The 144179-nt window shown below is 28.9% G+C and overlaps 2 protein-coding genes across 4 annotated transcripts; one reads left to right on the forward strand and one right to left on the reverse strand.

The window, feature by feature from the left end:
* Nucleotides 1-3745: 3745 nt before the first annotated feature.
* On the reverse strand, nucleotides 3746-105631 carry LOC123263193 (hemicentin-2). 2 transcript variants are annotated; one of them, XM_044725765.1, is made up of 12 exons: nucleotides 104134-105631; nucleotides 71227-71362; nucleotides 63726-63937; nucleotides 62834-62941; nucleotides 61469-61696; nucleotides 43896-44192; nucleotides 36488-36618; nucleotides 27006-27165; nucleotides 23061-23363; nucleotides 11035-11493; nucleotides 8386-8595; nucleotides 3746-3863 (listed from the first exon to the last, which is right to left on the reverse strand). In XM_044725765.1, the coding sequence occupies exons 1-12, from the start codon at nucleotides 104228-104230 to the stop codon at nucleotides 3820-3822; spliced, it is 2385 nt and encodes a 794-aa protein (XP_044581700.1). In that variant the 5' UTR covers nucleotides 104231-105631; the 3' UTR covers nucleotides 3746-3819. The 2 variants fall into 2 exon arrangements, with proteins under 2 accessions (XP_044581700.1, XP_044581708.1); XM_044725773.1 differs by lacking the exon at nucleotides 104134-105631 and adding an exon at nucleotides 81003-81105.
* Nucleotides 105632-135925: 30294 nt separating this feature from the next.
* LOC123266849 lies at nucleotides 135926-140788 on the forward strand. Of its 2 annotated transcripts, none has more exons than XM_044731302.1 (6): nucleotides 135926-136213; nucleotides 139206-139350; nucleotides 139418-139552; nucleotides 139622-139815; nucleotides 139884-140150; nucleotides 140700-140788. In XM_044731302.1, exons 1-5 carry the CDS (start codon nucleotides 136070-136072, stop codon nucleotides 139902-139904), a joined length of 639 nt encoding a protein of 212 aa, XP_044587237.1. In that variant the 5' UTR covers nucleotides 135926-136069; the 3' UTR covers nucleotides 139905-140150; nucleotides 140700-140788. The 2 variants fall into 2 exon arrangements, with proteins under 2 accessions (XP_044587237.1, XP_044587234.1); XM_044731299.1 differs by having other exon boundaries at nucleotides 139910-140150.
* Nucleotides 140789-144179: the final 3391 nt, after the last annotated feature.

The raw sequence follows: 144179 nt of genomic DNA on the forward strand, positions 1-144179 counted from the left end.
CCATATTTTTATTTTACAAATAATTTTTATTTGTAATATAAGTTCTATTATTATTTTATTTCTATTATAATACTATTATTATTTGTCATATACAATTATTGTTGGCAATATAAATTCATTCTGCCGCATGTATTTATTAAATTATCAATGCTAAATCGTAAGAAAAAATGACTAAGCAGACTGCCAAAAATTTGTTATAATCTCAGAACGATCCTGTAGAGTTGTGAGAGGTAAATAACGATAAGAGCTCAACGATTTAGAGTTGCAGGAGCTAAACGGTATTGTTACTATAGAAATACGTTAACCTACTGGAACTTTTTACAACTAACTAACTACTATGGAGTTCCTATAGCAAAATTTTTTTCTCCGTGTATGTTCATATATGGCCTTATATCATCATATATACCCATTCATAATTTTTCAACCAAATGTAGTGCTGAAAGTTTCTGATAGAAGGCACATAATCGCTAAATCGTCTTTATGCAAGAGAGCTAAGTTCAAAATATAAAAATTGGTTATAGATGGCCATATCAAAAAATTTTTTCACGAATGTAAATTATTTTTCAGAAATCGTTAACTTATGTGGATAATAAAATAAGCTAGAATTATTCATGCATAAAGTTACTAGATAAAAAGTTGAATTTATAAAAAAAATGTATATGGTATTGACACATATTATATGAATCACTTGACATAATTTTTCAAAATGAGTAAAAATGTTTTATACGTTAGTTTTTATTGCATTTTTTGTATTACCAGAATTTATTTCAATTTTATTTGTCATCTTTTTGTCGTACTCGTACAATAGATTATTTTCTTGCCTTGAGCAAAGTGCTTCAGATTTATTGGCGTGCCCCGCTGTATCGAAAAACAAAAGTAACTAATATTTAAAAAATTTATTAATTTTCTAATGGAAGAAAACTTTTAAACTTGAATAAATAATTTCTGAGTAGTAAAATAATTAAAATTAAGTTTGGGGATATTATACGGACGTATTTAGAATAGTTTGGAAATAATTATACGTATTAATATACGGAATGATAGCGAAGGTCGGAGCATTGACAGTTATGATATATTCAGATTTTAAAAGTGCTATGCCTGAATTTTCAGTTCAGCAAGCTCATCTATTGTCAAACTTTGACTTTAATAGTTAATAGTTGGCAAAGAGCCCGTTATCCAATCGAATATAATATAATATAATATTTTTATTTTTACAACTCTCGAGAAAAGGAAATTAATTAGCTTGAATGTTCGAATTTAACGTTACTTTTTTCTTTCGAATCTCTTAAATTGCTATTCAAACTTCGATACGGGAACTTCTGTAATTTCTTCTTGCTACTTGCTTAATAAAAAAAAAAAAATTTTAACTTTGATTTTTATTCAATGTAATAATTTATTAATTTACTTTGTGGTTTACAAATATTAATCGGCTTTATTCTGAACTTTTTCATCTATTTTTTATTAAATCAAACGCTTTAAAAAAAATAGTATTAAAGTAATTTTATTAAAATAACATTTTACTTGAAACATATTTTTTAATTTATTTATTTTTGAAAAAAAGTGCTTAATTGATGAGTCACTTCATGATCATTAAGAAAAATCCTTACATCTACTACAGCTCGTAATAATAAATTGCCGCTTAATATATTATAGTTTAAAAAAGTAAAAAATAGATTTTAAAAATAAAACGAACCAAAAAATAGAAAATAATTTTTAATGATTTTCAAAGCATTTAAAATGAGAATAGTGACAGTAAATTATCGAAAATAAAAATGTTAAAGTATCGAATTCGATAATAAATATATTTTCAATAAATTTTCCTTGAATAGTTTTTTAACGGGCAGTATATAGAAATTTTTTTAGAGATTAATGAATTATTAATAAGGAGAAAATAATAAAGCTTTTAAAAATACGGGAAATCTTAACTCAGAACGACTTTTCCAATAAAGTAATGTAGAACTTTGCTTCGAAACAGCATCACAGTGGAATACACTGCTTCAATTGGTAATTCGCAAATCTCTAAAAGTTGTTCGAAACTTGTCGATTGCCGGTCTCTGCGATTTGCTCCATCTCACAGATTTAATTGATAATGAGGAATGGAATGAAAAAGTATAAAAAATTACACTCGAGATACACACAACTCATAGAAACTTTCAGCGCTTAATGTCTACTCACCCTCATTTTAAATTTTTATGCCCAGTATTTTTTTTTTTTTTCATATAAAAAATTTATTTTTAAATAATAAAAATAATATCAAGTACAAATTTTCTTATAAACTAATTTACTACACTGTAATAATACATTGAATCTTAACTGTTAGTTGATTATAGTACATATAAATATTTTTTTTTATTTTTATCTATTTTTAATTACTCTTATGAGTAGTTTTGTTTTTAAATTTAAATTTTAGCTTAATTGGATTATGGAAAAATAATTGCACATTTTCTACTCAATATTATCAACTAACTTTAAATGAAAAATAATGATTTTTGACGTTGTTGTAAAATTTTTGACGTATCTGTAAAATTTTTTTCTATAATTTTAGTTTAAAAAATCTTTTATATTCAAATTCCATATTAAATGATCCCATTTTATTTTATGGCGTCTACGGATTACTAGAAAAGAAATCAAATCGAAAATTTTTTCCTTTGTACGTTTGTCTGTCACCTTAAAACGTATTAATATGAATAAAAATTGATAGTTTGTTTTTTATTACCTTTGAACTCATCCAAAAAGAATATTCACATTGAATATTGATATTGACATTATCTATTTAATTCTTTACGTTTTTATTCGGACAAACAAATAAATAAATAAAAGCCAAGGCTCGTAGATTATAATCATAATGAATATCGTCATTCTTATTGCCTGTTAGTGTATTTAACGAGCGGAAGAATATCAATAATTTCCATAAGCAGATCTATAAAAATAAACAATTCTTTTGATTTCCGATTGTGACTGTAAGTTTTTTTTACCAAAGCAAATGAATTGTGTTTATAGAAAATTGAACAAACGCATTCGAATGTTTTAAAATCTAAAACACAGGACTTTTATTGTAAAGTATAAATGAAAATTAAAAATAAAAGAAATGATATTTTTAATTATAGAATATTTTCATTCACGAACAAATAATTAATTTATTTTTAAAATAAAAACGGATGAGTTTTGATTTAATTAATATAAAATTAATATAAAATAATGAAATTTAAAATATGAAATAAAATAAAAAAATTGATTAAAAAAAATTAATACTTTCATGAGAGACGTAATAGTATATTACTGCCCTAGGTATGTAATATAATGTACTATTTATCATTACGGTAACCATTTTTCAATTTAAAATGACTTAATAATTGATTTTACAGAAATAACTTCAAAAAATTTTTTCATGAAAAGAAACTTATTTGTGTTTGAGATATAAACAAAAAATAAATAGTACCATTAATTAATAAAACAATACCAATAAATTAAAAACTAACTTTAATTGAATATTCGGTTGAGTTTCAGCTTTCATACTATGTACACTTTTGATAATATTTACTTCGTTGAACAATAAAACCTAATAAAACGTAAAAAGTATAAAAAAATAATAAATATGTACAAAATAGCAGTCAAAAGTTATCTTATTTAAAATAATAAATAATTAAATAAAACTATATTTTCTACCTAGTCGCTACGAATTCCAATTATAAAATTACATTTAAAAGTAACTACTATAAAATATTAAATTACTTTTAACTTAATTAATTCCAACTTTAATTATTAGAAAATAATAATTTACAGTTAAAAACTTTGTACAAAAAATAATAAATAATAAAATTATCTGTGGAGATCAATTTCAACCTGCGGCAGTAGATCGGGATCTGAAACAAAAAATGAAATAAAAAAATAAATAAATACCTCTGCTGATATAATGAAAAATGTAAAAATTTCTACATGATAAATATGTTTTTTGTAACAGTGACGCCTGAACAACCAAGTGACAACTCGAATGACGGGATGCAGTTACGTTGATAAAAAATTACAAGAGGCAGCCGGAAAAAAGAGGGTGAAAAAATAAACGAGAAGGTAAAGAAAATAAAAGTCATGAGCGTTATAAATCGTGCATCTTGCAACCAAGACGCCGAGATAGAAGAGTAGCTTCTCTTCTGGCTCGTCGTATAGTGACTGTACATAGAACAACCCTCTTTGGTTAGATGCTTCCTTAGATCGTTCTTCTCCGTCCCTTAGTTCTGCACTGAGTCTATACTACTAGTAACTCCGCTGGTGCTTCTCGTACTTTACTCCTACACTCTCGTCCTTTACAGACATCGAGCGGTGTTTCGCGTTTCCTTTCTCCTGAGAACTTAATCACCTTTTCCATGTTCTCGTCTTGGCGTGTATTGCCAACTCAAACCTCGAAGCCAAACCCGAGCCCAAGCTCAAGCCCAAAACCAACTAACTAGAGCTTTAACCATTTAGCTATAATCATTGGCCAAAGTAGTATAAAGTAGCAATAGTATGGCGAACTATCGCGACTGACACTCTTACGCGCCACTTACCTCACTTGCTAGAGTTGCAAGTTTTAAATAGTTTCGAGCCAGAAATTACATCAGGGTAGTTTCACTACCAGCTATGCTAACTGCATTAAATATATTTACATCTATATCTATATCTACTGACGTAATATATATACTGTATATACATATACAGATATCATTCTACGGTGTTATTCAACTGTTTTCACCGTGCGGTACTTTACTTGCTGTTGAGAAGAGCCAAAACGCGGTTTCGGTATAAGTTTGTAAATTACTCCCACGATTTTCGCGAACTCGCTACTTTAGAGACGAACATATAACGAGATAATAGTATATTTTTTATTCCGGTTGAGTCACTTAGGAAAATACAGTAATAAAAAAATTTCTTTAGAATAAAACGATACATTTAGTTTGTGGTTATCCACATAATAAACTCGGGAGAATGAAAAAGAAAACCGTTTCACTTAATTTAACAATCATAAAAGTATTGTGGACGTTAATGTTACTTTAAACTTTTGAATTTTATTCGGTTGTTTGCCAGTGAAATTTCTGATAAAATAAGTCCTTAAATAGGTATTTTACTGCAAGGTTTTCGAGTTGGGAAATAAAAGTGAAGTTGAAAAGCTTAATGCATCCGACAAGTCTTTCGTACTTCGACGCAGATGGAAGTAAAAAAAAAAATTTTTTTTTCTTATGAATTTAAGAGACAACTTGTACTTTCATTTACTTTCGTTTGCACTAGTTTGTGAATAGACTTTTAATCATTACTATTTTTTAATAGATTAATCATAGATTATAAATTTTTTAAAGGTTCTATACTTGTATTTATTGTTTTCAAGTTTAATAATTATAGATTAAGGTGTACCCTCCGTTAATAGACGCCGATTGAATTTTTTTAAATTTGGATTATTTTTTATTACATCTCAAAAATAAAAATTTTGATTACAAATTAAGAACTAAACTAAAACGGATATATAGTAAAAATATCGTAACTAATTTAATATTTTGGAATAAAAAACTACATAGTAAAAAATTTGACGTCATTGAGTGAAAATAGTATATTACACTATTAGGGCAGAAAGTTTGAGATTTCGAACAAAAAAATTTTGAAAAAATTGAAAAAAAGATTTTGAAAAAAAATTGATGCCTGCCCCCGACATTTGCGGCACGAGCGAAGCGAGTGCTGCTGGTCGAGGGGGGGGGGCGCATCAAAAAAAAATTAATGTAAAATCAAATAAAAAATAATTAACAAATATTTTTTTTGAAAAATTTTTAGATTAAATAAAACTGAAATTTCTTGAATTCAACAAACATAATAAAGATTATTCTCGGTTAAAAATAAAAAAAAAAAAAAACGAGCATATTATCTGAAAAATAACAATAATTAATAAAAATCAAACTAAATTGTTGTTACTGCGTAGATTTTTCTAAATAATTCATTAATTAAATAAAGTTGATCCGTTTTACACACGTCACTGTCAAACTGAATCTTAGTACAGTACAATCTGGTTATAAGTTACATCGGATGATCTACTCACTCTTACGGCAGTTATATCTTTATCTATATATGAAATATTTGATTTAAGTAGAAGAAAGAAAGAAATATAACCAAGTTGTATTGTACCATCAATTGTAAATGATCAGCGTAAACAAAACATAGTTAGTAACAAATGACTAATGTCAGTCGCGGTAACGAAATCATTTTATGCTCTCGCTGTTATAAAGGGCGAATGTGTAGATTTACCAATGCACGAATCTTTAACTTTCTGTCTCGAAATAAATGCAAAAGCTGCGTACTTTCGACCGAGGTATAAAGAAAAATTTGTATGTTAAATATTTAACACTGTGAAGCATTTTGTTAAATATTTATTTTATTTTATTCAACGCCAAGCGGCAATATACATAAGAAAATAATATAAAATATAGATTATTATTATTATTATGAGTTTTACTTGTATACCGTTTTCTGGTTTTTACAAGGTTATTTTCCGCTCTATATTATCAACACAATTTTTCAACCCTTTTTTATTATCAACATATTCTCCACTCTTTATATAATCAACATATTCTCCACTTTTTATTATCAACATGTTCTCCACTTTTTATGATCAACATATAATTTTTCGCACACATAATTTCATTCCAATGCGGCTGTGGACCGACTTGTGCTTTCTGTACTGCATTTACCCTATTCCTCACCCCTTTCTGTCGGTTGTTGGAATAGTGGCGATGGGGAAACCACAGAGAAAACCCATGCCAGTACAGTTCGACTACCGGAGCGACCCCCGACGGTTGGTGTTGAAACTATTCGAATAACCGTCGGGGCTCGAACCCTCGCCTCACGACATGATGCACGAACGAACTATGAGGATAATGACTTAGTCCGCTCGGCCATCATGCCGCTTTTATAAAATATAGATTATTAAATTTATCAAATAAATTTAATCAAGTAATATTACATTACATGATGGTAAAGGGAGCAGATAAAAATGAAAAATTCTAAAATTCTAAGATATAATTGCCAGTACTAGGTGGGAAAATATCAGAATTAAAAGAAAAACGATCATTGTATTATTTAACATAAAATCTTTTACCCAAACTTATTTTCATGTGAATAAGAGAAATTTTTTACTGTGTATGCAGTTTTTACATTCATTTAGTTAATTATTACCCGGTAATTCTAAGGTGGCGAGATGAATTTTATATAATTCACGCACTAGTACTTAAGTATAGTACGCCTGTTAAGCTAGCGTGGTGAAATAAGCAGAACCGCTCCTATTTAGATAAATATATTCATCTGTTGAAGCATAAAATTATATTTTTTGGCACTAACTTAGTACTAAATTATTTGCAAAATTATAATCTGGCCATTCCATAGATTAACAAAGCCGGTTAATATTTACATTATATTAATTCGTATATTAAGTCTTCAATTCTAAGTGAAACAGACAGAGTATATTCTTACATAATTGCACGCCTCATAGCGCGAAGCGCGTGAGGTTGTGCTTTATACTCGACTCGTCAAGGTCAAGCAATTTTGTGATCGTTAAATGTCTCTATCACAACCATATTACACTTATACAATAATATAAGTAGATGTACACGGAGAAAACACTTAAATTAAACCATCTTTTACTTTCTAAAATCATTTCATGCTATTTTGAAAAAAAAAACGTTTTGAAAAAAATTTTACGTGGACGTCCGGATGTCACCCCATTTTGGATGTACCAATGATTACTCCCGAACAAATTGATATTTCAAGACCGGACCTTTTTTATTAGTTTACGAATGCGATGAACTGGGTCCATATTTCATATCAGTAGCCTAGTTTACGTATTTATTTTTTAAATTGAATTTTTATTAAAATTTATTACGATATAACCGTACAAAGACAAACGAATTTTTTCTTATTTGTCACGTGAAAACTATGGCGCCACTTGATAAAGCTAGATTTTTTTTAGACTGCGTGCGCATATAACAAGAAAAAAGGGCGCTGATATTAAAAAAAAAAAAAAAATACTCTGTAAGAAATTACTTAATTATAATTTTCTTTTTTTTATCAGTTACACAATTTATTTTTTCTTAAAAAATGAATGAGCGTTATGAGGTGTGCACTTTTGGATTTTCCAAACTTTATTTACTAATATAAATAATTAATAAGCTAAAAGTCATTTAATTTAATGAGTTTACTTTAAATCAGGTCATTGATGATAATAATAATTATTAAATAATTGAATGTAGATATTATTCTATTCATTGATTTTAAGATAAAAAAAAAAATTTTCAGTCGATAAAAAAAATTAATAATAGTAATTGAAGTATAAACTAATGAAATTAAATGAAACATATTAATTTGCGGATAGCTTACCATTCTTACTCTCTTCCATGTACAAACTTGTCCTCTGAGACCGTCTACGATCAGAACCGTACTTAACTCTTGGCTCTATTCTCTGCGCTGATACATATGTGGGAGTTGTAAGGTCTTCTATGTATTCAGCTCTAGGCGTGTGAACACGCTTGCGGCAGATTATTACACCGATAATGATACCAATACCGACTAAAATCGCAGCAGCACCACCTTTAACATTTATATTATAATTTTACTTCAACACAGATATATAATTTGATTTATTATTTTTAAAGAAGTAAAATCATCTTTCATTACAATAATTTATTAATTTATAATCCAATAAATCTTTATTTTTCTTAACTTAAAAAAAGTGTATCGTTATCTCAGATGCGAAATTTCCATTTTATCGGACTATTTTTATGTCATAGGCGATTAATATCAAACGAAGTAAATTCTTCATGAAATCTAATTTGTAGAAGTATTTCATAAGTAAATGTACAGCTGTAAGAATACTTTATGCTCGGTATAAAACAAGTAAGAAGATTTTTGTGTCATGGTACGTAATTTATCATAAGAAATTATTCATTACTTTGTAAGGATACTTTCAAGTCAACTGATTTTATTAAAAATTTTATAAAGTATAAAAGGAATTTTTTAACGGTCCTCTATAAACTAGACTGTCAAAAATTCGGAAAGATACCTGTGAAAATAAATTCTGATGTGATAAACTTTTAATTGTCGAAGATTTGATTTTTTTTGTTTTAAGTTTTATTTCTCGTCACTGTCAATATTTTCTAGGCTAGAAATTATGTACATTGTGAAAATTTTAAATCTATATTTTGATTCATGAAGGTTGCTTAAGATTTATAAAATTTACAAATTTTTTGATTTAGGATGGAATTTGAAAATAATTAAAAGTGGCTCTTTAAATTGTATCTAATTATTCATAAAAATTAAATAAAAGTTAGAAAATAACTTAAAAGGATTATTTTTCAATTAAAATAAAATAGTTATAATTTGATTTCTGATTTTTATTTGTGTCTTGTGCTTTGTTTCTTTTCTTCAATCTCTTAACTTTTGGGAAAAATGAAAAGTTCGCGGATTTTTTAATTCAGAATTTACTGAAAAATATTTTAGTAACACTATTTTGACTATTAAAAAATTGTGATGAAGCTTGAGAATCAAAATATCGATTTGAAATTATAAGAGCGTACATAATTTTCAACCGAAAAAATAATACCATGACGAAAAAGAAAATTAATAGCGTAAAAAAATTCAATTTTTGATACACTGAGAAAAAAGTATTTTGCTACTAAGGATATTTTTTTTGATAATTAGAATACTTGGTATTGTGCTACTAAGAATACGTGGTATTTTGATTACCACAATAAGTATACTAATTTTCACAATACCTAGGTATACTGATTATCAGTATTCCAATGTAACAGACTATTAGATGTTTATAACCTCACTTTACTGGCACAAATCAATTGACTTATAAAGCTAACAAAACAAATTAAAATTAAAATTAAAAGTGTAATAATAAATTTTTTTCAAGCTAATATAATAAATATTAGTTGAATTCTATTTTTACCAGTGCATAAATCAAATAAACTAACTGTTAGTGTTAAAACGTTGATGGCAGTGACAGAGCATATATTATAGTTTACTGCGCAGAGTATAGGTCTTGAACTGACTTATATTCTGATAATCACAATACTTGGTATTTTGATTATCAAAATACCAAGTATTGTGATTATCAAAATACTTTTTTCTCAGTGTAATTTTGAAAATATTTAAGAATCTTGAACTACCCTTAAAAATTTTTTTTCAACTGATCTTTGAAGAGGGCTTTTAAAACATAAATCAAAATTAAATATGAACACAGGCCATATCCGGAATTTTTTTTTACGGCAATTAAATTTGATCTAAATAAAAAAAAAAAATAAACATATGTAGTATCTATTTTCAGACAATTTGTTTACTGATCTTCTGAGAAAAAAAAATCCTAAGAGTTATGAGTTATGAGTTGTGAGCTGGTATAGGTGGGCGTTGAAAAAAAGGAGATGATTGAATCCCTCATACGTGGTGATGTCATTATATTACATCCGGGATCGAAGAAAATAAACAAAAAAACAGCTGAGTTTTTCATGGATTAAAAACTTCCAATTCTTAACTTGCGTTTAAGAATTAATTTACCGTCGAAAAAATTAAAAAAAAATAATAAATGACACATTTATAAAAATAATTCTCGATGTAATAAAAATATTTTAAGCACATTTCAGAAGCAAGCACAGTCGTAAGAAATCTCGATAAATTGACCTTGTCAACTACTTGAAGCGAATCAATTCACTCAAACTACTCGTACGTTCGCTTTTTCAGTTCAATCTTCAATAAACTCAGCCGAATGCTGTACTGTTTCTTTATTTTTCGTTTTTAACGTTTTTACAATTTTTATCATCTACGATTGCTTGCAGATCAATTGCTCTTCTTCGCATGGAAAGTTATTTTAATAAAGAGTTCTGCTATTTCAGTCAATCGTAAACTTAAAATTCGATTTAAGATATTGAAATTATTTTATAAATAGAAAATATGTATAAGAAAAAAAAAATATTAAGCTATTACTTTATAATATAGTTCTGAATAATAACAGCAATAAAAACTTACCAATAACACCAGCAGTGATGAGAAAGTTTTCTAAATTACTCCTTGGAATGATATTTTGCTTATTATCGATAACAAATTCACCCGATACTTCCATATTTCTTTCAAGATCAGTCCCGTAAATTCTTACATTGCGAAAAAGTTTTGGTTGACTTCTTCCATGTTTGTTGATAGCATAAACAGCTAGAGTATAGTCATAACCAGGCTCTAAATCGTTAAGTTGAAAAGTCGGTCGTAAATTTTCCGTCCGATAAATAGGCGGAGCCTCGCCCATCTTTCCTTGGTCACTTTGGGGCGTTTGAAGAGTCTGTGAAGTTTGGAGCAATTGCGTCTCTACCATGGAGCCACGTACTTCCAGCAGGAAGTGCTGAGGTAAACCACCGTCCGAGCCGGGGATGCAATTGACTTCAAGTGCGCTACTCTCGTTGTGAAGAGTACAGTCTATTGGAGATTGTGGTACTTCTGTAAGTTAAAATTAATTTTTTTCCTTGCCTTTATGAATAAACACCATCAGGTAAATTAATTAATCATTTTTTTTTTCTTTTAGTATTTTAATTAATCTTTCAATGCTACTACCAACTTTCTTTTAAATAAATATTATATATTTTTATACAATTATAACTTGTTAAATTGTTAATTTATTTAGTGTTTTGGCTTAATTAACCCGAAATTTTAAAATTATCTTTTATGAAACTTTAATAAATTTGGTGTTAGAAACTTGGTCATCTCATGCTTGTAATCACTTATAAATTATTTACAAAAGCATCTTCAAACATTGCCGCAGAATGCAAGAAGGTTTAACAATTAAAGTATCTTGTCTGCGGGGATAAGAGATGACAAAGTGGTAAGGAATACGTTTATTAAAGAAAATTAACGTTTAAAAAAAGTGTGTATATTTATAAAAGCTTTTTACGCTTTTTCTCCATCACACAGCATATATGATAAAAGAGATTATAGTCAGTCGCACATCAGGAGTATACATTACTCAAAGAATAATGCCAGTGTAAAGACTGAATATCATGTGATAAAGTGTGTATAAATATTATTAAATTTATTACTTTGATGTTGGTGAAGCTAGATAATTTTAGCTAGCGGAAATTAATTGTGAATTAAAACCACATTCTATGAGCAAATAGGGCAATTTAGGGTAAAATGAGTGTTCCGTCGTACGATTAGTTTTATTAGAAAATTTTAAATTAATTAAATAATTTCATATTTTTTTTATTTGTATATTCGAAAATGATTATTTAAATCGGTAAATAATATAAATACTATATTTTATTTTAAATTCAAACCCGTATTTTTAAGTATTTCATGTTATCTAAAAAAAAAGATTTATTCATTTGTTTAATTTTATTTATGGCTGTAAATTTCCCAGCCTAGGTATTGCAATAGCAGTCTAAACAATTTTTTTTGCTCCTTTATATTTTAGTTATTTTCTAGATTTAGAATAGAAAATGAATTTTTAATGGTAATTTTTGGAATATTTTCTTAAATAGTTTTTAATCTGCTTATGGTCATAAATTTGATACCTGGGTTATATTACTTTGGGTTTTTACTTTTGGTAAATTTTGTATTTTTAATCTTTTTATTGCTAACTAAGTTTAGACATATTTTTGTAAACGTATCGCCCATCCAGGTAAAAATCTTAGCATCCGTATTCCCTTTCCTGCTTATTTTTCCAAACTGCATAGCTGGCAATTATCCCGCCTCCAAATTATTTCCTGGTCAACTATTCGTTGCCAAATATTCCTACTCCTAATTTATTCTACTTGTAATTGTAACGCCTAGTTTTTACTCTCCTTGTAATAATTTTTGTATTTTCTCTAAGTCAGTTATTCTTACATACTTTGTAGCGCACAGTCGCATTTCTTTACTTTAAATAAATTAAAGTTAAACTCAACCTCATGGTTTTATTGTACTTAGTGCAACATCTATTATTAGTCTTGCATTTATTAATTGTGAACTAAACGTTTTATTCACAATTTATTTGAGTAACTCATTTACTTGGTATAAAATATAAGCTTTAATTTTATACGTAAAATTTTATATACTTGCGGTAAACCAATCGCGAGTCAAAACATTGGTCCCTCGAGCCGGATAGTTTAAAATTACTTAACTTCCAGTGTTCAATTTATTATTTTATTCGAGTCAGTGCGTACTCGGTTTACAAAATTAAGTGAAAAAAAAAAAAAAAAAATACATTTTCGTCGTCGTTCAGTGCCCGTAGACACCATAAGCTACTATCCTGCACAGTCGAAAGACACATCATCTTTCTGATTCAACACCCAGGACCTGCTTGAAGCTTCTTCATCTGTTCCTGTTCAATAACCGAAACCCTTTGGAAAACTGCATCGTCTGTTCCTGTACAACGCCCAGTATCCAGCATAATTCAATACTGTAATTATCATCCAGTTGGTAAAGTACGTCAATTGGCTACCTATAATTCTATCCTACCTTTTTTGCAAATTGTTTCGCTTATATCTCGTGATATTTTTTCTTTTGCATTGATTCTTATTAACTAGTTCTTATTACTATTATAATATGACTGACGAAAAAATAAAGGCCTTAACAACTAAGCGCGCCGGTGCCAAACGATCTTTAGCATCGTATTTAAATTTTTTAAATAAATTTAATCCAGAAACAGACATTCCTGCTCTTGAAAAAAGATTTCGTGCAATAGAGGAAACTCGTGATAAATTCATATCGTATCAAGAAGAGCTAGAAGAATTGCTCGAAGAATCGGACGCCCTTTTGCAACATCGCGAAGAATTTGAAAACTCTTATTTTACTGCCTTTGGCATAGCCACTAAACTTTTAGAGCAATATGTTAAAAAGAACATTACACATCCTATTACAACGGAACAAACAAATAATAGTACTACAGATTTATTAAATTCGACGAGTCAAAGTCTAGTAGATTCTCCGATGTTAAACGCGGAAGTAAATAATTTACAACAGCAAGAGCAACAAAACTCCAACAATAATAATGCACCGTCTCATTTCCGGAAGTGTTCAAAATTTAGATGCTGTCAATCAGCAACTTCTATTATCTCAATTATCTCAAAAATGCATTTGATAACTTTCATTCATCATCTTTGCCGACAATTCAATTGCCAACATTCAGTGGAGCTTATGATACTTGGTTAGGCTTCCACGATTTATTCAATTCTCTCGTTCATAAGGATCTAAAAATTCCTCCTGTAAAAATTATTTTTATTTGAAAAGGATGCTTAAAGCAGTGAAGCAGCCGATATAATTTCAACTATCGAATCCTCAGACGAAAATTACATCAGTAGCTTGGGATCTTTTAAAAGAAAGATATGACGACCGGAAATATATACGTGATTGTCATATTAAAGCTCTAGTAGATATGCCATCCATATCGAAAAGAGTATTCATTTCGCGCATTTTTAGATCGCGTCCAAAACACTTACGCGCTCTTCAAGCGTTAGGGAGAACCCATAGGTTCATGGGACTCCATATTAATCGTAATATTACGGGAAAAACTTAACTCCTCCGCTCGCGAGCGATGGGAAGATTTGCAGTAGCGGTATAGCTCGTCCTACCGTTAATAATTTAATAGACTTTCTAAAAAGACGTGCTCAGGTAGAAGGAGTTCGACTTCAAAATCCGAAACCCGTATTCGAAAGGCCTAATAAAAAATAATAATAATAACAATCGATCTAATACTCGCTCGCAACAAACATTTGCAACCACCACTCACGAGCAATCTTGTGTATTCTGTGGTGGAAATACTCATTTAGTTTATAGTTGTACCACATTTGCAGCTTTAGATCCTCACGCTCGTTATGAGGCTTCTAGAAATGGTGGATGGTGCACTAACTGTCTAAAAAAAGGACATAGAGCATCCAAATGTACCTCTCAGCCATGCAGAAATTGTAAGCTGAAACATCACACTCTTTTACATTTTGAAAAAGCAAATAATTCTTCCAACCAATCGGTAAATCCTCAAGTTTCTTCTCATTTTGTTGCAAAATAGTACTTATCTTTGCAAGCTCAAACAAGCTCACATGTTTTACTTGCTACTGCTCTAGTTGACATGGTGAATCATCAAGGCAAGAGCAAAACTATTCGCGTATTTTTAGATGCAGGTTCTCAGGCACATTTTATAACTGAAAATGTTGCAAATTTTTTGAATTTAATTAAGAAACCAGCTAATATTTATGTAACTGGGATAGATAATACTTCAACTAGCGTTAAGCATTCTGCTCGAGCTACCTTGCAATCTCGATGCAATAATTACAGGGAATCTGCTGATTTTTTAATTGTACCTCAAATTAGTCAGGCAATGCCTTCGATCACGATTAATCAATCAAGCCTCGACATACCTAAAAATATTAAATTAGCCGATCCCGACTTCTTCAAATCTTCGAAGGTAGATGCCTTAATTGGTGTTAAATTGTTTTACAAATTGCTCGTTGTAGGACAAATACCATTGAAAAATCACTCAAATGCAATTCTTCAAAAACTCAGTTAGGTTGGGTCGTTGCTGGTGAAATTGATGCGCATTCTCTCAACCTTCGCTTGTATCTTGTCATATCTCGATCCATTCGGATCCTCCAGATGTAAGCTTAACCCGTTTTTGGGAAATTGGAAGAACTTTCATCGAATACAATTTTGTCTCCTGGAAGAAAAGGCCTGTGAGGAGCATTATGCTCTTAATACAACGAGAAATACTGATGGAAGGTATGAAGTACGTTTACCCTTTAATAATAAAAAGGCTGGCTTAGGTGAATCTTACGCCGTTGCGTTAAAACGTTTTTATGCATTGGAGCGTAAATTCCAGCAGAAACCCGAAATACAGCGTGAGTACATTGCATTTTTAGATGAGTACTTGGCATTAGGTCATATGTCACTTGCAAAGGATCAAAATACTACAGGTAAAGGGTTCTTTCTTCCGCATCATGCTGTGGTCAAGGAAGACAGCATAACGACAAAAACTCGCGTCGTTTTTGATGGTTCAGCTAAAACTTCAACTGGAATCTCCTTAAATGATACTCTTATGGTAGGTCCTAAACTTCAGGACGATTTACTTTGTATTCTTTTACGTTTTCGATCTCAAATCTATGTTCTCACTGCTGATGCTGTAAAAATGTATAGCCAAGTACGTGTCAATTCTGAAGACACTCCATATCAAAAAATTCTTTATCGGCGAAATACCTCTGAACCTATTCAGATATATACACTTGAAACTACCACGTATGGTACATCTTCCGCTTCGTATTTAGCAATCAAAACATTATATAAACTTGCCGATGATGAGGAGGAGAATTTTCCAATTGCATCCCAAATACTACGTAGAGATTTTTATGTCGATGATGTGCTCACAGGTGCACAAACAATCTCTGAAGCAATTATCCTACGTGATCAACTCATATCTTTATTAAAAAAGGGTGGATTCTGTTTAAGAAAATGGGCTGCAAATCATTCATCTCTGCTTATTGAGGATCAAGAGCATCCTGATAGTGCACATATGTCGTTAGATCCTGACTCATCTATAAAAACATTAGGTATTCGATGGAATTCCCGTGAAGATTATTTCTTTTATGTTGTAAATCTTTCGGTATCCAAGTACATTACAAAAAGGACTGTTTTATCTCAAATTGCAAAATTATTTGATCCTCTTGGTCTCCTAGGTCCAATCATCGTGCACGCAAAAATTATCATGCAGCTCCTGTGGAAAGCCGGGGTAGCGTGGGATGAATCTATTCCTGTTGAGATTCATTCGTCTTGGTCCGCTTATTTGGACCAGCTACCATTAATCAAAAATTTACGCTTTCCTCGTGGAATTACCATACCTGATTCTGTTAAAGTACAATTACATGGTTTTTGCGACGCTAGTGAAAAGGCTTATGGCGCCTGTTTGTACTTGCGTTCAGTTAATTGTCAGGGTCAGATATATATACGCCTTATTTCCTCCAAGTCTCGAGTGGCTCCTGTCAAACCATTGACATTACCAAGATTAGAGCTCTGCGCTGCAGTACTACTTGCTCGTCTTTATCATATTGTAAAGCCAACTATTTTGACAAGCATTCATGAATCATATCTTTGGTCTGATTCTACGATTGTTTTGCATTGGATAAATACGCCAGCTCATCGATTAAAAACTTTCGTATCGAATCGCGTGTCAGAAATTCAAACTATCACTGAGTCTTGCCATTGGCGGCACGTTTTATCACAAGATAATCCTGCAGATCTTATATCTCGAGGACAGCTTCCGTCAGATTTTATTGAAAGTTCCATTTGGATTGATGGACCTTTATGGTTGACTCAGGAAAGCTCAGCATGGCCGGAAGGAGTTCTTACCCCTATAGATATTCCTGATTTGAAACCTCTTATTCCTAAAATTGCATGTTTGAAAATTGAGATAAAAGAGTATAACATCATCGAAAGATTTAGTTCTTTTAGTAGGATGCAGCGAGTTATAGCATTCATTCTACGTTTTATACACAATGTTAAAAAACCCAGTAGTGAACGTAAATTTGGTCCACTACTTAGTACAGAATTAGCAATATCTCATGACTTGATTATACGTTTAGTCCAATCCAGTTGCTTTTAAAAAGAAATAGAATCAATTAAAGTTGGGAATCACTTCCTTCATGTAGCAAATTAATTCCATTAAATCCGATCATAAACGAAGACGACATTTTACGTGTTGGAGGTAGACTTGCTTATTCTTCTATTGCTGAAGAACAACGTCACCCAATCTTATTACCTGCTCAGCATCACGTGACTAAATTAATTATCAAAGCCGAACATTTTCGACTTAAACATGCAGGTATGCAAGCAACACTATACTCAGTTCGCCAAAATTATTGGCCGTTAAATGGACGCAGCGTCACACGTAGCTTGATTCGTAAATGCATACCTTGTTTTCGCGCAAAACCGCGTCTTGCTAATCACCCGATGGGAACTCTTCCCACTCAGCGGGTCACATCTTCGCGTCCTTTCTTACGCGTAGGAGTTGATTATTGTGGACCCTTTTATATAAAAGAAAAACGTCATCGTAATCGCGGCCGCGTAAAGGTTTACGTGGCAGTATACATTTGCATGTGCACAAAGGCTGTTCATTTGGAACTTGTCAGTGACCTTACCACTGAAGCATTTTTAGCCAGCCTCAAGCGACTTTTTCAAGACGAGGAAAAGCAATAGAAATTCACTCCGATAATGCTACTAACTTTGTCGGAGCTAAAACGAGCTAAATGAGCTCTATGATTTATTCAATTCGAAAGCGCATCAAAATATAATAACTGAATTTTGTAACGCAGAAAAGATTGATTGGCACTTTATCCCCCCTAGAGCTCCGCACTTTGGTGGAATCTGGGAAGCCGCGGTAAAATCATTTAAGCATCATTTAATTAGAACCGTGGGTGATACCTTACTTACTTTTGAGCAATTAGAAACATATATCATTGAGATAGAAGCTATCCTAAATTCAAGGCCAATTTCTCCTATGTCATCCGATCCTAATGACCTTCTTCCCTTAACTCCATCTCACTTCCTCATAGGTAGTCCGTTGACCTCTTTTCCACAGGTTGATTTCACAGATACCCCAATCAACCGCCTATCTGCTTGGCAACATGCTCAACAGCTCAAGCAGCATTTTTGGATACGCTGGCACAAGGAATATCTTCATCAATTGATTAAATTTAGTGGATCTCCGCGTAAATCAGTTAACATCAAGGTTGGAAACTTGGTACTAATCTTTGAAGAAAATTTGCCTCCTTTGCAATGGGTCCTCGGGCGCATCACCGCTGTTCATCCTGGAAAGGATGGCATTGTCAGAGTGGTCACCCTTAGGACAAAAACGGGCACATACGACCGTTGCGTTAAGAAGCTTTGTCCACTTCCCATCGATGAAGAGGATGACGACTTCACCGAATCTGCTTGAACTAGATGGTTCAAGGGGGGCGGCATGTTCCGTCGTACGATTAGTTTTATTAGAAAATTTTAAATTAATTAAATAATTTCATATTTTTTTTTATTTGTATATTCAAAAATGATTATTTAAATCGGTAAATAATATAAATACTATATTTTATTTTAAATTCAAACCCGTATTTTTAAGTATTTCATGTTATCTAAAAAAAAAGATTTATTCATTTGTTTAATTTTATTTATGGCTGTAAATTTCCCAGCCTAGGTATTGCAATAGCAGTCTAAACAATTTTTTTTGCTCCTTTATATTTTAGTTATTTTCTAGATTTAGAATAGAAAATGAATTTTTAATGGTAATTTTTGGAATATTTTCTTAAATAGTTTTTAATCTGCTTATGGTCATAAATTTGATACCTGGGTTATATTACTTTGGGTTTTTACTTTTGGTAAATTTTGTATTTTTAATCTTTTTATTGCTAACTAAGTTTAGACATATTTTTGTAAACGTATCGCCCATCCAGGTAAAAATCTTAGCATCCGTATTCCCTTTCCTGCTTATTTTTCCAAACTGCATAGCTGGCAATTATCCCGCCTCCAAATTATTTCCTGGTCAACTATTCGTTGCCAAATATTCCTACTCTAATTTTTCTACTTGTAATTGTAACGCCTAGTTTTTACTCTCCTTGTAATAATTTTTGTATTTTCTCTAAGTCAGTTATTCTTACATACTTTGTAGCGCACAGTCGCATTTCTTTACTTTAAATAAATTAAAGTTAAACTCAACCTCATGGTTTTTACTTAGTGCAACATCTATTATTAGTCTTGCATTTATTAATTGTGAACTAAACGTTTTATTCACAATTTATTTGAGTAACTCATTTACTTGGTATAAAATATAAGCTTTAATTTTATACGTAAAATTTTATATACTTGCGGTAAACCAATCGCGAGTCAAAACAATGAGACGGATTCAAAGATAAAATTTTTTGCTTCTTTTAGTGTATGCTTTGAATGAGTTATGCGTTGATTCAACTTTATTAATAATTCCGATAGATGACAGTAATGTAGGGATACAGCAATTGCATTTTTGGTTTGATTAACCCTTCAGTACCAACGTTAAAAGAATTTTACTCACGCTCGGTTTCAACCTCAATTATTTTTTTAAATTCAAATGGAGACTTGAAATTTTTTTTATTTTCCGAAAATTTATATTTTTTTGTAACTGTTTATTAAAAAATTACTTATTTTCGGCTCTTTTCGGTAAGCGCTCCGCCGCCATATTTGTTTATATCGATGTTAATTAAATGTGAGATTTTTTCTCATGGCGAGATTAAAGAAGATATGAGCCGAATAACGTGGATACTGAAGGGTTAAGACATCCCAATGCCTTAGAAATTGTATTATTCTTAGAAAAAAAAGTATAGTTAAAATTGACGCTTTTTTGATTAAAAAAGTTTAAGTAGGTTTAAAATAATGTCAACGAAAATTGCAAAACCTTAAGGGGTTACGAGTAGTTAGGATTTTCAAAAAATCAATTTTTTTTTTGCATTTTCTCTAAGTATAATATCTTAAAAATATTCTCTGAAAATTTGAAGGTAATCTGATAATTACTTTTCGAGTTATTCGACAAATAACAAAGAGTGTATTACTGTACATAAATCTAATGTGAAACTTTAAATGCGCTTTTCTCAAAACTATGTTTTTTGAACTGGTGACAACAGTAACTCGAAAACCGCTTGGTAGATTTTAATGAAATTTATACAGCTTTTAGAATACGTAATAAACTCGGGCCTGATCGAAGGACTTTTTTTTTCAATAATTTCGATTTTTTATGACCAATTAACTGTTGATTTTTTCCCGAAAATCTAGAAAAAAATTTCTTGAGGCCGCCATTTTGTTAATTTTTGAAAAAAAAAAAAAAGCTTTGATCAGGCCCAAGATAATCTATTTATAAAACTAATTTTTCCTATCCGATTGATTTTTTATGAATCTCCAAGGACTTATGATAGTCACCGCAAGGACCTTTTTTTGGAACTGGATCAACACAAACAGCTATAACTTTGGAAATTATAAATTTTTTTTTTCCAAATTTTCGTGACTTCAAGTCAAAACATTGTGTAATAATGCTATATTATTACTTTTGTAAAATAACATGATTTAAAAGCAAAAAAAAAATTACTGCAAATTCTCATTTTTTCGTGTCTCTGACTACCCCTAACCCCTTAAATAATTAAATTTTAAATATTAATAACTACTTTGATAATAAATAAAAATAACTTAATCATAAAATTTTAATTTTTTTTCTAAATAACCAACAAAGATACTTTTACATTTCGATTTTTTTTTCAAAAAATTTATGTGTTATTGTGCAAGCAAAATTTTGTTTCACCAATAACGTTCATAAGTTAAGACGATGAATTCTTGGAATAATAAAATAAGCAGTCGAAACTTTTCCGATTCTAGAAAAACTTAAAATTTAATCTGTTTACCAGATATCGGAAAGACAAATTGCTTTTTTCAGTACCCGTGAAAAAATTTTTATGTATGGCCATTTATGAAAATTGGTCATATCAGACTGTACACAGAAAAAAAAATTTACTTGAACCAAGTAAATAATTTTGAAAAAGTTCATCTTCTTGATTTAAGTAGAAAAATTCATAAACTAAGAAATTTTTCTTGGTTTAAGTAAATTTTACTTGATTCAAGAATTTTTCGTCTTGATTCAAGACAATTATTAAGCCATTCAAAATTATTTTCTTGGTTCACAAATTTTTCATTTGATTTAAGTTGATTTTTTTTTCTGTGTATAGAGTATATATAATATTCAAACCAAAGAAAGTGTTGAATATCTTCGACAGAAGGCGCATGATCGCTGAATCGTCTCTTCACAAGAAAATTCAGTTTTAAGTGTTCATTTGAGGTTTTTTAAGGTAAAATCATTTCTTTTATAAGTTTTTATCCAATTAAGTTCAAGAAAATCAAAACAAAAAAATATCAAAATCTACATATAAAAAACAAAATCTGAATCAGTCGAGGAAAAGAATTATAAAATAACCACATTTAATTAAATTTGTATAATTCATGAAAAAATTTAAGATATGAAAACTATCAATAAACAGATTTAAAAAAAAAAATTCATAAAGAAAAATTTCTTTAACCTTTCTGAGGAACTTATCTGACAATAATTTTTAGTACAATTAACAACTAAAATAATTCTCATGTGACACGAAATGTTAATTAACGTACACATCTCTAGCAAAAATGTCAAATTATTTTTTTATCTTCATCTATAGTCTAATATGATCATATACGAAACTTTTTCACAAGCAATAATAGTATTTTTTAACCCTTTAACGCCTGAGTTAGACTAAGTGAGCCACATGGCACCGGAGTAGGAATCGCAAATGACGTGCGCTTACTGTCTCCACTACCTGAGTTTACGGGACTCTGCTTGGTGAGTACTGTCTAACAGCTATTAAATCAATTCTGTTGGTGCCCCGCTTAAAAACATTTGTCACCTGAAGCGTTGTCAAATCCTATTATTATTTAACGCTATTAGTAGGTACGCTACTGCTCATGAGAGCACACGGACACTCACTAACGCAGGTACGGGCCGTGCGCTAGACAGTCCGCAAAGTGGGGGAAACGCCCGAAGCCTCAGAGGGTTAATTTCGATTATATTTTGATTATGATTAGTTTTCCTCTTCCCTGATTATGATTAGTTTTCCCCGAAATTCTCATTATTCGAAATAATTAATAATTATCTTAATTTAATAAAAAGAAATATTTCAATTTAGAACTTTTTTTTCTACCTCACAAAATTCACCGTATTGGTATAAAGTTATAGAGTTCCATGGTTATAGTTTGTAATTTCAAGTATTACCTGTGTAATACCGAGTAATTGTATCATACGCTGTTCTAACTTTCTTTAAAGCGTTTCCAACTTTTAATGCAGGTGATTAATAAAAAAAAAAATCAGCTAAGAGAAAATAAAAACAAAGTATTCAACTAAAGTAATAAGGTAATTATTTTAGTTGTTATAAAAATACAAAAAGGAAAGTACTTATTGAATAAATAATAAATAAGCTTATTATTTTGAGTTATGAATAGATTATTATGAAACTTACTTGCAGGTACAATGTTGAAAATACAAGGTGTTCTTTGTCTTCCTACACTATTACTAGCCCAGCAGCCAAGAGTGCCGTAATCACTGTCAATTAAAATTGTATATTCCAAAGTACTAGTACGCTCATGATTTCTTGGACGTGAGTTTTGAATAGGCAATACGTCTCCCTTTGTTCCGTTAAAAGTCCAAGAAAATCTCACTCCATCATTTGGAGTTGCTTCAACTTCACAGCGTAATTTAACTGTTTCGTCGAGTAATGCAACAACATTATTATATTCAAATCCGACTTTGCATCTTGGAGCATCTAATAAATAAGAAAACAGTTTCAATATTAGTGTCTTCCTCGGATTTATTAATAATCGCATCCGAAAGTAATTGACAGATTATACTAATTATAAAATTTTCTTTTTATCTTATTGTTAAATAGGATTAGTTAGCGCAAAAAGCAAATATCTTTTTCAAGGATTTTTAACTTCCCGCTAAGGAAATTGAAAATTTTCAAAAATCGGGAAGTTATTGGTTTTACCCCGTTTTTCGAAAATCGAGTTTTCATCGGATCTCGATGTTTTGAGGTCCTAGGAAGCTTTCCTGACTATTTTCACGATGATGTCCGTACGTCCGTATGTGTGTGTGTGTGTGTGTGTGTGTGTGTGTAAGCCTCTCGTAACTTTTGAGCGGCTTAACCGATTTTATCGCGGTTGGTGTCATTCGAAAGGGCTTCGCCAAACTTAGATTTCCTGTAAGTTGTAACCGATTCGTACCAGTAGATTTCGAGAAATTGCAAAAAAAATGAGAAAAAAGTGACAAAAAAAGTTGTTTTTTGTTTTGGATTTCAAGCTCTTAACCTTGAAATCCCGCATCGATCGCCACATAGAGCGTCAGAATCGGTTGATGCGTTCGTGAGATATCGTTGTTGAAAAAAATCGAAAAAAGTGTTTTTTTGTAATAACTCCAAAATTTTTCATCAGATCAATTTTTTTGTTTGGAATCATTTATAGAGCTCAAAAAACCACATCGATCGACGCCTATCGCGTGAAAATCAGTTGATTTATTAAAAAGTTACAGCAGTTTGAAAATTAGAAAAATCGTGTTTCATCGAATTTTGATAAGACTTTAATAATTTTGATAAGCTCGAAGAGCTCAAAAGCATAGCAAAGCTATCTCTTTGAGCTCGGAGAGCTCAAAATAACACATAAATTGTATTTTTGAGCTCGAAAACGTCATAAGTGCAATTTTAAGCGCCTAGGTATGGAATTAGCGGGAAGTTACAGGGATGGCCTTCAGGGTCAACCGTTTTTCTAATTTGTTTTTTTAAGTGAAGTCATTAAAATACACTAATTACAAACATAAAAGATTTTGTTCTCTTTATTTTTCAATTTAGTGCAAAGGATAATATTTTGCAAGCCAGTAATAAATGCTCTATTAAATTTTAATAATTGCTCAATGTCGAGTTTATCCTAAAACAGTTGCATCGGTTGAAATCAATTTATTATCTAATCGATGGAGTCTTTATTTGTATCCTAGCTTTAGTAAGCTACCCAATAAATTTAAGGCACTGTTTCCAAAGTAGAATTTCTGTAAATCTATTTTGTTTGCATTGCGAAATAAATTTCGACTCCTCTAAATATATAGTCTTATTTTTAAAATTACGATCTTAATGAAACAAACTCTCGATAATGTTATTTTTAGTAGTTTAGACAAATTTAAATAATACAGTACACTGAGAAAAAAAAATACTTTTATTAAGAAAATTTTCTTGATACAAGAATTCATGTTCTTGAAAATTTTCAAGAATACACGGAAAAAAGTAAACTGTAATATTCACTCGGATTCCGGTTAATTTTTATAGTTTCAAACAGTAAAGCGGACATCGGGGTGGAAAAAATATAAATATTACAGAACTTAATGTAGAAAGTATAAAAGCCACAATTTATAATTTAACATCCAAAATAAGTGATTAGTAGCTGTCACTATAGTAAATAACGACTCTTTCATCTTAAAAAATTACAGTTTCAAACAGTAAACATTGCCATTTCAATATATAGTCCATACTATAAGGAGAAGGGGAACTCAGATGAAAGAGAAGGGGGTCTCACTCTGGGAGAATTTAACATTTTAAACAGTCAAAATTATACTTTTAAAATATACATTTTACCAGTCCAAGCAAGTCAATAATTACAGTTTGATTTTTAGCGTTGCGTTTAAAATTTACTAACTTTATTTTATACTTTTTACATATCATAAGATCATTTTTTAGGTATGAAATGATAAATATCAAAGTCTGAATTCTTAATTATTATACTTTAACATTTTAGACATTTACATAGCGAATATTACTGTTTGAAATAGTATTTTCTTCCATGTAAAGAGTAAATTGTAATGTTTAAATGGTAAATATTATAAAGTGAATAGTAAAATCACGATTTTACTGTTTGAAATGATAATTTTTAGCAGTTGATCATTACTTATTATAAATCGACTGTTATTTATTACAGTTTACTTTTTTCCGTGTATATATTCTTAGCTCAAAAACTTGTTAAATTGATTGAAATAATTTTTATTTGATTTAAATAAAGCTATTCTGTTGTTTATCTATTATCCAAGGATAAATATTGATGTTCTTCTCTTCAAAAATTAATAATTAATAATAATAGAATAGTTGATCGTTATCAAATTTCTTGAACCAAGAAATTGTTAAGGTAGTTCTTTCCCAACCTATAGTTTATGCTACTGCTGTCTTTTTCATTCGCTAGTGTCGCCTCTCTTACGGGCTATCGCTCACTTACCTCCACGCATGACTTTATTTGTTTACTTCACTAGTTTATCAATGATTTCTTAATAACTATGTGGTAGGGAATTCTAAAATTTTGTAGGGTAATTATACATGTATTAATCTAAGTAATATTAGTTTTTCGTGAAATTCTTAAAATTTCTTCAATACAAAAATAATAAAACTTCGCGGTTTTCTCTCTCTTTTCCCATACCGCCTGAGTAAAAATGTCATTTTCAATTGCAATTATCTTCGGTTAGACGTGGTAAATCGTCTCTAAATTTTAACAGCGTGTGTATTATGTATTTACATACTTCTATACGAAATTTGGGAGATTTCTTGAATTTTTGCTTTTTGGGCCCAACTATCTTAATTAAGTAAAAGTATTTTTTTTTTCTCAGTGTAAAACTTCGATAACGTAAAAATCTCTCTAACTTAAATTTTTGTGTCCCCTTCCCTTCAAAGCCCTAAGACTTTTGACACTTGATCGAATAATTTGAACATTGCTCGTTAACAAAAAACAAACAAGTTCTTTCAATCAAATAAAATTGGAAGTGAGAATTCGCCCGATGAGGGACGGGACACGGGTCTATACATTACACTATGCCCGTGCTCGTACCCGTGCCCCGTACGTATGAGATATCGGCACGGGTATAGTGTATAAATAGACCCGTACCCCGTGCGGGCGTTCATCGGGCGAATTCTTACGCACTCAATAAAATTATCTTTAAGGAAGAAAAATTCTTTATTTCAAGAAATATTTTGCTTAATTCTAGCGAAAGAAATTTCTATTCAAATTCTGTTTATAAAAATGTCACGATCATCCTTGTGAGGTAATTCATTGTTCAATTACAAAATTTTTTCATAAAAAAGCACTTAATAGTAACATTTGAACAAAATCTAGTTTAATCTAATTTTTTAATAAATAAACTTGGTTAAATCAAAATTTGAACTTTCTTTAAAATTTTCTTTGACTTTAATCAAAAAATATTAAAAATAATAAATTGGAAAGTTCAAATACGTGCATGTTGGTACAAATCGAAAATAAATTATATCGATGCGCAAATAATTATCGAGAGTAGAGCGGAACCCGAATTGATACTTTGTACTTGACTAATGCGATTATTTCTCAATAAATTTTTACCTAAAAATATTTTTAAGCAAGTTTGAACTTACACTTCATATAGATGAAAAGTGGTTGACTTCTTGCTTCTCCAACATCATTTTTAGCATAACAAGAATACTCTCCAGAATACTGAAGACTTAAGACTCTTAATGTTAAAGTATTTGCAGCTATTAGGATTCCTCTTGCAATGTCATGTTCTAAGCGAGTATCCTAAAATTAACAAACAAACATTCACTTTCAATTATTTTATCACTATTTCTCTATAGAAAGCATTAATTTTTTCTCACAATATTAACAAACGTTCTTTGAATGCAGTTTTGGTATTGGAATTAATTTTTAAATTAATCGCTTTTATTTATTAACCCAACATGTAATAAATATTTAATTGTAAATTAATTACGTAAATAAGACCTTCTAAATAAATGAGGGTATAAATGTATTTAATAATTATAAAATCGCAAATAATTATTTAACCTGTATTCAGTGTATACCTTGGAATTCAGTCAAGTTCATATTTACATTGCTTAGTCGATAGTGACGATAAAAATATCCGATGAATTTTATTAGAATAATAATTTATATTTACATTAAAATTTGCATATGTTAATTTAATTTACTATCGATGGAATAATCACTCAAGCCAATTATTTACATTCAAATTCAATAGTTGCATAAATTGTCGATATTCTGAATTGTAATAATTTCGAATTATAAATAATGATATGCATGAAAAATAATGCAGTTTCAAATTATTTATTTTAATTATAATTCGAAGTCTGTATATCTTGCATTCTATTTTTTTCATTTCTTTTCATTAACGCTTTATATTAGTTTTCTTGATGATATGACGCTGATTGAGCATACAAAGCTCTTGATTTGGGGCTGATTGATTTGCACAGTCAATCGGAGATGGACAAGCCTCAAGCTCATCTCGTTGATTTGCTATCAGCGTGTTTGAGACCATCAGTATTATATCCTTTGTGACTAAACTACGACAGCTTTGTAATAGGTTTGTCGAGTCTTAAGATTTTCAGAATTTTTGAAAATAAACGTTTTAAATCAGTAACAATTTTATTGAAGTCAAAAGTCGAGTTTTCGTTTTCCAAAAGTCTTTAGAAACTACAAGAAGCAATTTTTTTTCTTAAAAAACATCAAGCTGTCACATCAACAATTGAAAAGCAAGCGTTGGAGATGTAGAACATTTTGAAAAAATAATTTAGAATTTGTCAAGAAAAAAAAAACATAATTTACTGTCATGTAACTCGTTTAAGAATTTTTTTGGGAAACGTTAGAGAGACCAATTGAATCTTATTCCTCAGGGATATTCGATGAACAGGCAAAAGAATTTAACGAGAAGTTAAATTACCGTTTTTCTCGTACGACACGGCTCGTTGAAGGCACATTCCCATTGGTTTTCTCATGCCCCATTACACATTTTTAGCTCCACTACGAATTTTTTCTAACAATACTTTTATATACAAAAGTACACTCGATATTTGATTTACTTGGTTTATTGTCAATTTATCCGAGAAAAAAGAAGGTAAGAGAAAAGGTTATCTCAACGAGGTTGAAAATAAATTAAAAAGCCTTATTATACCAAGTAATTACTTTTTTGTGATATTTACCAAACCAACTGGATAATTACAGCAGGAGTAAAGTATTTGTTCCAAACAGTGTGCAATTAAATGTTTAATTCATGACTTATAAAATATTCTCTATTGTTTTAAGCTGTCGTTTTTCTTCAGTGAATAGTGAAAATTATTAAATGCTTTAAAGATTTTTAACATTTCTACCAATGATATATTTCAACCTACTTTATGTTGAAGAGAAGTTAAAATACTGTAATTGATTTAGTTTTAAAATAAATTCTTTACGCTAGATTTTTTATTTTCATCAAAAACTTATGAGATGTCATTGTAAATTATTGAGTGTCTCATAACACATGTATTTAATGTAATTACAAATTTTATATTCGAGTATAAATTTAAAAAATGATCCTATAAAAATAAAGAAAAATAAAAGGTGGACAGTTTTCAGCAAAGAGAAGTTGAGTGGGCGTAAAATTTAAAAAGTACGTATACGCTCAAGTTTATTTCGATTCTCTTGGCAATAAATATTTATGCGGATTGTGGTGTATTAAAGGAAAAGTAATCTAGCCGTTAAAGAATTGAGAAAAGTTTCTACGCTGAATAAATATAACGAACAACAACAATCACGATTGCACTGGCTTCTTCTCTACTCTGTTGTATATATTAGAATGGATCATTTTAAAGCTCTGTGGTTTTTAGTCTCAATGCAATTGTTTTCTTTTAGAATTTTAGTTATGGTTTTACTGAGAATCTGCCGTCAACATTAGCTGCCGAAAATGACAAATTACGAATAAAAAAACTTTCACATAATTCCGAAAAAATGTTTTTTATCATTAAAAAAATATATTGTTTGGGTACTTTTGAGATCATTTTGAACAATAATATTGCTATGACAAAATCAAATATCAATAATTTAATGAAAAACCTGATGTGATAATTTTATAAAACCAACCAGCTAATCAAAACTGCTTTATAAATTTACCATAAAAAATTGATTATCACTCACAACGATATAAAATCGTGAAAAAGGCTCAAATTTACGTCAAGACGTTCCTGATGAGACCAAATTTAACTATAAAAATCGCTTTTAAAATAAATAAATGCCCGATACAAATTTTTTTTTATTATTTTAATTATTTGAATGATAAATTAACGATCACCAAAAAAAAACATTAAATCGTGAAAAGGTATAAATTCAGGTTGCGATCTATTTGACGGTACCAAATTTTACTGTAGAAACCCATTTTAAATAAACTAATTCTTCCGTAATTATAAATTAAAACATAGTAATAAGCTCAAAAGTTTCACAATGTTCTACAATTACCGTGGCTCAGCGGTAATTTTTAAGAAAATTTTTTTCCGTGTGCAATTACCTCTACACGGAAAAAAAAATTTTGCTATAGGAACTCTATAGTAGTTAGTTAGTTGTAAAAAGTTCCAGTAGGTTAACGTTTTCTTATCGTAACAATACCGTTTGGCTCCTGCAACTCTACATCGTTGAGCTCTGAGAGCTAAACGTTATTTACCTCTCACAACTCTACAGGATCGTTCTGAGACTATAACAAATTTTTGGCAGTCTGATTAATAATTTTTTTTACGATTTAGCATTGATAATTTAATAAATAAATGCGACAGAACGAATTTATATTGCCAACAATAATTGTATATGACAAATAAGAATAGTATTATAATAGAAATAGAATAATAATAGAACTTATATTACAAATAAAAATTATTTGTAAAATAAAAATATGGTCGTCACAAAATTATCTTATTTTCTTGATTATATTAATAAATATTGGACATAAAATCACTACCGTATGTGCACAAGAAAAGATAAATAAACGAAAACAAATTTTATTTTGTGTTAAATGGGGTCTTTTGAATGTATTTCGATAACTTATTACTTATCACAATATATTCAACTAATAAATTTAATTAACAGTTGTCACAGGGTTTTTATTCCCTGTGTGCGTCCCTCCCTGCGCCTAAATTTGGCAACAGATCCACACTCGGTGTGTCTCTGAATTTATTATTATATATTTATTTATTAATTTATTTATTGAATTTATTATTATTAGATTATTTATATTTGAAATTTCTAATATTATTGTTATTAATTTAAGAATTAATTTATCTTTATTTCAGACATTTATAATGAATTATTCATAATTTATTATTATTATTATTATTTGTATGCATTGCCGTAAATCATTGTCATATAGTACCTAATTTTACTATGAGTGATAAATCATAGACTTTACTCGCACGGGTGAGGCCCTACAATATCGATCGCAAACAAAGAGTTTATTGAATTAGGGAAAATGGCTAGAGAGGCCATTGTTGTCGAACACGAGGCCTCGAACGGTTTACGGTGACAAAAATAGAGCAGACACGCGTTGACCCGCTTGGTGTGAGGTACACACGCGGGACCTCCGCTATTGTAAGGAGTGTGGATTTGGTGCCTTGGGTTGAGTTTCCTTTCTGGTGAGTACTCACAAGTTGAGATTGATTAATATCCGCACACCGCTGTCTCCTGGCTTAAATAATTTATTCTTTTATTGTTTAATTAAATTCACTATCGATTTGTCGAGTCGATCCCGTAGCGAGTAAGGGTTATTTTAAGGGAATACTTGTACCTATCCCGAAAGCCTCGTGTGGATCCCTGAAACGGCCAGCAATTACTAATTAAAGTATTACACTTACATTAATTATTATTACGTTTGTAAATAATATTGAAAAGCTAATATCTAAAATTATCGTTTATATTGGTTTAATTGTTTGAAACCTATTATATTTGTTCCATAAAGGATTTATTCTGTTATTTGGAAAGCACACGGAAAGAAAATTATGGGAACTATTCCTATACCAATATGGGAATGGTTCCCATAATGCTATAAGAATCATTCCTATACTATTATAGGAATGGTTTCCATAATTTACGGGAAACATTCCCATAATAGTATAGGAATGGTTCCCACAACATGAAGGTTTAAATCCTACATGGAAAAAAAAAATTGGGGTTGCCGCATGATACATTCCTGTGGAAGATACATGACTTTCATATGACAGCAACATGATTTTCATGTGGCAGGCAGCAATAGTTAAAACAACAATAATGATTAAATAATAATCATAATAATAATTTATATTAAGAGAATAAAAACAATTTTGTCTCCTGGATAGTCACATGATGAAATCGATTTCTTAGTGAAATTTAGTGTCATTGCAAAGGACTTGACATGAATTTGTGCCTTTTCAAGGTTTCATATCATTCTCGTCGATAGTCAATTTATGATGATAGTAAATTTATAATAGATATTTAGGTTGCATTCGAAAATGCTCTATCTCTAAACATATAATTGAGAAATGACCTTGTATCTTGTGAACTATTGACATTTTTAAAGATATAAGTTTATATTGATGTTACATTCATGGAGACCTTTCATCTGAGTACCCACATCAATTTTTCATATATTTAATATATTTATATATATTATATATATGTATATATGAAAAATATATCAAAAATGCAGTGGGTACTCAAATGAAAGCTCTTGATGAGTGTAACATCAACACGAGCTTATATTTTTAAAAATATCAATAATTAATAAATGACCTTGTATCTTGTGAATTATTGACATTTTTAAAGATATAAGCTCATTTCGACATTACAGTAATACGTCACTCATCGAGACCTTTCATTTGAGTACCCACATCAATTTTTCATATATTTTATATATTTATATATATTATATATATGTATATATGAAAAATATATCAAAAATGCATGTGGGTACTCAAATGAAAGCTCTTGATGAGTGTAACATCGGGACGAGCTTATATCTTCAAAAATGTCAATATCTTACCAGACACAAGGTCATTTCTTCATTATGTATCTAGACACAGAGCATTTTCAAATGCAGCCTAAATTCTTATTATAATAAATTGACTATTGGTGAGAATGATATGGAACCTTGAAAAGGCACAACTCCAAGCAAAAATTCATTTTATCACATAAATACACTGGCCACAAAATTTTTCTTATTCTCTTAATAATATAGATTATTATTATTTTTATTATTATTATTTAATTATTATTGTTGTTTTACCTTTTATTGCCTACAACATGAAAATCATGTGGCTGTCCAATTTTTTTTTCCGTGTATATATTATAGGAATTTTTTTGAACTCACTCCGCACGAAGATTTAATCTTTATTTTATTTTAAGAATGATTCCCATAATGGTATAGAAATGATTCCTATAATATTCTAAGAATCCTTCCTATACAATTATGGGAATAGTTCCCATAATGATATAGGAACCATTACTATATTATTATGGGAACATTTCCCATAATATTATGGGAATGGTTCCTATAATTGTATACGAAGCATTCCTATAATTATAGAAACCATTCCTATACCATGATTGGGAACCATTCCCATTATTATGGGAAATTTTCCCATAATTCTGGGAAAATTTCCTATAATTATGTGAACAGTTCCCATAATTCATGGTAACAGTTCCTATAATTGCCTGGGAACTGTTCCCATAAAATTATAGGAATAGTTCCCATATTTTTCTTTCCGTGCAGATTTAGTTTTAAGTAACACTGTTTATAAATAAATAATTTATTTTTGTTAATATTTTCTGATTCATTAATGATTTATTTTATGTAAGTTACTTCCCGGATTACTTCCCTGTCATCCGTCCTTTATTTTAGCAGGATCTTCCGGAATATTACATAGATTTAATTACTTATTGTTTCTTACTCGGTATTTTACCCTAATTTTATTTTAATTGTACTGCAACCTACGCTTTTCATCCGCATTAACTCGAATCGTTGATTGATCGTCCGGCGCGGCCCCTGGAATTGTTATTATTTTTGGTAATTTTTCATAAAAATTACCTGGCGTCCAAATGTGCACTAACCCAGCCTGAGGGGTTTCCGGGTTAATTTATTATATATTTAAAAGGGCGAGCGTGAAATACCCTACCCAGCCGATATCTCCGCCATCGGTTGAATTTAGTTAAATTTTGGGGAATAGTATTGTTACACAGTCACTGCAAATGAACCTTGAAAAACCATAAATACAAAACTGTTCTAACGAAATTCAATTTGACAAAAAAAAAAACCTATTTCCTTAAATAAATAAACTGGAAACTTAATTGTCCTCATATATTTTTAATAATATGGATGAGTAACAAAATAATTCTGTTTGTTATTTTAGAAGGTTATGAAATATGTCAGCGCACTCCACTACTGCGCAACGTAGGGCGCTCCCAACAATACCGTTTGGCTCTGAGAACAATCCCGTAGAGCTCTGAGAGCTCAACAACATTGAGTTATCAGAACTAAATAACATTATGTTACTGTAACTCTATAACGAATAGTAAACTGTGTATAGTTGTGGTAACTCTACAGTTAGGTTACCAGAACGAAATTTTTTTTTCCGTGTACCATTTTTTACTCTAATAAAATACATAGCAAGTCATATAATACTTTTTTAGTGACCAAAAATATTCATACACATGTAAAGCTAACCAGATAAATGGAATTATTTGGCTAAACACGACGATCTTTAAAGAAATTGCTAGTAACACTGATATAGATATAACAAATCATGAGTCAGACAAGGATGAACCGTAATTTAGAGCCACCTACACCCTAGTTGAGGCTCTAGTCGGAGGAAATTGTCAGAATATTCGGGATCCCCACGTAACTGCCGGAAATGGAGGTCTACAATGAGGATTAAGGTGCTTCTTATACGCGAAAAGGAACAGCTTTAACAAGAACAGTCAGCACGTACCGAAAGAGACACTTGACGAGACACTTCGGCTTTGTTCTCTCGACGAATATAAAGTAGCGTTAGGTCAGCCATACTATATTCACTTGTGCGTTTTTGTTTCATTTTCAAGAGATTTTTCTATCCTCTTTTTTTCCTCATCTCTTTCTATCTCACTATGAGTCTTACTCTCTAACGCACTCTTGCTCTGTCTCACATACCCTCACGCTTTTTTCCATTGTATTATTTAAAACAGCTAAGTGGAGACACTCTGTCATCATAAAACGACATTATTTCATTGTATGTCTATTTTTTTTGTTAAAAAAATTATTGTTTTTTTCCGTACAATTATTTTTAAATTATGACCGTGCGTAAAATATTTTTTTTTTTTAAGAAAATCGTATGTATATATTCCTTTTTTTACAAGATCCAATTTTTTTTTTTTGTTAATTTGAGTTTTTCGAATATTTCTTCGGAAATTTCACTATTAAACTTAGTCTTATGAAAAGAGTTTCCAAAAATTTTTTCATATTATTATAGTATATAATATTAAAGTTTAAAAAACTTATTTTTTTAGTCTGAAGAGCTTACTAACTAACTTAAATTTTTAAAATAATGAAATGTAGCTCAAACAAGGTCTTTTAGAAAAGCTACAGTAACAATGTTATCAAGAGTGTTTCAAAATCTCAATAAAGCTAAAAAAAATTAGCATTAAAAAATCTACTTTCATTTTAGTAGCTTTTTTATACTACACGGAGAAAAAAATTTAGCTAAGAAAAGTTACTCCGATAACTTATTCCTTATCACAATATATTAAACTAATAAATTAAATTAACAGTCACCGCAAATGAACCTTGAAAAACCATAAATACAAAACCGTTCTAACGAAATTCAATTTAACAAAAAAAAAAATACCTATTTCCTTAAATAAGTAAACTGGAGACTTAATTGTCCTCATATATTTTTAATAATATGGATGAGTAACAAAATAATTCTGTTTGTCATTTTAGAAGGTTATGAAATATGTCAGCGCACTCCACTACTGTGCAACGTAAAGCCCTCCCAACTATACCGTTTGTCTCTTAGAACAATCCCGTTGAGCTCTGAGAGCTAAACAACATTTAGTTATCAGAACTAAATAAAATTTTGTTATTGTAACTCTATAACAAACTGTAAACTGTGTATAGTTATGGTAACTATACAATTTGGTTGCCAGAACGAATTTTTTTTTCCTTGTTGAAGTTTATGGAGAGTTCAAATAAATTTTCATTTGTTGTTTGTTTATAGCTTATATAACTTCCGAACAAATTAACCATTTACTAATTTGGACGTTTTAAACAAAAATCAAAAGCTCACTATGGTAAGTTAAATTTTGAAACGCTAAAATTTATTAATTATAATCTTTGTAATCTCTGTGAAATTCATTTAAATTTGTTAATTTTTTCGAAGAGTTATTGTCAAAGACAAAATTTAAAGAAGAAGTTTTTTTTTGTGCTTCTCATAAAATAAAGTAATTGATTGAAAGGTATCAGTTGAAAAATTGTATCAGTTTTTCATCTTGAAAAGCCTTTGGGATTACTACACAAATCACATCGATCAGTCAATATGTTTTCAAGGTTTTATGTTATCATCATAATATTTCCTCAATACAATCTCAAAGCCGTTTTTAATTGTGATTGAAACGACGAAAATCCGAAAAATTTTCACTTGCTAATATTATAACCCTTCAGCATTCAAGTCATTACGAGAATTTCGCACACGCTCACTGATAGAAGGATTTATTTGTATTAAACAATATTTATTAATAGTAAACAAATCATTTATTAGAGACCACTTTTTAGTATTAAACAAATATTTCTTAGTATTTAAAATGATTTGTTTGTATTTAATAAATCTGATATTCATTTATTAAATATTAATAAATCTTTTTAAATACTAAGAAATATTTTTAAGGACTAAAAAGTGGTCTTTAATAAATGATTTGTCAAATATTGACAAATATTTTTAACTATAAACAAATCCTACTATCAGTGCTCGCCTTTGATCTTAATTATTTTTTTAATTAAATATTTAAATCTATGAAATTTTTCTTATTCTTGTGAATCATAAAACAATCTTAAGAAATAGTTTAAGATTTTATAAAAAATACTCACATTATGAAACCACAATATTTCAGAAGACGTGGGATTGCTCTGAATGTGGCAAACCAATTTCAAGTCATCACCTTCTCTGAGTGTTTCTAGTCTGTAGCCTGCAGCAAGCTGAATATCAACTATTGGTGGATCTACACAACAAAGATTTCCATTAATTATATTCTTCAATTAAAGTTCTAGATTTGAAATTAAAAAAAAAAAAAAGAAGGAAAATTTTGAAGTTTATTAAAATGCATAGTATGATTCTTAAAATAAAAAAACTAAAAATCATTATTCAGGTCAAATTGCAGGAACAAGAGTAAAACAAAAAGTTGTAAAACAAAATTTGTGATAGAAATAAATTCATAAAAATTGAACGAACAAGTAGAATTAATTCATAGCGGGAAGTTGTTGATAATTGAATTTGCCATCTTCAGACGGTTACTTCTATAGTAGAGATGTATTCTCCGACACGGAGTTTACAAGGGGTCGCGTCAAACGCGCCTGGTGGTCGAATCACTTAAACCTACGATATTAATTAGAGCACTAGTATCATCTCACTAGTTTTTATTTATATTTTCTATGAAAGTATAAGTATGAAAAGAAAAACAAAAACTATGAGAAGGTCAGCTAAAAACGAACATGTGATGTCTAATATGACTAAATTTTGTGTTCTCATTCTTTTTTAATTTTATTATTGTACATAATTAAATTACTTCCTACATATTTTTATGTGACGACTTTCTTTAAGAAATAATAGCAGTTAATTTTATATAATTTACTGATGCGTATTTAATTTAAGTAAAATTAGAATACAATTTAATTAAATTTTTATTTAATCAGTATATGAATAATCCTTTGTAAAATAAACAATTTTAAATATTGAAATACAGTTTCTATTATGAAATTAACCTTATTATATTAATTAAAATTGACTTTAGACTACAAAACAACTACAAACTGTGTATTATTCTCGACCAAACAATATAAATATGAATTTAAAATATAAATGAGTGAGTACTAGTCATTGTTTCTCTTGTAAAATAAATTACAGATATTAAATAAATTCTTCAACAGCCCCTACTATAATATTTGCAAATAAAAATAATTAAATTCGTTGTCTTGACTGTTATGTTGAAATTAAATAAATGTCTATCTGCAAATTAACTCATTTCAATTTAAATAAAAATACTAGTTATTGCGAAACTTTTAGAGAATTTTCGCAAATAAAGTAGAAGCAAGACGAGAATTTATATTTTACGCCAGGATAGATTATTTCTAGAGTTTCACATTTAATAGATTCCACACGAAAAAAAAAGTGGCTTTAAAATCTCAAAAATTGTATCACCTGTGAAGTCAACAGAGGTAAACCTAAATTTACATCACCCGGTGATACAATTTTTGCATCTAATGTATTTTAAATGGGACTAACTTGACGGTAATATACGTACCCTCAAACCTTGTAATAAATTTTTCAAGTCAATATTCTATTAGCATTGAACATACAAAATCATCGGCCATGTTATTTTCACGTTTTTAACTTCCCGCTAAGAAAATTCAAAATTTTCAATAATCGGGAAGTTATTGGTTTTACCCCGTTTTTCGAAAATCGAGTTTTCAACGGATGTTGACGTTTTGAGGACCTAAGAAACCTCCCCGAATGTTTCCGCGGTGACGTCTGTATGTCCGTATGTGTGTGTGTGTGTGTGTGTGTGTGTGTGTGTGTGTGTGTGTGTGTGTTTTTTTTTTTTTTTTTTTTTGTAGGGGGGGGGAATCCTTTTTACGGATTCTAGGCATAGCTGTTTGGCCTGGATATGTGGCGACTCGACGCAGCGTCATACTAAAACTCGACACTAACGCCCCTACCCACTAAACCCTAAACCCCTTTTCCTTCTTTCCTCTAATCCCTCATGGAAACCGCCGTCAGGCATTACTTCGTGAAGGGAGGATCTAGCTACTGCTCTTCCTTCTGGTGGCTAAGGTGTTAACTATCTTCCTTCTATCTTCTGCTATTTGCTCTTTTTCTTTCGGTGGAACGCAAGTCTTTAAGGACTTCTGTTGCAAACGTGTTGGTAGCGTTCCAGGCAGCTTCTGATGACAACATTGCTTCTACTAGTGAATCTGGTTGCATTCTCTGGTTCAGGATCCTCTCCAGTTCTTCACGCTGTGGATCGAAACGAGGACATACAAAGAAGACGTGCTCCGCGTCTTCAGCAGCTCCTGGGCAGGACGGGCACTCCGAAGAGTCATCGTGCTTAAAGCGGTGTAGATACTCTCGAAAACACCCATGTCCCGACAACATCTGCGTAAGATAGTAATTGACCTCACCGTGATTCCGGTTAAGCCAAATGTCGATCCGAGGTATGAGACGGTGCGTCCACCTACCCTTCTCTGCAGCATCCCATTGTAGTTGCCATCGGCCTATGCTCTTCTGCCGTTCTTCAATTCTAAGTTCTTCAGGGCTCAGTGCAGTTGACCTTTTTCGTTGGTAAAGGGTCCGCCTTTCCTCTGCTAGAACTCTAAGAGGTAGGGTTCCAGCAATGACGCACACTGCTTCTTCTGATATAGTGCATGTCCATATGCCCGTGTGTGTGTGTGTGTGTGTGTGTGTGTGTGTGTGTGTGTGTGTGTGTGTGTGTGTGTGTGTGTGTGTGTGTGTGTGTGTGTGTGTGTGTGTGTGTGTGTGTGTGTGTGTGTGTGTGTGTGTGTGTGTGTGTGTGTGTGTGTGTGAATGAATCGATTTTCATGCGGTTGGCAGAATTTCGCGCAGTTTTTCAGAATCTATGATATACTTTTGAACACAAACTGACCGAACTGAAAATCTAAGAGAAATTTCAAAAATTCACTTTTTCCGAATTTTTTCGACAACGATAACTCACGAACCAATCAACCAATTTCCACGTTCTTAATGGCAATCGACGTGGTTTTTCAAGCTCAAGAGCTGATTAGTTTTTGGAATTGATCGGTGAAGCCGTTTAGAAGTTATTCCAAAAAACGATTTTTTGAAAATTTTATTTTTGAGATTTCTCAAAATCTACTGATCCGAATCGGTCTAAATTATACTCAAAATCTAAGTTTAGCCAAGCCCTTTCAAATGGCACCAACCGCGATAAAATCGGATGAGCCGTTCAAAAGTTATAAGCGGTTCACATACTTTCACACACACACACACACACACACACACACACACACACACACACACACGCGTACAGGCACAGTGACAACCTCGCGGGAGTAGTCAAGGAAGCTTTCTATGACTTTCAAACGTCGAGATCTGATGAAAACTCGATTTTTGCAAAACGGGGTGAAAACAATAACTTTCCGATTTTTGAAAATCTTCGATTTTCTTAGCGGGAAGTTAAAAATTTTTTTATATGATTTTTTAGGAAGGGGGCCGTTGTGCCTCAGGAAAAAAAAATTTTTTTTTTCGATTTTTGGCAAAATTTCGACTGATTCATTCGAAATAGACGGAAAATAAAGAAATTTGATGGTTAAAAGCCACAAAAAGGAAATACCGGCTTAGAGGGGGCCGCTCTGCCCTACCCTCCCCTAGTGTTTTATCAAACTTTTACCAGATTTTTGAGCTCGGAGAGCTCAAAATGACACGATAATTATATTTTTGAGCTTGAAGAGCTCAAAAACGTAATAAATGAAGTTTCGTGTGCTTAAGTATGAAATGAGCGGAAAGTTGCAGGGATGTCCTTTAGGGTTAACCGTTTTTCTAATTTTTTTATAACAAATTCTTAATAAATAAAAAAATACATACGACACAAAACATTAACAACAAATATAACCTTTACAATATTCAGACGCATGTGTGTAGCGCACGCATAATTTACTTCACTGTGATGTAAAATCTACATCACGGTGATACAATATTTGTATCACCTAAAACCAAAACTAACGCCACTCGTACAATCGGATATTTACACCAGTGGTGCAATTTTTAATTTTTTTTTTTTTTTTCGTGCACATTTTTACTTAACAAGTTGATCCAACTTATGGTAAAATAGTAAGTCAATAATTTCCATTGCATGATTATAAACATCCAAAAGGGATTTTAGAGACAATTTTAACAGAATTTGTAGTGAACCCTTTTGATCACTGCACAATTTGACATTGAACGAGTCGTTTGAGAGCAATGAAATGTTTACATAAGCACACTTACAAAAGCACGTCTACCCAAAATTAGTTTGTATAGCTCTGGCTCCAGCTCTATTGTCTATGGGCGTATTATTTCTATAAAATAAAAAAATAGAAAAATTATAATTTATAATTTTTTTATTCTTATGTACGGCCTAAAATATCAGTAAGAAAACGTTTCTATGAGGTACTTTGAGCAACTATTATTAAATCATTATTAAATCAAACTTTAAAGCTAAAAATTTCGTTTTGATCACCCATTGATATATTGGGTAAATTTGAAATAAATCTTTTCCATCTAGTTGGTAGTTTTTTGTTTAGTTTTTTTCCTGTTGGTACTGCAACACATCTCCTTTAAATGTTGGTGGTATATATATCATTAGTAAAAGCATCTGGATACAAGGCTTGAACAGGCGACATTGAAACAGCTTTGGCAAGAGCGACATGGTCTCCTTAAGTTCCTAAGCAATTTATGAATGTGGGCGGCCTAACATGAATTTGCACTATACGCCTCAAGCCCATCGGACACGCCATATATTGTTTCAAGAACTTTGTTACTCAGCTTAGAATCTAAGAGCTTGCAATTTTATTTACGGAGATTTGTTATTTATCTGACTACTGAGCTATACCGATACCCTTTACATTCCTACTCGTGGTGAGGAAAAAAAATTATAAAATGAATTCGTTAGCTTTCAGCTTAGTTAGTTTATTGTCGAGTGGAAGCAGACCAAACTAATCAAGAACGGGCAAGTGCAGAAATTTTTATTAAAAAAACAATCGCTTTTCAATGATCAACGGTGTAAAAAAATTTTAACGGTCATGCAGTTTATATCGACTCATGAGATAACAGTCTTTTTTGGTGAATGAAATTGGCTGACGCAAATAGTTTTTTTTTTTTTATTTTCCCGTCGTCTTTATCGTTCTCTACCGTCCGTTCAAGCTTTAGCGGCTTTTCCCTCAGGCATCACCGTTGAATTTGAGGCTTGCACCATTGATTTTTTTCTCATTTATTTTTTTTTTTATTACATTTTTCGATTTATTACCCTCGTTAAATATTGAATTTTTAATTCTTTTTTATTTTTATGCCGTACACACACATTTTATATTCTATTTTTTCTGACAACATGCTCTCCAGACTAATTGCTAACTATTTGATTCATTTATATACTAATAATCTTTGTATAACGCATAAAAAATTTATAGACTATATGAATTTGTAATAAAATTGATTTTTCATATTTTTTTTATCGTAACGATTATAAATTTTAGTGAATTACAATTTTTCATTTTGATTTATAGACGTGTTACTTTTGCAGTAAGTAAAAGTAAGTAACGCAGATTTTTTTTCAATGTAGCAATTAAAAACTATCCCAAACAGCTGGCAAAGTAAATATATTATTTCACTCAATTTTTATTATTTTCCTGTTTCTGAATTTAAATAAGTTACGTTGCAACAAAAAATCGATGAGTTAAAGCAAAAAAGTTAATCACTCATTGTTGAACTTTATATTTGAAAAGAAATCGAGATTTATTGATGATAAAGCTAGATTATTGTCATAAAAAAAAATTCTTTTTACATAATCCAGATTCTACTTGACTTACGAGCAATTTTTTACAGCGATAATTTTTTTTATGCAACCCGTCTAGCACGTGGAATTATTTCATTCAAAATTATTTTTTCCATCTATACGTATTCTATTATGCGACTCGAAAAATTTAAACGTGATCAATTTCAATGTAAACTATTATTATTTGCTTAACAACTATTTTTTACTAATAAAAGTTTCATTCATCGAATTTTCGTTTTTATTATTTTCACAGTAAAAAATTTTTTATCATTGTGTACAGTATAAAAATTTTTGAGTGGAATATTTAACATTTTATTGTGTTGATTCAATACAATTGTTGTTCTGTTTACAATACTGTTTCTGTTCATTTTTCAGCACACTAAAATGTCAATTGATACATAAGTAACACCTTTGTGATGTTACTTTAAAACAGAGTTGCGTTACGCTTTGTATCCGCCGATTGTCTGTTAAAAAACGCAGTTTTTGTTCAAAATCTCATGTTTAGCTCACTCAACGATAACTTCACAATCGTATGAAAATTATATAAATTTTTAATTAAATAAACACAATAGAAATTTTAGATCAAACTATATATTAAGAGTGAACGGTCAACACTTTGTCACCCGCGTGGATTAAATAGGCTAGTAGTGTGAGTGAAATAGTAAGTAATGGAGCTTCTCTGGTGATAGATTAAACCGTCGGATATAGATATTCCCCTAACGCCACTTGGAATTATGGTAATTGCCATTCATAACTGACATTTATTTAAGTCAAAGCTAATTTACGAGACCCTTAATTTTATATATCTCACTACCAGATGCCGTCTCTTGTACACCACGTAAGCTTATATTAGTAAGTTTACCCGTGAAAAAGTTATCTGATATGATATGATCTGAAAATTGGCCATATCTGGCCGTATATGAGCATATCAGAATATATCGGGCTGAATATAGCTTGATATATCCTGATATACCAACATATGGCCTGATGTGGTCATCATATACGCACATATATAATTTTTCAACGAAAAATATTGTAAGAAATCTCCAACAGAGGGTATATTTGAGATGTTAAATTCTGGAGTAATAGATGCACAAAAGTAACACGGAGGAGTAATAGTAACACCAATTACCACAAGTTACTGGTAATACAAAATAAGTGTCTTAAAATGATCAGTAATTCTAAATCACGAATAAAAATAACTGATAGTTAGAACAAATTAAATCACAAATACTAAAACTTTTTTTGTATGTGTGAAATTATATCAATGAAAGATTAGAAAATTAAAAAAAAATTGTTGAATTCTAAAAAAAAAATCATTTTTTTACTGTGCTACAGTGCTTATCTTACATTAATTTTCAGTTTAATCAACTGAAAGATAAATTTTTTATTAATAAAACATGTTAATTGACATACAGACTGCAAATCACGTTTGTAGAAATAATAAAAAATTGAAAAATGAAAATAAATTTTTTGTTGTTGTCATATATAGTCCGATATGACCATATATGACCAGATCAGAGCATACATGGCCAGATTAGAAAATTCTTACGAGTAAGTACTGTTGTATTCGCCTGTACAAATATGAGGTAAAGTAGCTTTTGAGAAACTGACATCAAACAAAGAGACTATCAACTGAGTCTCCGATGCATGCTGAATTTCTCAAGAGAGTTTAGTTCCGTAATTTTGTTGGTTACCCTATAGATTTATATACTCACATGCAACATGAAGTACACGGCTCTCTTTGAGTTCACCACCGGGAAAATTGTGATTGACTGCGGTGCAGCTGAGTTCTTTGCCATCGTCTTCACGATCAAGCACGAGAGCGAGTTTGCTAACCGTGGAATTGCTTCGTTGGGTTGATGCGACAACCGGATCTCGGAATTTCAGTCCACCGAGACTCCATGTGAGAGTCGCCGCTGGCCAACTACCCCAACTCTCACATCTTGCTGCTATTGGCTGTCCAACTTGTATTAGATCATCGTGCAGATGGATTTTTACCGCCAGAGGCTTCACTGCAATATAATAATAACGTACGGTAACATATTACCAGTTTTACTGATGTAGTTCAGTAGGTATCTGTTTATAGTTATATATGAATCAGTTCATTTGAAATCGATTTACCTAAATAATTTACGTGATTTAAATAAATTTCTTAGCTAAGCTGAAGCTTTTTTTGGTCTTGATAAATAGTTGATCCAATAAAATGGAGTTTGGAGAAATAAAAAGTTATGAAGAGGAACGAAAAATTGATGACAGGGAAAAAGAGATGAGGAAAAGAAGAGGAATATCGATGGAAGAGAAGTAAAATTGTGGATAAGAAAAAAAAAGTTTTGTTCCGTTTATTTAAAGTTAACTTCTCTTTTGATTTATGTGATAAATCATTAACTCAATATTATTATACTAAAATACATATACATTTGTATGTATGGAAAAAGAGAGAAAAACCACTTGATATAATTCTCTGTATCAATAACGTGGCGCCTAGATGACAATAGAATAAATATTACTGTATACTAATATTATAGCTCCAGAAGGAATCTTCAGTCATAAAGTTTCGTAATATTTTTCATTCATAAATCGATGCGAAAGATATTTGTTGAAGTTATTTCAAAAAGAATACGAAGAAATGTTTGAAATAAAATAAACAAAACTATGAGAAAAGATATCGCTGTGCAGAACAATTTGAAGTTGGCAATAGTTGGATTTTTTGAAACGGCTTGGCACTTACTTGGACCGCAATCAACTGTAAATTAAGCCATCTCGATTTTATTGGTATCACAGGATTTGAGAATGGTTAACACAAATGAGGAAAGAGACGACTATTCTGTTGATCAGAAAATAAAAGAAGGAGATAGAGACTAAGTAGACTGTTTGTAAGATTAAAAATAAATGGAGGTAGAGAGAAAAAAAAGGGTGAAAGAAACGCTTGATCATGAAAGTGCACCTGTTTAGAGGATTGGAATTTCCGTTAGAATTGGAAAATCGAGAGTTGATTTCAAATAATGCGAAAACGCTGTTTGGTGAAATGTATCTAAGATCGATTTTTAGGATTTTAACCGTTCATGGGAAGTTTTGCAAGGGATTTAGCTTTTTCGTTTTTCATGTTTTCTTTTTTTTTTTAAATTAATAAGAAAAATTTTGTAAGCTAACTGATAAAAGAAAGAATTTATTGTTAATAAACTCATTTTTATTAGATATAATGAATTGTTTTTCAACTTTTAATAAAAATTCCTTGAATTATCTCATGTTAAAAAAACCTATTTATTAAAAATCAATAAAGCTTATTAAATATCAACAAACTCTTCTATCAGTGATTAGATTATCATTGTGCCTTTAATAAAAGTATCGAGAAATGTTTATTGTATAATTCAATTTTTCTGCAAGTAATAAAAATTAAATTGATTATTTCTATAAAACTAAGTTCCTTTTTATTGTATAAAATTTCTTCAAACAAAAAAAATACATACGGGAATTCGATTGAAATTTAAGCATATAATTATTATACTGGTATTTCTCTGAAATTGAACTTTCTGAGCAATAATGAAAGAAAATATTTTACGTCGTTCCACCGCTCAGTAGCGTAAAATCGCTTCTTTACGGGCTAATGACGTAAATAACTGTTTTATTGAAAACAAATAGAACGTCTAAATTAAAGAAACAGTAGAAAAAAAATTTGGATCTTGAGGAAATAAACACCGATGTTATTTAGCTGTATACAAAAAAATTGAAGTGATTTCTTCAAGCATCTATTCGAGTTTATTGTTGAATTAAAGGAAGTATTTTCAATGTTTTTAAAGAATTCACGAGTGCATTCTTGAGTTATTTTTCAGTTAAGTAGAGCAAAAAGCGAAGACATTTTTTATATCTGTTATAAACGTTTTTCGTTATTATAAAGAAAAATTTTCGCAAAGAAAAATTTTTTATACTTGTATAATTTCTTCTGAAATGATAAATTCACATAAACTTAGTTTCGTAGAGTTGAAGTTAGTTCATTAATAACAGAAGTGCACTTACTACTAAAAATATTTATCATAAAAATTAATATATAGGAATAAACGAGTCATTAGTGCGTAAATTAATATTCTACTTAAAATATCCATAAATATTCCGTTAATAAAAACTTCTATTAAAATATTATGAGATTTAAAATTGAAGAACTTTATTGAAAAAACTTCTCACACTAATAAAAAATTTTTTAGGTTATGAAATGAAAGAAAAAAAATTGTAGAAATTACAAACTCTCATTGCGATTTTTTTTTAGATTTTATTTTCTGTAATTAAAAAATAAAAGAAAAATTATAACTAAATATATTATTTAATTAAATGTGTAAATTATAATAGGATTATCAAAGAAGAAAAAGTAGTTATGTAGCGGTAAGCGCGTACGGCTTAAGGGTATAATTATTACCAGATAATAGGCGAGAATTTTTAACGTTTCTTTCAAGCTAGCTTAATGAAATTCGCAAAATCGATTGAGCACAAGCTTTTACGCCTCATAGAATTTTTAAATAACTTTTTATAAAATGTCAATATCGATGAAGTATAGTTGAGTCAGATACACTCCTTTAATTTTAAAAAATCATGAAAACGAAATAATTAAAATACTCTTAAAATACTATAGCCGTTTCGTAAAAATTTGAAACATTTAATATTTAAATTTCTTCCCTTTAGCACAAATTATACATTCAGAGCTTAAGCTTTGTAAACAATTACAATAATTTCCGTAAAGGACAGAATATCTGTTAAGGTATTTTATAAAAAAATGAATTTCATTCAACATGCTGCTACTTTGTGGAGAGAAAGTTGCGAAAAAATGGCTCAGGTTATTTCTATAACTACAGCATCTCAGCTGAAGTATTTTTAGTTTGACGATACTTCTTAGAATTCTTTCACCATCAAAGGAGTAAAAGGAGTCCGCCCCCAACAGTACTGAAACTTGCTGTGCTTCCGCTGTGTCTATTTTTAATCTCTTTTGTTTCACTTTCAGTAAGTGCTATTTTAATACAAAAAAATCGAATTCACTCAAGACTTTCCTGTTCATTTAATTTGATTTTTCATCGATAATTATTTATAAATAAATACCCTGTCATTATAATATAAAATAATAATTATCATGACGACATAATTCATAAGATTACAGTACATTAATGTCAAGAGTTATAATTAATGTACTTAATATCATCTAGATAATAAAGAAAACAAAGAAAAATTTTGTCTCCGGCGTATTTGTGAGAGAAAATTAATTTTTTTTTATTTTTTAATTAAATTTAGTTTTATTGAAAAAGTCTGACCTGAATTTCTAATTTTTCAAGGTCTCATATACTTTTTAGTAATAACTAATTTATTTTGATAAGTTTTCGGAGTGGTTATAAATAAATTTGAATTTTTTACTAGACAAAATTTGTTTATTTTATTACGTACATCCGAATTTCATTATATGTCAAATATTAATTCATATAATTAAAAGGATAAGGAAATTTTCATCATTGATCGTAACCTAAATTTTTGCCTTGTCACAGTTTGACATTTTTTTCGGCGATAATTAATTGATTATTTAAATAATCAAAATAGTCATGAAAATTGTGCGACAGATATGTATTTATTTTAAAAACGATTTTTACACTTAAATTAGCAAAAATGTCTTGACGTTAATTTGAGCGTTTTCACAGTTTTATATATTTTTTGGTACTAGTCAATTTTTTATATCAAGTTTTTGAAACAATTTTGAATCGATTGTTGGTCTTATAAATTTGTTTTGTCGGATTTTCCATCAAATTATTAAAAATTTATCTAGTCATAGCAATATTATTTTTTAAGTTTATCTCAAAAGCACTGAAGCTATGTACATTAGGATTAAAAGTGTCGACAAATCATTAAGCTCCGGTATTTTTATTCATAATTCTTAATACTCGGCAGTCACATAGTTACTGTAGGTTGCTAGCTTACAATACGTTGTTAAATTAACTAAAATAAATCGAATTCAAGCTTTCGACTTCAAATGACATTAAATTTATTCTTTACAGTTTACATTAGTATGATGGATATTTTACGTGTTGAGAAATATCTGAAAATTATTATTATTATTGTCTTAAATTATGAGTTTTGTATTTCAATGGTATTATTTTACGCCAATCAGTGAAACGGAAATCAAAACAGCTATTCAATTTCCCCCTTAATATTGCCTTGTACTTTCATTATTCTGATACTGACAGTAGGATATTAACGTGAAACTAACCCTTTATCAGTATACTTCTAGAGATATAAAGGATCATTATTCTTTTAAAGTTTCTTATTTTTTTGTCTGTATTCGATAAGAAAGAATTTATATTATCAATCATTTGTTTTTACTTTTCTTAACTTGAAAAAAATTTAAGTAAGCATATTCTATTCACGAGGTTCTACTTTTTAAAATTTTGAACTCGAATTACAGTTTATTTATCTACCCGGAAGATATAAAAAAAATGAACTAATAGAATTCTCGGCCTTTACTGTTTGGTCACAATAAAGTTTATTTTCCGGATATCACACCGAAAGCCACGAAATAAAATCCGACGTTGCTTGTTCCCAGATTACGTCTCGTAAAAGCCACTTACAAAACCTACTGCACAGAACTTTACTATTTTTATTTAAGTTTTTTTCTTATTTTCCGATTACAAAAAAAGGATAAAGAAAGCTATAGATTGAAAGTCAGAAATAAGGAGATGTAGTGAGTATAGAGCGGAAAAACAGTGAGAGCATAGATTTTTTTCTTTTATATTGATGCCGGCTTCTAGTACTTTCAAGCGGCTTCATGAAAGAAATGGAGATTTTCAATTGAAGAGAGGCTCAAGCATACTAACACTCAGTGACCGCTTTACAAAATTCTGCACCATATATTACAAAACCACGGAAAAATTATTCTATAATACGATATACATTTATTCTTGACTAATGAGTGAATTGATTCGTGGATTGGTAGTCGGAATTTTTAATACAATAGCGCGACTCATAGTAAGTTTGTAGTGAGAGTATTCAGATAGTGTTACCTCGCTTTAAGGCGTGCAACTATAGAAGTAATTTAAGTTGAGAACAATTGTTCGATTTTTTCGAGTTTAGAATAAAACTTTTATATTACTATAGGTGTAATATGAAAGAAGCTTTTTATTAATGCTCTTTTGACGAATAAAAACTAAAAAAATTATTATATAATACGATCATATAGCTACAAATGCAATAAATAGTTGGAAAGCGTGCATATCAGGTCGATAATAACAAAATTCGAATTGCTTCTAAAAGTCAATATTAGATTCTGTTTAGCATTGAAACCAATCACGTCAAAATTGATCTTTATATCTCAATAATTAGAATGATATTTGCATTTGTTCTAACTTGCATACAACTATCGCGATGTTTATTCAGTAGGTGATCATCCAGGCTTTGATATTATGTATAAAAAAGCAGATTAAGTCAATTAAATAGTTAATAATGAAAACTGCAAAAGTAATGTAATTCGAGTTTGGAGTTTGTATGAAGCAAATACAATTACGAGGTAAAATAAACTTGAACTTCTATAGTAAATGGATATATACAGTGATGGATATTGAATGCAACAAATAATCGATTTAATTTAATTTTCTTTTCAAAATTGCAGGTTGTAGACAAATAACAGTGGTACCGGTTTATAGGAATCAATTATCGAATATCTGGTTACAAAAGGTTTGGTAAAATTTTCGATAATTTAATATTCTCATGTTCATTATTATACACTCTAGATTGACCAAGTGAGTCAAAAGACTGTAAGGATATCTTTTTCTCATGTATGTGATAAAATTTCGAAAAAAAAAAACGCTTCGCTCTTCGATAGATAATTAAATTATCTATCGAAGAGCGAAGCGCTTTTTTGGAAAATTTTCATTTATTTATGCATAAAATGCATTTTAAGATTTCATTTGTTGTATAAGTATGACAGAGATACTTTTGTTTGTCCAATAGAGGGCGAGAGAGAGAAAAAATATATACCCTTCTTAATATCAAAATATTGAATAAAGTATTAGCGATGTGAATAAATGATAGAAATCAATTACATAGGAAGTTTAAATTTTTTATTGTAGCTTTTAAAATTCAGATGGAATGAATGAAAAATGTAAGGAAGAACTTTTTTTTGAAGTGATCAGGAATAAAGGATTCGCAAGAGCTTAAAATCCGAACAAAAACAGTTTCACTGTAAAAAATTGCGCCAAGTCCACGTTCATAAAACTCATCTCAATAACATTCGCACTTTAGAAAAAAAATAATACGCGTTTCAATAATTTTTATTCTTTACAAAAAAATGTGAAATACAAAAAAAATACCAAGAAACCGTCATCATGTTGAAAAAATTGAAAAAAAATTTGTTGAAAATTTAAAAATTAAAGAAAAAAATTTTTATCGTACTTGGCGCGCGTCATTGAGTAACCCAAATTTTTTCGGACGAATCACAACTCGAGAAAAAACAATTTTGCCTGAATATACTTATACATATATATATCAATATAATTATGTATAGTTATATGTAACAATAACTTATATATGTGTATATGGGTTATTATAAGTCAGGCTGATCAGATTATATATGATTTTGTATATAAATATACATAGACTGACATTAATCAAGTATGTACTTAGGTTCAATTTTATATAAGTCGACATTTGATTGTAAATACTTATATATAGGTATATATATATAGGTATATATATAAGTATATATATATATATATAAGCATATATAATTGCGTAGGAAATTATATATAATCGTATATAGTTATATATGATTATATGTGATGATATGGCAAAGTCATTTTTCCTAATAAGCCATTTCTCAATGCCTTTTTTAATTATTGCATGAACATAAGTTCTATCTTTCCGCGGGAATATTCAAAACAAATAACTTTAGAATAACTTAAGCATGCGCTTAAGGCCTGCACGTTTGGTTTTACCTAACTTTTTTAAAACTTTCATGAAGTAATAATTCATTAATTATATTTATGCATTTTATAGGTTAACCTACTTATAAATTTCTATACATTAAAAGAATGTTCATTAATCCTGAAAAAATTTGGGTTACTCAATGACGCGCGCCAAGTACGATAAAAATTTTTTTCTTTAATTTTTAAATTTTCAACAAATTTTTTTTCAATTTTTTCAACATGATGACGGTTTCTTGGTATTTTTTTTGTATTTCACATTTTTTTGTAAAGAATAAAAATTATTGAAACGCGTATTATTTTTTTTCTAAAGTGCGAATGTTATTGAGATGAGTTTTATGAACGTGGACTTGGCGCAATTTTTTACAGTGAAACTGTTTTTGTTCGGATTTCATATCTTTTTGTTAAGTAACCTTTTTTGCTCGCTTTATAGTGATTTCATATTTTTTAGTTAAGTATCCTTCTTTCCTCACCTCATAGTGAAAAAAGTATTCAGTAGTGATCTATTCTCACCTTACCAAAATCAAGCAATTGTCTAGAACACAAATTTCTTTATTTTGTTCATATTGCACTTATGTATATAAGTGTTCTAGATCATATGATCCGCTATCGTTACATCAACGACATTATATGCGCATACAATTAAATCCATGTCATAAAATCATTTCAACACTATAGCCCTGTCATTATATTGCATGCTTAAGCGCGATCGCGCAAAGGCATATTTCTAATGAGGCCTAAAAGTCAAGTTTCCTATCTCGTCAAGTATAATTGTATTTTTAATTAAAAACACTGCTTGGTATAGTAATTATCAATTGTAGTGAAAAAACCCGTTCTTTAAAATTTATAGTGGAAATAACTAGGAAAATATGATGGTATAGTCAAAATGATTAAAAAGAAATTTCCAGTCAATTAGATTGAAGTACCTCCTACAGGCAACTACCGAGATATCGAAATATCTGTACATTGCTCGATTAAAATTGCCTAGACCTTAAAGAGCTGACTTTTTGGTGAAAATGGAACCCAAACAATGTTAGCTCGTTGTGCATTTGGTCTGGTTAATAAATAAAATTTAATTAGAAAAATATATTTAAATACATACATATGTAAGGTTGTTTGTTGATAGTTAATTCTAGAATTTTATATTCATAAAGAATTTTCAACATTCTTAATTTGAATTTTGTACTTTTCCCACTCAAAATTAAAAGATCATAAATAAATAGATTATTGCAGGCAGAGCTATAATCAAATAAAGGGTTGTTTGTTCGTTAATCCTAGAGCGCAATTGTAGGCAATAAAATTAAAGTTCTATTTTTCTCATAGTAGCTAATAGTATTAAAAGACCTAATATGACTAAGCCGCGTATAATTTTCTGTTAAAATGAATAAACTAACTTATTCAATGGAAATTCATATTTTATATAAATATAAAGACAATTTAAACATTTTTCATAATCAAGAAAATTGCTAATTCAAATTGAATACTTCAATGCCAATAATTTAATGATAATAATATATTCTTATAGTAATAATATTTTTTAAATAATATTTTAATAGTTATAATAACAATAATAATAAATTTTAGGATATGGCTAAACGTACGGCAAATGAACGATATGGCTCCGTATGTGTACGGAGTGTCACAAATTCCGGGGAAATTCATTTTCTATTTGGAAAACGTCGCATGCATGCAGGGCCGTATACATGCGTATCCGTACGCATACGGATCCGTAAACTTACTGTCATGACTGAAAGTAGCAGAAAATTAATATTTTGAATAAAAAAAATCTGGAAAACGGTTGACCCTAAAGGCCAACCCTGCAACTTCGCGCTAATTCCATATCTAAGAGCTTAAAATTGCACCTATGACGTTTTTTGTGCTCTTCGAGCTTGAAAATGTAACTTATGTGTTATTTTGAGCTCTTCAAGCTCAAAGAGTTAGCTGTTCTATGTTGTTGAGCTCTTCGAGTTAATAAATAGAATTTGATTGGAAAAATATGTTTACAAACATACACATGTAAGGTTGTTTGATAATTTATTCTAGAAATTTTGGATTCATAAAATATTTTTACATTGAAGGTAAAGCTATAATCATGTAAAAGGTCGTTTGTTTCTTAATTTTAAAGCTCAGATCGTAATAAAAAATTAAAGTTTTGTTTTTCTCATAGTAGCTAGTAGCTATAAAAAACTTAACGTGACTAAGCCGCGTAAGCTCTCCAGCTTAAATCGATAAACTACCTTATTAATGGGAATTTTACATTATATTTACATTTTATATATATATATATATATATATATATATATATATATATATATATATATATATATATATATATATATATATATATATATATATATATATATATATATAGGAAATTTTAACATTTTTTGTAGTCAAGAAAATTGAAAATTCAAATTTAATATTTCAATACACAATAATTTAAAAATAACAATAATTATTATTATAATAATAAAATGATAAATATTATTATTATTATTATTGTTGTTGTTGTTGTTATTATAATATTGTTGTTAGTAAATGACACAATGCATCATACGAATAATTATATTACATATCACTTAAAGCATGGAGGGTAGAGATAGACCTCTACCCTCCATAACCTAAAGATTGTAATTATTTGAAACCCGCTCAATTGAATAAAAATGCCACCTACAGGCAAAGACCAAGAGATCATAGAATATGTCCACCGTTCAATGAGAATTGCCTAAATCTTGAACAGCTGGCTTATCGGAAGAAAGTAAAACTCAAACAATGTTTACCCAGTAAACACGTTTACGTCAATGTGACGTCAAAATGACATTGGGCTATGTCAGGATTTACGTAAGATACAAGTCACGAATGAGTCATATATGACTCATTATTTCACACTTCTTGACGTAAGATTCTGACGTAAAAATATGACGTAGTCATGACGTCAGTATTATGTCTCAATGACATTTATGACGTCAATATGACATACCTGTGATGTCTATATCATGATAATGATGTCATTATGACGTAAAAGTGATGTAAGTGATGTAAGAATTGTACCTCAGAAAAAATATTAAAAAAAAAATTTCTCAAAAATAAAAAGATGGCAATTTTGAAATTAATTATAGTGTTGTGGACTTATTACAAAGTTTGAAACACTAGTTATATGTTGATACTTGATGAAAAAATCCTGAAATATGCTGGGCTCGAACTTGGGTCCTCACGTATCGAAGTCTGGAACGCTGCTCACTTGTCCAAGTAACGGTTCATGTTACGAAGCAAATAACTTATGTGATAAGCCTTACATGACGAAAAATGCTTATTTCATCATTTTTTCTGAGATTAAATGTATTTTAAGAGCTGGAATTGTATAAAATTAAAGTCTAATAATTTATACAATTTTATAAAATTTCATTAAACTCATGAAATTTTATAAAGTTCTATAAAACTTTGTAAAAACTCTTATAAAAGGCTCTCTAGTGAAACTTGTGGTAATGAATAGGCAATTTATAAATTTTCATAAGAATTGATTGAATCTTACACTTTCAAAAATTTTCGTCTAAAAGCGGACGCAGAGAACTTTAGACTCTCTGCGGACACAGAGAACTTTCACAGAGTGAAATTTTTTCAGAGTAAACGATGTATCCGTGTCATTTGAATATTTTTTAATACTTATTGATTTCTCAAGACTCGAATTTTTTTTTTATTTAATTTTTTCCGAAAATTTAGTATTTTTCATTTGGATTTTTCTTCTTCAAAATTTCAATTTACAAAATTTAGATTTTTTTTTTTAATTTCAACTCTTTTAAGTATACCATTTTTTTAATCTATATTTCTTTTTAATTTCAATTTTTTTCGAAATTTGAATTTTTTTAATTTAACATACTAACAACATTATGAAACTTGATGTACACAGTAAAAAAATTTTGCGTCATTGTGTCAAAAATTTTTGTGTTAAAAATTTTTATGTTAAATATTTAACATTTTATTATGTTGATTTAACACAATAAATATTAAATTTACACTTAAAAAAGTTAAATATTTAACACAAAAATTTTTAACACTAAAGTTTTTGACGCAATGACGCAAAATTTTTTACTGTGTAAAATACTATTAGTCTCGTCAATAACAATCATGGAACTGTTTGAATTATTTCAAATACAATGTTTCATAAGTAGCAGCACTAATGTCAGAAAATTATTTTTCAAGTAATAGTGCAATATTTAAATGACTGACATTTAATTTCTTGACGCGAAATCATAAGAAATTATATGTTTACTCGCTTGACGGTTTAAAAATTTAGAGTTCATGCCACATAAATTGAACTCGGTATTTTGTTATCAGTTTCACACCAAATCATTTATACCGAATGAAGTCGAAAATATTTTTACAATGGATAAAAGTACCTAAATTCGTGGAAAAAATATAAGTGAGAAACATATGCAATGAAAAAAAAGTATTTCTTGCACTAAGAAAATTTTGACGGAGGCCGAAGTTATATTGGAGCAAGAAGTGTTTTAGTGTCAAGAAATTTTGACTTCATTCACGAAATTTTCAGTCATCTCTAATATATTCTTGGTCCAAAGAAATTTACCTTTGAGTCAAGATTTTTTTTCTGCAGTGTATGGAAACATACAAGCAAAGATACAAAAATTTTATATCCCACATGTATTTAATTTGTATGTTTTTTTCTTAAAAACGTAAATGAAAAATATTTTGTATGTTATTTGCTAATATGTTAGATATATTCATTAATATTATAAATTATAAATTTTTGTTATTAAGAGCGGACTTAAATTTACAAGGTACCAGCTTAAATCAGCTGTTTACCTCTTCCTGATTCTTACTAAATTTTAAACCAATTTTCACTAATATTTAGCAATTAATTGTAAATTAGACATCTTGTTAAAGAAGTTTTATATTTGATAAATTTTGATCAATCGATAATATTAAAAAAATACATCCCCAAATTTTATCAATATTATGGAAAATAATCGTTTGTCACTGATTTAGAAAATGACTTTCAAATTACGTCAGTATTATGTACAATTGTGACAAATTATTGATGTTAAATAATGACTCACAGATGGTATCGGTATTACGTAAGACCGTGACTTGTCACTGATGTAAACACATGATATTAATCTTACGTCAAGATTACGTACAACCGTGACTTGTCACTGATGTAAACGCATGATGTTAAACTTACGTCAAGATTACGTACAGCCGTGACTTGTCACTGATGTAAACGCATGATGTTAAACTTACGTCGTTATGACATACAATGATGGCATTAATGTTACGTAATATTGTAGTTTATATATTATGTCAGTTGTACGTAATATCTAAGTCATTTCCGTTACATCATAGAGAAGTAATAAACTTACATCAGTATGATGTCAAAAATATATCATATATTTTTACATCATAATTGGATTACAAGACAGGTCAATTTTACGTCATATTTACGTAAAATATTGTGACATTCCTATGACTTATAAATGACGTCATATTGAAGTGATGTGTTCACTGGGTAGTCTGTTGTGTATTTAGTCTGGTTCATAAATAAAATTTAATAAGAAAAACATGTTTCAAAACATACACATGGAAGGTTGTTTGATAGTTTATTCTAGAAATTTTGTATTCATAAAATATTTTTATATTTTAAATTTTAAATTTGAACTTTTCCCGCGCAAATTTAAAAAGTCATAAATTAATGAATTATTGCAGACAAAGCTATTATCATATAAAAGATTATTTGTTCGTTAATTTTAAAAGTCAAATCCTAATGGAAAAATTGAGGTTCTGTTTTTCTCATAGTAGCTAGTACCATTAAAAAACTTAACGTGACTAAACCGTGTAAACTCTGCAGTATAAATCAATAAACTTAATTATCAATGGGAATTTACATTTTTTATGTATATATAATAATAATTTTAACATTTTTTTTAATTAAAAAAATTGTTAATTTAGATTTAAAACTCTAATACACATTAATTTAATAATAACGACGATTATTTTAGTAATAAAAATGATAATGATAAATATTATTATTTTTTACATCGATTTATTATTACCGATATAATTACTTTTAGTATTATAACTATTATTATTATTATTGTTATTGTTATTATGATATTGTAAGTAAATAATACAATGCATTAAACACATAATTAAAATACGTATTATCTAACGATTATTGATGTTTGAAACCCGCTCAATTGAATAACAATGCCACTTACAGGCAACGACCAAGAAATCATAGAATGTGTACAGCGTTCAATGAAAATTGCCTAGATCTTGAACAGCTGGCTTATCGGATGAAAGTAAAACTCAAACAATGTTAGTTCGTTGTCTATTTAGTCTAGTTACTAAATGAAATTTAATAAGAAAAATATGTTTTATGTTTACAAACATACACATGTAAAGTCGTTTCATAGTTTGTTCTAGAAATTTTGTATTCATGAAGTAATTTTAACATTTTTTATTTAAAATTTGTGATGTTCTCGCGCAAAATTAAAAAGTCACAAATAAATAAAATATTGCGGGCAAAGCTATAATCATATGAAAGGTCGTTTGTTCTTTAATTTTAGAGCTCAAATCCTAATAAAAAAATTAAGTTTTTTTTCCCATAGTAGCTAGTAGCATTAAAAAACTTAATATAACTAAGTTGCGTGTACTTCTTAGTTTGTATTGAAAATCTAATAATCAACTAAAAATTTAATTTGTATAAAAAGATAACAAAATTTATACATTGTTTGTAATTGAAGCAATTGATAATTTAAATTTTATACTTTCCCGCTGAAAGTTCAATATCAATGAATAAGGTGATATTTGCAAGCAAATAATCTTAGTTAATCAACATGTGTGTAAGTCCCTTCAAGATCTAAATTGTATTTACTTTTCAGATAAATTAAAAAGTGATTCCTAAAAAATTACAATTGTAGATTTTTAAATTTTTTACATATGAAATGTGCTTGTCGCTATAATTTTTAAAAGACCAGGCTAAAAGTCTAAACGTAAAGTTGACTCATGCGCAGTGCGAATATTTAATATACAAATATTCAGCTAATCAAAAATGTTAATTAAACAACAAATAAACAATGTGAAGTAGGAACAAATGTTTTATATACATGAACAATCAAAAACAGAGGTTTAATGACCCGTATTGCTACCAAAATATTAAAAAATGCGATAGGGGGGCTAACTTAAAGGTACATTATTAATAAATTTTTTTTTAAATAAATAAATCGAGAACTAACAAATGATGATAATGAACAATAAAGAACAAATGACGAGCTAACGATGTGATAAAAAAAAAGTTCAAAAATTGAAAAAAAAAAAAAACTCTGGGGTGCTAACTTTAATGAGCTATCCCGTTGAAGCTACAGTTTATGTAGAAACAATTCCCGTGCACCCTGGCGGCCATAGATGCAAGCTGTGAATTAACTTTTTTTAGTGTAGTTGCGTATCTATAGGAGGATTACTACACATTTTTATTTTATCTAGTCTGTGGCACTGGCTTTTCTCCATGAAAAAAAAGTCAGGATCGAAATTCGTGAGCACGCTATAGTTTTTGCTGATAAAATTTAATAATTTCAAGTATTTTAATTGTTATAAGTGGATATAATTAATTAATAATAGTAAAATAAAGCATGTATTACTGTTATAATATACAATTTAGGAAAAATAAGTACCGTAGAATTAAATAAAATATTCCAACCCCGAAATACCGTTCTGCTTACAGTAAACACAGTCGGTAGTCTGGCGCTCCGTTTGAACGGAACTTGGCGCCAGATCCACAGATTCGGTAGAATCTGGCGCCAAGTTCCGTTCAAATCCGTTGTAAACGGAGCGCCAGACTACCGAGTGTGTTTACCGTAAGCAGAACGATATTTTCAGGTTGCAAAATTTTATTCATTCTACAGACCTTTTTTTTCTTCAATGATACTCTATAATAATACGTTATATATTATATTATCAATATTAATTAATAATGGTCTTTGAAAATAATAAATTCTATTTAAAATTAATTAAATTCACTGGCACAAACTATAGCGACCCAGATTTTTAGATCCTGACTTTTTTCTTATGGAGAAAGTGACATGCCACAGACTAAATAATTCGAGAATCCATGGTAATCCTTCTATAGATAAGAAACTACAGTTAGAAAAAGATATTTCACAGCTTGCACCTACACTCGCCAGGGTACGCTGGAATTATTTCTACATAAACTATAGCTTCAAGAGGATAGTTTGTTATGAAAAATGCAGCCAACGCGAGATTTAAGTTGGTACGAATTGTCAATTTTTATTATAATTACAAAAAATACTAAAATCCGAACAAAAACAGTTTCACTGTAAAAAATCGCGCCAAGTCCACGTTCATAAGACTTTGAAGAAAAAAATTTTTTTTCTTTACAAAAGATATAAAATCAAAATATTAAAAATCAAGTAACCGATATGATTGTATATAATTTTCGGAAATTAAAAAACATTTTGTTGTAAATTTAAAAATTAAAGAAATAATTTTGGAACGTACTTGGTGTGCGTCATTGTGTATGTCAAATTTTTTTTCAGTCTTAGCAGATAGATTTTACGAATTTCATAAAAAGTAAAATATTTTACAACCACGCACACTAAATACGTTCTAAAATTATTTCTTTAATTTTTAAATTTACAACAAAATGTTTTTTAATTTCCGAAAATTATATACAATCATATCGGTTACTTGGATTTTTTAATATTTTGATTTTATATCTTTTTGTAAAGAAAAAAAAATTTTTTTTCTTCAAAGTCTTATGAACGTGGACTTGGCGCGATTTTTTACAGTGAAACTGTTTTTGTTCGGATTCTACCGAATCTGTGGATTAAAATGATAGATGAAATATTGAAAATTTAAAAAGGTTTTAAGAAACCTTTTTCAAAGGAATTAAATATGTTGTAAGGAATATACATATATATATATATATATATATATATATATATATATATATATATATATATATATATATATATATATATATATATATATATATATATATATATATATATATATATTTAGCAGTTTCGTCGTATTTGACATCTTTCAGACAAAATTTTAATGTGACGCAAAAATTTATAAAATTCGGAATAATGCAAACTTAAGACAATTATTCAATATTGCAAGAAGCTTTCACTTATTCATATTAAAAACACAGTGTTTCCGCTATAAAATTTTACATGTTTGTATATGGCCTGATCTGATATATCTCTATAAAATTTTTTGACCAAAAGTAGTGATAAAAATCTCCGATAAAGGGCGCATGCTAGCTGAATCGTCTCTTTACTAGAGAATTTAGTTCTAAAATAAGAATAATTTTTTACTTTCTTGAGAAGATTATCTTGCATTGGTTTTTAGTTTGATTAGCAATCGAATCAATTTTTGATCAGTACGATATATTAATTGACGTATACATTTCTATAAAAATTAAACAATTACAATAAACTACAGTCAAAACCGTTTACAGCGACTTCGCTTAAAGTGACGTGCCGGTTATTACGATGAAATTTTTAAGTCTCGTCTCTATTACATATAAAATTCTCAAGCCGAAAACTACTTATAACAACTTATAAGCAACATTGCTTATAGCGACAAATCGTTTATAGCAGCCGAATTCACAGTACTTATAGTAGTAAACTCATAGTAAAATGCATTGGTTATAGCGTCTGATAAATACTTTCATTCGTTTTGCAGTAAGTATACTTATGATGACATCAAATTCTTTTGCAGCTTCAAATTAATGAGAATCACAATTTTCATTTTAGTTAATGGTCTTACAAGTTGTAGAAAACAATTTCGTTACAATCTTAAAATAATTCTCCGACAAAGTAACTGATTATTTTCAAAAATAATTATGTTATTAAATCTATATTATTAAATGTAGTATTGAAATTTATACGTGGTTTTATTAAAAACCATTTTGTTGAAATGTTTAATAAATTAATTTATGTGTAGTATAATAAATGTTAAATAAACTTTCATCAAATATTTATTAGTTTAATAAACGTTCATCAAGTATTGTTTTTTAATTTAATCCGTATATTTTTGTTTTCGAATATAATCCATGCATTGCTAATTTTTACTTATAACGACTATCGGCTATAACGACCATTAATAGGAGGTCCCTTCAATGTCGTTATAAAACGGTTTTCACTGTATTTCTTTTATTTTCAGACATCGCTAAATGTAGAAATATATGAGCAGATCAGACTATATATGGCCATATCAAAAAAATTTTTTTACGGTTTACTCATGATCACTGTAAAAACTGTTTTTTACAAACTATAGAAAAAAAAAAATAAATTTTTACTCACAATAAACATCTAGAGGTACTTCTCTGACAATCGGTTTATTCATAGGACCCGACTGCGCTCTACATTCTAATGTAGAACCCCACAATGATCTAGTCACTTTACCGATGAAAAGATGATTTACTGTAAATTTGCTAGAACTTCCAGAGATGTCAGAAATCTCTGGCACGTCAACAACCCCATCCAAAAGTTGCCCGTCTTTCCACCAAGTTACCGTGGGTTTTGGCCGACCTAAAATCATAATAAACATTACTCACGCATATTAAATACATATATACATACACAATTCACATATATGTTTACTCGAGGGATGAGTTGCAGAGGTAATAATTGCTGCTATATCGACAGCGATTTCACAATTCGAAGTTTAACAACCAATATATATATGAATATAAACAGGAGAATGGATAAAATTGAATTTATTATGCCCTTGGGACAGTTGAACGAATTTCCTCTCGGCATAACGCGTTATGTATATACCTTGTTGCTTTCTCTTTGAGTTAATTTAACCATTCTGTCCCTACGATTGTCCAAATGCCAAACAATTTTCAGTGCTGGAAATTAATTCCCCTTTTAGCTTTAGCAAATAATAATTGATGAATCCCTATGAACAGTTGAATTTTCTCGGTTCCGTTTATTACTACTGCAACAACTCATTACGGGTAGTTCTATCTAATCAAAGAGAAAATGGATATCAAACAATGTCAAATATACAAACAATGCAATGAAACTGATAGAAGAAAAACGGTCTTTCGTAATAGTGTTTTTGAAGTTTGCCTACGTAATAAACGTGCAATGGATTCAATTTATATCCAAGTATACGTTGATTGTAATTTGTCATTGACATTGCTTTGATTGTGTTTTTAATTAATATCAAGATATATTAAAATGCGTTTTAAAAACATCAAAAAAATAATTAGAGTTTGTATTTTATAACATTAATATTTTTTTACAAAGCAAGCAAGTGTCGCTAGTAAGTAACAATAATTACTCTATAAAATTATCTTTGTTAATGCAAAGTTGGTTAAAATCTCGACTATAGATTGTTTCATAGATGGCTACCCTAAAACTCAATTTGCTAAGCTTAAGCGCGATAAACTCGTACATAATGCATATAATCTCATAATAAACATCTATATATTGATCCATTATATAATTAATCACTCCAAGGTAAATTTTATTATCATTATTTTTGTTTAATTAATATTTTTTATTCAAAATATCAATCAGAAAAAACAGGCATTTTTAATATAAAAGGCTAATTTTTTTGTCTCTTTTTCATTAATCGGAAGATAGTAAATTTCCTCGGGTTCCGCTCGGTAATGCCAACATAAAGTGGATTAAATTACAAAGGTTGTTGATATTTACCTCCGGATACTTGGCAAGTAAGCCTGAGATCATAGCCTTCAAAGAAGCGAGGGACGCCCATTACCTCACGTCCCTGAGCGTCATAAATTATTGGCCGTGTGGGTTGCTCTGAAATGTTAAAAAATTTTTTAAATAATAATATTAAGTTACAAATTACCCCAAAAATTAATTTAATCACTGATAATAATTTTTTAATGAATTGGTATGATAATATTGATGAATAATTAGTTTTTCTAACAGGATAATAAAGGTAAATTTTAATGAAAATAAAAAAATAATTTTGATTATTAATAATTAATTATGCTGATTGGTATTTGAATTTTCCCTGTGATTAGTACTGGAATCAAACACGATGTAATATATCTCAGTAAGAAACATATGTGATTAAATTAGAACTTTCAGTGTAGATTTATGATGAATGAAATTTTCAAAACAAATATCGAAGTTTAAAATGAAAATATATGATGTACTACATCATTTCCTCTCTATTGGGATTGATGTTTATTCTAACCCACATGACATCCGTTTACATTATAAACAGAGCTAATATGCATGCATTATATATTAAATAAGCATTTGACAAATGATATACTCTGGGTGAATCTATTTTTCATTTTTGATTTTGACCTAGAATTTTTAAAGTCGTGATACCATTTGCAAATTTTATATTTAAAATGAAAATTGTTCATATTGACCCATGAATAACGCAAATGGAAAATCATGTTCGCGTATATAATGTAAATGTGATTTATACATATTTATAAACATGTAATATCGCCTCTTCTCTGCAGAACTTTTGCAACTATTGTCGATGCGAGGTTTACGCAGAAACGGAGCACTATCTATTTTGTACTAATAAATGAATAAAATAAATAAATAAGCTTTAACTCACCAACTAACGTAAGATTCACACGAAAATTTCTTGTTGGAGAATTTGAAAAATCAACTCGACACCGAAAGATTCCTTGATCCTCAAATTTAACCGCCTTCACCTTGAGTCTTGCACGATGACCGTTTCCGCTGAAAAAATGCGTTCGATTTCCCAAATCGTCGCTGGCTGCCCAATGTATGGCATCGTTCATTCCTTTAGTTCTTGCATCGACGCTTGAAAATATAAATTTTAAAATTATTTTTTATTTTTAGATTTATTTACTTAATTCAAGCATAACTCTCAATTATTGAATAATTTTCAATATTTATTTTTCAGATCTAAAACACAAACAATTGAGGTTTATCAAAGTATCTTTTCAAATATTTACTTCAGAATGCAATAAAATACTACTAAAAAGTATTTATTGCTTTAGTCGCTGTAGAAAGGAAAATATGTTTAATATAAAATATTTCTGTTGGTTAATATGATGAGTTAATGTAAAAATTATAGATTCAATAAAAGAGAATAAATATTTCTAATGGAGTGAAATCATGTAATGTTTCCCAAACATCAGAATAAATCTAATATTAATGTATGTTAGTAAAATTTATCTGTTTTGATTGAAATTGTCGATCTATTATTGTCGTTTAATTATGAAATTATAAATACGGATCGAATATTATGTACCATGGGGAGTTAATATTGTTACATCGATAGAAGGATTTTTAATGTATAACAAGTTTTATTAACTGGTAATAAATTATATTTTAATATCAGCTCTCGAAAAAATTTTATTATCAGGTCATATATAAACATGCCTGGATTGATGTTTCCTGATATGATTTGATATGCCCTATATGGCATGAAATGGTTATATATCCCCATTTGTAATTTTTCGATCAAATGCAGTGTTAAATATCTCCTACAGATGTTGCATGATCGCTGAATTATCTCGCCACAAGAGAGTTGAATCGAAGCTGTTATAAGTTCTAAATCATTTTTTGACTTTCCTGAGGAGCTTAGAGTCACGTGAGGTAATTGTGGGCAGCGGTAAGTGTGCGTAACCCGTTTTGGATGAATAGAGAGGGGAAAAAGAAAATATTAAGAATCTGATGTCGTAAAGGCATAATTTGCTGTCATGGCAAAGATTGTTCCACTGTACTGCGGATAGTATCTTCATGGAAAAAAGAAAACTCGAAAAATTACAGTATAAAATGTAAAATCGGTCCCGTCGTAATTAAAACTAGAAAAATTACAGTTTGAAATAACATTTTTCTAAATTCAATTTTTTATTGTAAATATTACATTCTACAATGTAATTCTTATAAAACCAGTAATAATTACAATCTAAAACTGTAATTTTTCCAGTTTTCATCACGAAGCGCCACGTTGCATTATATACTGTAATTTTTCTAGTTTTCTTTTTTCCGTGTTATTTCTTGAAAATATACTATTTCTTGATCCCCGACCCGAAAATACGAACTTTCGGGATGCGTTTCGCTCCAGAAAGTACGACTTTTATGGCTCGTTTGAATTACAGCGCGTTCTGCTGGACTACGTGTTTTCTTTTAGCTCGGTTGTGTGATAGCTATATTCACAAACATACTATATGCAATATTCATTCGCTTGAAAAACTTTTTGTGGTTATATAAATATTAGTCTAACTGTTTGTTACTGATTATATACGTTAATATATTCAAACTATTTAATAAAAATTCTACTATGTTTGGCAATTAATAATTTAATTTTGTTTATTTATTTATTTGTGTTTTTTATTCTTAATTTTTAGTTTCAAAATTTAATTATCATGCAATTAATTGTATCTTAATTATGATATACTTTTTTAAGCCTGCCCCGACCAGCAAAACCTCGGCTTCGCCTCGGCTTTGCAAAAATCGGGCGGGCCGGCCCCCCCCCCCTTCTACCCCGGCTCGTGTTTCCGTATTTTCGGATGGGGATAAAAAAAAATAGTATAAAACCCATGGCAAAAAAGTTGGAAACTCTAACACATGGAATATAATATTGATAATTTTGTATATTTTTTGAAACATATCCCGCAAAAATGATCGATCAGTAAATTTTGTTCTCAAAATAATAAATCAATCCTTAATACAGGATAGTAGTTGTAAAGCTTTACCTTACAACTCCACATATTTTCAAATTTGAATCGTAGCAACCGAAAATATCTAAAATACATTCCACACCGGATTACGATACTGTAAAGTTAAGCTACATAACAGTGTACAATATAAATTGTTAGCTTTGAACGATGGAAATTGACATAATTCAGTGTCTTTGACCATTTCAATAAATACATGTATCGGAATAAGTTACTATCCGCCTCCGGTTGTTACCAGACTAATACGCTCGAGCTCACTACGGTATTTTGGCTCCGTTCTATTCGTACTAGAATAAAATAAGTCCGCGACATACAGTGGATGTCAACATTAGCCTTACTTATGAGTGTGTATGGTAATATATACGCATACTACCGACGTAACATTTGCACTTTATATTTATAGTATGTAAACATATACTATTTAAATTTTTTTCGGTAAATTATTCATCATGATTGATCTAGACTAATTGAAACAGTATCGTAATAATTTTGATAGCTATGCAGAAATTTTAAACCAAGAAACTAGTTAATTTTTTGTCAACTGCCAAAATTTAAATATAAATTGAAATTCACTATTCATTACATCGAAGCGCAATCGATTCGGCAAAAAGGACACGGCTATGCATGATTTATTGTGCAGTCGATAAACAAAACCATCGGACTGTAATTCATGTCTTATTCGAGTTTGCTCGAGCTCACGATACTAACTAAGGATACAATTCGTGTTTGCTTACCAAATCAATGAGATATTCTCTTTCGTGCGTTCGAGACACATCAAATTTTAAAATGAAAAGATTTATCGTAAAAACTGGATTCTTTTTCTAGTCTTTCAAATTAGTTAACTCAACTACAAAAATAATAAATAAAATAAATCAAAAACTCACTCTGTACAATAAACACGCTTCTAAATAAATCTCCCGAAAAATACTAAACTTTATAAATAAATGTATATTTGGTTTAGATTTCATACTAAATTCAATGTAACCACATATTTAATTTAACTTGACGGTTTATATATATATATATATATATATATATATATATATATATTCAAATACGAGATTAAACTCAACATCACCTGACACGTCTACTGAGAATTATTTTTCCCGTATTTTACTTACGCTTCAGTACTTTTATTTATTTATTTTTTCGTACAAACGTTTACCAGTAGTGATGCTCACGATTGTTTGTTTTCTTATTTTTATTTCTGTATTTATGATTTTTTATCGCTTCAAATTCATTTCTGCTCTATTTCTCCTATTCATTCATATTGCGACCTCATTTAAATCTTTACTTCTTTATATAAATGTTGCGCATACCTTTATAAATACGAGAATTTTTCTTTTCAATCCAAATGCTTTTTGCTAGCTGTGCTTCATTCATTTTTTTACTTTTTAATATTATTTTTCACGCTTACGTTAGTCTTAAGAGACATAAATTGCAGCATTCTCTTAATTTAATAAAATAATAAATAACTGTCAAACGTATATATATATATATATATATATATATATATATATATATATATATATATATATATATATATATATATATACTTTTTATTCATTTTCATTTATAGTATGCACAATATTGTATTTTACTTTAATGAAGAAACGGTTTGATCAATTATTCGTGATTGTATACTTTTTTATACAATTATTTTTTGCTTCTATTTAGTGAAAATAATTGATGCAATTTATTTTAAAGTGATGAATTATAATTATATTTTTCGAACTTCTTGCTACTTTCGGTGATACTGTCAAATACGGCCGAATCATGTTATAGATGAGAGTAAAAAAAATAAGTTATTAAAATTTTCCAATTTTTTTATATTGTCTATAAATCTGTACGTTAGTTAAAATGATGTATTAATAGTATCTTGTGTGACTAGTGCGGTAAGTTGGCGATTGCCCACGAGAGCGAAATTGAGCCCACGAACGAAGTGAATATAAAAGAATAAAAAAATTAGGAAAACGATTGACCCTAAAGGCCATCCCTGCAACTTCTCGCTAATTCCATATTGAAGCGCTCAAAATTGCACTTATTATGTTTTTGAGGTTTTCAATCTCACAAATATAATTTCCGTATCATTTTGAGCTCGCTGAGAAGTTTAATAAAACACTATTTTTTTAATTTTCAAACCGCAACAACTTTTGAATGAATGGGACGTGTCTATTCACTCACAAAAAAGTCCTGATAAATCCACGCCGCGTGAATGTAAGGGCCTTTTGATCAAACTAGGAATTTCGAAGTAATTAAAAAAAAAATACTTTTTTCGGTTTTTTTTCGACAACAATAATTCATGAACGAATCAACCGATTTCGATCGAGCTGGCAGTAATCGACGTAGTTTTTTTATGTTGAAAGCTGATCAGTTTTCGGAATTGACCGGTAAAGCCGTTTAAAAGTTATTCCAAAAAAACCACATTTGAAAAAAATTTTTTTTGTAGTTTTCTTTATTTCTTAAAATTTACTGGTTCAAATCCGTCCAAATTGTATTCAAAATCTAATTTTGGTCAAGCCCTTTCGAATGGCGCCAACCGCGATGAAATCGGCCAAGCCGTTCAAAAGTTATGAAAGGCTTACATACCGCCACAAACACACACACACACACACACACACACACACACACACACACACACGGACATATGGACATCATTGCGAAAACATTCGGGGAAGCTTCCTAGGACATTAAAACGTCAACATCCGTTGAAAACTCGATTTTCGAAAAACGGGGTAAAAGTAATAACTTCCCAGCTTTTGAAAATTTTCAATTTTCTTAGCAGGAAGTTAAAAATTTGTTTTCATTTTATAACTTAAATCTCTGTGAGTAAGACAATTCAGCGATCATGCACCCCCTGTCGAGATTTTTAACACTACGTTTAGTCGAAAAATTATCTGTGGCATATATGACTATATCAGGTCTGATACGGGAATATAAAGTCACACCAACATACATGGTCATTTCAAGATTTGAGATAGAACAACTAAATTTGAAAATTTTTTTCACGGGAGTCCTTGAACTTTTCCGAAAATCTACAAATATTCAAGCTTTACAAGTGTAACAATATATTTATCAATAAGCTTACTTTAATTTTTTATCTCTAACTGTTAATTTTCATACAGACGAACAAGGTAATCTAAAAAAAAATACCTTTAGTTGAAATTTGGAACAATCATATCTTTTGAGCAAATCAATCTATTCGAGTGCTTTCAACCATAGGAAGTAAACTTAAAATCATTAATTGAGACAATCGAAAAACTACGCCACAAAAGAGATATAAAAACAAATTTTTTTTATTCTGAATAACTTCAATGCCACTCGACTGGTCGAGTTTAAAATCTGAATACTTCAATGTCTTTGATAATTTTTTTTAAGCGCCACAAAACTATTCAATCGGTTTATTTTTTCGACAAATATTGTACGAAAAAAAAAAATTTACATGGATTCACATAGACGTCTATTTGAAAATAGTCAAATAGCTTTTTGAAATATAAAAATGCCGAGAATTTTTTTAAAAATAGAACTTAAAACTATAACTCTAATTTATTTTATATTTAATTTTCTTTGAATCGGAGAGCTATATAAACAAGATTTTGGTATAAATATTAATTTTGATAAATTCAATCAAACCTTAATTCACATTTTAAGCTTTTTAGTAGTTAGACGATTTTTTTTTATTTTTCCTATTCACTTAATAAATCTGCAGTGAAAATAATCTATTGAGAGATATGAATATAACTTTTTAGCTTTTCTGTAATACATAACGATGTTGAAGCTCAAAGCTTCGTATTGCTGGTATACTACAGCGACTACTATCGATAAAATTTTTTTTGTCTCTGATAACGTGGGCCACATATATATTTCTCTTATCATTTGTATTTTATACGTCAAACGGATTTATAAAACAAATAAAAAAAGCTGAGTGAACGAAACTTGTTTTTCTATTCTCGATATCAACAAATTCTGGATTAAAATCAGAGGTAATCAAGCGCGTAGACGAATTCTATCGTCACGGATGAATAAGTTTAAAATAATATTGCTGATATCGTAAGCAAAGATACAATAATACTGGTGAAATAGAAAGCAATGTTATGTTTTATAATTGCTTATGTTTTTTCCAATCTTTAGATAAATAAATTGTCTTTAATATTAAATGCACGATTTTAACATTTAAATTCAAGGTTTTTAATATGTTAATGTACCAAGATCAATACTAATTTTATTAACATCATAACACTAATGAGAACGTACTTATTCGCATTTCAATAAATTAAGCAAGATTTTTATTCGATTTGTGTGATTTTGTACTCCCGAAGACATTCGAAGGTCTAATTTTGTCTAGCTTTACTTGCCATAAATTTAAACTGTCGACCTCTTTCCGACCTAACCATATAATTCGGGAAGGAAGAAAAGTATCAGAACATTATCGAATTCTTTTTTTACTGAGTTAAAACCCTTTCAGATAATACTTGCTCTTTTTGATCAGTAATTTACTGAGAAAAAAAAATCAATTGATAGCATAAAATTTATTAAAAAGTAAAGTAAAAATAAGTCGAAATATTCTTAGTTTGTTTATTTGAGAGAAATTTTGATGCTAGATGCTATTATGTATCTTATTTTTTAGAGATATTGTTTATGTTACGGATTGGTATCTTAATTTTTTACTAAATTCAAAAATTCAATTACTATGTATTAGCTTATATTTCTCACTATTGATAAAAAATATGCAACAAATAAAAAAAAAAAAAAAAATAAACAAAAAAAACTTTTCATAGAAAAATGTAATGCCACCTGTAGACAATTGATTTAACTATGTAACTGAGTGGATGGCGTTTTCGGCGTCGAGTGTGTTGACACAACGAGTGAAGTGAGTGTGTGAACGCTCGAGTATCAAAAACTTTATCCACTAAATTCATACATCCATAAACGTCATCAACTAAAAAGTAATGATAATCGAAATATTCGCATAGGTCGATTAGTTTATTGTAAAATTTATTTTTTTTTTTGTTACATAATTTCCCATTAATTTTTATGTAAATTCTTATGCAATATTTTTTTATGTAAATTATTCTGCAATACCTTTTTATGCAAATTTTTATGTAATAATTCTGTTTAATTTCTTGATAACTTTACTTTTAAATTCTACAATTTTATACTAAATTTTAATACACTCGACTAAGATTAAATATTCCTATTCAAACTAATTTCCAGGGTCATTTTAATTTTTAGAGAGTTATTTGCCACAATAGTTATACATAATAATTTATTGAAAATAACGAAACGGATTTTATCATTTTTACCCTTTAGGCGAACCATAATTTTCTAAAGAAACTGAACACTCAGTCGTTAGCCAATGTCCTTAAAATAAAATGATTTCTTTTTTGTAAGAATAAAATTTACCTGTACAAAGGAATACCGATGTCATCTTTAAACCAGAGTACCATAATAACAGAGTCCATTGGTGTTGGAGGTGTAAGGTCACAAGGTAATTCAACATCGTCATATTCTTCGGCCCAGACCAATTTAGTTGGTGTTCCTGTGAAACAGAAAAAATTAGCATATTAATCAGTATATACAAGAAGTATGAATTGAAAACACAATAGTATGTTGGATTTATGCTGTCATTCTATTTTGTAAAAAAACATTTGATACTTGACAGTATTCTTACAAAGTAATTCCCGATAGTGGACAAAAAACAATCCAATAAGTAAAAGTAAAAATACTCTAATTTTAAAAATTGAAATGAAAATTCTCCTATAAAAAGCAATCAATTGATGAATATAGATATATAAGAGAGGTTCTTTTGTCCTGATACTCTGATATTCGTGAAAGCAAAACTCGGGTGAACTGTAAAGTTTGATACACACCTCCACGGGTTAAGTCATAGTTTGAATGGATCCGGCGCCAACGTACCAATGGATATAGAGCCAAATGGAGAAGGAACAAGAGGGGAATTCATCCGGCCTCGATATCTATTTCTGGGTGGTACGCCCGCCAAAAGTACGTCCGGAATGCTTACTTTTCAAAGTTATAAGTTGCCATATGTATGAGTATATGTATATACATATATTTCATATGACGGTGAAAAAAAAGGATCAATGAATAGGGTGCAGATATAACAGCAAAAATAGTTTTACTTGATAGTCATCAGAAAAGTATTTTGCTTACTCTCTTTCTATTCGTATGAGAATCTCTTCAATAATGAAACTATTTTCGGGACCTATGTCATTTAAATATAGCTCAATACTGATGCTTTAAAAAAATCGACTTTTTTTCTTTAAAGATCTTAAAAAGTTAATTTTTTTTGTGATACAGAAGATAAAAATATTTTTTTTATCGAGATAGAAATTCATGTTTTTCCGGACGTTTTTTTATCATATTTCGTAAATAGAATACTCAACCACATTCATGAACAAAAAATGAAGAAATCAAAATAACCAGAATAATTTCTCTGAATTATTTGTTGACAACGTTTTGCCATATTAAAAATACTGCAAATCCTCTTGAGATAATCTTTATTTGAATTATCAAAAATTTGAAGCTCGGATTCTGCTATAGCCTGTTATGCTTTTCACTGCGTTTCTTTGTTCTTGCTATCTCTCAATATGGATATATATATTTACTTTTTTTTCAACTAAATCTCGCTTTTTCTCTCTTTCTCTCGATTCTATAACATCGTCGAAGGATTACGAGGGAAATATATTCGGCCAGGCACTGAAAATGGTCTTTTATTCGCAGTTTATCAAAGAGCTCCGGTATTTCGAGGCCGTTCTGAGTAAAAGAAAAAAGTTAAAACGAAAAAATAAAAAATATATGATAAAAGAAAGAAAGCTTTGTTGACTCAAGAACAAAAAGGTTTTTCTTTGACCATAAAATGCTCCTTAATTTGATCAGGAAGAGATATATTTACCATTTTTATTTTTTAAATAAAGCCAATTTATTTTGTCAATAACTTATGATTTATAAAAAAATGATTTTTTTGTCAAAGAACAAAAATGTGAACTTGTTGAGAATATATGTTCGCAAATTTTGTAAAACCTAAAATAGATTCACCTGTAAGTTTACAATTTTGTTTTATTCTTATTGCCTAAGAAAGTACATCGCAAACTATGCATAGATAAAATTATACATGAAACAATATTAAGTTTCAATTCAGTTCTGTGGGAAACTTGACAGTATTAATTCAGCGATAATGTGTACATATGAAGACTAGATTTACGTTTCAATGAATTTTGTAGGATATAACAGTTTCAGAGTTTCACAATGACGTGATAAATACATGGAGGTATGAGACTTGTCGCATTGTCACTAGAAGAGTATTGTTTGTTCAACCTATTGCGAAATTTTGGGATGAACTGTCTTTGGTAAGTGTCAGATATTTCGAATATAACGCCCTCAGTTTCATTATTTGTATTCCACACTCCGGAAATTATCCAAGTACTCGAGCGACTTGTTAAGAAAGTCAAACATGCGGTAACACAATATCAAATTAACTTTTAAGTATACTTTATGTTACTGAATTTTTTGTTTGATTAGCAAAGTTTTATTACCCGAATAACTAGACTATTAGCCGGCCTAACCTTCGGAAACTCGAACAACTTTTTTATCAATAATTTTTCATTTTATTATCAAAGTTGGCGTGCTATCATATGATTTAAATTATTTTCATTATTTTTATTATATACGTAGTAAAAAATTTCTGTGTAAAAATGGTCTGCGAGAATTTTACACTGCTGTGTGAGTGTGAAATGACGGTGTGAAAGTTTTACACATTATTTTTATCTAATATGCTTGTATATGATTTGAAATGACCAATTTTTATGATAGGTCATATCAGGAATTTTTTTTTTCAAAAATATGAATTTTTTTATATGTTACGCGACTTATTTCAAGTAAAAAAATATGCTATCACAAAATATTTAAATAATACATTCTTTCCAATCAAAATTCAAAATTATAATCAGTTATAATCACTTATAAATTAATCACTTATAAATTTACATGTTTGAAACATTTAAATATTGCAAATTTATGATAAAATAAATACAACGGTATTTTCCTATAGAAATATCAAGTTGGTATAACTTTATTTTATGGATGTTTTTGTTGATGCATGATATAAATGTTTAGTGTCCATATATACATCAATCAGAAACTGTAGTCATAATAAATATCCAGATTATCTTACATTTCCGTTTTCTGTTGAAAATTTCAGAGGAGTTCAATAAATTTTATAATTAACCAGAAACTTCATACTCTGAAATTTCTATTTAGTAGTCATATTATCTTTCTTAACTTATAACAAATAAATATATGAAGATGATACATAATGAGCGGGTAAATATTTGAGAGTTCATAGTTTTATTGATAGTCATGTAGTTTAGCATCTAAACTTTTTAATCTGCTCGTTGAATATCTCGTTAACAATTTTTGTTTGCGTTTAAAATTCAGCAGTTTCAGTAGCGTTGTTTTATGTTTGTTTCCTCAATTAGTTAATTAGATTGACGGGTAAACTTCTATTTTACCTGTTTTATTTTTTAATATTTATAATAAATTATGATTGATGAAATGTTCAACTATCAACCTGGCATTTTTTTCTCAGTATACAAGTCTATTAACTTTTATTATGCTAGCTCATATCAGGGCCTATGCTGCTATATATAAAAAATTTTTGTCGGATTTGATAAAAAATATTAGAAACGATCAATTATGTATGCACTGAGTAGAATTCGTTAACTGACGGGGTTATTGTACAATTGTAATGTGAAGTAATAATGTCATAACAAATAATAATAATAATAAGTGTTGCATCCTAATGTTTTGGCTAGATTTTAAAAATTCGGTGACATTGTGCAAATAATAAAAAAAGTATAGTAAAACGTTTTGTCGTCCAATTCTTCTTGCTGACATTTCACAGTTTTTATCTACACCGTACATGCCAAGTTTTTATACCAACTCGACGAGTCTCGTTGTTTTCTCATGTCACTCAAATAAAAAAAAAAATGACTCAAAGGTTGTCAGTGAACAAAAAATTACGACTGAAAAATAAGAACTACTCGTTACTTTCAAATAATATTGATCTGATAAACTAAAAAAAAAAAAAAAAAGTACGGAATAGCAATGAGTCTTTGAGAATAGCCCCGATAATTTAATGGAAAATGTTTTATCTTATATATTATTTATTGGTATAAGAACATATTCGAAAAAATCATTTATCAGATAATTGATTTTATTGATTCATTGTTTGTATTTGATTACAAATAAACATTCTAAAATTTACAATGAATAGTAAGATGAGAAAGAAATTGTTTTCTAACATATTAATCATGTTTTATTGCAATGATTTGATAATTAAAATCTCTTTAACGTGAACAAAATAAATTTTCACCCAGATCTTCATAAATTGAAAAGTCAAATTCGAAAAATATTATCCCATAAAAAAAACAATAATTTTTTTCGGCTACATGTAGAATCGTTGCGATAAAATTTACATTTATCGATCTTTAGTACTACACAGATATACACTCACGAAACATATTTGTGAGTTTGCACAATAATGATAAAAAAAATTAAAATAATATCTTCCTTTATGAATCACAAGGGCTTTGATCTTTTTTACAATCTTCTATACTTTATAGTTCAATCAGACACGTTTGAATTTTTTTTTGTTTTTCAATAAAACTCAAAGTTGAAATATATATATTTGTAAATAATTTATTTTATGACGTAAGCATTTTTTAAAAGCATAGAAATTTTTAATTTATAACTTTAATACGAATTGCTTTGTTATCATCATAATTTAGTGATAAAGTTACATACTTGTCGATAGTACGGCTATGGAGCCATTAGAATAATGTGTTTGATTCGTCCACTCTACAATCTTCTTCTTCTACTACTTTTTTTTTCTTTATTTTCTCCCGTTTTTTCATCATCTACTAGATCGTATTGCTTTCTCTCTCTTATTCATCACTCGGACAATGAGAAGCATGAGAAAATTCCATCGAATTCGTATAGAACCTTTCAGTAGTATAAGGAATGATTTAAGATCAGAAATTGAGGCTTGCAATAAAAAAAATTCTATAAAAAGCTTTTTACCCAGCTTCTTTTAAGACCAACCATTCTCTGTATACCCGTTCCTAGGAAAAACTTTTACAGAATAGTCCTCAATATAATGTGAAGTAAAGGATTATAAACTTTTATACCTTTCTCATTCCGTTATACTCATTTATTTTTTCATTCTATACGACTTGGCTGCAATAAATGACTATTTTTTCTTCGTAGGTGATTTGAATTACTCACACACGCTTTTGATACTTAGAAAATTCGATATATGCACGTAAATCATTTTTCGACCGTAAGTAGTGTTCAAAATATCCAATGGAGGGCGTATGATCGCTGAATCGTCTCATCACAATAAAGTTTAGTATGAGGTTTTAAAATTTTAAATGAATATTATTTCTTTTTGATGTATTGCATAGGGTTTTTGTTAATAGTAATTTATGTCATATGGCCGCAAAGTGGCGATTTTCTAATAACGACGATTCCCGAGTCAAAATTAAAAAACTAATTTCAGCCTCCAAATTCTACTCGAGGGTAAGGAGGCTGAAATTAGTTTTTTAGATTAACCCATGCTGTACAGCGAAACCTTAATTTCAGCCTAAACTTAATATTTTTGTCCGCTTTTATCAAGTTTAGGTTGAAATTAGTATTACATAACCCTAAAATGACCCTCCAAAGCCTACAATTCGATCGAGAAGAAGACCTCATTGGTTTATATGAAATAGGTGAGAGGAAAGAAGGGAAAGGAGAAGGAATTTAAATCAAAATGGCTGCTGGGAGCGGGAAACTTTTAAAATTAAAAAATAATTTTTTTATTTATTGATTGTAATTTACAATTCTCATATAATTTATGAAATTCGCGATGTGAATTAACAAAAAAATTAACAATAACAAAAACATTTGATAAAAATTTTTTCTTTATTTTATTTTTTTTTTGTTTTTTATAATTTTTCTTTTTTATTTTGATTTTTACTTTATTTTTTTCGGATTTTTTTATAGGAGGTGGAGGGGGAGGTAAGGTTTCACATCACCTTTACATTCATTCATCTTAATTAAGTTTAACGCTTGCCTTATAAATAATTTTATAAAAACTCCTATCGCTCTAACCGAGATTCGAACAGTACACCTAACGCACGCGAGACTACAACCTAACCGCAACGCTATACGAACGTTGGAGAAATTTTTATGTCAGGAGTTTCATTAACTAAATGTATAGATCTAAAAAACTGATTTCAGCCTCCTTACCCTCGAGTAGAATTTGGAGGCTGAAATTAGTTTTTTAACTTTGACTCGGGCGACGAGCATTAGCTTCACAAATTGGAGATTTTTTTAAATTTTTTTTCGGTAATTTTTTTTTTAATAGCCCCAAGTATCTTCTTTGAAACCAACTCAATGCGATTTTTTTAATTGCAATAGTTTTCGAGATTTTTAAAACATAAGTTTAAAAAATATGGAAAATAGTGAAATTTCGGATTTTGCATAACTTTTGAAAAAAAATTTTTTTTTTTTTCTTTGGCAGAACTTCGTTATAAGATAAAAGTAAACTTCTGACCAAAATTTGTCGAAATCGAAAGGGGTCGAGTCCAAATAAAAACATTATAATAATAATGACCCAAATAAAAACATTATAATAATAATTAAAATAAAATATTATTAAAAATGATAAATTAAATTTTTAATAATTAAATATAAAAAGGGTTTATAATAATATTTTCTTTACAAAAATTTATTTATTTTGTCACACGAATTTTATTCCTGTGTGCAACCCTCCCTGCGCCTAGTGTTGGCAACAGATCCACACTCGGTGTGTCTCATAATTTTACTATTTTTGTATTAATATTATTAATTTGTATACTGTATATCATTTATCACTATTTATATTTAAAAATTTATGTATTATTATTATTAGTTCTTAAGTATTAATTTTAACATTTATTTCAGAAAATTGTTTTGGAATATTTATAATTTTATTATTTTATTGTATATTGATTATTGGTAATAAGTCGTAGCCCTTGCTCGCACGGGTAATTCCCTAAAGTATCGATTGCGAGCACAGGGATCAGTAATTTTGGTAAACGACTTGAGAGGCCCTCGTGATCGGACACGAGGTCTCGGAGTTTTTGGTAAAATAAAAATCGGGGGACACGCGGTAACCCGCAAAGTGTAAGTAGTGTGGATCTGGCACCTTCGTTCGAGTTCCCTTTTTTTTGGTGAGTGCTCACAAGTTGAGCCATTTTATTAACCACGCACCGCGTTGTCTCCTGGCGAACAAATTGATATTAAAAGTCGGTATTAATTATTTAAGTCAGCCAGTATTTATTTATTGTTTTATTATCTTTTGTCGAGATAACCCGACTGGGGATTTCGGGTATATCTCTGTTCAATATTATTAGATATAATTTCTATTTTGTAATCAACGTCGTCGTAAATAAACGGTCTACTCAGCATTTAGATTAATAATTAACATTTGTACGCGGCAAGATTATTATTATTATTATTGTTATATAATCCATCCGGCTAAGAAATTCGGCACTGGACTTAGTTTTAAGTAATTTCTGGTCTTTTGAATAAATAATTTATTTGTTTTATTATTAATATTTGCTGATTGATTAATAATTTAACTTACGTAAATTACTTCCTCCTTTCTCTCCTTATATTAGTCTATTATTTATCTTCCCCTGAATACCTGCAGATCGGCCCTGAAAATCAAAGGGTTTGTTGTTTTCCTAGTGAAAAAAACAACTGGCGTCCAAAATCGTGCACTAACTCAGCCTGAGGAAAAGCTGCGGGTTACTTAAGAGGCTAAGAGCTACCTCCCAAGTTATTTGTTTGTTTATTTAGTAATTTGGTCAATTTTTGGATGACCTGGACAAAATTACGTGTCCACTGACCGCTCCACTGTCAGCTGGATCGTAATTTTTGTTACAATTTCTAAATTCATTTATTGTGGGAGTGAATGCGGAGTGAATTTTATTATTAATAAAAATTAACTCCTTCTCGGAGTAAATATCACTCCCGCTGGGAGTGAATCAATTAAAAATCATTCACTCTTCATTCACTCCATAAATTTTTTACAGTGTAAGTTTAAAATTTACTCAAGATCATCGGTCGGTACACTAGTACACTAATTTGATTTATTTCGTTCTAAATTTCATCCGATTGCACAAAGACAGTACGGAAAAAAAGGGGGAAGTAAACTTTTCGGCCTAGGTCGCGGAAAAAAGGTGGTATGGTAGAGTCTCTAGAAATGAGTATCTTTTCGGACGCCACTCAGCGCTCAAAAGTTGAACTTTTGGAGCGAGTATAACAAAAAATTTTTTTCCCTGAAAAATTAACATCAACTTTTCTAGTCATACTATTATATAAATTATAAAGAGACTATATTTATACTGGGTAATGTTTTTGATAAACAGGAACCCGACATTATGTTGCTGTTGTAAATTGTAAAAACCTACAATGTATTGCTATATGTTAAATAAACTATTTAAAACAAAAAAAAATATTTCTTTTTGATCCCCTGAGAATCTTATCTGACAACACATAAATTGATGTTAGAACAAATCAATAAATTTTTTTTACTCACTAGTATCATATAATATGGTCATATTTAATATCGGAAAATTTTTGTACTAGAAATTTATACTTATGGATGGCTTCGAAAAATTTTTATTAATATAGATTTTATGGATAAATTGGACAAAAACGATTTAATGATGAAATTTTGTGACAAACCGACATATCGAAATTATAATAATTTCAGTACCGAGTCGAATCAATTAAAGAGCTCTTCATTTATTGAAATTCATAAACATAACGTCCGATATTTTATTAATATTCGATCATCAATTATTATTAATAATTGATATTAAATATAAATGATAATTAGTAAAGATCTTTGATGTAATATTCTATCAGAAAAAGGAATTCAATTAGAAAATTTATTACGCTTTTGACCGAGAGAAATATTATTCAGTTTATTAAATTAAACAGTAGAAGGGGATAATCCGTATAATAGCTAATTGCCACTTCAAATCCAATGATTGTAATTAAAAAAATGTTAATTATTATAAAGTAAGTTTTTGTTTAGAGACGTAAATTAATTAATCTGAACTTGTGTCAATTACTGGAATTGTTTATTAAAATCAAATTTTAATGATTGAAAAAGTTTGAAAAAAATTTTCCAATGAATTAATGAAGCTGCTTAGTAATAGTAATTTTTTTAAAAGAAAGTTATCATTTTAAGAATTCACTGTAAGTTCACTAGCTGTAAATTTCAAAATGTTTACAATACTACCAGTGTAAGAACCTGTTAAATATCATTTTTAAGATCCTTCATTCATAATTAATTAATACAAAGTTTGATATGCTAGTTTCACGCGGAAAATTGTAATACTTTGTAGTACGTTCTACTTTGTATTTGCATGTTTACATGTCACGAAGCATAGACAATACAACCTGAAGCAATTAAAATTTCGTTATAACTATCTGCAAGTGAACAGTCGATAGAACAGAAGTTTTTAACTAACCGAAAAAAGTATATTAAGTTTTATAAATTTTTTTTGATGTATTTATAGAGATAGAACAGTTAATAAAATAACGTAAAACAAAATCTCAGTGTCAACAAAGGTTGCGATATCAAAATAACTCTAATTAATTTGTAGATTCAATGATTAAAAAAAAAAAAAAACAATTTCGATAATTGAAATTTACCATGTTATTCTTACTCTCTTCAATTATTACAAGTAAGTATATAAAAGCAATAAATGTCGTGAACCGAATACTATCTTAGAAAGATCAATAAAAACGTCTAAAAAAAGTGTGTCCTTTATTTTATTATCGGAATGCGGTATTGAAAAAGACAAAAAGTAGTGCAATGACAATTCGAGTGACATTTTCAAATAAACTATCCTGAAATGTGACACTAACATGGATAGCTAACATATATACTTTTTAATTAAATTTTTCTAAAAGCAATTCAATTCTATAATCAGAACTAAACGTAAAAAATTAATTTATTGTCAGTAAATATATTATGTAACAAAGTTTTAATACAAAGAGATTTAATTTCTTAAAAAGTGTCGTACATTCAAATAGCAGACGTAAAATTCGTATCTTACATGCCATTTTGCTGGTGCTAATTTAAGAAGCTTGTTTCTACAGTTTATTGCTCTTGCAACTATTTTATTCAAGTATCTACTACTTCCACTTTAACAATTCAACCGTCGTGTTATTCATAAATGATACGTTAAACAGTAGTAGTTTTTATTGATGCATGTTATGAAATTTATAAACATTAAGATTTGAAATTTTTCGTTTTATTAAAAAAAAAAAAAAAACTAAGTATTATTCCTAAAGTATACTTTAAATACTTTAAAAATTAGTAGATGGAGATGAAACCGATTGACTAAAAGTCCAATGCGACCCGAGTGACAAGTTGTGTAGTCTCATTTCGATGAGAACGGTGCTGGGTTATGTAAATGTGGCAAGAGCCATGGGGACTAGAATCGCTATTTTTGTTCCACCACGTCGGGAAACCACGTTTTCATTCGCTCGTCTATTTTTGTACTCCATTGGGTTTAGCTTTTTTTTATATCACCACGTTTTTCACTCTCTTTCGTTATCAATCCATACACCAAATCTCTTGCTCGTTAATGTCAAATTCACAAAAAATACAACATTCCATTTTGTAGTACCTCCAATCCTACATTTTTTTCTACACTTTATCAGATTACAAGTGGAATTTTTTATTCTTTTTATGAGAATTTTAGAATCGTATTATATTATTCATTTTTTTTTCTCGAGTTTTAAAATGTCAACGCTATTTTTTTCCTCTGGTGATTCATAGGACGTTAGAGAACGAGTTGAAAAAAATTATAATATTAGTTATTCAGTAGTAATAAAAAAAGATACTGTTAAGTGACATCGACTTTTTAAGAGATAGCTAAAAAATTATGACTGTAATTTTATTATAAAAAATGTCGGTTCAATTACGTCGATTTTTAATTATTTTTACTATATAATGACAAAAAAGTTGACAAATAATTAGCAACAATACCCGTTTATGAATTATTTGCCTTTATTACTTATTAATTATTTACATATTTAAGAGGTTAAAGAAAATTTGGTCTCCAGTATATTTATATTATAAGTTGGGTCTTATTTATAAAATTGGTTTTATTGAAAAAAGCTTGAACTCAGTTTACTTCTTTTTAAGATTTTATGAATTTTTCAGCGATACTTGATTTATTATGATAAGCTTTCGAAGTCAGTTATAAATAGATTCGAATCATGCACTAGATATCATTCGTTTATTTGTTTATTTATTTTTTTTTTTTTTTTCACGTGACTGTCAGTATGTGTCAAATATTAATCCATATAATAAAAAGAGTAAGAAAAATTTTGTGACGGGTATATATTTATTATAAAATGCGTTTTTATAGTAAAATTTTTTACCATGAGAAAGATCGTAACCTGAATTTATGTCTTTTTACGGTTTGATATTTTTTCGATGATAGTCAATTTACTATCTAAGAGAATAAAAATTTTGTGACAGGTATATTTTTATTTTATAGGGAATTTTTTCTTATACTTCAATTTGGTATTAGCAGAAAAGTCTTGATGAGGTGAATTTGTGCCTTTTCACGATTTTAAATATTTTTTTGATATCAGTCAATTTTTTGTCAAGATTTTGGATCAATTTTGAATAGTTTGTTGGTTCTATCAATTTTTTTCTGTAAAATTTTCCATTAAATTATTGATATTCGATCCCCGTGTAAAAAAAAAAAGTTCCAGAAACATTCCTCAGAAAAGTTCCGATTATGAGACGATCCGGAACTTTTGCGGAACTTCTCCGGAACTCTTTAGAAACAGTATTAAAAAAAATTTCACTTATAAACTTTTGAGTAACTAAAAATTTGAAATTCTTAAAATTTGTGAGAAACTTTTGCGTAACTTTTAAGGAACTTTTGCGGAACTTTTTTGGAACTCTTTGGAAACAACATTAAAAAAGTTTACTTTCAAATTTTTGAGTAACGAAAAATTTGAAATTCTTAAAATTTATTAGGAACTTCTTCGGAACTTTTAAGGAACTTGTTCGGAACTTTTCCGGAACTTTTGCGGAACTCTTTAGAAACAGTATTAAAAAAAATTTACTTACAAATTTTTAAGTTACAAAAATTTGAAATTCTTAAAATTTTTGAGGAACTTTTCCGGAACTCTTTAGAAACAGTATTAAAAAAATTTACTTACAAACTTTTAGATAATCAAAAATTTGAAATTCTCGAAATTTTTAGGTACTTCTCTGGAACTTTTGCGGAACTTTTCAGGAACTTTTGTGGAACTTTTTCGGAACTCTTTAGAAACAACATTTAAAAAAATTACTTACAAATTTTTGAGTAACCAAAAATTTAAAATTTTAAAAATTTTTGAAGAACTTTTCCGGAACTTTTTCGGAACTCTTTGGAAACAACATTAAAAAAGTTTACTGACAAACTTTTGAGTAACCAAAAATTTTTAACTCTTGAAATTTTTAAGGAACTTCTCTGGAACTTTTGCGGAACTCTTTAGAAAAAGTTAAAAAAATTTACTTACAAACTTTTAAGTAATCAAAAATTTGAAATTCTTAAAATTTTTTAGGGACTTCTCCGGAACTTTTGCGGAACTTTTGTAGAACTTTATCGGAACTCTTTGGAAACAACGTTAAAAAAGTTTACTTACTAACTTTTGAGCAACCAAAAATTTTAAATTCTTGAAATTTTTAATTAAGGAACTTCTCCGGAACTTTTGCGGAACTTTTTCGGAACTCTTTGGAAACAACATTTAAAAAGTTTACTTACAAATTTTTGAGTAACGAAAAATTTGAAATTCTTAAAATTTATTAGTAACTTTTCCGGAACTTTTGCGGAAGTTTTCCGGAACTCTTTGGAACATTATTAAAAAAATTTACTTGCAAACTTTTAAGTAACCAAAAATTTGAAATTCTTAAAATTTTTTAGGAACTTCTCCGGAACTTTTCCGGAACTTTTGCGGAACTTTTTCGGAACTCTTTGGAACAGTATTAAAAAAAATTTACTTACAAATTATTGAGAAACTAAATTTGAAATTTGAAATTCTTAAAATTTTTTAGAAACTTCTTTGGAACTTTTGCGGAACGTTTCCGGAACTCTGTAGAAACAGAACTAAAAAAGTTCCAAAAAACATTTAAAAAAAGTTCCGGAAAGATTCCTGAAAAGTTTCAGATAAGTTCCTTATAAATTTTAAGAATTTTAAATTTTTGGTTACTCAAAAATTTGTAATTAAACTTTTTTAATGTTGTTTTTACAGAGTTCCGAAAAAGTTCCGTAAAAGTTCCGTGAAAGTTCCGTAAAAGTTCCGGAGAAGTCCCTAAAAAATTGTAAGAATTTCAAATTTTTGATTACTTAAAAGTTTGTAAGTACATTTTTTTAACTGTTTCTAAAGAGTTCCGCAAAAGTTCCGGAGAAGTTCCTTAAAAATTTCAAAAATTTAAAATTTTTGGTTACTCAAAAGTTTGTCAGTGAACTTTTTTAATGTTGTTTCCAAAAAGTTCCGAAAAAGTTCCGGAAAAGTTCCTCAAAAATTTTAAGAATTTCAAATTTTTGGTTACTCAAAAATTTGTAAGTAAACTTTTTAAATGTTGTTTTTGAAGAGTTTCGAAAAAGTTCCGGAAAAGTTCCGCAAAAGTTCCGGAGAAGTTCCTCAAAAATTTTAAGAATTTCAAATTTTTAGTTACTCAAAAGTTTGTAAGTGAAATTTTTTTAAAACTGTTTCTAAAGAGTTCCGGAGAAGTTCCGCAAAAGTTCCGGATCGTCTCATAATCAGAACTTTTTTGAAGAATGTTTCCGAAACTTTTTTTTACACGGGTCCTGTAATGGCAATACAATTTCTTAGATTTATCAAAAAAAATTCTCAAATTATGTAAACTGTGCTTAAAAATATTGGAAATTCATGAGACCAAAGTTCTTTTATTCATAATTTGTAATTCTCGACAGTTACATATTAACCGCAGGTTGCCAGCATATTTATTATTTGTCAAAAAATAAAAAGAAAAAACATTTTCTATTAATTAATTAATAATTTTCTCAACATGGTAAAGTTTACTCTTTAGATTTATATTATTTAAGGTTTTATTAATTTACACTAATCTCGTCACCTTTCAAAATGTCAGAATAATCCATAACCTGAAGTTTCACGACACATGTATGACAAACTTTTGTGTGAAAAATAAATCATTGTACAGTCTATAACCTCGAGCACGTACATTGAAACAGTATGAATGCTTGAGGGTATGTCATCAGAATCCTCATTGTTACCACCGTTTTTATTGTGTCGTACGAATGTTTAATTTTAAAAACAACACAACTAAAAGTTTCTGCAGGAAATAATATATGGACGGTCAGAAATGTTCTCGTGAATATTTCTCGGAGCTGTAGAACATGCTAAAAATTGTTTAATTTGTATATAGTGTGAATGTAATGAACTTACAACCGAGGAAAGGTAAATAAAAATTTATACTCATCCAATATTTAGTAGAATATATCAATTGCGAGTATATTAAAAAAAAAAAAAATTACATACTTTAAAAAGCAGTTTTTTACATTATCGATATAAAATTTTCGCGTCTTTTTCTAAAAAAAAAAAAAAATTTTCTCTCGCATCTTAAAAAAAATGGATCTGAATACATGCATGCATTTGAAAAAAAAAAAAAATAATAACATGTTGACTCTCGCTGACACCAACTATCATTTAAACGGTCATTAAATCGGTTATAATAATCAATAAAATTTATTCAATAGATAAATTTAAAAATTTACACAATAAAATTTAGATTAACTTACTGCATGTGACGGCATCAATCATGAAAACCAGCCCACATATATCAAACATATTTATCAACTACATTTTGTTTCATAAAACGCACTATAAAATAACAATTTTTTCCATGTAGAGTTTCTGACAGCAATGAAGTATGAAGTATAACTACAATTGTAAAGAAATATGACCAGATTGCAAGTGAATTTTTAATAAAAGTTCTCAAAGCATAAATGACAATAGAACAACATGATAAGTTCACTTTGAAAAAGCTCGATGAACGAATTATATCCTCAATTGAAGTCGACCAGTATAACTGCCGTGAAAATATTTCCTTGAAGTTATATATATTCTATGAGACAACTAACAACCAGTGAAAGATTTTCCTTTCACAAAAAACAGACGTAATTTAATAACGGTGAAATTTTATGGTTCATTGATTAAATTATAGCGAATAAGTGAAACGAATGAGAAAAGACAAATAGAGAAAAATTTAACACAGTAATCAATACGCGAGGACCAAAGAGTTTACCAATATTTATAGACCACTGGAGATAAAAATTGGCTATTGGCTCAGTGACTACAATGTATACACAGACACTCTTACTGCTAAATTTTAGAGTCAACTTTACTTATAAAATTGTCGACTATATCTCTATTAGTAGACTTCAAACTGTTAAATATCTCTTCATACAACTCTCTTATCCAGTTGTCACACGTTGATATTTTCATATATAACTTGATATGGCTATCATAATATGACTTGACATGGCTTATACATAAGTATAAGAGCAAAATAATTTATCAATTTTTTCCAGGAATGTACACAGAAAAAAAAATGTACTTGAATCAAAAAAATAATTTTGAAAAACTTTATTTTTTTGATTTGAGTAGAAAAATTCTTAAACCAAGAAATTTTTCTTAGCTTAAGTAAATTTTCTTGATTCAAAAATTTTTCATCTTGATTCAAGACAATGAAACTCTTCAAAATAATGTTTTTGGTTCAAGAATTTACTCTTAATTTCTTTTGCAGTGTATATGTTAATTAATACACAGAATTAAACAAAAATTGATTTAGTAGTTAATTAAAATAAATATAATGCCAAATAAACTCCTTCAGAGCGTAAAAAAATTTTTTACGGGTTCAGAAAAGCAAACGTTTTAATGATATTAATTACGAGAACTTTTAGTTAAGAAAGAGCAAGGAGATTCCATAAAGCAAATTTAATATCTTCTAATATTGTATTACAGATGAAGCCGAAAAAAAAACTTCTGAAGTCATAATCAAAACATGAATAATAATAATTTGAAGAAACCTTTTAAAATTCTAATTAATGGGCATACTTAACAAGTGATTGCTTGCAAAGCTTACTGCTGATATCTCGAAAATAAAAACATAAAGAATACAACTATTGCTGGCCAGTAACATATATATTAATGTTTAAATGTCAATGGATTAGGAGTCATATGGTTTGACAAGGATAAGATACTATATTCGGTTACTGAATAATCCCAGGCAGACTTCTAACCCCGAGGGAGGACACCTCGATGAATATCCTTCGTAAACTCTCTATACACTTGAAGGACTCTCAGATGTTGATCTCAACTCACGAAAATCCAAAGTAACCCTCTCAGTTATTTTATCGATACTTTGAGTAATATTCTCAGTAACTGGTTGGATGATATGCACTACTCAAGTTTTGAATTTAAAGCCCATGGTTGATATTGAGTCAATCTAAAGTTCGTTTTATCCTTTAGTCGGAAGTTTATTTTTACTGCTTTTTCACGACTACTATAAACTTACATAAATATTAAATAAAGCCGCAACACCACGCTAATACAATACTGAACCAAATAGGTCAATTATTTGCTCTCTATCAATTTATGACACTCTTATCTATTTTATTAAGTTTATTTCTCCTAAAAATAGTTTATTACTTTTTTATTTCCTGTTTTGTTAACCATAATTACACGCCTCAAGAGAAAAAGCTCAAGGTTAACCTTTTTTTTATCACCGAAGTCGCTTTTTTATCTGATCTTAAGGTTGGGTCATACATTGATATTTAGTTTATTAACCAACTAAGTTATAAAAATTTATTTTCATAAGGGTTTTATATTTTTATCATTTTCTATTACGTTATGGAATTAAATTGTATATGATTAAAAAATCTATTTTTCCATGAAGAAAGTCTTTGAAATGGCTTACTATGTCTATATGTCGTAGTCTTTTCGCAAAATCTGTCATTTCATGAAATACCTAGGCACTTCCAGAAGCGTCGGCGTTTAGTGAAAAATATTTAAATTGCATTATCAACCTAGGTATTTCATGAAATGACCACTTTGTGCCGGCATCTCGTGTTTAAAGCCAAGATACATAATCAGACGCATAGAACAGTTGGGCTTTTCATGTAATACTTATTATACATTTTGGCACGTTGAACAAAGAAAAAAAGATTAATAACATTAAAAAAAAGGAAAGAATAAAAGCAAATACAGATTATTTTGTAAAAAAATATAACGAAAATTTTAGAAAACGACCGTATACTTCAGTTTACTTAAGAAAGTTGAATATTACGGATGAAACCAATAACTTCCCGATTTAAAAAAATTTTCAATTTTCTTAGCGGGAAGTTAAAAATTAATAATATTAAAAAATGGAAGAAATAAAAGCGAATAAAGATTTATTTGTAGAAAAATATAACGAATGTTATGAAAAACAACCTAACAAATGACCGTATAATATTTATTTTTTTTAAGTAAACTGAAGTATACGGTCGTTTTCCAAAATATTCGTTATATTTTTTTACAAATTAATCTGTATTTGGTTTTATTCTTTTCTTTTTTTTTTAATGTTAATAATTTTTTTTTCTTTATTCAACGTGCCAAAATGTATAATAAGTATTACATGAAAAGCCCAACTGTTCTATACGTCTGATTATGTATCTTGGCTTTAAACACGAGATGCCGGCACAAAGTGGTCAATTTTTTCTTGCTCCAAAATAATTTTCGTTTTCCTTAAAATTTTCTTGGCGCAAAAAATTTGTTTTTTGTGTGCACTTAAAAGTGCACTTAAAAGGGTTAAGAGCTGTTAATTTCTAAAATAAAAATCATTTTTTAACTTTCCTCTATTAAAGTCAATAATTTTCAAATTTGACAGGTTATTGATTTCCCCTTTATTTATGAAAATAGAGCTCTCAAACAGATCTCTAAGTTTTGAGGTCCTAGGAAGCTCTGTGTGTGCGTGTGTGTTTAAACAAACCTTTCATATTTTTTTAACGGCTTGGCCAGTAAGAACGTGGTTCGTGGCATCCCAAAGGAGTTTCTCAAACTTTGATGAAGAGATTTCCTTCTGCTTGAAGTGCTCGAATATGTAATCGAGAATTGTATTTGTGAGCTTGAAAAGCTCAAAAGTTTGTAATAGAAAATTTTTCGAGCGTTTTGAGTTTAAAAATAGCGGAAAATTCCAAAAACAGTCTGGAGGAAATTAATTTATAAATTTTTTACTTTGCTAAGGTTCATGCTCTGAAAAAATCCAGTCCGAGATTCAAACACTAACAGACGGAAAGTATGATGCGGATCTGGATGCATTTTGGAGAACACTCCTTAGAGACCCACCAGAAAGCGCTATCTGTGTCCTCTTTAAAAGAATCAGCACGATAAAAAACCAGCAAGGTAGCTGAAAGAAATAGCATAACATCCGAACGAGTGTAGTAAGCAGTGCAATCTAGGTGACAAATAAAACTAAAATGTTTTTATATTTTCTAAGAAAAATGTTAGATTATAAACAAATATTATTTCTTATTGAGAGTTCTTGATAATTATCTGAAGTTTTTCTATAAAAGCAAAAATGTAACGAAGTTTGTAGAACAGACTGTACATCGAGTATAAATATAATAATAATAATAATAATAATAATACTTTCCTAAGGAGCTTATCTAACATTGGTTTTTAGAAAAATCTATAATATTTAACCATTCATTGTTTAATGCAATCTTTTAATCAAAGTACACATTTTTTGAAAATATAAAAAATTACAATCAATTATTTTTTTACTCGCGTATATAGCCTGATATAACCAGATCTGAAAATAAACCATGTATGGCCATATCAGAAAATTTTTCACGAGTTATGTACTATTAATTTTTTGTTTTATACTTCTGAGCAATCACAAAAGTATACAAACAATCTGAAGTAAAGGATATGAAAACCACATAAATTCATAAAGGAGTAATAAATTCGCGTGTGCTAGATCGTTACGCAGCCGTACATAGACAAGAGATAACAAGATAAAATTTCAATTCATACGAGATGAGGGTTTCATGAGAGATTCTTTGATCTCTAGCGTGGATAGTCGCTATAGTTCCTGTACTACCTGCTTATTATAGTCTTGTCAACTCCATAATTCTGAGAGTACAATTGTATTCAAGCCAAAACTGCGATTATCACTTCATGAAGTAGCAAGCACATCAGACGACAAGCGCGGCTAGATATACTATAATACTGATTGTTGAATTGTGATGTAGATCACTTTGTACTATGTAGACATTTCAACAGGACTTAACTCACAAATGATACTACCCTGACCCGCTTTTGACTACCATTTTCATTTTTGGATGTTTGTAGTCGCAGCACACTGACGGTTTGGCAATAATTTATCGCTGAAGATCATTAAAAGAATCTTTTCGTATCACTTGTTTCGGAACTTTGAGTTTCAATGTTGCTTAGCCAGTTGAAACAAGACAATTCCAGACTATTGCGATTCACTGGATAGAAACTAATCAATCTGGTCTCTAGAGAAACTCGTTTATTTCTACCTCTGCATTAGTTTCTGACTTTATCCAACTTCTATTAGAATTGGAGTTATTTATTGTAAACTTCATGATTATTATCGAGATTAACTGGTAAATTTGTACGTGCATTAATAGACTCAAATTTTTTCATTTTACTCTACTTTATGGTTGAAAAGTTTGAATTTGAGTCGACGTAAATAATATTTCTTAAACGATTAATTTTGGGTTTTGTGTTATAATTTTAGAATAAATTTAAGTGAATTATTTTGTACTAAAAAAAATAAAAATTAATTTGAATCAAGACGAAAAGTTCTTAAATCAAATAAAATTTATTTAAACCTGTGTACAATTGAAAAAATGTAAATTATAATTGCTTATTAACCAAAGTTCAAAATAGAATGTAGATAAGAAGATTGTGTGAAATCCCAGGAAAAAATTTCTTCATAAAATTTTATGAAATTTTGTGAAATTTTATAAAATTTCATAAGAAAATTTTTTCCCGGGCTTACAGATGATACTGAAAGATTTTGAAAGTTATTTCAGGAAGAAGTTTGTAGCAAAACAAAATATTAAGTAGCTTAAGGGATATTGAAAGTACTTCTATGCAGCTTTATAATGTGGAAGAGATAGCGCTGAAATGTGTGCTCACGAGAGAATCGGATTGAATTGAACGTTAGGTAAATTAAAAAGTTAGTACTTTCATGGCTTTAGTATATTATGTATTACAATATAAATTGTTCTTATCATTTCGGAAAATTGCGCGCTTAATTTTAACTTTTGATTATCTAATTGAGAAATGAGCCGATAAATAAACTTGAATAATTGTTCTGGTTTACCTTTATCAATACACAAATTAGTAACATTATACTGCAATATGTCAGATAAAATAAAATGTTGTCTAAAAATTAAGTTAACATTTTAAGCTTTAATTTAATATCATTTAAAATTTTATGTTTTCAGCATTTCTTTTTTAAGCGAAAAAGTCTTTAAATAAATATCAACATTTCCATGCTTAAAATACTCAATATTTATATTGCATAAAAATATCACAATCGGGACATGATAAAAATGATTTATCACGGTACCTGGCTTGCAAAATTATTTTCAGATAATTTAATTTATATCTCGTTGAAGCGAAACCATTGCACGCAATATGCCGAAGTAATCGCGGATTTATTTATGGGTAAACGTAAATAAATAAGTGGAGATCAAATGGATCCATTTAAAGAATAATCAATGGATAATAAAATAAAAAAATTAAAAATGAGAATGTAAAAGAGATTATTCGCATCAAAGTGAGTTTGATATGATAGAATAAAACGATTATCAGCATAACCATATTTTAGCTATATTAATCTGGCGCCTCTGTTTGCTATGAAGATTAAAGAGGAGCAGAGGGAGCTCCTAAAATACATCTTAAACACTCTCCCTCTTGCGCGATTCCTATTTTCGATCCAACATTTTCGAGGTCGTTTACGAAACGGCATGTCGTTGAAAACACGACATCTTGATGGCTGGAATCTCGTTGCAGATAATACTATTCTGCCCTTTTGTCATTCGTTTATTTTAGATACAGATACATATTCCATATATATAGAGTTAAAATATCACTTCTTTGATACCACAAAGCATATGAATTTATTTCCCTCCATCCCTTTGAAATCACTTGAAATTTATATTTTGACAAAAAAATTATTTTTCAATTTATTGAGCTTTTGCTTGGTTAAATTCTGTTTGTAAGTGAATCAAAGTTATAGATTTTAAAGAACTTATATAAGAAAAAAAAATTTAGCTTTACTTGCAAAAGATTTAAAGTTTATATAAGTCCATTAAATTAAATTAAAAGTTAATGATAAAAAATAAATTCTATTGAAAAATAATAGCGAAATTTATGAATTCTATATTTAAAAAATTTTACTGAACATTATTACTTTAATATAACTTTTATGAATTACAAATTGTTTGAAAAAAATCATTAAAAAATAGTTCAGAAGTTAAGTAACTTACTGAAACTTAAACTTTTTATTTACTATAAATAAAATTAACTTTCGAGTTTATTTAATTTTTTTAAAATTAATCTCATAAACTGTGTAAACAATTTGGATTCAAGTTTGTAAATATACGATTGAAACTTATAAATAGGTATCAGCATGGGATTATTTTATACAACTAAGTAAATTCAAAAATATTTAACTTATTAATTGCTATGAAGATCATATTGATAAATTTCTAAGTGAAGAAATAATAATGGAAACTTACCCATTTATTTTATAATTAAAATTCTTAAGAAACTTTAGAGTTTATTTATTTTATAAGAATAATTAAAAAATAAGTAGACGACTCGTTGGGATTTACGATCTAGTTCATCTCGGAAAGTTTTTTCTTTTGTTTAATACTTAAAAATCTTGAAATTCCAATCAAGTTTCAGGTTGTCTAAGTGTCGTATGGAATTTATTCTATTTCGAAATCTCTGTTCACGAACAAAGCATTCTTTTTGACGAGAATAAAAAAAATAAGATAAGGAATAGTTTTTAAAAGGAAAATATTCATAACTAAAAAAAATAAGTTATTTAAAACGTTCATAGTTTTATAGAACTTTTTTTTTTATTAAAGACTACTTAAATTTTTTTTACGATGTTAATACTCATTTGAACAAGTTCTAAGTGCAAAATTATTAATATCATATGAATTTTTGAAGTTGTATTATGAATTATATTATTCACGAGTGGTTATTATACCTGGCATTACCCGACTTACATTCATTTTGAAGATCTTCAGTAGAGGGTTCATTTATAATACTAAAAATTACAAAAATAAATTGAAATATTCATTTCTTGCTGTAAATTTATTACGTAATATTCAGAAGCTTAGTAGAATAAAAACAGACAATTGTTGAGTGACTGTCAGGAACAGTAAACTTATTTTATTTTATATTTTTGTCAGTAACAGCACATTCTAGGGTAAACATTTTTGCATACACTAAATATTCAATTAGTTTATTTCGTTTTTTATTATTTTAACCCCTAAAATATTGTCTGACATAGTCATATATGACCATATCAGGCTATGGATAATAATAAAAAGTAATTTATGACAATTTTGTGAGTTCTTTATTTTTTCTTGGAATTTGTGTACAATGCAAATCAACATGTTTTAAATTAGTGTTGCAAAGTGACAATCGATTAATCGATTTTTTATAATCGATTGTAAGCTTTTCGATTAATCGAATAAATTTTTTAAAAAACGAATGTTCACAATCGATTTTCGAGATAATAAAATTTTTTTTTTAAATTGATGTTGGAATAATATTAATGTTTTTATAACCAGATAAATTTACAAAGAACGTAAGTTAACTTTATTAACTTACTTACAGAAAACAAAACCTTTCTATTTTTTTATAATCGATTGTCACAATCGATTGTTACTCGGCCGATGTTGCAACATTATAGTTGAAGACATCAAATAACCGAAAAATATTGAAAAGAAATATAGTAATTTTTATTATATTTGTTGTATCCATCGACTATTATTTGTAGTTGTTGAGATGATCACTGATTTTTTTTGTTAATATTTAAATGCAAGCTGATCACACGCCTTCAGAAACTCCATGATTGTAATTAGGAACCGTTAAATTTATTGATGAATTTTCTTCTGATTTACATAGTGGAAATGAAAAATCTGATTTTTACAATCAATCATAACAATCGATTGTTACTCAGACGATATTGCAACTTTACAGTTGTTATCATAACAATCGTTTTTTTCAAGCCGATTAAATTGATTATTGAAAAAATCGATTGTTTGCAAACGATTAATCAACCAAATCGATGTTGTTAATGCGATCATAATCGATTGTCAACAATCGATTTTTTCATTCGATTATTGCAACACTATTTTAAATTTAAAATTAATTTAGTTAAATTAAACTACCAACAATACCCCATGTTAAATTTGTACCTTACGATGGTAAAATTTTTTTTTCATATCAGAGAAGTTAAATCCTCAAACTCAACTCTAAAAAATTATAAATGGTGATATATGACTATACCCGGCCTGATATGGGGTAATCAATTCATATCAGAACATACAAAGCCATATATGTTCTTATATACCCATATATAGTCAATATGTTTAATTTTATATCAGGCCATGTATGAATTCTTCAAATTTTTTAATATGGCTATATATAGATAAATAAGGCCATATCAGAAAATTTTTTCACCCTAATCTCACTAAAGCAATTGTGTGAAATGTGTGAAAACTAACTATCAGGCATGCTAACGTGTCTCAGAGATAACCCTCTTGAAAAACACTCAAGATTCTACTTAAAATAAATTACACTCTATAAAACTGTTCTATCTTTAATCAAGCCTCAGTTTACTGTGATATAATGGTACTGTACAAATCTCTGTACGGATTGTAGCATTCATAATTAATTAAAAATTTATAAATTACATTTTAATTCATAAAAAGTCAAAAGGTATATATAAAAAAAGTAATTCTAATTTTGTATGAAATTGATGCTATTTTCGGTATAGTAAATGCTTCGCTTGATTATATTAAGTGTATAAGATGTAATACATTAAATATAAATTTAGAATCACTTTTTTTTGTGTACACAATTTTTTGTGTCTTTAACACCTAAATAGTGCACTATAAATTTAAAAAAAATAATAAATAATGTCTAAATTCGTAAAGATGATTTTATTGTGAAAACAAGCATGCTCTTTCGACACTCAAACTATTATTTCTTAAAAACATATGAGCTTAAATAGTGGCAACTTCAGACATATTATTTGATCTATTACTATTTCGGCCCATCTATTTTCGGGAAAAATTATACGCATGGTGACACACTTGTTAGTAGGGTGCTGTAGCACATTATTTATGTTTGGAAGTATATTTAAATATAAGATTGTCTATTAGTATTTAACTATTAATTGGTTTGTACACTATAAAATATTACTATTTTTAAAGGGTTTGTGAAATTTTATACATAAGTGCGACGCTTGAACTAAATGCGAGTATATTAAACTACACAAGTTCTTAAATAAACTTCTTAAGTAAACACCACTGCATGAATCATTAATAAATATCGAAAGTTAGGGAAAATTGAAAATCAATTTTATTTTTTTAATCATGTATTATTTTTATGTAAAAATCATAATTTTAAATAATACACGGAGAGAAATTTATAGGAACCTTTCCAAGAATTATGGGAATGGTTCCTATAATAAAATGATCATTATAGGCATCAATCCTATTACTCATTAAGAGAACCATACCCATAGTTTATTGGAAACGTTCCTATACAATAATGGAATGGTTCCTATAATATTATGGGAATGGTTCTTATAATATTATGGGAATGACGCACATAATAATAGAAAAAAGTTTATTTTCTTAATAATGAAGCAATCACTTCAAAAATATAAAGTAATTATTATATATTTTTTTGCTAATAAATTTTTTTTTGTAAATAAAAATTGATCTTTTACTAGAGTGAAAAAATTTATTTTTCATCATTTTTATTCACGTGTGTACTTAATCTTAAATTGTTTATTCCAGCTCAGTTATTATTGTGTTAAATAATATTGAAAAATATTCTAGCAATTCTAAAGTTTATCTAATAAAAGGGATGTTTTCTCACTATACAATTAGAGGAGCAAAATAGATATGCAAATTCATTGTTTATTTTTACAATTTCATTTTATTTTTAAAGCAAATTATTTATTTACAATACATACGTTGAGCCGCGAAAACATGTGAAAATTTGGAATTTCAAAACCAATGGAAATTTTATTTTTTTTTTTTTAATTAATTTTATTTTAATTTACAAGCATGTATACTATTAAAGATTAAAAAAATATCAACTGCTACAACTGATTAATTTAATAATAATATAACTTATTTATCAATTTATATATCATAAAAAAAGAACCATTTAATCAAAAAAAAAAATAAATAAATTCAGTTAAAAATAATTAATTATATACCACAGTTGTGTGAAAAAAAATTACTCCAATATTATTAGGCATCATTCCTATAATATTATGGAATGGTTCCTATAATATTATGAAAACTATTCCTATATATTATGAGAACCATTCCTATATATTATGGAGATTATACCGATATTACAGCTATAATTAATATAGGTATCGTTCCTATAATTATAGGAACCATTCCTATAATTATAGTAACATTTCCCATAATTTAAGTAATCGCTCCTAAAATAGTATAGGAAAATATTTCATTAAAATTATAGGAATGATTTCCACATTTTTCTCTCCGTGTAATCACACACTGTAAAAAAAAACCGGTGTGAGTCCATGCGGTGTACGGTGTTAAAAATTCCGGTGTTAAATTCAACACCGAAATCGGTGTAGCACTAACACCGTTCGCGGTGTAAATTTTTTTTTTCGGTGTTAAATCGGTGTTATAAATTTTCCAGTGTTGATAATATTTTAATTAACACAATTTTTATAATTAAACTTTTTATGTTTAATAATTAAAAATAAATAATCAAAAAAAGTTAATATTTAATTTAGAAAGTTTAAAATAATAAAATATTAAGTAGATAAAAATTTTTAATTAAAATAAATACACTGTAAAAAATTTCGATGTAAAAATGGACCCGGAGCATTTTGGGAGCATTTTGGGACATCATATAAATAATCGGAAACTTCAAAATAGTTCATTTTTGTAATAATTTCATAACTTTTAAGTATTTTTTTTAGATTTTCGGAATACTTCTAATATAATTTTAGAATCAATGCAATTTATTTGAAGCAATTAAGTTGAAATTTTGTCCTTAAATCTTATGTGGAACCTTTTTTGAATAATCTTAAAACATTTTTTTAACTATTTGAGAACAAATTTTGAATACTTTTGAGACATTTTTCGGATATTTTTGAGACAATTTTGGAACATTTCTTGGACAGTTTTAGAGTGTTTTTATAACAAATTTGAAACATTTTTACGACAATTTTGAACGTTTTTTAAACGATTTTCATAGAGATAATTTATTTTTGCACAGCTGTAGATTTGTCCCAAAATTAATGGATGAAAAATTTTTTGGACAATTTTAGGACGTTTTTGGGACAATTTAAGAATTTACGAATTACCCATTTACGGTGAAATTCAAAGAATTTTCTTTTTTAATGATAATATAATGCTGTTTTGTAAGCTATAAGAGACTATGTGTTACAATATGAGTTTATGTGCAAATGAAATATCTGAAAAAAAAAGCAAAGTTATCAAATTATTTATTTTAACATGTTTAAAACATCCATTATATTATGAGAAACATTATGGTTACGATAAAAATAATTATTATATTGTTCCTAAACATTTAATATTGTAAATATTATTTAACTTGTTGTATAACATTCATTAAATTAATTTCTGCGTAATTTTATAAATTGAAAATTCTTAAATAAATGTTACTTGTCTCATTTTGATAAATATTGAATATTAATTGTGTTTCATGGATCATGTAATATTCATACTCCGATTCGGTGTAAATTTGTTCTACTGTTACACCGGTATTACACCGGTTACACCGATATTACACCGGTTTAACACCGGATTTTTAACACAGCAAAAGAGCACCGCTATACCGGTGTTAATACACAGGTGTTACATAGCGGTGTTAAAATGAGTCCATTTTAACACCGCTTTTTTTACAGTGTATAATTCATAACTTTATATTTTTACTTTGTTGATGTGTGAATGAGAGATAACATTAAACTTACTCAATAACAAAAAAACAATCAAACTTCTAAAGCGTTTGGTCAATAAAATACAATTTGTTTTTTTTTTTCCACTTTTATTCGGTTATACGAAAAAGTAGCTTCAAGCGTTGTTTTATAACATAATCCGGAAAAGTGAACAGAAAGTAGGGTCACTCCGGAAATCGGTTATTTTAGGGACACGATTGAGAACTCGTAATTGAACATTCTCAGCATGTATGACAAAAAAAAATGTTTAAAAAACAATTTTTCTTTACCAAAAATTTTTTATTAAACTGAATACTATGTTTATACCTATCTGTTGGAGCAATAAATTTTCACTCTATCTTAAAAATTGCTTTTTTTGCCCTCCGGGCGGAAAGTGACAACTTTCGTCCCGCTGCGCTAAACTAAGTTGCCTCTTTCCGCCTTCGTTGGACAAAAAAATAGTATACACTCCACGGGAAGTAAATAAGAAAGCCTCAGATCACATGTTTGTTGACCTCGGCTTCGCCTCGGCCAACAATTACATGTGATCTGAGACATTTCTTACTTTACTTCCCTAGGTGTGTAATATACTATATAATACTCGCTGAAGTAATTAAAAAAAAGTAGTTATAATAGCAAATAAAAGTTTTCTGTTGAAAAATGAAAATAATTAAACTATCATAACGTCAGAGCAAGAGATTAGTAGCGAAAAAGTTGAATAATGAATTCTATAACTTAATAACCGTAATAATTATCACATATAAAAGTAATCAAAAAGTACTTACAAAATGACATACATAATGGAGCAGAGGTAGATTACTACATGCATGACTGTATACGTATACGTACGCTAATTCAATCGCTTATAGTAGTTCCCTCATCTAATGCGCGCATAGGTTTACGTGTTTCAGGATGAGAGCAAGTAATCCACGCAATCATGCGGTCATTCGATCGTTGCTTTACGTTGATAGCTAACTGTTAGTTGTCGCGACTAGTATATGCTAAATACACGCCGCTTTTACGGTTCAGTGATACAAGAACAATGTGTTTTAAATACCACAAGCCACATGGGCTGCTCATAATACTCTGCTTCAACATGATTTTCAGCAATATAATATACATGTGCTTTATTATGAATATCAGATTATAGCGATCTCAAGACTAAATAGTTGACTTTTATAATTAAATATTTAATAAGCTCTGTTTCGTTTATCAATGAAAATCATATATCATTTCTTGGATCAAAAATAATGTTAGAAATCTCCGACAAAAGGCGCATGATCGCTAAATCGTCTTTTAACCAGAGAGTTAAGTTGGGATATTAACTTCTTAAATAAAAATAATTTGTTGTATGATGTTATAAGAAGCTTATCTGTAATGATAAAAAATTAACTTCACTCAAGAGAAAAATCCTTGAACAAAAAAAAATCAGTTTGAAAAACTTTATCGTTTTGATTTTAAGAGAAAAATTTTCAAAGTAAATAATATTTTACTTAATTCAAAATTTTTTCATCTTGATTCAATGAAATCCTTCAAAATAATTTTCTTCATCTAAGAATTTTTCTCTTGAATCAAGTTAATTTTTTTTTTTTGGTCCGACATTGATTTTTAGTTTAATTAACTACTACACTTTTTTAAAAAAAAAAAAAAAAACGTTATATAAATTGATGTACACATATTCAAAAATATAAACAATTCAAAAATTTGAATAATTACTTTATTTATTCCAATATATAGCTCAATATGCCCAGATAAAGTTATATATAGCCAGATATAAAATTTTTTTTAGGAATGTACGCCAAGTTATACATTTAATTCATATCAATAAAGAATAAAAACTTAAACAAATAAAAAATTGAAAAATAGATAATTACATTATTAAATTTATTAATCTTGAGTCAGAATAAAAAATGTAATTAAAAAATTATTTGTTATGCTATTTATTCCTCGTTACGATCAGCGGTATCTCACGCAATGATCAAGAAAATCTTCTTATACAACTTTTCATTCATCTTTTAACGCTCCATTCATTTTTTTTATCAACTTATCGACGATCAAAAGAGGTCATTAATACAAAATCGTAAATTTTTTTTTTCATCTTTCCTCGTTTTTTTTAATAGAAATTTCTAGGTACATTCTTTATTTTCTTGCGTTTACATTTTATCTATTGTTTACGAATCACACCGAATTTCAGTGTAAACGGTCGATAATATGGAAAAATTCTTTACACGCATGCTTAATTTTTTTTAGTACCGGAGCTCTTTAATGAAAAATTTTTTTACCTGCAAACTAATCTTTGCGTCTGTTTATAAATTCTGATTTAAAAACGATTAAAATTTATTTACTTAATACTATTGGAGTAGAGATAACTGGACGTGGATCTTTTTAATTAAATAAATTATTAGACTGAATTTTATAAAGGTTGTGTCTTTATTTAAACATAATCGGAGAGTATATCCTTACTCGCAGAGAAATCATTTAAGACTAAAAACATAGACTATATTATTACAGTTATGGGTTGAAGTGTCCTGTACGCAGAAAAAAAAATTAACTTGAATCAAGTAAATAATTTTGAAGAACTTCATCTTCTTGACTTGAGTAGAATAATTCTTAAGCTAAAAAATTTTTCTCGATTCAAGTAAATTTTACTTAATTCAAGAATTTTTCGTCTTGATTCAAGGCAATACAATAAAATCTTCAAAATTATCTTTTTGGTTCAAGAATTTTTCTCTTCACTCAAGTTAGTTGTTTTTTTCTGTCCAGTAACATTTGACTTCCTTATACAATACTAGGGCCTGTACACTTATTGTGAAGTTTAATACACAAATGTTACTGAAAGAAAACTTTTCCTTGCAATATTAAATTAAATATATAAAACTAAAATAAAATAAAAGAGAGAAATTTTTGTTTAAGAGTATACTATATTCGGATAAATATAATATAAATTTAAGTTTTATGATAAGGTATCAGTTTACTCGGAAATCATCAATACATTTAAATGTTCCGTTAACAGTATCAATTGAAACAATATATTCATTAATGCAGTTAATATTATTAATATTGCGTGGATTGACATAACAGAGTTCACAAAGACGAAGACCCGAAGTAATTTGAGAACCCACTGGACCCCTGAACTTCAAACCTCTCGAATAAATTAATCGACTCGAATGAATCTTGCGGCATATAACAAAGTTTCCCAAGATCTGGAGTTAATTTACAATTTTAAAAGTTATTATTGATGTTTTAACGTTTCCTTGAAATTTAACTCATTATGGATCATGTCGAAGATGCAGAAACTATTTTTATCTATCTGTGCCATCGAGAGATAAATGAAATATATTTTCTTTAGTATAAACACAGTTAAACTTCTTACAGAAAAATGATTAATCAAAAATTTAATTTTTAAAAATGGAACTGATATCAATATCTTCGATCAGTTTTTCTGAGTAAATATTTTCTACAATACAAAAGAAGTTAAGAAATTTTGAAAATACTTTTCTGAACTAAATTTTTACTAAAAAAATTATGACAGCTGCAATTCTATATAAATTAGTAGTAAAAGAATTATATGAATCTTATAATCTTGAATTTACTGCTTCTGAAATATTTATTCATATATTTATGTATGTATATTTTTCACGGCAGATAAAAACTTGAAGATAAAAAAAATGTAAAGCAATGAAAACACGTGCTGTATCGAATTTTCAAAAGTATTTATCGGAGTATCAGCTATAAAAGTTTACTCGTAGATAAAAAGTTAAGTAATCCTCATCCTGATTAATGTATTCTACCGTATAAGTTTCCGATTCAATATTATTTAAATATACATATGTAATAGCAATTCTTTATGATTAATAAATTTATGTAGAAACAGTAAACTCTTTAAATATTATTTCTGTAAATAAAAATGAAGATAAATATTGTGATGAGAAAATTTAATTATTAATGTAAATTTATTCTTCGAAACTCAAAAATCTAATTAAAAAATATTTTCAGAGTCTTCTCGGTAAAAAAAGGTGGAGCTAGCCTTTGAACAGTTACTTTACTTTTAATTACATTATTTACAGTTATTCATAAATTTTACTCGTTCTTTTTCATTAAGTAAAATTTCTTAAGTTAATATTTATTCAATAGCTGATTTATTAATAATTAAAAAATTAACCGTGGAAAAATTATGTTCTTTTAAGTAATTATTTATCATAATTAAATACCACGAATACCTAGAATTTATAAGGATATATATACCTAATTTATTATTTATTGATGCACTTAAACCCTTATCTAGGCATACGTTTATTATTGCGTGAGAGGAAAAAAATATTTTTCACGTAAATCAAAGGCTAAGATTGCGTAACTCCCTCTTTTTAATTTTTTTATTTTCTCTCTATACAATGGTGAATAGAGATGAGTCAGATAGAATAAAAGTAGTAGAGATGTTACAGTGAACCACATAATTAACAGGGTTATAAATTTTAAAATTATTAACGTACTAGCGCTGCAGGAATCATAAGAAAATAAAGTTTGTTAATAAAAATAATTTTAATAAATTATTCTAATTGAATTAGTAAATTTTTTAAGCCAAAAAACATCCGCTTTAATTTTATGACAGGGTTTATAACGATCATTTCTGAAAATTCGTTGATTACTCATCAACATCAAGGTAGCGTCTTCGTTTATATTAATGTTATTTATTATCTCAATAAATAAAAAAATATTTAGCCCAGACATTCTAGCTCTCATTTTTACGCTCCGACTTTATTTCGTAATTTTAAGGCTGAATACAGTTCGATAATTGAGTTAGCCATAAATTTTTACTTGTTAAATTTATAATTCGAATACTGTTTAGAAAACAGAAAAAATTCATGATGACATTCATTTTTATTTAATCGATCAAACATTTATAAATTAATTAAGCTGAATAAAATTTGATAAATATATGTAAAATAAATTACAATATATTAGTGGACACAAAATGAACGTTATCATTGAAAGAAAAAATAATTAATTCAATTAAAACTTTTAGTTACACTTCAAGTTCAATTTGCAAAATTATTTGAATCCTTTATTTATAGCTGCAGCAATAATTAAATTATTTAGTTAATTAAATTTGTGTAATTCAAACGAACAATTGACGTATGAAATTAGTATTAAATACTCAAAATATACATCAAAGCTTTTTAATTAATTTCAATTATTCCATTGCTCCAAGCGATACGATTTATAATAAAAATATATTAAAAAATGAAGGTATTGTATTTATACTCTCCAACTCACAGCTAAAATTCTAAGAATTTCTTTCGTCTCTTATTTTTAAATTTAATTTTTCAGGATCAACTTTGACATGTTATAAAAAGCTTAATATATTTTGAGTACAGACTTTAACAATCTTACAATTTTTCAGCGAATGCGATTTTAAACACAAGTTCTAAAATTCTTTGACCTAAGATTTTGAATTTTTATCTTTAAAAAATTTTTTAACGTTTTAAATAAAATAAAATTCCTATCCACTAAGTACAAAAATTAATAGCTTTAATTAATATACAAATAATCTTGAAAATCAATGATCTCATAATATTCTCACTTACAGTATTAATAAACTTATCTATATTTATTTATTTCTTATTCCGTTTTCTAGATCACTGATCTCATGACGGGTCCGGTAGACTTCCAGATCGATAGGAAGGTAATCGTCGAATAGCAGTATTTTAATGATCGATCTTCTCAACCAGGTTGTTATATTATTTTTATTATAAGAAATAAATTTAAATTTGTTAAAAATATGTACCTTAAAATATGAAAAACAAAATATTTCTTTGAAACACGTTATCAGCAAGGTGACAAAAATATCGATATTATTAAATACAGATGTATATGAATAAGTTTTCAATAGTGAACAATGAATATCTTACCTTTGTTCGCAGAGTCAGGTATGCCATTACCTTTGACGAGACAATATGTCAGCATCAGTAAACTCATGAAAAATACAAACGACGACGTGGGATGCATCTTGAATCACTCTAGCGCTTTTAAACTTTTTTATAAATTTTTTCTTACACTTATCGATACACTCAACTTGTCACGGCAACACATTTACTTTCATCCATCTAAGATATCTCAGATCCATATTATATTCAATCCTGTGTAACATATATTAAGACGTAACCTGTAACCCCGGTAATTTTTTTTTTATTTTCAATGTAAATGCTCTTCTCTTCTACTCCGAAGATAAAATCTCAAACTCGAGCAATCTAATTCGCCGCGCAATTGTCATTACTACAACAGTCGACAGATTCCGATCGCAAATAAAAATTCCTAAAATGTAACGACTCATTATTGAAAATTACCAATAAAATTTCAAGTTTTTTTTCTTCAAATTGAAATAAAATTTTATTCGTCCTCGAAGAAAAGTTATGTACGCGGTAAATTCAAAATCACAACCCGCACATTCGCCGAACTTGCCAGATTGCCGTCACATTTTTTTTACAATCTTCAAAACGACATTTTTTATTCATTTTTTGTTATAGATTTTTTGTTATAATTCTACGGGATATGTTTGTCGGTAGTGACGAAAGCGCCACATGTGCTCATTATTAAGCGATGTCAGGTCTATGTCAAAATCATTTCATAGTAAAAAAAAAAAAAAATTTTATCTTTTATACTTTTTTAACTTAACCCTCAGCAACACCAAATGTTAATTCCATTCATAAAGCTTAAGGACTATTCAACTTGAACTTAAGCTAAAACTTTTTGCTTTATCTTTTATGTTAAGTGATACAATGCTTGCTTAAATCTTCAACTTCGCGGGCGATCTAATACTGCAAGTCTTGAGTAATCACAAGAAAACGTTTGTCCGTCACTTTATTTTTCTTTTTTTCCAGATTCCTTCGTCTTTATTTAGCTTCCATCAAAAAATTCACTATTTTTCTCTTCCTTTCGGCTAAAATTAGCAGAAACGAAATGTCCAAGAACAACCAAAAATTTATTAAAAAATTTCGTTAATTATTTTCACAACAGTCTAGTCGTTTCGTTATCAAATTTAATCAATAGATCAATTATTTTGTGTTCTCGTTGAACCATTACCACTCGCCAGAGAAACTATAAAGAATTTATGAACGAACTTGTAAAAATATTTTACGCCAACTAGTATCATTCGATTGGCCAAATCAATTAAACCACCTCAACCTGATTGAAAAATTTTGCATAACTACCACCACAAGCTACTGCACTGTTAAAAAATAAACTGTATCCCACACTGGCATATCAATCCACAAAGCTCAAAAATTAATTAATTTATTTATTTATTATCGCTTGAAATAAAAAATAAAAAAAAATCCACTGTTATATTAATGAGTTAGTCATGCACAGAGCGAAGATTGTATTCGACTGAAGACTGCCACGAAACTAAAACCAAAACCAAAGACACGCGTCTAAGTTCCCCACTTTGGTGTCGTGCAGAAGTAGACGTACCAGAGAAGTATTATTATCATCATTATTGTTGCTACTGTTATAATAATTATTATTAGGCATAGTAGACATACATATATAGAGACAGATGCAATCTAACATCATGTCACGGTTATAATCGTTTACGAGTCGTGGCATATATCGTGAATACACTAATGTAATGTAAAGCGAGTCGAGTCGAGTAGCACACAAAGTTAACTGAAAGCACACACAAATATAAAGGGCTCGGTGACGAATAAACCAACATAGGATGACCGGCACTTTACTACATGTGTCACAGACAGTCGCTGTATCTATTAGTGTAGCTTACTACAGTGTTGCGTTGGCGTTGATTCTATTTCATATATCTATATCTATGTATATATGTAACGATATGCATACATGCACACACATGTATACATCTAATGTGGTAAGTTATAAAGGGAATGGAAAGCGCCATGCGACAGAAAGACGCCAGAAGGGGCACAGTGTGCTCACTTTGGTGTTCCCCGGAAGCTCATCGAGTCAGAAGGGCAAACTAAAGCACGTATCGCATAATAGGGAAGAGAATGGGATGTGGGAGAAAAAAAAAGGAAAGGAAGGGAAGAAGATGAAGAGTGTTGAGTATATGTATCGTATTCTATATGTATCACCACGCGTGTATGATTACGACGTACGTTTGAGTATGTCGGAACTGGGGATGTAGGAGCAGAGGAAAAACGGTTTTGTTGTCACGAATTGTGCAGTCCGACGGTGAAACTGCGGAGGGTGGAAAAAAGGCAGTCATGCGTGAGGGTGGTACTGGCAATAAATTCGAAGGGATTTACCAACCCAATGACCGTGAACTACTACTATAAAATCTGTGCACCTTACGGACAAATAAAATTTATAACTTTTTTTTTTGTTTGTTTGTTTCCGCATTGTGGGTAACTAATATGCACTGTGTAATTTGAATGCACTTGTATTCTATACCGACACTGCATTTATAAATAATCAAGTTTATTTTAAGAGTGACCTGAGATTTTCGCAGTTGAGATAAACTAGTTTATGAAAAATATTTTAATTTTTCATTTTTATTTTTAATTGAGAAGTATATTTTATTATATTAATTTAATGATATGCTTGTATGATGAGCTTTTATTTATGTTAACGTTGGATTTTATTTGATCACAATATTTATATTCTCGTCGACTGTTAATTACAGGCATAATTACATTTTATTTGTATTTAAAATTATTATTTAATTTATTTTCACGCAATTTATTTAAAAGCTTTTATATTTGTTGCTAAAATAACGGTTTTGTTGGATACAATGAAAAAATTAATTTAAATATTTGTCGATTAAAATTTTATTTAATTTGCGTGAGAAAATTTGACACGGTTGTCAATATTAACAATAAAACAATATTTAAAGCAAAACATTCGATTTTTTTTTTTAATAAATTTATTTTTTTCAAGCTTTCGAAAACGAATGAAAAATTGCCATCGGAAAATCAACGGCTTTAACTTACACGAAAGAGCAATTTAGACTATCGCTATCTCACGTACAGATACTCGCTCAGCTTTAAACTTGATTTTCTTAAACATTTTTCAAGGAAGGATAAAAAAATTAATCAACCGTTTACCCTCCAGATTTCACGCCTTATTTTACCAGTCATTGACTTTTATTCGAATTAAATTTTTTATAAAATATTGAAAATTCCAAGGTTTTTATTTTTAAAAATGACTATTTTCATACATCATTTGTGTAAGAGATTGATTTTTTTTTCACCTCAATAGCAAAGCTTAATAGGTTATGTTATTATTGATAATCGCTTAGCTAAATCTTTTTTCAATACTTATTCTTGTGCTCTGTAAAATATTTATTATTTTTATTTTGAAAATGTGCTAGATTTTTTATTTCTGGTTTTTTTGAGTTGAACAATTTTTATGAAAGTATTGTCGACAGTTAAAAGTTGAAAAATAATTTTATACCAACATCAAACGATATTTATTATTTATTACAATACTGTAGAAACAACGATACTAAAATTAACTCAATTTTATGGTGACACGACAGAAATATCTAACGACCAAATAACTGTGACTAAATGAAGCGTAAAAACAAATTTCACAGAATTAAATTACATTGAACCATTCATAAAAATTTTGCCTTACTAAAGAGAATATTGACGAAATCTTAATTGTTTGTGTATAATATTGTTTATCTTTTTTTTTTTTTTTTTTCAAGCGATAGTTCAATTAATAAAAATTATTCCTGTACCTTTTAGCTCTCGTCTTTCTTTCTCAAATTTTCTAGTTCTATATCCAAAAAATTTATCAAAAAATAATTTGAATTTCTAAGAAATTTTTATATTTTATTTACGAGAAATAAAATAATTATTTACTTTTATTTAAGTATAAAAAATATTGTAAAATTCATAAAATATCAAAATGTTAATGTTTTCTTCAATAAAAGAATATCCTCTAATTTCCAGGAATAAATAAGAATTTTATAATGAAACTAAATCCATAAATTTATATTGTTACTATTATCATTCATATTAATTTATTATTTACATATACTTTATAAAAATATATTTATAACCAATTCGTTTCGCACGAACGCTTTTATAGCTCAACTATATATTTATTGCTTCTAGAAGCAGAAAATTCTCGATAATATTATATCTTAACATTAAATATAAAATTAAATGCCTCAAGTTAAGAATCAAGAAAAAAAATCTATCTGACAGCCATCAACTAGATAAAATAGTACAAACTTCCCTTACAATCATTATCATCACCATAACTCGTGATATGTAATGAAAAAAAAAATGTACAACTCAATTGGAACATTTGAAAAACTATCTGTGCAATATAACGAAATGAAAATAATGTTTTTACAACACATATACATGTATGACAACGCCCTGTAATATCTATAAACCTGATGCGTCATCCACGCCAGCCAGCGCAATCAATTTTTCCACCCTTCGTTCTTATAATTATGACTCACATATTTAGCTTATATTTTTATTTTAATACAGCTAATATCTGAGACTTTTCACGGCAGTAAATCATTAAAATATATCTACAACAATATAAAATATAAATACAAACGATAGTAATTAAATACAAAGATACCCATCGATTTATATACCTGTACAATATAGTTTACTTTTCGAAAAGTCAATGAATTATAAGTAAATAAGGTATGTGTGCTCCTGTCAAAAACTCCATAAATTAAGTAGGTAATTAACTTATGTGCGGTTAAATAACAGGAGCACGGGTATACTATAAATTGGATAAAAATAACGACACGTGTACGTGAATAGAGGTCAGTGACAGCTGCTACAACACAGGGTGCCAAAAAGGTTTCGGTTCCCCACGGAGTATCCAAGGGAAAAATGTTATACAATACATACTTTCACTTTGCTTGCTTTCGTTACATTATCATCGCAACACAACTTGACAAAGAGAGTAGATTGCTGTTGATTCATATTTTCACCGAAGAGAGTTTAAAAATCACACTATGATTTCAAGATATCAGTTCTTTGAAAATTTATATAAAAACTTATTGTCTTCTATTTCGTCGATATAACCTGAAACACCCGTAAAATAATTTTCTGACATCCTCCTTTGAAAATTCAAATAATAAATTTACTAATTAATGTATCTTAATATTTCATTAATTAACAGCACATGTTATTAGAGATCTAGTGTGCAAATCTTGGCTAAGATAATCCGAAATTCTTCAAATATTTTTTAACAATATTTAATTCACTGAGTTTATAAATAATGATATCGAATAAATGTTTAAAAGAACAAAAATAGGCTCAATTAGAAGATAATTTCACACTTTATTGGAGATTTATATTCAATCAAATAAAATCTTCGATCAATCAGTATTTAATTGTAATCCATCAAAGTTGACAGCATTTGTATCAATATTTCTTAGCTACTCAAATACTATTTTTCCGAATACATCATTGAATAAAGAATAATTACTTATCATTTAGTAAAATGTATATATAAAATTTCTTGAAAAAATTTTTACTTGATGTTGAAGAGTAACATATTAATGAATCCGTAATTCACGTTAATTCTTGAAAAATCTGGATTTCTGATAAATTATTTTATCAATATGAAAGATAAACTCTGTTAAGGTAGCTTAATAGTGAGATTCATTAGAAACAGTCAAACAGTAAAAATTAAATTTATGATCAGATAGTTCTTTAACAAATGATTTTTAGTTACTGATTTATGAAAGCGTCTTTTTTTTTTTTTTTTTTTTTTTTTTTTAATTAATTATTAGGGAATAAAGAGTAGGAAAATGGGAAACTAAAAAAAAACGAGGCTCAGATTTTTTCGTAATTAAAGTGACGCTTGAATTTACTTTATATTTCCGTGCTTTAACTTTAATAGTCTTGAATCTTTGATGAATTATAAAGAAAACTTTATCCATAAATTCTTTAGATTCTTCGTTCGATGTATATAGACCGAATGTTCGATGTGTATACGTATAGATATGTAAAATATATACCTTCTTACAGATATATGTATATGGAAACAAAACTATTGGGCATACCACAACCACCACCCGCAAACTATCACCCAAATTCAAGAACTCAATTGAATAAGAGGATAACAATTGTGAGAAATTAAATTATAATTTACGATCAGTTACAACATATATTTCTTACCTTTTGTGCTATTTTATTTTTCTTCTTTGGTTCTCTCCTTTTTTCATTTTATGTTATATCATCGAATATTTTTCGATGCTAAAATGTCTTCAAATGTACATACGTAATAAAATATGAAGTAGGGACTGGGGTATAAAAATAAAATCACTCCAGGTGATGGAATTCAATTATAATGAATCATTGTTAAATTTCTAAGTATACGATGCATTTATTATATTTATATTATGTTTATGACATCAACTAAATTTTATATATATATTTTTTTTAGACAAACTAAATTGGTGACTTTTATTCAATAGTCGTTTTTATAGTGAATTCTACGGTGTTAAATAAAATTTAGGGATCATTAAGTGACTTTGTGATAAATTTTAATGGCAATTGTGTCACTGGATTTGAGGTTTTTTAATGGCCAGCTGTTGATACAGTGCGAAATTTCGCAGATAAAATATCGACAGCCGAGGAACATTTTATACGTAAATGTATTTGCAATAAATTCACAATCAAAGTATTGATTTTGCAATCAAATAAATGAAAATAGTAGTTAATCTTTAAATAAAAAATGTTTTAGTATACTTTAAAATTAATTTTTTTATTTAAAGTAAAATTGTCTTTTCACGGCTTACAATCATTTGTAGGAATCGAGAGTCAACTGTTGTTAATATATGACTTTAGTGAAGCGTGTATGCAGCATTAAAGAATCTATAAACGTGTAACGGGTGCATGTAAAATGCCGTATCACAGCCGAAACGTTAAAGATTATTATAGTCTAGCCTAGCTCGATAGCTCATTAAAATTCAAACGTGTCAGGAATTCAGTATCCTCAAAAAGATCATTCGTCGTTTTTTTCTTCTATTAGGTAACCCGCTTAAGACGATTTTTCGTACTCTTAACTATCCAAGTACGATCTAGCAGTTTATGCCATTAAATTACGAGCACGTAATAGTGTCAGCTTTTAATTTGTAAAAACTGAAATTTAACAATTTTCATTATCTTAACTACGTCAAATTGAATGAGATGAAAACTCGGGCGTTAGAATCCGACAGCACGGCTGATTCTATGATCCCTTGTACCCTTGGGAGCTTCATCAGAGGAACACACGTACGGTCAATGTTATTCTGACGTTTATGACAACTGCTTGTATTTATAACAGTGATCCGTGCTTTTGTGGTTTACTATTGTTATTTTATTGAAATGAAGTACAAATATGAGTATCGTCTTTATTGAATAATTATATAAATCACCACAAATTCATCGAAGCTGGTTTATGTTCATTTTTTTTTTTTGTTATATCCATTATTGCTCTATTTGATTACACTTCGAGTTTTTTAAACCTTTAATAAATGTATAAATCCTTCATCCGCATTTGGTGTTTTATTTTGCCGCATCACGTTCGGCAAATAATGTATCGTATTTCCTGTATTCATTGGATATTTCAAATCGTGTAAAAAGCGTTGTTTTACAATACAATATTTTTTTTTTTTTATTGCAAAACATTCTATGCAACGTTTAGTATCAGTCAAACTTTATGTATTTTAATTGAAGTATATTTTTTATTTATTTTTAAGTTTCAACATTTTTCTATCTATATCCAAATATCATGCATGTTAAAATAAATTCACAGATTCGGTAGAATCTGGCGCCAAGTTCCGTTCAAATCCGTTGTAAACGGAGCGCCAGACTACCGACTATGTTTACTGTAAGCAGAACGGTTTTTTGAGGCTGCGAAATTTTATTTAATTCTACGGTACTTTTTTTACCCAATTTGTTTATCATAACAGTAATTCATAATTTATTTCACCGTATTAATTAATTATATTCACTTATAACAATTTATTTACTTGAAATTATTAAATTTTATCAGCACATACTATAGCTCGCTCACAAATTTCGATCCTGACTTTTTTTTGATGGAGAAAGGTCAGCGCCACAGACTAGATAAAATAAAAATGTGTAGTAATCCTCCTATAGATAAGCAACTACAGTTAAAAAAAGTAATTCACAGCTTACATTTACGGCCGCCAGGGTGCACTGGAATTACATCTACATAAACTGTAGCTTCAAGGGATAGTTTGCAGTAAAAATGCAGTCAACACGAGATTTAAGTTGTTATCAATTCTAAATTTTCATTATAATAAAAAAAAATACTAAAATCCGAAAAAAAACAGTTTCACTGTAAAAAAGTCCCGCCAAGTCCACGTTCATAAGACTATTAGGAAAAAAAAAATTTTTTTTTTCTTTACAAAACATACAAAATAAAAAATTAAAAATCAAGTAACCGATATGATTGTTTATGATTTTCGGAAATTAAAAAAAATTTTACTGTAAATTTAAAAATAAAAAAAAAAATTTTAGAACGTACTTGGTGTGCGTCATTGTGTATTTCAATTTTTTTAAAGTCCTAGTAAATAGATTTTACGAATTTCATTAAAAGTAAAATATTTTGCAACCACGCACACTAAATACGTTCTAAAATTTTTTTTTTAATTTTTAAATTTAGAATAAAATTTTTTTTAATTTCCGAAAATCATAAACAATCATATCGGTTACTTGGATTTTTTAATTTTTTTATTTTGTATGTTTTTGTAAAGAAAAAAAAAATTTTTTTTTTCCTAATAGTCTTATGAACGTGGACTTGGCGCGACTTTTTTACAGTGAAACTGTTTTTGTTCGGATATTTACATACTATAGATTTGTTTAGAGAGAAGAGTCTAAGGGATACGTTCATTTTTACTTTGTTATGTAGAAAATAAAATAAATATGGTGGTAGTTGTTCTGCAGAAAACAGTAGTTTGTTAACAAATTGTTACACGGTAAAAAAAAATTTCCTTTATGTAGTTATTTATTTATTCATTTATTTATTCAAAAAAAAAAAACAAACCCAACAGCCTAGGCCATTAACAGGGTTAATAGATACATTAGTTATAAATTTTTATATAATTAAAATAAAACAAGATGACTTAACTATATTGCTATACAATGTGTGTTATTGAGTTAAGTTCCGCTGATTACAAAAATAAAAAAAAATAAACAATACTTTAGTGTTTCGCAGGCGATAACAAAAAAAATAAAAAAATTGTTTTTAGATCTACGATAATATAATATCAATTGTAAACCAAACGAGAAACGACGAAGTTTTACGCATGCATGCTTAGGGTCACTGCATCAAATATTTGATTAAGTTTATCGTAAAATAGTGTACAGAAATAATTAGGACTAAAACTAGTAGATAGATCAGACCAGTCTGTTTCCCTCAGAGCAGTGATTAGACGAGACATCATATTTTCTAAAGTTAAATTTATGCGAACTTGAGTTCACATCAGGTACACTGTCCACTTTTCTATTTAAATTAAAGTCAATAAAAAAGTCGGATGATAAGTATCCAGTCCAACTAACGTCCAGTCTGATCTCTCTACGTTACATGTTATATTTGATAAAACTAGATCTGAACAGTCATTTCGATAATTTGTGACAAGATTGTATTATTCAAATTTCAATAGATTATTAAAGTCATTTAAATGCTCAGATCGTGCGTTAAACAATAGTTTAGCTTGATGTTTAAGAAACTTATTAATATTAAAATCACCCGCAATAATAATTTTACAGCCAACTTCACTCAAAAGTTTAGATAATGAATCTAAGAATTCACTGAACACACCAGCAATCAAAGTTGGGGTTATGAAAATATTCGTTAATATGTATTTAAAATTATCTTCCATTCTTGATTATTCATTAATTAAAAAAGAAAAAAGTCCATTGTGAGAAAATATTTCCGTGTTAATTAAGTAAGGTTATGTTCGCTTCATTTTAATATTAGATAGAATAGATAGATAGAATTATTAATTTATGCCAAAGTTGATACCAGATGGCAATTTTTACAAAATACAGACAAGTAAATTACATAAATTCTTGATGTTTACACATATAATTAAAAATAAATTTAATAAAATTAAACTCATGAAATTTATAATAGTATAATTACTAAATAATTAAATTGTTATATAACAATTTAAGTTTTAGTGGATACACAGAGATACAAAGAAGTAAACAAAATTTCTCGCTTCATTATAAATGTAGCAAGGATTTATCGATTCGTATCTTATAAATATTGGTATTTTACTCAGAGTAAAACCAAGTTTTGCTACAGTCAAAAATGTATTGTTTCAGAAATTAAACTTTTGTATTTTTACCACCAGAATAACAGTTTCTTTATTAAAATAAAAAATTTAACTTGATAAAAAATACCTTTTTCTCAGTAGTGTTGAAAATCTCCAACAGAGGGTGCACAATCACTGACTCTTCTCCTTACTAGAAAGTTAAATTTAAGTTGTAAAGTTCTATGATAAAAATTTTTTTATACACTGAGAAAAAAATTACTTTCACTCAATTAACAGTTTCTTGGTTCAAGAAACTTGTTGACGATCAAATATTCTATTATTATTAATTATTAATTTCTGAAGAGAAAAACATCAATATTTATCTTTGCATAGTAGATAAACAAAAGAATAGCTTTATTTAAATTAACTAAAAATTATTTCAATCAATTTAACAATTTCTTGAGCTAAGAATATATATTCTTGAAAATTTTCAAGAACATAATTTCTTGTATCAAGAAAATTTTCTTAATAAAAATATTTTTTTTTCTCATTGTAATTGCATGAAAAATATAATATAATATATTAACTCTCGACACATAGATAAAAAATCTAACCATTAGCTTTTATAACACAAAACTCGACAATCTTGAGATCTTGCGAAAAGTGTGCAAAATAAAACGGCATCATCCGTGCCTAAAATATAAAATGCCTAACGAGCTCTGTATAGTATAACTCGGAAAATAGCCTTATCACCTTATGTAACCATTTAATTGTCAGTGGGTTTTTGTATTTTTAATTTTCCCCGCTCATTATATAAATCGATTATAAATATTTTTAAGAACGCCAACTGTGATATGTATATTTTTTATTTTTACTATGGATAGGAGTTCTATGAACGGCCGTTCACGGCGGGTACTAGTATTTAAGTATCATTGTGATACATTGTCATATATAAAATGTAACATTTAGAATTATGTCAATAAAACTGTATGAAATTGAAAAAAAAAAAAAAAAAAATAACTGAACTGAATTTTTTTCATAAGCTCTCCTTATGAGCTCATCTAATATTCAAGATTAGTTTAAACAAGTAAAGAGCTCAATCTTGTTAAAAAATATAAAATATTTTAATGTAATTACATCAGACCATATTAGATAATTTTTTCATTGGTATTTGATGTAAATAACTGTACGAATGATTTTAATTTCGTAATTTTGGAATCGCCTCTTCGAAATGTCTATTATTTGAAGAAGTGAAAACTATTTAAATCACATTTTTGAGTTTAAAAAGTTCAAAAGTATACTAATAGACGTATTAATGAATGCTTCGAGCTCGAAAATTTAAGATGTTCTTGAGAAAAGCCTGCAGAGTCAACAGTTTAAAAATTTTTTTTCTAATAAATTGATAACATACTTTAACACGGCTATAATTAAATACAGATTATTATGAATATAAATATAAATCTGGAGTCAATAAATTATTTTGTAACGTTGAAGCGTTTTTACTGCAGCTTCCTCATTAGAGGTTTTTTCACTTCCATGATTTGAGAACCCATGCGGGCGTATGCATTAGGAGTAGAGAGGAAAGACTCTGAGTACACAAACCGGAAGGGAAGTCAATCTACTCGACGTTAATGTGTTTTCTAGCTACATTACTGTGTTGACAATAATAATTCACGATATGTTTATGAAGACGTGTTTAAATAAAGATTAGGATGCAATATCGTAAATTAAAAATCTAACTTGTGGCAACATTAATTACAAATTTATAGAATAATTATAGTTTTAGAGCCTTAAGTCAATAAACTACGTGAATTAAATAATATTTAAAAACATAATAAAATGAAACAAATGATTTCAATTCGTTAAAATAATTCGTGCTACATATTCGAGCCTTTTTGTTGGAGCAATTAATAATTACTAACTGTGAATAATTCATCAAAATTAATTTCTGAAATTAATGTATAATTAGTGTCTCTAATATTATTATTAAAGTTATGTTCACGACCGATTGTATATATATATATATATATATATATATATATATATATATATATATATATATATATATATATATATATATATATATATATATATATAATGAAAGTTTCATGCCATCTTGGTCAAATGACTAGTGGATCTAATTCAAGCCGATAGATGGAAGGGGCCCGGTAGCTTAACTGGTAGAGCTCGTGACATATCAGGGAGATCCAGGTTCGATTCCTGGCTTGGCAACCAACCCCATTTATTTTTTCAAAGTTTGTCTTTACTCTCATTCAAATTTCTTTCATTTCTTTCATTTCAATTAACATCTTTATTACTCGAATAGAAACTACAAGCTTCCAGCTTTACTAGTATTCAAGTTTGATAGATTTCCATCGAACTTATGTACAGAGAGGATGTCTCTCGACCAATAGGGAAGATGGAAGTGTCCATCTCTCGGCTTGAATTAGATCCACTAGTCATTTGACCAAGATGGCATGGAACTTTCATTATTAATGTATAATTTTCAGTAAAAATGAAAAGGCTCATATGAAATAAAATGGTACTTGATATAGTCTTATTAATTATATTTTACATTAATGGCAAGTTAACAGTGAAAAAAATAGAAATAATAAAAAAATTTTATTTCAAATTTTTTTTTTTACTTTCGGCTGCTTAACTATACTCACTGGAATCAGTAAAGTACTTACGAACATCAGTAAAGTAGCCTTTAAAACCAGTCAAGTACTCCCTAATATCGGTGAAGTACTCTCTAAAATCGGTAAACTACTTACTAAAATGTTTTTTTTTTTTTTTTTTTTTTTTTTCAGAAATTTTACGTGTTTCAGTTTTCGCTGATATTTTATAGTGACAGCTTTCTGCGTTTCGTTTTTAGACAACTGCCATGAAAAAAATTCTAACATGGCTTAGTCAGTAAATATATAATTTTTTTTATGGCCGTATATGACCTGATATGTCTTGATTTATAGTATATTACATACCTAGGCCAGTAAAATAAGAAAAGTCTCAGATCACATGTTTGTCAACCTCGGCTTCGCCTCGGCCAACAATTACATGTGATCTGAGACTTTTCTTATTTTACTGGCCTAGGTATGTAATATACTATTTCATGGGTTGTCCTGATATGACTTGAAATACCCATATATAATTTTTCGCCCAAAGGTAATATTGAAAATCTCCAACGAAGGGTGAGCATATTTCTATAAAAAAGGAAAAGTTAAATTACTTTTTTACTCTTATACATAGTCTGATATGGCCATATACGATCAAATTAGGCCATATCAGGATATATATGGCCACATCAGAAAGTTTTTTCCTTAGTTTTACAACGAACAAATAGCGAAAACAATGTATATTTTTGTTTGGTAATTTATTTTTTTGATTCTGTTTCTCTTCAATAAATACTGTTTCCTAAATTGATATGTCATTTCAATCTGTATAACAATAAAGGGAACCTTTTTATCTTTGTTTTTTACTGTCTCGTACATCGTGACTCACTTATTTCACGCCATAAATTGACGTATTATTTTATTGCGTTTTTGCGTGGGTATACTATGATTCTCAGGCATGGACTTTTTTACGCCTACAAAGTTATATACATAGGTATACGCAACATCAGTCACCTTATATATTCGGTGATTCATCCACAACATCACTACTGTGCACCCTTCTATAGTAATCACGAAAATCGCTTGGGTGCTACACGCAATGAGAATGAATTACGAAGAGCTTACTTCCCATAAAATCTTACAAACCACCCGAGCTAATTTCATTAGACTTATCTCTGACAACATCTCTACTTACAAGATTGCTTAAAGAACTCGAAGATTATTCCATTTTTCGGTGGAAACTCTGATAACGTTTAGCACATATTGAAGTAGGTAATTTTAATTATTTATCATTTATTATCTAAATAAGTATTTATCATAAATTTGAGTTACATATACATTAGAAATAAACTTTCTTTGTTGCTGTAAGATGGACAGCGGAGTTTTCGGTCATCTACCTCACTTTCCTGTGCTCCTCTACTCTTAGTTAGTATTACAGGGTATCAGGAAATGGTAATTCGTAGTAAGTTTTCTATTTGCTATTTGCTACTTACTATTCGATATTAATTTGTTGTATTTATCATAAATTTGAGTTATGTATGCATTAGAAACTTTTTAAACATAATAAAGTGTTAATGATTCAGTAGGATAATTTATAAAATGATTTATTTAATTTCAGGGAAAGTAAATTGTTCGTTTAAGTAAGCATAACCGAATAAGACAATAGTATGTTGTGTATACATGGAAGATGAGAAATTGCTTTTATCAGTTGAAATTCAGAAATTGTTTGGCTCAGGTGCCGAAGGAGGTTGTGGTAAGCCACGATCGACCGCAACAGCTCCTTCGAGTTTGGCCACTTACGAACTATAGCAAATGTTCTATTACACCCAACACAGTCTATCCCAAATCTACAAACTCCTTGTGGTTACGATCTTGGTAGATCGATCAATCGTTAGAACTTTTAATATCAATAGAGTTTCGAATAAATAAACTAATTTTACTGATAGAACTCTATTATCGGCAATATGTTACGATCTATATATATATAATATAATTTGTTTTACAAACTTTGATTTATCTTCGACTAATAGCAATAGTTTAACTGAACACTTTTAATGAATTACCATGATTCGATTTATTACGTTTATACGATATTGCAATCTCGTAATATTGACTCGTGTATTCGTAGTTCGAGTGTTATTGATACAAATTTGTTAGTAATTATATTCATTACAAAAATTCAAATTTGGATGTTTTATTTAAAAAAAAAGTAACTGATATTTTAAAAATTTTTTCAAACTTGCTTTATAAAAAAAAAAAGTTCACACTCCAAATTGATAGAAAATTTGATTTATAATTAGAAGATATATTCATAAAGATGTTTGTAAGAAAATAAAACATAAGATTTTTTAATTAAAGTACTAAAAATGCAGTAATACCGAAAAAAAATTTTAATAGACCTATATCGGATAAAAGTTGAATTTTGACTGATCTAAATTCAATATGAATATAATTGTAACCAAATAAAAATTTCACAATTCGCCGTGAGTAAAGATGTTTTGTATCAAAAGTTATATAAATAATTTTCAATTTCTATAACGTTTTTTTTACCGTTGAAGTAAACAAAGTTCTTCATATTAAATAAGAGAACTTTTGTTCGTTTCACTTTGCATTGCGCGCTTTCACTGTAAAGTAATTTAATGGTGTAAATGTTTTGTTTTTAGTAAATTTCATAAAAATCCGACTATTGTATTTGTCTTCATGACGGAACTTCTTAAAAATTTTACTATTTATCCACTCAGCTCGTCGAACTTATCTAAAAAATACATATAGTTCAAAAGTTTATGTATATATATATACAATATAACGCGACTTGTTATGTCGCTAGCACCCGCAGTTCTCGACGGATTACCCGTGTAAAAAAAAAGTTTCCTGAAAAGTTCCGGAATAGTTCCTGGTCCGGAACGTTCCTATGATAAGACAATCCGGAACATCCCCGGAATACTTTTGCAATGTTCTCGAAATAGTTCTGGATCATTCATGGAACACTTCCGGAACATTTCCGGAAAATCTCCGACAGACTTATAAAACATCGCTGGAATACTTCGAGAATAAATTAGGAATACTTCTGGAACATAATCCAAACGTTTACCGGAAATGTTTCAGAAGCATTCGAGGATTTTTCCAGGAATATTTTAAACATATCCCCGATGTATTCCCGATATATTTTGTAACTATTGCCGATTTGTTCTAGAAGTATTTCGGGAATATTCCAGGAATGTACCGGAGATGTTCCGGAAGTATTCCTAATTTATTCGGGAAGTATTCCAGCGATATTCTATAAATCTGCCGGAGATTTTCCGGAAATGTTCCGGAAGTGTTCCACGGATGTTCCTGAACTATTTCGAGAACATTGCAGAAGTATTCCGGGGATGTTCCGGATTGTCTTATCATAGGAACGTTCCGGACCAGGAACTATTCCGGAACTTTTCAGGAAATTTTTTTTTTACACGGGTATAATGAAACTCAAGGACAAGTTCGAAGATGAGCTAAATCGGTCGATTAGTTTAGAAATAAGAGCAATTAAAATTTAAAAAAAAATCACATTTCTGCAGGTTTTTTTCGAAATAATTTTCAAATGCAATAGCTAAGCAAATTTTTGTAAATTGCTTTAGAAAACTCATGAGATAAGCTTCAATTTTCATATCATTTCATTGCCTAGAGTGAAAGTGACCTTCTCATTTGTAGACATTTGATGAAATTTTGCTATTGTATTCGTTTCAACGACTATACAAGTTTTAATTTTTTTATTTATTCTAATGTTCGAAAATCGATTTAACTCCTTATCATTGAATAGTAAATTTCAAATTTCTCAAGTATTTCTCTCAATTTTCATTTGAGCCTCATCATTTATTCCGGAATCAGTGTGGATCATATTTTTTTAATTTATACATGTTCCTGTTGAAAAAAATTCTGTATCAAGATTTGTTATTCTGGCAAAAAATTCGAAGTAAAGAGCAGACTCGACTATTAACGGTCCATAAATTTCTCCTGAACAATATAAAATTATAGAAAACACCACTATGCTACTTAGTAGATAATTTATTCAACTGTTTACTAGTAAACCTATTTTTTTTTTTTTTTTTTTTTTCAAAGTTTTTATCTGTTTAAAAAGAATTTATGAAAGTTTAATCACTTTGCTTTTGCAAGTGCGAATAAGATTATACGGAACTTTTGCGGAACTTCTCCGGAACTCTTTAGAAACAGGATTAAAAAAAATTTCACTCACAAACTTTTGAGTAACTAAAAATTTGAAATTCTTAAAATTTTTGAGGAACTTCTCTGGAACTATTGCGGAACTTTTCCGGAAATCTTTAGAAAAAGTTAAAAAAATTTACTTACAAACTTTTAAGTAATCAAAAATTTGAAATTCTTAAAATTTTTTAGGGTCTTCTCCGGAACTTTTGCGGAACTTTTACGGAACTTTTTCGGAACTCTGTAGAAGAAACAACATCAAAGAAGTTTATTTAGAAATTTTTGAGTAACCAAAAATTTAAAATTCTTAAAATTTATTAGGAACTTATCTGGAACTTTTCAGGAATCTTTCCGGAACTTTTTTTAAATGTTTTTTGGAACTTTTTTAATACTGTTTCTACAAAGTTCCGGAAACGTTCCTAAAAAATTTTAAGAATTTCAAATTTTTAGTAACTCAATAGTTTGTAAGTAAATTTTTTTTAATACCATTCCAAAGAGTTCCGAAAAAGTTCCGCAAAAGTTCCGGAAAAGTTCCTGAGAAGTTCCTAAAACATTTTAAGAATTTCAAATTTTTGGTTACTTAAAAGTTTGTAAGTAAATTTTTTTAATACTGTTCAAAAGAGTTCCGGAAAAGTTCCGCAAAAGTTCCGGAGAAGTTCCTAATAAATTTTAATAATTTCAAATTTTTCGTTACTCAAAAATTTGTAAGTAAACTTTTTTAATGTTGTTTCCAAAGAGTTCCGAAAAAGTTTCGCAAAATTTCCGGAGAAGTTCCTAAAATATTTTAAGAATTTTAAATTTTTGATTACTTAAAAGTTTGTAAGTAAATTTTTTTAATACTGTTTCTAAAGAGTTCCGAAAAAGTTCCGGACAAGTTCCTAATAAATTTTAAGAATTTAAAATTTTTCGTTACTCAAAAATTTGAAAGTAAACTTTTTTAATGTTTTTTCCAAAGAGTTCCGAAAAAGTTCCGCAAAAGTTCCGCAAAAGTTCCGCAAAATCTCGAGAGAAGTTCCTCAAAAATTTTAAGAATTTCAAATTTTTAGTTACTCAAAAATTTATAAGTGAAATTTTTTTTAATACTGTTTCTAAAGAGTTCCGGAGAAGTTCCGGATAAGTTCCACAAAAGTTCCGAATCGTCTCATAATCGGAACTTTTCTGAGGAATGTTTCCGGAACTTTTTTTTTACAAGGGTACTCGAAAAAAATTTATAGTATATATCCGAAATTATGACTCTCATAAATATAAAAAAATGTATGTCTCAGCTTGACACTTCAGTAAATTCACAAGAACTTTAAATTGTTTAAATTATTTGATTCATTCGAGCATTCGATTCGAATTTTGGATCGAATAGTAATATTTAATTCGATTCAATTCGAACACTATTCGCACACCGCTTGTTCATACAGGCCCATATATATTGCCTTTTGAGCAAAGTTAGTGTTGGAAGTCGCCAACGAAGGGCGCATGATCGCTAAATCGTCTCCTCACAACAGAGTCTGAGATTATCAGAAAAATTTTTTACGGCATACAATGACAATACTAGAAACAAAAAAAATAATTACATATTTTTAGCACTTATGCGATAGTGAGAAAAAATTCTATCGATTTGTACTAGACTTCTTTACTTAACTGTTAAAAAATAATATAACTGACACTTCAATAAGTGTTAATACAACAATTTTTATTGTTAAAATTTGACACGCATCAAAGTTTCAAGTTTTATTATAAACTAGACACTAAGGATTGAATTTTTCAGAATCAAATTTGTAACAAATAAGTCCAAAAACGCCTTTTATGGGGCAGTTACTTGGTTTCCATGGGGGTGATCGATCAATTATGGGTCTGGAAATTTTCTGTGAGGTATCCTCGATAATTTTCAAAAGTTTCCTCTCTGAATCTCCAGTGGACACCAAGGATTGAATTTTTTAGAGTCAAATTTGTGACAAATAAGTCAAAAAACAATACTGATTGGGCTGTTACTTGTTGTCGATGGGGTTAATCGATCGATTAAGGGTCTGGATATGTTCTGTAGAGTCTAATCTATGATAACTGTGAATTTATTTTCCATATCTTGCAATGGACAACGAGGATTAAATTTGTAAAAGTCAAATTTGTGACAAATAAGTAAAAAAAACGCCTTCCATGGGGCTGTTACTTGGTGTCCATGCGATTGATCGATCAATTGTGAGTCTTAGAATCTTTTGTAGAGTATTCTCTACAATATTCATGAGTTCCCTTCCTTAATATCCGGTGGACACCGAGGATTAAATTTTTTTAATTTAAATTTGTGACAAATAAGTTAAAAAAACACCTTTTATGAGGCTGTTACTTGGTGTCCATGGGTCGATCGATCAACAATGGGTATGGATATCTTCTGTTCTCAATCTCAGGTGGAAATCGAGGATTGAATTTTTTAGATTCAAATTTGTGACAAATAAGTCAAAAAACGTCGTTTATGGGGTTGTTACATGGTTACCATTGGGTTAATCAGTCAATTATGGTAATAGGAATATTTTGTAGAATAATCCAAGAATTTTCGGAAGTTTCATTCCTTAATCTCCGGTGGACACCGAGGATTGAATTTCTCAAGGTCAAATTTGTGACAAATAAGTCGAAAAACGCCTCTTATGGAGCTGTTACTTCATGTCCTTGGAAATGGATCGATCAATTATGGGTCTGGAAATCTTCTGTAGAGTCTAGTCTATGATTGCCATAAATATATTTTTCATAATCTTCGGTGGACAAATAGGATTTAATTTTTTAAAGTCAAGTTTGTGAAAAATAAATCAAAAAACGCCGTTTATGGAGCTGTTACTTAGTGTCCATTGCATTGATAGATCGATTATGGGTTGGGAAATCTTCTGCAAAGTCAACTCTATAATTACAATTATTTTTTTTTTCATATTCTTTGGTGGACACCGAGAATAGAATTTTCAAAAGTCAAATTTGTGACAAATAAGTCGAAGAACGCTTTTTATGAGGCTGTTACTTGGTGTCCGTGGGGTTAATCGATCAATTATGTGTCTGGGAATCTCCTGTAGAATTTTTACTGATATTATCAGAAGTTTTATTTCTTAATCTCCGGTGGACGGCAAGAATTGAATTTTGTGTATTCATATTTATGTCAAATAAGTCGCAAAACGCCTTTTATGGGGCTGTTACTTGGTGCCCATGAGGATGATCAATCAATTATTGATCTGGGAATATTTTGTGAGGTAGTCTCTACAATTCTCTAAACTTTCTTTACTCAATCACTAGTGGACACCGAGGATTGAATTTTTTGAAGTTAAATTTATGACAAACTAGACGACCCGGTGAACTTCGTATCATCTACATATATTTGTGAAAAGTATAGTCAAAACTTGATACAAAATTTTTATTTACATTAAATGCAACATATTTATACACTTAATTAATTTTAAAGCTTTCCGATGGACTACATTTTTTATCTTTTCTTGCAGTGCGTAAATATATAAAGATGGTGGTTTCCCGACTTACGAACAGTCGTCAGGTCGTCTTTTCCTTGGCATTTTGAAACAAAAACAATAAAAAATTTCTTGCGCACTGACAATCTGATGATAGATTTTATTCATTGGCTTGAAATTAATTTATTTCTTTTAACAACTAACTGACACTTTTTTTTATTTCTGAAAACAAAACAGACCAAAAAGATCGGACCTCACTTCACAGCTAGGAACGGACCCAAAGAGATCGGACCTCATTACTCAGCTCAGAACATTGTGTATTGGAAAACTAAATTGTCGTTTTTAGTATTTTCTGTTGTTTATTATTTATGTTTTTCACCGTTTAAACTTCCCTGAACTTCCAAAATTTCCTGTTTCTCTTGAGATTTTATCAAATTTTATATCTGTAGGAACTGATATTTGAAGAATATGAATTTTTTGACAATTAATACCTCCGCACTCTTATGTGAGGGAGGAATTTCATAAGATCCTATCCGAGATTATTTCTACATTATAAATAAAAGATTCTTACAAAACTTCGAGTCTATAGAAACTATTGTTTGGAAATGATAGTTTTTCATTGCTGACGTCCCCGCAATCCTTTTTGGGGTTAGAATTTGATAAAATCCATTCTTAGCTGAACTTAAAACTATACACGAAGATTCCTACCAAATTTAGAGTCTGTAGAAAGTTACAGTTTGGAGATAGAAATTTAACATTCTAACACCCACCCCCGCAACCTTTATTAGGGTGGGTTGCTGTAAAATCCGTTCTTAAAATATTTCCGCACCACATATGGAAGACTCCAACTAAATTTGCCGTCTGTGGGATCTATAATTTGAAAATTAAAAATTTTCATTGTTAATATCTGCCCCGCAACCCCCTGTGGAGTGAGCTATCGTGAAATTCGTCCATAGATTATTTCTATATCCCTTACAGAAGATTCCTACCAAATTTGGGGTCTATAGGATCTATAGTTTAAAAACGGGAATTATTCATTGTTAACGCCCCCGCAATTCCCTTTGGGGGAGGATTTTTTGAAAATTATTATGACATACAAACCTTCTCCTGAAAATTCTGAAGACAACAAAAAAAAAATTAGCCCAATCGGTCCAGCCGTTCTCAAGTGATGCGTGGACATACATGCGGCATTTTATTTTTATTTATATAGATATGAGTTATACTTTCAATGTCTTCGAGATCCAAACTCATTGTAACAGCCCGTGAAAAAATATTCTGATTAGGCTTGATATGAGCTGATAAGGCCATATAAAAATTTTTGATATGTTCATATCTGGCCTGATATGATCTGATATGTCCATATTTAATTTTTGATATGTCCTGATATGGCCTGATATGAACATTGGCCGTATCAAGCCTGATCAAGCCTTATCAATTTGATATGTCTATATCAGACTTGATATAGCTTGATATGCTCATATCTAATTTTACATTATTTTTTAATAGGTCTTGATATGCCCTGATATAACAAAGTTATATATACTTTGATAAACTTGAAAAAAAAAAATCCCTGATCAGGGTTGATATAACTTGATATGGATTCATATAGTCTGATATACTCATACCCTTATCAGCACATAAGTAGTCTTATGTACTCATATAAAGGCATACCCGAGTAAAAAAACTATATATCATTATATATGATTCATATCTAATTATATAGAAGCATATGTAATTCATTCATAATTATATAGATGTATATATAATTCATATAAAATTATATATGAATCATATAGAATTCTATATAATTTTTTTACTCGTGGGTATTTTGTGATTCCCATAAAACATTCTCTTTTTCTATCTAAGAGTCTGTTACTCCAATGATTAACAATCTTTTAATATATAGTATTTTTCGGATGAAATAATAGGAACTTAAAAAAAAATTTAATTTCACAAAAATTATTAGTTTTGTCAAGTTCAAAAATTGTTAGCCAGGCCCTCCAGCAATATATAATTCCATATATTAAACAAATAATTCCATCAAAATTTAAGCTTTCAATTCTGATTTTACCTCGATTATTTTTTTAATTTCAAAGAAATTATAAATTCTAAAGCAACGAAGTACCTTAACAATATATCGTAGAATCATTTTTGCGATTTCATGTATACGTAGATAATTTTATAAATCTACATATAGATACCATTATTATATATAAATATTGACAGTTAATAATTAAAAAATTAGATAAAAAATTTTGTTCACTACGAATCGATCATGTATACGATTTGCATTACTTGTAATTATAATAAACTTTATTATCCAAGTAAGTCTCTTAGGTAAACGGGTAGGGAATTAGTCTTTCAAGCGGTAGGACTACGGTTCGATTCCCACTCGCGCCGATTTTTTTTTTCCTATGGAAATAATTATATATAATTATGCCTAATTATACATAATTATATGGGGCCATTTTTTATTTATAATTATGTAATATAATGATATATAATTTTTTTTACCGGGGCGGGTACATAGTCTGATATACTTATATCAAGGCATATATAGTCTGATATGGCCAATTTCCATATCAGGCTTGATATGGACGGTTTATATCAGGCCTGATATGGACGGTTTATATCAGGCCATTCTCTAACTGTTATTTAGTAAATCGAAACTAAATGATAACATTTTTATAAGCTTAACAGGATCATTTCAATACAATCAGCAGTATTGCTTTTATTTTAATATTTTTTATGATGGATTAAACTTTGCCATTTGGTGGATATACATAGACAAATGAAATTTTACTAAAAAATACCATTTAAATTAAAGCCATTGAGAAAGTTGGTAGAAGATAAATATAAATGAAGTATAACTTACGAGAAAGAAAAAAGTATAAATAAATTTATCTTTCTATAATTAAAAAAGTTTGTCAAGACTTTAGACTTTTAATCGTCTGAAACAATCGAAATATCAGTTTCAGTCCGATCTTTACTCTAATTTAGATTGAAATCAGTGAGTTGTGAAATCAATGTTAAACTATACAGTATTAAGATACTGTTACAACTCTAAGTAGTTCAATTTATGCAAGCTTGCCTCGGTAATGATATTGGAAACAGATATTAACGATGAATAACATCATCAGTTAACTGCATAAGGTATTCAGTAATCGATACGTCGATTTTACAAGCAATTCATTTTAACGAAATATTTTGAAGCTGTCCTGGTTTCCGTTGCTGTATTAGTTAAATCGTTTGAAAAAGTTATTGAAATAATATGACTCGTAAAAAATTTTTCTGATAGCACCTGAAATGTCCATATATCGTCTGATGTCTATATATAATTTTTAATATTTCCTGATATGGCCTTTATTTTTTTCATCGCATCTTACTCTGCTTTTCATCACTTTAATTAGTATTTTATGCAAAATGTTAACTGGATATCAAACGACTCGTATATTTTCCTTGTCATTTGAAAATTTATTAATTGCGTTGAACGGAGAGAGAGATTTTGAACGTTTTATCAACATTATAAAACAAAGAAGAAATGATTCATTAACTATAAAGGTTGTTCATAACACTAAAGTTGAGTGAAACAAATTTTTAAATTATAAATTTTAAATTAACAAGTACATGAAACAAAAAAGAAAAACCCCTCGCAACAGCGATAAGGGACTTTTATTACGACAGCTATTTGTGGTATTCCCTGAAAATTGAGTTAAAATAACATAAGTACAACCCTAATTTTACTACAAGCGTACTATGTGTTTCACTTTTGCTTTCATGTTTAATTCTGGATTCTATACGAGGACAAAAATAAATCGGTCATAACAATTTCATTTGACGATTGTACATATTTTAATCAACTTTGCCTTTTAACAAGGTTGATAATATTCATATTCAAAATTATATACTTTAGTATTTATTATAGTGAAGTGACGAAAAACTAGCTGAAAAAAAATTAGGAAAACGGTTGACCCTGAAGGCCATCCCTGCAACTTCCCGCTAATTCTATACCTGGGCGCTTAAAATTGCATTTACGACTTTTTTGAGCTTATCGAGCTCAAAAATACAATTTAAATGTTCATTTGAGCTCTCCGAGCTCAAAAAGATAACTTTTCTATGCTTATGAGCTCTTCAAGCTCAAAAGTTTGATAGAAGGTTGATAAAACACTATTTTTTGAGTTTTCAAACCGCAATAACTTTTGAATAAATAAACCGATTTTCGCGCGGTTGGCGGCATTCGACACGGTTTTTTAAGCCCTATGAAAAATCTTTAAGTTTGAATTGATCAAACTGGAAATTTTCGAGTAATTCCGAAAAAACACTTTTTTCGGTTTTCTTTCGACAACGATAACTCACGAACGAATCAACCGATTTTGACCGGGCTTGCAATGATCGACGTGGTTTTTTGGTCTTAAGAGCTGATTAGATTTTGGAATTAATCGGTGAAGCCATTTAAAAGTAATTCCAAAAAAACCACATTTCAAAAAATTTTTTTTATAATTTTTTCAAGATTTCTCAAAATCTACTGGTCCGAATCGGTCCAAAGTGTATTTGAAATCTAAATTTGGTCAAACCCTTTTGAATGGCGCCAACCACGATGAAATCGGTCAAGCCGTTCAAAAGTTATAAAAGGGTTACACACACACACACACACACACACACACACACACACACACACACACACACACACAGACATACACACACACACACACAGACATAGTGACACCCTCGCGGGGGTAGTCAGGGAAGCTTCCTGTGACCCTCAAACGTCGAGATCTGATGAAAACTCGATTTTTGAAAACGGGGTAAAACCAATAACTTTCCGATTTTTAAAAATCTGAGATTTTCTTAGCGGGAAGTTAAAAATTATTCTGTAGTTATGTCAAAAAATGATTAATTAAAAAGAAAAGTCTTGCAACTTACTCATCTGAGTAATTAACAAAGATGGATAAAGAAGGATATACATATATATAAGCGACACTTTGTTAACGTTCTCGATGGACCACTTGGCGTAATTTAACAGTCTGCTACCGGCTGTCCCGTATAATTTTACCTCAGATAATAGAGATGAAGCCGAGTAGTAAAACTAAAAAACGAAGGTACTTGAAATTATTGACGAATCACCCCTCCCCTCAGTGGCACACAAAGCTTCAAGCCGATTTCAATATTCATGAATTGCAAGTACTACTTTTTTTTCTGTCTATTATTTCGTTCATCTGCCGTTTATTCTAGTGACGACTATAGTGGATGAGTGAACTAAAAGTTCAATTTAAATTAACAGTATCTTTTTTTTAGTTTTGTTACTGAATTTCGGATTTTATTTTTCGAATTTTAATACTCAAATATACAAATAAGATAAAAAAATCTAGTCTACAGTTGAATAACCAATTTTTTAAGTATTGAGCGTTTTAACTCATTCGTAAGCTTATAGATATATACGAAAATTATATTTCCGTATTATCGTACGGGTTGTTTGTTATAACCGGGCTAAAACGAAAAAACGTTAGCAACATAAAAGGTGGTTTTTACAGAACTCGTATGTGCAAAAAAGCATTTAAAATTATATGAAACAGTAATACGATTGAATTAGTATTTTAAAAATTTTTTTTTTGCAATATATAAATAATTGTTGACAATATAAACATTTAATTTTTAATTCTATTGCGTGCAATAATAAAGAAAAATATAAATGCGTTTTATTGGAGATCACAAATTTTTTATAATTCTTTGCTGCCTAAGTAATCTATCACGCTAATAAATCAAATAAAATGGATTCATTTTATATAAATGTAATATAAATCGTTATTTACAATTTAACGTAATAGTATGTTATGCATCTGAATAGACTGGACTTTCGGCTATGGATGAGTTAGTGCAACGAGTGAAGTAAGTGTATTCACACACGAGTGCCAAAATTCATACATAATTACATTAACTGCATAAATTATGTAATAAATTATCGTAACTAACTAATATTTTACACGATATAATTATTAAAAAACGAACGGTCGTATTATAATGTGAAAATGCGTAAGCGCAAATATTTATTCATGAAAGATGTATTATATTATCACGATGCTGTACGAAATATTCGCGTGGGTAAGCCAGCAAAATTATATTATTGGCAACAGTTTTATTTAAAAAATTTCATTTGAATCTCTCATTAATTAAAAAAAAATGTTAATGATGAACTCAAATATAAAAAAGTTTGGAAAATCCAAAAGTGCACGCCTCATAACGCTCATTCATTTTTTAAGAAAAAATAAATTGTGTAACTGATAAAAAAAAGAAAATTATAATTAAGTAATTTCTTACAGAGTATTTTTTTTTTTTTTAATATCAGCGCCCTTTTTTCTTGTTATATGCGCACGCAGTCTAAAAAAATCTAGCTTTATCAAGTGGCGCCATAGTTTTCACGTGACAAATAAGAAAAATTCGTTTGTCTTTGTACGGTTATATCGTAATAAATTTTAATAAAAATTCAATTTAAAAAAAAAATACGTAAACTAGGCTACTGATATGAAATACGGACCCAGTTCATCGCATTCGTAAACTAATAAAAAAGGTCCGGTCTGGAAATATCAATTTTTTCGGGAGTAATCATTGGTACATCCAAAATGGGGTAACATCCGGACGTCCACGTAAAATTTTTTTCAAAACGTTTTTTTTTTTTCAAAATAGCAACATGAAATGATTTTAGAAAGTAAAAAATGGTTTAATTTAAGTGTTTTCTCCGTGTACATCTACTTATATTATTGTATAAGTGTAATATGGTTGTGATAGAGACATTTAAAGATCACAAAATTGCTTGACCTTGACGAGTCGAGTATAAAGCACAACCTCACGCGCTTCGCGCTATGAGGCGTGCAAAAAAAAAAACATGAATTCAATTAAAATTTTTCATATACAAAATAATTAATCAGAATTAATTTGAATGGTTGATCATTTTTGTAACATTAACTACAGTGATGAATCGGTCACTCCCAATTTATGTATCAAGTATTATCGAATATAAAACGAATTTAACTTGGTATTACCATGTTTATTAAATGACCTATGTTATCAAAAACAACATCTATTGGCTGTCGAAAATTTATTTGTTCATACGCTATAGATCAAATATGATTATGTCGTCATTCGTGATGTCAATAACTAACTTAAAATTCAAACCCATTTTATGCATTCACACATACATTTCAATTTATCATGAAAAGTTTAACGCAATTATCAATGGTTGACAAATTGAATATACTGTTATCGATTACTTATTTATTTTTATTTATATACGTATTTTATAACAAAGCATATTTAACAATGAAATACTCATTCCATACTCATATTGATATGAGCAATTACTATAGGTCTACGCAATGAATTTTTTAATTTGCGATTTGAATAATGAAAGAATAGTTTCACAATCATGATAAAAATCTAGAGCTATTTTTCAAGACAATGAATGACAAAACTAGTTAATTTATTTCAGAAAGTCGAAAGAAGCTATATTAATCTTAGACAATGAGAAGATGAGCTTGTAGACGTCAGTTTTTGACCGATAAGAGACACAAAATCACTGACATTTTAATAATAATCTAAGAGCTTGGATTTATATTACTTTTTTTAAAAAAGAGATCAAAACTAATTGAAAATACTGAAGGATTAGTTCTTAAAACTCAAAATTATACACTAATAAGAGAAAGAAAAGGTATTGTTCAGAAAAAACTTTGTAGCTGAAGAATTTGTAGAAATGAAGTACATTTCAATTAATTAACTTCTTGACAAACGAATATTATTACACTGATAAAGAAATTAACTTGATTCAAGATCCAAAATCTTGAACCAAGAATACCATCACTTTGAAAAAAATGATTTAAGTAATTATGTGTCAAGAAATTATTTTTGATTTAAGTAAATTTTCCTTGTCTCAAGAATTTATTTTCTTAATTCAAGGAAATCATTTTCTTCAAAATGGTATTCTTGGTTCAAGATTTTGGCTTTTGAGTCAAGTTAATTTTTTTATCAATGTATCTGTCTTGATTATGAATATTAAACATGTAAATAGATTCATTTAAATTCAGTAAAAATAGAATTAATCAACTCGACCAATACTTCAGAAAAGAGAATATGCTCTTGTTAATTGTCAAGAATGTATAAATATTCTAGGGCCAATAAAATTTTCTTAAATTAATAGAATCATTTTTTTTTCTCAGTGTATCCGTTGAGTAAAAAAAAATTATAATTGTTATAAGAAGTCAAAGTAAATTATTTTATGAGATTATTCACATTCTCTTCACTAATTTATACTTGCGTAGTTAAAACAGTTCACTAGAACTTTTTTCTCAATTTAGCAAAATCAATGTATATCAATTTGAATAATAATTCGAAATTTATGTAAGATTTTAAATTTTATTCAAAAACAGATAACTGAGAATTTTTCGATATCTGTATTAATGAATGACGAAACTTTTATCATTTATTGATAACTATGTTACTGTTTTCATGAAACTAGATTACCAACGAGTTTAAAATTTGTTGATAGACGGTTAAACCAAAGATGAGTCAGATCTATTTTACTGGAAAGCGATATTAAATGTTAAAATCAAAACTGTTATCATCATCACAAAATGTAGAGTGTAGAGAAAATACTTTCCACCCACCACAGAGTAGACGGATAGTTTCAACTTGGAATTATAGATGGCTCTGAGTGCTGCGCACGAGTGATCCCCTGAATATATATAAGAACACTTAAAGCATCCCTTTCTTGCATAAATTTAATTACTTTTGAATACAAAACAAACCTTGAAATTTCGAAATTGTTTAAAAAATTTTCTAAAAGTTTAATTCTCATTTTTTTGCTTTATATTTTGCTTTATCAGACCAGCTATTGTTTTTTGTATTTTCAATTTTACGAAAAGTCAATTTATTTATATTAAAACGTCATTTTTTTGGAAATAAAATTAGTTTAAGTAATTAGATTCTTTATGATTTATCTACCTTGGTTCGAAATTTTAAGATTAATTATTAACTTAACATATTTTAAGAAGTAAAAAAATTTATCCGCTTATATTATAAAAGAAAAAAAAAGATTCCGTTATGAAATAAGGAGTAGATTAAAGACACATACACTACCCGCTTGGAAAAGGTTTATATGTTCCAAAATATATGATTAAATATATTAATATTATAATGTGATATATGGAACGATATATAAAATCATATCTATAATTTTGCCACAATAATATAAAAAAATATATTGTAAATAAATATATCATTCTCATGTATAAATCATATAATCATCAATATATTTGCTTCATGTATGCACGATCCATATGTGTATCGGTACAACTTTTTATATATTGATACCTTATACTTAAAATAATGTATCGATAAATATATGGTATCACATATATTCTTCATATACAGTACATGATATATTATATATGATTTTTATGTATTCGGTAATATAGCAGATGATATATACTAAGCGATGTATGGATCACCATATAATAATGAATATATTATTTAAAATACATGGTTCCATATATAGAATAAAATTATACTTTTCAATATAGACAATTTTGCCGCCATATATTCATCACTCATTTGCAATATATTGTATAATATATTTTGAACGATATATAGTATTTTCATGCGGGTAATTCGTCATAGGAGATTCCATATATTCAAGGTTGCCGGTGGGTCTGTTAAATAAAATTCAACAGTAAACATACTATGACGCACTGTAGTCTACAGTCAAACCTATATAATATGTTAGTCTTGAACAGCCGGCTGAGAAAAGTGCGTCTCAGTTAAAAGTGCGTGTTTACTATCTAAATGTCATTAATTTTTAAAACACAGTGTCTTGTAATAATTAATTTTGATTGAGTATTCATATTCAGAAATTAACGATGAATATTCATTAAATAATGTCATTTCAAGTGTGGAGTTTACTTTTTAACTTATAATAAATATATGATTTTTACAACAAGTTTAAAAGTAGCCTTAGAAGAATAATTTAATTTGATAAGTATTGTATTCTTAGAAAACTATATATAGTAATATGAGCGATAAATAATTGAATTAAGGTCAAATAATTCAGGAATTTAATAATTGATAAAACATTAACCATCAAAAATGATCTTCAATAACAATTATTTTTTTATCCTATTAATATTCATCTGGGTGCAAAAATCAGTCGATTCAATAACTATTAAGGAGATCTACGATGTAAACGGTATAAAGCAATTTATACAAAGAATAACAGACAAGAAACCCGCGGAATACCATCTCGAAAAAGAGCTTAGTGATGATGAAAAAAGTAAAATAATTGTCGATGACTTGGTGGGACTGCTTGAAAACTTAAACACCTTAACAGATCGCAATTACAATGCGTCTACACAGAAAGAAAGATTTCTTGACTGGAGAACAAAATTCTTGGCTCAAGTAAATTTTCGGTCGCCCGAAGGAAGACCGAAGTTGTCTTGGCCGAAGTAAAAATTTTTCTTGAAATTCTATTCTTGATGGAAGTAATTTTTTCTTAATTCAAATTATCATAAATACTTGATACAAGAAATTTTTATATTTGATCAAGATTTTTAGATACTTTAGGGAAGCAGTGCCACCTACTTCAGCTGAGAAAAAAATTTTCTCATCTTGAGAAAATTTTTCTCTTGATTATTTGATACCCATTTTTGATTATTTTAGCGTGCAACTATACATATTGAATGAAAAAAAAGGATTCAATATTATTTGATCTTCCCATTTGACATGTTAGTCAATAGAAATATTAATGAAAATTTACTATCGAGATATTTAATTTTTTGGAGCAAGAGAGAAATTTTCTCAAAACAAAAAAATTTTCTTGACTTAAATAAATTGACTTGGATCAAGATACGTATTTCTCGAAGCAAGGGAATTGATTTTTTGAAATAAGTGAAATTTCTTGTGTCAATAATTTTTTCTGCCCTCCAGGCGGAAAGTGGCAACTTTCGGCCCGCTGCGCTAAACGAAATTGCCGCTTTCCGCCTCTGTCGGACAGAAAAATAGTATACAAACCTATGGCAGGAAAATAATAAATATCTCAGATCACATATGTCGACCTCGGCTTCGCCTCGGGCAACATATATGTGTTCTGGAGACATTTCTCATTTTCTTGCCACAGGTGTGTAATATACTATTTTTTCGCCCAAGTAAATAATTAGGAAGAAAAATATTTTCTTGGCTCAAGTGAACCTTTCTTTCTGTGTAGAGATTTTGTAGTTCGTTTAAATACTTTCGAAAAAAATTTTTTTGAACAGATGGATCAAAAAGCATTTAATTATGTGGACCGATTGATAACGTTGATAATGCTTTTGATAATGTTGTCAGTAAAATAAATTCATATGATGATATATTAATGGAATTGTGGAATAAATTTGGTTATAATTTGGCTAGATATTGTCCAATAGTATCAAATATTACAAAAAATATTACTTTAGAAAAGAAGGGAATTATTTTCGTCAAATATAATCAACTTCAAAATCTGAAGCGCTACATCAATGTAAGTATACAACGAAACACTTTTAGGTTTTATACGATATAAATAATTTAATCTGTGAAAATATTTTTTGATATGGTCGTATTTACCCATACATAATTTGTCGACCAATGGTATTGTTCAAAATCTTCGTCAGGAAGCGCATAATCACTAAATCCTCTTCTGAAAAGAGAGTTAAGCTTGTGAGTTCCTAGTGAGCTTCTGACATTAGTTTTTCAGTTTAATTAACTAAAAAACTGGTTTTAAGAAAAAACAATTCTACACGGAGAAAAAAATTTTGCTATAGGAACTCTATAGTAGTTAGTTAGTTGTAAAAAGTTCCAGTAGGTTAACGTATTCTTATGGTAACAATACCGTTTGGCTCCTGCAACTTTACATCGTTGAGCTCTGAGAGCTAAACGTTATTTACCTCTCACAACTCTACAGGATCGTTCTGAGACTATAACAAATTTTTGGCAGTCTGATTAATAATTTTTTTTACGATTTAGCATTGATAATTTAATAAATAAATGCGACAGAACGAATTTATATTGCCAACAATAATTGTATATGACAAATAAGAATAGTATTACAATAGAAATAAAATAATAATAGAACTTATATTACAAATAAAAATTATTTGTAAAATAAAAATATGGTCGTCACAAAATTATCTTATTTTCTTGAATATATTAATAAATATTGGACATAAAATCACTACCGTATATGCACAAGAAAAGATAAATAAACGAAAACAAATTTTATTTTGTGTTAAATGGCGTCTTTTTAATGTATTCCGATAACTTATTACTTATCACAATATGTTCAACTAATAAATTAAATTAACAGTCACTGCAAATGAACCTTGAAAAACCACAAATACAAAACTGTTCTAACGAAATTCAATTTGACAAAAAAAAAAACCTATTTCCTTAAATAAATAAACTGGAAACTCAATTGTCCTCATATATTTTTAATAATATGGATGAGTAACAAAATAATTCTGTTTGTCATTTTAGAAGGTTATGAAATATGTCAGCGCACTCCATTACTGCGCAACGTAGAGCGTTCCCAACTATACCATTTGGCTCTGAGAACATTCTCATAGAGCTCTGAGAGCTCAACAACATTGAGTTATCAGAATTAAATAACATTATGTTACTGTAACTCTACAACGAATAGTAAACCGTGTATAGTTGTGGTAACTCTACAGTTAGGTTACCAGAACGAAATTTTTTTTTCCGTCTAGATAGAAAGTCATAAGGTGTCTATCTAAAATTGTTATTTTTTTTTAATCAAAAAACGTTTTTTCAACAAGAATGTTACTGTGAAAAAAATTTTGATTTCTTCAGCTAAAAATTAGGACGACGGTTGACCCTAAAGGCCATCCCTGCAACTTCCTGCTCATTTTGTACTGAAGCGCTCAAAATTACACATTACGCTTTTGAGCTCTTCAAGTTCAAAATATGATTTTTGTGTCATTTTGAGCTCTTCGAGCTCAAAACTCTAATAGTAGTTTAATAAAACACAATTTTTTGAATTTTCAAACGGCAATAATTTTTGAATGAATGAACCGATTTTTACACGGTTGGCAGCATTCGACGCAGTTTTTAAAGCCTCGTGAAGAATTTTCAAGATTAAATCGATCGAGCCAGGAATTTCAAAGTAATTCTGAAAAAACACTTTTTTCGGTTTTCTTTCGACAACGATAACTCACGAACGAATCAACCGATTTTGACTGGGCTTGCAATGATCGACGTGGTTTTTTGGTCTTAAGAGCTGATTAGATTTTGGAATTGATCGGTGAAGCCATTTAAAAGTAATTCCAAGAAAACCACATTTCAAAAAATTTTTTTTTGTAGTTTTTTCAAGATTTCTCAAAATCTACTGGTTCGAATCAGTTCAAAGTGTATTCGAAATCTAAGTTTGGTCAAACCCTTTTGAATGGTGCCAACCGCGATGAAATCGGTCAAGCCGTTCAAAAGTTATAAAAGGGTTACACACACACACACACACACACACACACACACACACACACACACACACACACGGACATCATCGCGAAAACATTTAGGGAAGCTTCCTAGGACCTCAAAACGTCGAGATCTGATGAAAACTCGATTTTCGAAAAACGAGGTAAAACCAATAATAAATAAACTAATAAATAAAATCGTTGAAAGTTTTTAACAAATTAATTTTTAACTTCCCGCTAAGATAATTGAAAATTTTCAAAAATCGGGAAGTTATTGGTTTTACCCCGTTTTTCGAAAATCGAGTTTTCAACGGATGTTGACGTTTTGAGGTCCTAGATCCTAAATCTCAAAAAAAACTAGAAAAAAAAATTTTTTCAAATGTGGTTTTCTTGGAATTACTTTTAAACGGCTTTACTGATCAATTCCAAAAACTAATCAGCTCTTAACATCAAAAAACCACGTCGATTGCCGCTAGCCCGATCAAAATCGGTTGATTCGTTCGTGAGTTATCGTTGTCGAAAAATAACCGAAAAAAATGTTTTTTCGGAATTACATCGAAATTTCTACTTTGATCGATTAAAACTTGAAGATTCTTCATGAGGCCTACAACTGCGTCGAATGCCACCAACGGCGTGAAAATCGGTTTATTTATTCAAAAGTTATTGCGGTTTTAAAATTTAAGAAATAGTGTTCTATCAAACTCCTACCAGATTTTTGAGTTCGAAGAGCTCAAAATAACACGAAAATTATTTTATTGAGCTCGAAGAGCTCAAAAACGTAGTAAGTTCAATTTTAAGCGCCTAAATATGAAATTAGTGGGAAGTTGCAGGGATGGCCTTTAGGGCCAACCGTTTTTCTAATTTTTTTTCTCAATAATGCACATTTTTTAAAAGAAAGTTATTCTATCAGTGTATGTAGTAATATGGTCATCTATGTACAGTTCAGATTTATGGCTGTATCACAAAGTTTTTTCATAGGAAGACAAATAATTAACCATTTTTTATGTCAATATATTAATAATAAAAGCATGTTTAATACTCAAGGACTACAAATTCTACAATTCTTGTGGAAAACGAGCCCTAACGGAACAACTATTCAATAATTTTTACCAACAAATGGTTACTACGTATCTCAAAGAGTATGTCATACGTTATTATCTAGATGTCATAAATCGACAGCGTCCTAAGAGTAAGTGCTGATATTTAATGACTAGTTTATAATTCCTTATTCATTTGTTTAATATTTACTTCAATAGAGAATCTGATACGGACCAAGATGGATGAATTTATCGTGATAAATAAATTGCAGAATCTTATAAAATCTTTTAATGAAGAATTACAGGGACCTTTACCCTACCTCTACAGATGCGACCCACCAAATTACGATAACAGTAAATATAAAATATTACTTTCAACTTAGCCAAAATATTAATTGATAAATAAGTTATTTTTTTACTTAGCTAATGAAACAAAATATTACAAGTTGACTAGAATGATACAGGCTTCAATAGTAAAAGAGAAAGATCTAGATATCCATAAATCTTGCAGACACAATTGCGATATAGACACTATTAAAAATTCTATGAACTTAACGGTGTGTCAAGGATATCGTAGGTGTCAATATGTTGGCAAAAGTTTTGAGATATGTGAAATGGTAATTATTTTCTATTTATTATAATTATCACAATAAAATTTTATTAATGGGATAGAATGAAATTATAGCAACAACGTAATTATTTATAATTTAGCCGGACAGTGATCAATCAGGACGAAAATATCAGTAGTTCAAAAATAGCGAGGGATTATTCTATGGTGATAATATTACTGAATGTAAAACGTCTGTTAAAACAGTATCCAGTATTCTGTCATTATCAAATTTTTGTTCATTTGATTACTGTCTGTGTACCTGCGTAAAAAAAAATTGTCGAGAGACGATGATGTATTATTTGTCAGTCTTCGAGAACAGCTTACTGATATCGAGAAAAATATGTTAGTATACTAATCTGTATACTGAAAAAAAAAAACTACTTGATTCAAGAGGAATTTTCTTAATCCAAAAAATTATTTTGAAGAAAATCGGCGGTCTTGATTCAAAATTTATTATCTTTGAAACTTTTCTTGGAGTAAGATAAATTTGATTAAAGTTATATAATTATCTTTGATCGATACAATTAAATTCTTCATCGAAAAACACAATTTCCTTCAACTAAGAATAATTTTATTTTCCTTTAAGAATTTTTAATAAAAACAATTTTTTTTTAAACCCTTTCTAAAACGTCTTTAAGACTTGTTTTCAATGATATAAAAAATAAAAAAAAATCTAAACATTTTTGATAACGTTCTTGATAATTTACGAGTGAATTTCTTGAATGAAAAAAACTGAATATCTCGAAACAAGAGAAAAATTTTTTAGAAAATATTTTTCTTGAATTAATTAAGTAGTATTTTTTTTTTTTAGTCTAATAATCTATTTTTTCTTACCAGTCAATAAATTTTAGGTTATGAAGCTTATTTAAAAATTAATTTTTTCTTGTACAGGATTGCCGTAGGTGTGAGGTTCATGAAAAAAAATAACATGATCCACGTGCAAATTAAAGAAGCTGAATTGAAACCTTTAGGATTAACAGGAAAATCAGAATGGAAAGAATTGGAAAATTAAAATTATAATGAAACGATTGGTACTTTCTTCGTCAAAAATAATAACGGTACTCAACTTTACGATTCACAAATTTCTCAAAGAAAACGTTGACTACGGATTTCCAGATCAGATAAAATTAGAAGACGTACGTGCACCAAATGGTTTCCTGATCACGGGTGTCGCATTTCAGTTTTTCGAAGTACCTTCGTCGCAAGAATTTTATAGTTGTTCGCTACAACTACGGATTCGTGTTACGCATTTTGATTATTTTGAGGGCAGATTAATTAATGATAGTCAAACAAAATGGTTAAGTACGAAATGCGATGCATGGAGGTAAGTTCACAGAAAAAAAGAATTATTGGTCTTAAATAAATCAATTTATTTAAATCGTTTTTTTAAATATTTCTTTATGACAACTATATATATTTGGTACAAGTAAATATAACAGTTGACTCGAATTATTTTATTATTTGTCAGAAATATATCATTTATTTGTGGTAAAGATGCTAAGTTTGTCCGAAACAACGACATCTTTGGCATTAAAACTCTCAACTACTGCTCTCATGACGTCACTTGAACGTTGAAAACAAAACTTGAATGTTTTGATTGCAACTAAAGCTACAGCGACGTTTTAAAAAATAGTTTATTTGCATACATAATAGTGTTTGCATAAATAATATTAATTAATAACTATTTATTAATTGGGGATTAAAAAAAGTCACACCTAACCTATATGGTAAGGTGTTTAAAATATTATATTTTACGAAAACAAATATAAATTATCCTTAACCTACAATTAACACTTTCATTCAATAGAAGATACGGAAACTATTTCATTATTCAACTAAAAGAATAAAAAATAATTTTTTTTTCATTTTAAAGCTATTATAATTTCAGAAAATTAATAAAATTAATTTAGCAGATATTTAATAATTTGTAGAACTTTTGTTAACAAATAAATTATGGCAACAAAAAATATGAGAAAAAAATTGACTTATAGAAATTTTAAAAAATTAAAAATGCAATTTTTAAAAAATAATTTTTTAGAATTAATTTATTTGTTAAATAAAATTAAAAATTGGTCAAGTGACAGCTTTAATGTTACAATAAATTTTAAAAGTTCATTATTGTCGTCAACTATGATTTATTTACCACAAATAAACCATATCTTTACCATGAATAAACTATTTATTTTACGCAACTAAATCGCTCAAATCTATATAAATAAAAATAAAATGCCGCATGTATGTCCACGCATCACTTGAGAACGGCTGGACCGATTGGGCTAATTTTTTTTTGTTGTCTTCAGAATTTTCAGGAGAAGGTTTGTATGCAAAAAAATTTTCAAAAAATCCTCCCCCAAAGAGGATTGCGGGGGCGTTAACAATGAATAATTCCCGTTTTTAAACTATGGATCCTATAGACCCCAAATTTGGTAGGAATCTTCTGTGGGGGATAAAGAAATAATCTATGGACGAATTTCACGATAGCTCACTCCACAGGGGGTTGCGGGGGCAGATATTAACAATGAAAATTTTTAATTTTCAAACTATAGAACCTACAGACGGCAAATTTAGTTGGAGTCTTCCATATGTGGTGCGGAAATGTTTTAAGAGCGGATTTTACAGCAACCCACCCCCAATAAAGATTGCGGGGGTGGGTGTTAGAATGTTAAATTTCTATCTCCAAGCTGTAACTTTCTACAGACTCTAAATTTGGTAGGAATCTTCGTGTATAATTTTAAGTTCAGCTAAGAATGGATTTTATCAAATTCTAACCCCAAAAGGGATTGCGGGGACGTCAGCAATGAAAAACGTTCATTTCCAAACAATAGTTTCTATAGACTCGAAGTTTTGTAAGAATATTTTATTTATAATGTAGAAATCATCTCGAATAGGATCTTATGAAATTCTTCCCTCACATAAGAGTGCGGGGGTATTAATTGTCAAAAAATTCATATTCTTCAAATATCAGTTCCTACAGATATAAAATTTAATAAAATCTCAAGAGAAACAGGAAATTTTGGAAGTTCAGGGAAGGTTTAAACGGTGAAAAACATAAATAATAAACAACAGAAAATACTAAAAATGACAATTTAGTTTTCCAATACACAATGTTCTGAGCTGAGTAATGAGGTCTGATCTCTTTGGGTCCGTTCCTAGCTGTGAAGTGAGGTCCGATCTTTTTGGTCTGTTTTGTTTTCAGAAATAAAAAAAAGTGTCAGTTAGTTGTTAAAAGAAATAAATTAATTTCAAGCCAATTAATAAAATCTATCATCAGTTTGTCAGTGCGCAAGAAATTTTTTATTGTTATTGTTTCAAAATACCAAGGAGAAAACGACCTGACTTAGGTTGTCGAAGTTAATCAAATGTGGGAATCAAATCGGAGTTTCCGTGTTTCGTGCATGGGAAATTATACGTCGCGTGTTCGTGAGTCAGAAAACCACCATCTTTATATATTTACGCACCGCAAGAAAAGATAAAAAATGTATACCATCAGAAAGCTTTAAATTAATTAAGTGTATAAATACGTTGCATTTAATGTAAATAAAAATTTTGTATTAAGTTTTGCCTATACTTTTCAAAAATATATGTAGATGATACAAAGTTCACCGGGTCGTCTAGTATATTATATATTTACCAGAAATAAATATTTATTTGGCCATATCCAACTATCTTATATATTTGGCTCAAATAAATCTTATTTCGATCAAATATTTCTTTTTTTCTGTGTTCTATTTACCAATTATGTTCGGTTGATTAACTCGCGACTGAATTCAGCAAAATCGCCAAAGAACAATATCTACTGCACAGATTGCGGTGCTACGGCCCCGCGTAACGCTTTGATGAATCGTTAGTTAACCAAAAGGCCCACTAATTAATGAAGAAACTACGAGTTATGGTATCACTGTGCCCTCCAGAACCGCCCACCCGGGGCCCCTCAGCCTCCTCTCCGGAGTAGTCTATAGGAAGGCGTAATTATTATGCTAATATATCTAGCGATGCCATAACTATTGCGGGAGGGCCCTAAAAAAACGAATATCGCAGGGAATCTATTGTCCCTCGCTGTTACCAACCTGGTCACCGATGAACATTAAACCCGGAATAAATAATCTTTTTCTAAATCATTTTTTTTTTGTTCCTACATAAGACGAAAGAAAAACATAGATAAGAATATTAACTCGTACGAGGTTTGAGATGAGCTTATAGTCTTAGTTGCGACTACCCATTAACAAAAATTCTCGAAGAGAAAAATCATTTTCGTTTGTCCAAAAGCCGCCTGTAAACCTCGGCAAATAACTACTTATCTAGGACCTCAAAAATAGTTATTCAAACAATTCTTCGGATCGAGAAAATAATTTAAACAAAAGATATTTCAAT

The sequence above is a fragment of the Cotesia glomerata genome, linkage group LG1 (genome assembly GCF_020080835.1).
Source record: "Cotesia glomerata isolate CgM1 linkage group LG1, MPM_Cglom_v2.3, whole genome shotgun sequence".
NCBI classification, from domain to species: Eukaryota; Metazoa; Arthropoda; class Insecta; order Hymenoptera; family Braconidae; genus Cotesia; species Cotesia glomerata.

Bases quoted from the DNA above. Each gene is read 5' to 3' on its own strand.
- LOC123263193 (XM_044725765.1), bottom strand. From the start codon at position 104,230: ATGCATCCCACGTCGTCGTTTGTATTTTTCATGAGTTTACTGATGCTG. The intron at 71,363-104,133 runs GTAAGATATTCA...TCTGTTTCACAG, and splicing joins ACCTGACTCTGCGAACAAAG to GAACACCAACTAAATTGGTC. The intron at 62,942-63,725 runs GTGAGTTAAAGC...TTAACATTTCAG, and splicing joins TGTGAATCTTACGTTAGTTG to AGCAACCCACACGGCCAATA.
- LOC123266849 (XM_044731299.1), top strand. From the start codon at position 136,070: ATGGAATTGTGGAATAAATTTGGTTATAATTTGGCTAGATATTGTCCA. The intron at 136,214-139,205 runs GTAAGTATACAA...TTAATACTCAAG, and splicing joins ATCTGAAGCGCTACATCAAT to GACTACAAATTCTACAATTC. The intron at 139,351-139,417 runs GTAAGTGCTGAT...TTACTTCAATAG, and splicing joins AAATCGACAGCGTCCTAAGA to AGAATCTGATACGGACCAAG.